At 48.0% G+C, this 144,179-nt stretch overlaps 2 protein-coding genes across 13 annotated transcripts; one reads left to right on the top strand and one right to left on the bottom strand.

The window, feature by feature from the left end:
• The first annotated feature begins 36,188 nt into the window (after positions 1-36,188).
• On the top strand, positions 36,189-41,219 carry LOC144132848 (MAD2L1-binding protein-like). Its single transcript, XM_077665550.1, has 2 exons — positions 36,189-36,405; positions 37,582-41,219. Exons 1-2 carry the CDS (start codon positions 36,193-36,195, stop codon positions 38,218-38,220), a joined length of 852 nt encoding a protein of 283 aa, XP_077521676.1. The 5' UTR covers positions 36,189-36,192; the 3' UTR covers positions 38,221-41,219.
• Positions 41,220-41,368: 149 nt separating this feature from the next.
• LOC144132846 (putative FERM domain-containing protein FRMD8P1) lies at positions 41,369-129,233 on the bottom strand. Of its 12 annotated transcripts, XR_013314946.1 has the most exons (15): positions 129,043-129,233; positions 127,528-127,730; positions 68,799-69,006; positions 65,548-66,102; positions 60,732-60,908; positions 60,016-60,117; positions 59,124-59,182; positions 57,419-57,585; positions 55,418-55,603; positions 52,736-52,865; positions 51,177-51,329; positions 49,754-49,868; positions 48,958-49,053; positions 42,426-44,115; positions 41,369-42,381 (listed from the first exon to the last, which is right to left on the bottom strand). XR_013314946.1 is itself a non-coding variant. In XM_077665545.1 (14 exons), exons 3-14 carry the CDS (start codon positions 68,983-68,985, stop codon positions 44,057-44,059), a joined length of 1,986 nt encoding a protein of 661 aa, XP_077521671.1. In that variant the 5' UTR covers positions 68,986-69,006; positions 127,528-127,730; positions 129,043-129,233; the 3' UTR covers positions 41,369-44,056. The 12 variants fall into 12 exon arrangements, 8 of the variants coding, with proteins under 8 accessions (XP_077521671.1, XP_077521673.1, XP_077521668.1 ...); XR_013314944.1 differs by lacking the exon at positions 127,528-127,730 and having other exon boundaries at positions 129,043-129,226; XR_013314945.1 differs by lacking the exons at positions 127,528-127,730; positions 129,043-129,233 and adding an exon at positions 79,924-80,715.
• Positions 129,234-144,179: the final 14,946 nt, after the last annotated feature.

Below are 144,179 nucleotides of genomic sequence, written 5' to 3'. Positions count from 1 at the left end.
GATGACGCACCGCGGTTCCAGAGACGAGTGGCTCGACTGATGCCGTGTCGGGGGATTGTCATCACCCGAGTGTAAGCAAGGCACCCAACAACAACAACAACCGCTCCTCTTCGCAACCACTCGTGGTGCTTGGCTGCTGCCCTGGTGGCTTCGGTGGCCGCGACAGCTCGAGTGACTGTGCGAGAAATACACGACAGAAAGGAAAACACAGGAGATATCCGGGCTTTACGAAGCCCATTGCGACAGGGGGCGCTGGACACTACTCACTCAGGGTGTCTTATTGAACGCGAATTGCTACAGAAGAGAAATTTAACCCAGAAGATGAGCCAAGTACAGAGTGTGGTAAACCTGTAGAAAAGATTGGACGTGATATACTAGAATGTGGCAGTATCCATCCGAATGCCGATACAGGCCCTGCCACTCTCCCTGAGGCCCTAGGGTTTACATCACAATGTCATGTCAGTGAATCTGCGGTGGAAGTCAGCAAAAAGGCGATAGGAGGATTGGTGGCTCGAAAGCAGGGCGGTGCCGTAAGGTTACAAAGTCAGAGTTAAAATTTGTATTTAAAGAAAACGGCGAATTTATAGATATCAGTGTTAACTTTGACGGATTGCTTAAAAAATATTCAGGAAAAAAAAAAGCCGGAGCATGGTGGCAACCACCACCACTTCGTTTCAAAGGGACGCCCATATTCAATCCATCCATATAGATATCAGAGGGAGAGAGGCCTTTGCCCTGCAGTGGACTTTACCGTATACCAGCCAATGATGATGGAGACGAACTTATTTAATTTGCCTTAAATGCCCGAACTTCTCTTTCTGCTCTCCTATCTTTAGGCGGCAATGATAGACGTCATGTTGATGCTCTTGCGTCTTCCTTGTAGCTGCAGACCTTAACTAACTAGTAGTCTAGTATAGTACAGGCTAGTCTAGAAGAAATTTGAAAAGAGAAAAGCAGCTGGTGAGGATCATGTAGCTGCAGGTCTGTTTAAGGACGGTGGAGGGGGGATTCTGCTTGAAAAACTGGCCACCTTGTGTACACAATGCCCCATGATCTCGAGAGTATACCACAGCCTTGGGAGAACGCTAACATCATATTTATCCATAAGAAAGGGGACGCCAAGGACTTGAAAAATTACAGACAGATCAGCCCACTGTCCGTTGAGTATAAGGTGTTTACTAAGGTATTCGATAATTAAATCAGAGCAACACTGGACTCCAATCAAACAACTAAGGATCAGGCATGCTTTCTTAAAGGCTACTCGACAATAGACCGTATTCACACTATCAGTCAGGTGACAGGGACATGCCGCTGAATACAGCCAACCCATATATATAGAGGCCTTCATAGATTACGAGAAAGCATTTGACTCAGTCGAAACCTCAGCAGTCATGCAGACGTTACAGAACCAGGGTGTAGAGGGCGCAATTTAAATGAACTGGAAAATATCTACAGGAGCTGCACAGCCAGCAGAGTCCTCCATAGAGATAATAATACATCCCAATCAGGAAGGGCGTCGGGCAAGGGGACACGATCTGTCCAGTATACTGTACTGTTCAGCGCGTGATTACTGCAAGCATCCCGATATCTGGATTCCGAAGAGAGCACAATAAAAGCTAATGAAGACTACTTCAGTAACCTGCAATATCCTGATCACATTGTTTTGCTAATTAACTAACCCAAGACGAATCACAAAACATGGTAAATGACCTAGACAGGCAAAGCATGACAGTACGTGGCTCTAAAAATTAACACGCAGAAAACTGAAGTAATATTCAACAGTCTAGCAGGGGAACAGCATTTTATGATAGGAAGAAAAGCGTTGGAAGTTGGGAGAGAATTGTCGCATACTGTATATGGGGCAGAAACATGGAGGCTAACGAAAAGGGTTCAGCTTGAATTGACGGCAACGCAGCAAACTATGGAAAGCAAATGACAGGTGTAACGTTTAGAGACCGGAAGCGGGCAGAGCGGGTGAGGGAACAAACGCGGCTTAATGACACCCTAGTCGAAATCAAGAGGAAGAAGTGGGCTTGGGCAGGGCTTGTAATGCGAAGGCAAGATAACCGCTGGTCCTTAAGGGTAACGGAGTGGATTCCAAGAGAAGGCAAGCGTAGCAGGGGACGGCAGAAGGTTAGATGGGAGGATGAGATTAAGAAGTTTGCAGGCATAGGGTAGGCGCAGCTGGCAAAGGACAGGGTTAATTGGAGAAAGATGCGAGAAGCCTTTGTCCAGCAATGGACGTAGTCAGGCTGACATTGATGATAACAGTAGTCTTCGGGCATGTCTGAAGTTCTGCTTACGTCACACTGTGGCATTAACTAGACCCCCCCCCCCCCCCTGCAGTACATGTAGAAAATAAGCATATAAACACTCTCGCGCAGTATGTCCCCACGTTCGTTCCTGCCAGCAGCGCAGAAATTATCATTGCCTACTGCAAGGCAACGCTTATTGCATCTCATTTTTCCTCACACGCGGGACGACGAGGCACCTAGGAGCCGTAGTAACGCGGCAGCCAACCCCGCATCTTTGGAAACCCACCCCGTTATGCACACCACGGGGTGAGGTCAACGGCCAGTCATCTGGACAGACTCCCTCCCTCACCCATATCCTAGCACTCCCCCTCCCCCCTCTTCTACCTCAGCTCTGTGAACCTGGCAGGAAAGGCGGGACGCCCTTCTCAGGCGCGACCGCGATCAAGCATGCATGCACAACCGGGCCATAGTACAGAGGGGGGGTTGGAACGGTCAGCAGCGCGCTCCCGTCAGCGGGGTGCTGTGGTGCAACCCGCACACGTACGTCCATGGATATGCGCCCCATCAGCAGATTACGCGAAACGACGCTACGCACAAACAAATCGTTAGTGCGAGACCCCGTAGCCGGACCGATGCTGTCGACCGCACACAAGCACAGACAGCCCTGGCCAGCGTGAATGCCGGAAAGGTAGAGGCACCACGTGAGAAGGCGATGAAGGACCCCTGCGAGATGGCGCGGAAAGCGCTCCGGTGTGTCGTCGGCGTGCGCGGGCACTTTGGCGTGGAAAGGGTGAAAAATGGTGCGGTCGCGATTTTTTTTTTTTCGTTTTCTCCCAAGTCCCCTCCGATCCGTACCCCAAGCGTTGTCACTTCTTCCGGTGCAGCACATCTTGCGCTGTCCGTGCATCCGGGCATCCTGGCTAACTCTGCGGCCGAAACGTTTGCTCCTTACTGAGCCCGGCTCCGCGTCCGTTAAGTGGAGATAGATAAGGGTGGCGCTACAAGGTAGTGGACAAGACTGATAGACCAGGAGAGCAGACCTTGATAAGGAGAGCGGTCCGCGAGGGTCCCGGTATATGTGCGTCGGGGCGGGGAAAGGAGTCTAGGCGAGGGCCTATAAAGAGCTAAAGCTGGCTCTATAACCCTTCACTGCTTCCACAGTCCTATAAGCTTTTCTCGGCTTTTAGAGAGAAAGCTATAAACGGACGCCACATCGAAGCACTTGTGCGCTGATAGAGTGTACGCGAGCGGTCGACACGGGTTTCCTGGTATACAGGCGGACCGGAACGCCAGCGTAAAAAGAAAACTTTAACGACAAAAAATAAAGAGCGACGAATACAGGTAGTTGTTTTATGGACGAAACAAGAAAGGATGCGTGCTTGCACTGCTTGTAAAGAGCAATGTTGTCGATAACGTGCTAAGTGAAAATTCTGCGGGCCACACGTCGATTGGATGTCGACCATGCAGTGCAAGGCAGCACTTGCAGCAGCGCCGAATGTCTTGAGGCCCGGAAGTAAATAGAAAAAAAATATGCAAGCCTGCAGAGAGTACACCTGCAGATATATTGATTGTTATACCGAAATCTCACGACATGAAAAAGAAAATTGCATTGATAAGCATTTTCTCCTTGAAAAATGCGCTTCGCCAGGATTTGTGGGAATGGAAATATCAATAAATGAGGGGGAAAAACCGGCCGCTGTAAGGATGGGGACGCTTGGCCCTGTATGCAGCCGGTTATCTCATCGAAGACGCCGACCATCGGTATCCTACATAGGCGTCGACTATGCTGACTTGAGCTAGGCCTACTAAAAGCGCTCCCGTTACAAAAATTTCTTAGACAGTCTATAGACTGTCCATGAACTTCTGTCTATAAAGTCTATAGACTTTCTATAAACAAACCCTAGAAAATAGTCTATAGGCAATAAAATTCATATAGATAGTCTATAGACAATCTATAGATTTATGGCCATACACATTTAGTACACCTTTGTCTATAGACTATGAATAGATAAAAAGAAATATCTATAGGAAGGCAATAGAGTCTATAAGAAGTCTATAGACTGTCTATAGACCATTTTTGTAAGGGCTAACACACATGCCTGCATCTGAGACATGCTCTTGCATCGAAACTGCTATAGTCACGGACCTTCGTTCTAATAGGTAGGAAACGAAAAGACAGAAGAGTCCCCGAGTAATGCTTCTTCAAGACTTCTGCGGTGCTGTTGATGCTCCGAAGAACTTCCTTCATACGACGGCACTCGAAAAGCCTTCCTTACCTCCACGCTTTCAAGAGGAACCGCCGACGGCCTCACGCTCGAGGGTCTGACAGCAGCGGAGGACCATGCACTATAAAGTGTCGCGGGTTCGTCACAAATGTCCTCCTCATTTGTTTCTTAAGCGATACAGGCCAAGGAAACTCCCTCTGGTTGCCTTGTTGTCCACCGCAAATCTTAGCCGAAAAAAAAAGGAAAGAATTTGTGGGCGATCAGTTGGATTGGTCCGGAGGAAATGCGATAGCATATTTCTTTCGTCACTTGCAAGTCTATTCCAATTCTATTTTCAATTGCCTTTCACTCCCGAATCTATTCCAATTCTGACCGTGTTCCAATTCCGATTCTATACCAAATCTGATTCCATTCGAATCCTGTTCTATTACCATTCTTATTCTGTTCTTATTCCATTTGTATTCGTAATCGCTTTATTCATTTTTGCCGAGTCATCCTTCATCCGGCCTCTCCCCTACAGGTGAAGGGGGAGGATCCTCACCTGCCACGGTTGGAAGATGCAGCTTGACGCAGACGCCCACACCACCGACGTGGACAGTTTTGGCGTCCTTCTAATGCTACCGCATGAAAAGAAAGTGGCCGGACGCTTAAACCTGCGGTATAATGCGATTTTCAGGGACACCAGAGGCGGTCCACCCTTGGCCAAAAGTCTCCGGGCCACATGGATGATTTTCATCTGTGCAGTGAGCAGCTCATGGCACACCCCTGAAACTACAAATCTCCGCAGCGTGAGGGTAACCATAGCTTTCAGCATTTGGAAACCTTTGCGTCTTTTAAGTCGCCGTAAGTGCTCCGCTATACAAGGCTCGAAAGCAAGTCACGTGGTCCAGAGAGTTTCGACTAAGGCTCTGCACGTGTGTGCGGCTGATAAGCGGGCCTCGAAACCGGTGCAGTCATAGGGAAAACGGAGTGGAGTGGGCGAGAGCGAAATGACTCAACACGAATATGAACAGAACGCGGCAATGTGCAGACAGCGCCAAATAAAAGGCGACGTGATACCATTGAACTTAGATATCAGCTGAGGGATGTCTGAATTGTATAGCGCACTAGATTTTTCACTTCGATGGCGCGAAGACCACCACCGGAAAGTGTTATAATGGTATCCGTTTCTTCTTCTCCACCAGCTATAATTTAATATTATTGCGCTCACAGTTCAGTCAGTGTTGGCGTTTCGTGGTATATACGCTGAACTCATTGCGCACGAAAAATTGGCACGTATGCAAACGAAAAAAAAACCAGCAAAAACTCAAAAAGTAAAGAGGAGTCAGATATGCGAGCAGCGCACAAAAGGGACATCTACGTCCAACCTAATCTTCATTATGGTGCGAATTCGACCCTCCGCTACCATAACAAAAAATGTCAACAAAGGTAGGTTGTTAAAAAACTCCCGGCAGTACTACGGCGTCGAGCAACACAGCGGGCGCATGATTTATACCCAGTCATCCCAAGTTCCTTAACCTCTCTGCCGACGTTATAAACTTTACAGCCAGCGTGCTCTTGCAGAGGCGCGGGACACGATATTAGCGTCGGAGCTGCAGCACCAGGCGGACACGGCGCGCACGTCTAATCAACACTCGTAGGACCACCACGCAGGCACCTCTTGCACGCCTCACACGCTGTATACATCACTCTCCCTCACAATACCTCTCCCACCCATATAGCGGGGGGGCTGAGCAAAGTCTGACCGCTGGCCATGGATGCAGCGCTATATAGAAGGAGGGCCCAGCAATCCGCCCGCCACCATCCATCCTCGTATCTATCGCTTGCGGCGCCGGAAACCGCCGAGAACGTGCTGTATTATAACTACGAGGCGACGGCGGCGCCCTTTGATGCGATACAACGCGCAGGCGAAGGCGTGTGTACACTCCGTGCGTATCTGGGGCTATTCGGTGCAGCGGCTGTTTAGGCTTCCCCCGGGAGGCGTCTCGCGCCCATTCGGGAAGCGGAGATATGGAGCCGGTATATAGTATAGAGCCAAACTGCATCAATAAGGGGACACGTGTGGTAAATTTTTTTTATGCTCTATATAATCTCACAGGGGTCTGAGGGTCATGCCTGCTATCTTCAGTAGTCTGATTTAAAATAAGCCTATCCAGGAGAGAATGCAATAAAACAAGAGGAACACACAAGGCACAAACAGTAATAAAGGAGTAATTACTCATTACTTCGTAATTACGAGTAATTGATAACTTAGTAGTTAAAGAAACCATATGCTATACCTAATGCTAGCCGTCCCGGTAAGCTGAGTTAGTAGAGCGACTGCTCCGGTAAGGCGTTGCTCCCGGGTTCGACCCCCGGCCAAGGTTGCGAATTCTTTAACTACGAAGTTTCTGAGAAAGCTGTACAGCTTTCCTTTGCATGTAGCCGTATGGCTGCGCTTGGGTGGATGCCAATGAGCAATTACTCCCTTGTTACAAATCTGCTCCATTCTGGGGGATTCCCCTAAACATCTGACCAACAAACAAAGATTGTTTTATATCACTGCGTTTAGTTTAAATCGCCCCATCCCTCACAGTACACCACCACTCCTAGTACAGTTGTAATCTACACGTACAAATGCACTGTGTCGTTGCGTTCACCGAGGTGTACCCTTAGTAGGTATCACATCACGCCTGATCAAATTTAGAGTGCTTAACTAAATTCACGAATTTATCACTTGAAGATAACAACGTAAATAAACTAAATTTTCTTTTCTCGTCAGCGATGCCGCTTGTATAGGCCAGCCAAAAAAAAAACACCAACGAACTGTCAATTGTTCTTCCTGGCAGCGCCCTACCCCGTCATTTTTCTTTACGAAGCACGATACAAAATATTTCTTAAGCGACACAGCAAAAAATATAAGCCATGACTTTTGGAAGTACATCCGACGGGGTTAACACGATTCTTTTTTCTCTTTTTTCACAGCTGCACATTCCCCAACAATTCGGTAAAGCCTGAGACAGTAAGCGCTTCTGAGAGACGTAAATAAAAAAAAAACACAGTAAAAGTCACCGCCCCAAGGCTCTCATTACGTGCGCATACGAACAGCCTGTGTACATAACCGCGGCAACGGGCACAGGCGCTCGCCTCTCTCGACCGGCGCTCCCAATGCACGGAATATCAACGGACTGCGGGCAGCCATTTCCCCTCACAACACGGCGCCCTTTCAGAACTGACCGCCGCTGCTATAGCAGCTATAGCAGTGGAGGCCTGTTCACTGCCAAAGCGTTCACCGGCGGCCGTGTGTGTACACGCGAGAGTGAGGTGGAACACTCGAAACGCGTAGTACGTGCGAGTTAGCTCTTACACACGAAGCCGCGTCGATAGACGAATCCGCCTGAGGTGCGGCGCAGGTGTTTACAAGTTATACGCTATTGAGGGCCAGGGGGAGTCGATTCATTCCTTCGGAGGATCCCGCACGTTGGAGGAGCGAGCTGTGGAAGCGGCGTGTTTTGCGCCTTCGAGACACTATATTACTCGCCGAAGTAGGACTGCTAATCGACGCTTGACGCATACGCTGATGCCTCGCCCGTCTTCAAATAGACTTCCCTCGGGCCTTCTTTTTGGTGGGAGTCCACATAAAATGTCAAGCCACTTGGTTGTGGATATCGATCTCCTTATTCCGTCGTATACATGCCGTCCAGACTTGTGTTCGAAGTCTCTATCACGGCGCTTTTTTTATGATACACGGGAGAAGTGAAGCCGTAGAAACGTAATCGATTCTGTTACGCACAAGACAGATCATTAATTAAGCAATTAATTAACTCGCTGACTCAGTGCTCCATCGGATTACCCATGATTCGGCGATACAACTCATTCTTTCCATTTTCTGGCACGTACAAGACAGTTCAGTCATTCAATAATTCATTGACTCAGTGCACTATCGGTTGATTCATCACACGGTGATGCTTCTTCTTTCATCTGGCCTTATCACTTCCCTTGAACTTCTCTTCAGTCCGTTCCGTTTTGTCAACCAACAGCTCAACCGAAAGGGCACCAAATTTCCCAGACATAATCGATCCGGCATTCACTAACTGATTGGAGGACGGATTTATCGATGTAATGTTTGACTGTTTGCTCTTCATCCAAGAAGCCTTGATTCAAACCTATAGGCAGAACAGACTGACATTGATCTGGGGAGATGCAAGCTTGCAAGGTGGCCAACGCTCCCCCTTGCGCCATCCGCGGACCCAACAGTATGTGCGCCTCCGGAAGCGGCGATGACGCAACCGTGAAGCGCATCGCAGACATCTCTGGAGGGCATTGTCCCGAAGCCGCACACACGATGCACCAACGCACGCGACCACGCCAGCGCAAGACGACCAATTCAGGCTCGGCTGGAGCGTCTAATAAAAGAGCTCTCATTAAGGAAGCGCACGCCACTGGGCCCTGACCCCCTGGGTCCCCCGAGGTATCAAACGCTGCCACATACCCCTCTCCTCCGGCCTGTATACCTCTCTAATAAGTTGCGGTGGGAGACGTAAACAATAAGGGGAGCCTGTGTGGTCCCAAGGAGCGACCGTGTGGCTCTTCGTTACGGGGCTGACGAGGAAAGGGTCGCAGGGCGGGTACGCGTATACATATCTGTCGTTGCATGCCTGGACGCTTGGTTGGTCGGCCCTTTGGCTGGCAGCAGTAATAAAATACCGGAAGGCCCACCAGGCTTTTAGGCTTTGAGCGTCTCTCTGCACGGCTATACGCCCGACCCCGTCTCTTCCCGGCAAATTCGCTCGGCAAATAATGCCTGCGAGGCTTATTTAATCAACATGCTGGCGGTACCCATCGAAAGGTCCGACGTTAGTGAGTGTGAGGTGAAACGTGATGAGTGTTACGTGGGAAGAATGCATGCGGATCCTGCTTCATATTCGGCACGCGACCACTGAAAAGGTGGAGACGCGCATACATCACTTTGCGAAGCGGCCTCTGAAATGCATTCCAGTATGTGCAGCGGGAACGGCGCTTCTTAGAGAAACGTGTTACGTGCTAAAAAAAAAAATGTGCAGAACAGAACAAAACCGCCGAACGAGGTTCAGAACCTGCTGTTTCGCGACAGTTCAATACACCTGACGAATGCTTTGCAATGAATTACGAAACTATAGTAAATTAAGTGGCTCTACAGAAAAGACAAAGCGTAAAATAGCCCTACTAGAATACGCACGAAGGCACGATAAGGTGTCAATCACCGCAAGCAAATTGTGCACGGGAAAGTGTGGCACAATGAAAAACAAAGTGCGCCAGGACGTAGAATAAAATATCGCCAACAGGCGTTCTAAACTCCCGGCTTCAAAAGTGTCAACGAACAAACCGCTACCAACTCGCGGTCGCACTAGCAAACACGCTTCCAGAAGTAAACAATATAAAAAAACTAACAAAGGAGAAATAGGCGAGAAACCGCGGACCAAGGAAACAGCCAAGAGGAAAGCGAATTTTCAGCCGGCCTAGTCCCACTACTAAAGATCCCGTCACCCGGCCAAGTTATTCGTGCCCATAATACGGGTTTAAAAAATAAATGCGTATAAAGCAACAACATACAACAAAAGAGGCTCCGACCGCAGAAGCCAATCCAAAGGCCAATCCGAAAAACACACGCCTGCTTGAGTGTGGTGGCGGCGCGCGCCGCACACCACTGTGGCTTGTTGTGTGTATATATAATACACGCAGCAGGAGAAACCGGTTCCACAAAAGGCGCTGACGACCGGCAACGAGCCATTATTCGGTTTCTTAGGCCCGCCATTCCACCCCCCGCCCTTTCATCTTTCACTATCTTTCTTTCTTCCTTCCGGACTGCTTATTTTGCCGTCCAACGTTCGTTGCACTGCTTCTGCCGCAGCCGCCAGAGCGCGCGCCGTACGCCGCAGAATGCGAACCAATCGGAGGCGGCTCCCGCAGACGGCATGCATGACGGCATCCAGCTGAGGCGCGGCATTACAAGCAGACGGCAAAGACTGCTCTCCCCATCGGAGGAGGCTGAACCACATTTCTCGCCCCTGGTTATTTACTTTTTCTTTACTTTCCTGGTTGCCATTTTTGGTACGTACTTCATCAGGCCTATCCTTCATAGCAGAGCAGCTGTTGCGAGTCCATATGTACGCGACCGAACGACGTTTCGAGAATGAGAAAGCGGACCGGTCCGTCTGCGGGGGGGCGCCACTGCATGCTAGCAGACGATCCCCTTTGCTGATGGGGTCAGCAACAATGGGTGGCGACGTCCCCCCTACCCCTCTGGAAAATAGGGGCAGGGTGGATGCGGGGGACAATACGCGAATTCTTTCGCCTCGGTTAGGGTTAGCACAACGGAGCCTTTATAAGCCACATAGCTAAGGGGCTGAATGGAAGTGAGGCTTTTGAGAAGAAAAATCTCAAAGAACTATGGCATAGCTTTCCAGGGTAGGATGTCTATACAAACTCAATAGGTTTTGTGTCGTCAAAAGCGGTGGAAGCCGGTTGAAAGTGGAATCGGTCATGCGTTGGTTTCCGAGCGTCAGGAAGAAAAAAGCAGTGCTGAATACGTTTTCCAGACACGCGTGCTTATCAAAAGAATAAGGCTTGGAAAGTGATGCATAGTTTGAGAAATGGAATCCGATTTCGCGGCAAATGCTGTACTGACGGAAACAAAAAAAAAAGAATTTCGCGATTGAAAATACTAACCTCAAGGCAAGGTCTACGCAGCCAGAACACTGAAGAGCGAAACGTACCGGAAAATAAAGTAAGGGCCCCGCATTCAACATACAATCCTCGTCCTTGCATGAAGAACGAGTTTAACGACGCTCCTTTAGCTTATTTAACGTCAAGGAGAAAACTCGTACGACACCCTTATAAGTAAAACAACAAAAAGAAAAAAAATACTTCTACCATGCAACGTTCAAGTCACTTCTGCGGTGCAACGTGCGTGGTGTAAGGCGTAGCTCCACAACATGGTTAAGGACTTCGGTGACATTATTCTCGAACTAGTGATAATAACAAAAGTTACTCAGACAACGGTCATTGGACGTGCCCACTGATAACTACGTGATGTAAGAGCTGCAGTATGGGCAGTATGAAAAGTAACAAAGGCAGCAAGGGTGTAATATAATAAGTGAACAAAAACAAACAATTGGACAGGCGGGCATACCCTGTGACGCAACAAACCTGCGTCAGTAGCACTAGTTATCATTTTCCCTAGTATAATGATCGCCTCACACTGCGCCTTGGAATTTGGTTTCGCCGTAGCGCTTTGGTTCCGCTGGTGGGTGGTGTTCTGGCGGGTGCTGGGTAGAGGCCCTCTGCAGGGTGGAGGTGGGCGGGTGGGGGATGACACGTAAAACAAGGTAGAAATAAAGTAGAGTATGTGTTTAAAGAACACATGTGAACTACGTGAAACTAAGCTTAGGCGTGGAGATGTGGAGAGAGAAAAATGCTCGCTGAAACGCGATCGAGTGACATTCGGCCCGGGCCGCCCTGAAAGATCCTTTCCGGCCCAAGTTAGGGTACGACACTTTCCGCCACGCTTAATATTCACCTATTCCAAACTGTTATGAAGTTAGGCTGTCCAGCAACCCCACCGATGTTCTCAAAGCCGCCACTGCAAGAGGCGTTCTGCAGCGTACGCCTTCCTGTCATAGCAGTCCAATCAGCTCTAGGGTTCCTCGATGCCCGCACCTTAGGCACCCTCGCAGAGGCTTGACCACAGCGCCCCCAATAGTCTCGTCGCGGCATCTAGCGGTACTCGCGCAACAGGCAAGTACTCTTCTCCGACGGTCAAACCAGCGGCATTCAATGTACGACTCTTTCTTTTTCACCCTCGTCGAGCTTATACAAAATACCGGACGCGGAAGCCCAATAAGCAAATAAATAAATGACAGCTAAGAATTTTTGCAAGTAAGATGACGACGGGCACCACCACCGCAAACGTCACAACACAAGCCGTGCTCAGAGGAAGCAAGTCATGAAAAGCGCACCCAGGGCACCTCCTCAGCAGCGCTCAAGGAAGACGGGAGAGAGGAGGACTACGCCGTTTTCTCACCCCGACTACTGATAAGCATCTAACAGCCTCTCCCCCCTCCCTTCAGCGGTGTGCATAGTCTCGGGACAAGATAACCACCACCACCACCATCTTGGCGGCGGCACGGTGGACGCTAACCTTGCCCCGAGGAGGGTGGGTCTTGCTCATGATGGTGCCCTTCTCTATGCCTGCTCTTTCTCCTCGAACAAACAGCTTTCCCTTTCCCTGTTGCGCCTTCGGTGCTGGCTTCTCGGATGCAAGACAACAGCGCACCCTCTCCCCCGACTCGTCCTGGTCACGTCTGGGCCGGTCAAAAGACAGGCCGCCAGCGGCGAGTTCTCGGCGGCTCCGAGGTTTCAGGAGCGGTGAAGACGGCTGAAAGCGCCGGGGAAGGGAGGAAGACGGCGGTCTTTTGTGGCGCCTGCATAGCGCGTTAAACAGCTAGGCGAAAGAAAACATAAACAAAACTGTCCGACGTTTTGACGACATTCCCGTAGTTGGCCTGGCTGGCGCATATTGGAGAGCACGGTGAGAAAACAGCGCGCTGGTAGGGAACGCAGGAAGGGGTACTCAGAGAGTGCCAACGCGGACACAGGAAGGGGTATACAGTAGAGGACGCTTGCTGTTGCTGCATGCAAGACAGGGAAACGATAGAACATATTTTTATTCACTGTAAGAACCTCCAACCATCGCTGCAGGATATTCCACCGCAGGAATCTGCGAAGCACTAGGGTTTCGGAATTGCCAGGACGTGCTCAGTTTTCACAAAAAGTAGAAACAAGTAAGAGACGTCTAGAGTATTGGTGAAGAAGGCTACGAAGGTATTTAGTAATGGGAAGAAAATTGGCAAATACTCCAAGATATTTAGCACGCTAGAAATTAATGGCTATGTGACACTTGTCACCACCCCGATACAAAGGGGACGCCGACACAGGACCACACAGGACGGTCTGCACAACAAATGACGCTAACGTGGGGCATATGAAGACGTACGCAACAAAGCGCTGAGACAGGATGCACAGGAATATGTACACGGGGGACCGGCGTTGGTCATTTCTCCTGGTATCCAGTGTCAAATCACCGTTTTCCTATCGACATCTAATGTTAATAAGATGTGCTGTTCTACAGCTCCAACTCTATCTACCACGACCATCGGTTTTCCAACGAGTACAACCTTTGCCCTGGCCTGATGCTTGGATAAGCTTAAATATGCTTGGGAAAATGAGTTTCTTGACCAATCTCGTGTAGATCAAACACGCCAGGAGCTATTTGGCCAAGACACCATTAAAACCAAATCATAACCCTCACCTACAAAGACCTTCCCCGAAAGGGAAGACAAACATGACAAGCTTGCCTTTGCAGCCTGGCCCGTTGACGATACTGCGACGGGGTTTCTTATCCCTGGTTCCGTAACAGGTAAATATAACCGGGTGTTGCAGGGATTACTAAGTCTTTTTTCAAAACTAGGATTTCCGAGGTAAAAATATGGCTTTCCTGGCATAGTATTGCCAACGTTGGCGCACACCAGAAAACCGGTGAATCATCTTAACTAATAAGCTGGTTAGCCAATTTCTAATAATTAACTTTTTAAGTATTACAGTTAAACAATTAGAGATCTGTAGCCGGTCGTTAGTAGCCGTTGTACCAGTTTTTAGAATTTCCAAAACGCGATTACCCTCGCCGCTGTGGGTCGACAAAATTTGGCTATTTCGAGTAGTTACGTGCACTGGAGGGGTTGGTTTTCCTGCATGCTTTGAAATGCGCATGTATTTTCGCGCATTGCAGCCAGATTTTGTCGAGCCACAGCGTCGAGGGTAATCACGTTCTCGAAATTCTAAAAAACCGATATGACGGTTACTAACTACCCGCTACAAGTCTCTAATTGCAACCAGGCGCCTAACTCTAATAGTTAAAAAAGCTAATTTTTGAACATCAGTTAACCACCTTATTAGTCAAAATGATTCACCAGTTTTCTGGTGTCCGCCAAGCCTGGCAATACCATGCCGCAAAAGTCATATTCTTACTTCAAAAACCCTATTTTTGAAAATTACTTAGTCTTCTCTGTAACACCCGGTATAAGTACAGGGGCACTATTGTGGCGTTTGCCAAAGGCACTGAAGAAAAAGGCAAATGCAACAAAACGAGCGGTGCCTTTTGAGACCTCACGTACGTACTCGGAGTCAACAAGCCGTGAAGAAACTGACCACCTCTTCTCAGCAGGACATCGCAACGTTTACGAACGCTCACTTAACTCAGACACCGCAAGCACGAAAGCCTTCATCTCGGGTTACTTGGATCATTTACGTGATGAGGGGGAGCGATCAAGCCGCACTATAGAAACAACAAAAAAGAGCGGGGAAAAAGAAAGTCACGCGCGACAGAAGAGCTGGATGTCGGTGAAGCTTCGTGAGACTCCGGGGAAAGAAACGGCTGGGCTTGGCGCGTGCTCTATGCAAATGATCAGCGCGCGTAACAAGTACAGATCCAGACGTGCAGCATATATGCAGAGCTTGCACTACAGTCACATGGGCACTTCCGATCCTAACTGAAGGCTCAAGTCCGCCCGACATGCAGTACTGCTCGCCATTCTCACTCGATCATCGTCAACTAGTTGGCGAGCTCCATGCCAGGTGGAGGTGTATTCATATGTATAATTTTACCCAAAGAAATGAGTTCGTAATCGGGTAAAAGTTAAGCAAAATCAGCTTTTTAATAGAAATATTTCAGCGCGATTTCCGAATTAAATGGGGCTATCAAACTTTCTGACCACTAACCTGCTTGCATCTGAATGTTTCGTGAGCACGAGGATACCTGAGGTAGTTGTCAGATCCGGATCGCGATTGAAGTTGTCCGTAAAGAAACTCCGGATTTGCGTTCAGTTTGTTCCTAAAACAAGTCGCCCAGGATCGGGAGCACACGTGTGTATCTGTGTACGGTTGTCAGACAACAGCTTCAAACCACCTTCCAATCGAATAATCGAACACAAATGCCCGACATACCGAAAGATACAGACCTAGGACAGGAGACGTTTTCTCTCTGGCTTTGTCTTTACGCAAGTACTGTGCGTGTGAGTGAGTGAGTGAGTGAGTGAGTGAGTGCAGTATAGTGAGAAGCATGCCGTACATACATCAGCTTTCGAATGACGCCTGTTTCACGCGGGCCGAGGCGGTTTGCTGGGACGGCGGCTCTCCGACAGAGGGCGCTTTCGCCCTCGGAGCTAACGGAGCGCCCCGTCACGGAAGAACGCGCTCGCCAGCGCCGCTTTCGCGCACCCCGTGGAGGCGAAAGGGCAGTCGTGACCCGCCTTCCCAAACAGCGCCCCAAAGAGCGAATGCGAACCCTCGCTTTTTCTCAGCCCCCCGCTGCTGAAAGGAGTGCGTTTTCATGTCGATTCATGTCGCAGCCGAGGAGACATCGCATAACGCGGCAGATTTTTCACGCCGGTCGCGGACCGCAAAGAGGTCGAGCCCACAATGCCTTGATGACTGTTTCGGAAGATACGAGCGTAATTGAACACGACTTCTGTTTGAGCTGGGTGCTTCCATTTTATGCTCTAAAAGAGGTTAGAGCGGCGAACAAAAGACGGAGCACACGTAGAAGGCGCGCCTGTGGTCGTCTTCTTCAACGTGCTCGTTTGTTCGCGGTAACCGCCTTGAAGAACATTCTTCTTATCGCGAAGACAGAAAGGGCTTGGAGTTCTTTCCCTCTCTTTCTTTAAGCCACTTTATGCACGGCCAGCCGCAGTAGCCGTATGGCTGCGCTTGGTGGATGCCAGTGAGTAATTACTCCCTTATTACAAATCTATTCCACCTTGGGGGATTCCCTAAACATTTGACCGAAACTAGCTTATTGGTCGAGAGAGCTCACGTGCCCTTATGATGTCGTCAAAGCCTGTCCGCCAGGTTGTGAGCAATCTTTCGTCTGCACATAGCAACCTGGATAGACTCGGAATAAAAAATCTGAAAAAAAGTGATATATGCGAATGTCGGCACGATCACGGCATAGCAAATACCTCTTGTTACAGCTAACAGTCAGAATTTGGCGGTTGATGGACCGACAGTTGCACAGAAACTTACGCAGACACACCCAGAAGTGTGAAATCTAATGCTATCGCATTCCACTCTTCAGATCTTCAGATCACTTAAGCGTCCACGTAGTATTTTTTTTCGCGTTCCTTAGGCACTATAAGCTTTCACCGTCGGTCCATTACCTTTAGGACAGAGGGTATGAATACTGACCTCAAAGCTGCTTTGTTCGAGGCAACCCCTCGAACTTAACGACGGGCAGGTCAGGCTGCTCGTGCGGCGAAACGCGGTCACGAGTCGGTGCTGGATGTCCAAACAAAAATCAGTACGGGACAAGACGGTACCAACCCCCCCCCCCCCCCCTTTCCGGTGCATGCTCTTGTAACTGCACGCACTTCGCAATGGCCCAGCTCTGCTTGGCCAAACGAGCCGGACGTGAGCGTGCTCGATGATGCACTAATGCATCGAGCGAGCTGGTTTTCGTTGGCGCAGACGCACTGTATAGGTCATCATACGTAGATAGACCTCTCTATCACAACTCACGCTGTGCAAACGTTTGACTAGCAGCGAAATGAAAAAAAAAGATACGTTCAGAACCGAATGGCGCAACAGAGCGCTGATGGTACCCGACAGCGCATACCGTTCAACCTCGTTATAACGAAGTCGAGGTACTACCCGGCGATGTTATAGGCGCAGCTACAATCGTTGTAGTTCGTGTTGACTGAGCTTTCAAGGGGAGTCATTGCTTCGTGATCTGCAGTATTTCGTTATAAACAAATTTGTTATAACGAGGTTCGACTGTTTTTAGAAATCCTGACCGGTGCAACGCGCGACTCCAGAGCCGCAAGCTACAGCGACAAGACCACGCAGGAACAGGTATATCAAACCCACTCCTATACAAACCAGCGATCGATCGCGTTCGAATGCCCTAGCTGTTCGATGATGCAATGTTTCCTGTTATTACGTTAGTACTGTGGCGCAGAAAGGATCCAGATGTGGTGCGGCCACATTTATTTGAGAGTGCCCCAGAGCGTACCGTAGGCTGCCGTGCCAGCAAGGCGCCTCCAGCGTCCTGATCGGCTCCCGCTTCAGGTTCTTCGTTCTCTTCGCGCGGCCGCTACAAGGTGGCGCTGCAGTATTATAACCCCAATATTCGCAAAACCTCTTCGCCTGGTGATGCGAATTCCGCCTCTACCCTCCAGGAGGTTTCTCCAACATCCACCTAGGTTTGCCCTACACGCAACTAGAACCTCCAGAAGCCCTCCCCCCCCCCCCCCCCTTTCTCCCCCGGCACCGCCACATAACCCACCTTAATTCCGCCATGAGTGTGCGCCGTCCTTCACCGCCCAGGAGCCGCCACCCAACCAGCAACAAATCCACCTGACACTACAGAAGCTTCACCCACCACGAATCACCTACTTCTACTCTCCAGAAGGGCCTGTCGACCACCAAACACCCACTTCTACTCTCCAAAATGGCCTACCCACCACCAAACACCCATTTCTACTCTCCAAAATGCCATACCCACCACCAAACACCCACTTCTACTCTCCAAATTGACCTACCCACCACCAAACTACCCCTTCTACTCCCAGAAGGCCATACCCACCACCCATCCACTCACTCCCACCCTCAAGACGCCTCCACCCACTAGAAGCACACGTAACACTGAGGCAAAAAATCGACGGAGAAGCGCAATTAAAAACCTTAACAGGGAAGCGATCATTGTAGCAGCGAAATGTATGCAACCAATACTGCTAATGCAGACTTGTCGCATTACATAGTGCGATCGCGTGTCCATATTTTGCTGCGCAAACAAGCCTTTTTATTATTTGCTGCATCTTGGTTAAAATACACGACGCGAAGTTCTTTGAAGGACATTTCATGGTGTTCATTATACCCCTTGAATTTGCTCCATTCTGGGAAATAGTGGAGGGCCGAATGCTGTACCGGCCAGGATGTCCAATAAGCATTCCGGCATCATCGCGAAGAAAATATATTACGCATTATTAATATTACTACTGCAATTATTATCGCACGAATGACTTTGTCACTGCATGTCGCAAACATGCTGTAGGGACCCAGTTGATACATGTCACCTCACACAGGTGACGACTAATATATATATATATATATATATATATATATATATATATATATATATATATATATATATATGTGTGTGTGTGTGTGTGTGTGTGTGTGTGTGTGTGTGTGTGTGTGTGTGTGTGTGTGTGTGTGTGTGTGTGTGCATGCGCCAACAAGGGAAGCGTATTTACTCTGATCAATGTGTTCGCGCCTTTCTGGCGCTAATGCATTTTCCCATTTCCACAGCGTAATTATCAGCTGCGCCAAAGCGCTGATCCATCAATTGAGCTTCTGCAGGTGATTGGCGACCAGGTTCTTCACCTTGCCGGCCGTCAAGCGCATCACACAGCGCGCCCAAGCGACGGACGGACGGAGCTGGAGCGCCCAGTCGCGTCACGATGATTGATTACATGAGCTGTAGATCGATCACGCCTGATGCGAACTGGCGCGTACAAGGCGGCAATTGGGCTCAGGGCTTGTCGACGAATATGTGCGTAATGAATGACCCGCCTACAAGGACATCGGGTTTTCCAGGCGTGTCGGGAGAAATTTCCCTCAAACTCACGATACCGAGAAAGTCGCAGCACCGAATGCTACAAACCATGCGCCGTCTTTCTAAGCAGACTCAAATGCCCGAGGGCAAGTTGCAGTATAACAACCGCTGTTTCTTCACTCATTGTATAATGGCTCTTGTGGCATGCTGGCTTTGACGTGGTGAATTCAAGCGACGAAGTAGAGATTATACAGCTGTTTTTTCATGACTCACGTGATCTATACGGACATTTAACGTCACAGTGTTGCTTAAACCGAAACAGCATGAGAGAGAAATTCGATTACTAATTATTTAGCGGTCGTATAGGTGAACCCCACTTGGTAATCCATGTCCACTAATTCCTTATGCTCACATTCACCAGTGGGTTTCGTTTAATCTATACGATATATATTCAAGAAGCTCCAATGCTTGAAACTGTTACACAAGCTCCTCCTACAAGTGAATACATTGCAACTCTTGAGCACTGATCCCAATAAAGGTGCTCTCCTGCAAGAGTCACCTTAAAATATTTAGGGTAACGCTGTGGTTTAACTGTCTAGTTGTAGGAAAACGAAAAAAATATTTTTTCTTCTTCACAAAGTACTCACTGATACGCAGCACGCACGAGATGTTCTCGAGATAGCAATCAAGGCTCGTCGTACTCTGGCATATGCAGCCTTTAGGCACACACCTTGAAGCTATAGGAATAATACGGTCAATAAAAAAAAAAGAAACGCCAGCAAGGTTCAACATCAGTGTCGCAGTCTAATTTAGAAAAGCCCGGTTACCTGCAAGCCACAATAAGAACAAAGAAATGCCCTCCCAACGGCTTATATTTGTTCATTGGCACTCGCTAAGAATGACGTATACTATTCTCATTACGGCGTGCAATGCCCGCACGAGTCGCAAACAAGCGCGTACCTCATCCGGCTAACATTACACGGCCTAACTACACCAGCGTAAGCTTACCCGTGTCGGCTTTGACACGCATCAACACCTTTTCTCCGAAACCACCTGCGCACGCTCCCTTTCCAAAAGGGCAGGCAGATGCTACGCTTCCCAGCTCGAGAGCAGGTGGGCGACGCAACCTGCCCTTCCCGGCGTTCACACAGGAGAGCCGAAACGTCGCCCCGCTTCGCTCATCGCCTTCCGGCACTTACTGCCGACCTCTAAGTCGTTTTAAGTCGGCACGCTTTTCTTACGCGCCAAGCCGAGCATCACCCTGGGCCCCACGATGCGCGTGCGTATCAAACGGACGCACATACATATAAAGACGCAGCCAGGTGACGGAATCCTCACACTTAGGCCCATAGGATGAGCACACGGAATGTAATACAAACGCTAAGGCGCCCGTGTGCTGTGCGATGTCAGTGCACGTTAAAGATCCCCAGGTGGTCGAAATTATTCCGGAGCCCTCCAATACGGCACCTCTCTCTTCCTTTGTTCTTTCACTCCCTCCTTTATCCCTTCCCTTACGGCGCGGTTCACGTGTCCAACGATATATGAGACAGATACTGCGCCTTTTCCTTTCCCCAAAAACCAATTATTATTATCATTAACACACAGATGCGAAAAGTGTTCTTCCCGTGCACTGCCTTGTGGTAGTGACTTTCGCGAAAGCTTTTCAAATTTGAACGTCTATAGCATGCAGTAGACTCGCTTTTGGCTTTCTCCTTACTTTCAGTCGATTAATTTTATTTGCATACACTTGTACGCATATTCCCGCTTGAGCCAATGCACGTGTTTATATACTACCCCGGTTGTATACAGAGCAGTTATAGCTAAGGCTGGTCGAATCAGAAGACTGAGAACAAATAGTTTCGCATTCTCTCTGATACCGATAACCCGTTGTTGGCGAGTAGCAGATATTTTTCTAAACAAGATAAAAAACGGCCTTCGTCACTTTCAGTGACAGGTCAGGCGGGCGAGATCGCGTGTGTAGATATGCTGCAAAATTCCGAGCTGCGGATACAGACGCGCTATTTCCTTTCTGCCGGCTATTATCTGCGTGTTCGCTTATCGCGTTTCAGTTTTCCCGTTCGCGTTTAATTTATTGCTGATAGCAGAGTGTGCTCTTAAGTGCAAAACAAAGCACTCAACTCAATATGCCTGCAATTTTCGTACAGCATGACTTCGAGCAATTTCAAACTGTTTGAATGAATGAATTTATGAATGAATGAATGAATGAATGAATGAATGAATGAATGAATGAATGAATTGACAAACGAGACACCGACTCATAGACATAAAGGGCATTAAAAATGTGCATGGACGAAGCTAAAGCCATACGAACGGAAAATACCTTTCTGCCCCGTTAAGTGACGAAACCAGTACGACCACCAATCAGCGTGAGAAGTAAATGCGGGAGCTAAGAAGCTAGCGGAAAAAAACAAGCAGAAAAGGACACATGAAACAGTGGGTTCCAGTAAAGGCGGAAAGCAAGAAAGAGTGAGCGTATACAGCTAGAAGCAATATGAGAGGAAACACGACCATTCGCCGCCTCTCGGCGGCAGTGGTCCGCGAAACGCAGCGGTGGCACGCGCTGCCGTGTTCCCTCTCATATTGCACCTACCTGTGCGTCTGCATATGCTAAAGGCAAACGTTGTCAGGAGGCACTCTTTCTATGTCCTCTTTCCACTTTTTCATTCCTTCTCTCAAGACGGAATCCAAGTGTCCGCCCAGAGTGAACAAGTTACTGAGCCTCCATTCTGTCATTCATTATAACCTCCTCAGCTTGATACGAAATACTCACACTATACACTCGCGGCTAAAGAAAAACAAAAGAAAAGTTATAGGATTGCACTTAAGTCTGCTTAAGAGCGGAAATGCGAAAAGCCTGTAATACCCCTGTCACACGGACACAGTAAAGGTACTTTGAACTAATGCTCCATTACTGTAAGGACGAACGCGCGCTGCCACACGGACGCGCCAAAGGACACCTAGCTCAAAGGAGCTTCGAAACAAGGCAGCTCGAGTTCGTCCTTTGAGGCTTCAAGGGAGTACTCTCTCTCCCAGCGAGTTAACAGCATAAATAAATTGAGAAAAGAAACGTTCAATTTTCGTTTTATAAATTCACTTCATAAGATTAGTGGTGTTTTAAAATATAAGATGGTCATTTGTTTTGTGGCAGTCTCACCACGCCATACTCTCGTTCCAGATATACGAGCGAGTTGGGCCCAGTGTGGCCAGCACTGTGATGTTATGCTCTGTACTTGAAAAATCATGTCAATATTGCAGTTAAAATTGCGTTGCTTTAACATAATACGGTTATAAAACTAATTTACTAAAAAATGTGACATTTATGTATTTAGATGTGCAGTGAGGTTTGCAATTTAAATAACGCTTTTCGCCGATGGGGGCGCTAAAAACTTCTTGCGAAGGTCGTTCCGCGACCGTGTAGCACGGACGAACTCCCTTGAAGTAGTGCTCCTTTGGCAGCGTAAAGGAGCATTAGTTCAAAGTGCCTTTAGGGTGCCCGTGTGACCGGGGTATAACTTTCGTCCCTTGCTCCCTCCATTCTTATTATTTGAAATTTTGTGATGTTTTTGTTTATTTTTATTTTATTCAGTACTTTTATTTTTAATTGTTTTGTATTTTTATTTCTAACTCGGTTTTTTTCCCACGACTCCAGCAAGCGTACCATAAAGTTATCGGGTGACGTCCATGTGTTATGTCGACGTCCGTGACTGTTGTGTCGTCCAGATGTTATGTCGACGTCCGTAGCTGGTGTGTTGTCCACATGTTATGTCGAAGTTCGTCTCTTTTGTGACGTCTAAGTGTAATTTTCATGTTTAATTAATTAAATAATTACAACTCATCAACCAAATTTTTTTCCGCAGGAAGATCTATTTAACATAATTAAAATTTTGCACATTTATCTTCACAGAACGACGTAATCGTGCGAACATGTTTTGCGGACACGAAACACGGGACAAAGCCTACGTAATGCTTTCGCATTAAAACAAACAAAAAAAAACCTTCCTCGCAATCATTACGAGTATAGCCACTGGCTTGTTTGGCGAAACGACCCGTAAACAGCAGCCTTAAGAAGCGCAAGGGCAATAAGTTAACTTTTATTTTCACGTCTCTTGCCAGCACGGAAACTGGGTGCAAGTCACGAAAAAAAATAATAAAATACGCAGCACTTCTTGTCGGTTCGAAAGAAAGCGCCCATTAAGGGAAGTTCTGGAGAGCTCGAACTTACACGAGAAGTACATAATGTCGCGATTAATATTTCGCCACCTCGACCGGACTTTCGCATGCAAATGGCCATCGACCGCTCGAAGCTGTTCGACCATTCGAGGCACCTGCCCTGAGGAGTCCTCAAGGTGCGGAAGTGGTTCCATAATGGCAGCCCATGCGGAAAAAATCATCCTGCCTGCTGACTTCCAGGCTATTCGAAAGCTCCTTACGTCAGACTAAAAAAAAAAAGAAAGACAGACTCAACGAACCGTTATGCCCGATGGTTCTGAAGCAAGTTAATGCTTCGTTTATCAGAAGTTAACGCTTAGTATATCAGACCTTTAACGCGACAGCGTTAAGGGCCCCTTGTGGCAGAAAAGCCGGTGTCGTCGGAGTCGGCGGCGTTGGCCGTGAGCGAAAAATCCCAGAAGCATTAATAAATACAACCGAGTGGGAAATTGGTTGAGTTGGGGAATCGAACCAGGGCATCCGGATTGCGAGACGAGCACGCTAACCACGCCGCCACGCCAGCTCTTTTTTTGTCTTTATTGCCTGTTTCGACAGTTTACAACAGATCACAAACATGTTCTGCGCTACATTCTCAAACATCAAGAGCGGACCTGCGTTTCAATCACGTGAGAAAATCAAAACTGTTTCAAAGAACACAACTCTCCCATCAACTCCATAACTTAATCTCCAAAACATAGGTAATCTCGTAGAGACCGCGCATTTTCATCGCATTGTCGTACAGCCATCCTGCTTCGCCAAATGCTGTGCACGCCAAGAAGGAAAATTACATCGTATTTATAAAGATCCGGCTCAACGTCCAGGAATCGTACCCCATACGGCGTCGAGGGTAAGTCTTTCTTTATTGTACGCTGGAGCACGTCCCAAAAGAGCAGCGAATCCCAGAAATCAATGAAGACGTGTTCTATCGACTCTGGTTTGTGACATAACAAGCAGTAAGCACAACATGGTAAAAACAACCCCTTCTGCTCCGTCCATGTTTTAACCGGCAACGTACCAGTGTGCAACTTGAAGAAAAACGTCTTCACACCCGCTGGCACCACCATTTTCCTTACTCTTTTTAAAACATTTCCTCCTTGGCCTCCACTATACAGAGATCGATATATTGGTTCCGGGAAGACACAGTCAAGCAAATCTTTTGGAAATTTCTTACGCGTAACATCTGAAAGGTATTCCAAACTGAAGCGAGCATTTAGAAACCGGAAAGCAAAGATAACTTCTTTCAAAAATCTACTTGCACTGCATCTCATCGCGTCTACAGTGGAAATAACATAGTTTGACAAAGCCGAAGAAAGCCTCACTTGAATAAATGTCCGCAGGAAACGGTCGCGTTGATCTCGAAGAAACATAAATCTTGACGGCACCTGCCTCAGGTACAAGTATGGGGAAGAAAGACCCCATTTTCTCAAACGGAGAAATAAATTATCACGTTTAGTCCTCTACCATGAGGACTGCCAGCTCGATGGTTTGGAATGAACAAAGGCGCGTCTAGTGAACACGGTGCTGTCTTAGAAGGGTGCTTTTTCTTCATTTTACAGCGCGGTCTGGGTGTCCCCCGAGATATGTGAGACAGGCGTCATTTCCTTTCCTTATAAAACCAATTTTATTTTCATTTTCCTTGCCCCACGGCGCGGTTCGGGTGTCCACCAAGATATGTTTCTTTTCCTTAAATTGTCCGGGCAAGGCGTCGCACCGGACTGCGGCGTTCCATGGATCCCTTGGCAACGCTGCAGCACGCTGTCGCGTCCTGCTCTTAAAGACGAAGCTTAAGCGTCCCTCAATTTTAATCCTCTAAGTTGAGTTTCCCCTTCCGGTGGCGATGAGAGGAAACTACTTGATGATGAAATCGGGGTTTCTTGATGACCCGGTGGTTCTACTCGCAAACATTCACATTACTCAAGGAACGGAGAAGGTTAACTATTTATTTACAACATAGGTAAAAAAACGAGAAGAAACAAAGCAAGGAGAAAACTATTTACATGACTAAATCGTGGATCAGACGAATTCAGCCCCCGCTCAACCCAGAGCGCTTGGTTTTAAACCCTCTGTCTCCGCCCTTAGCGGGGACAGCAACCAATAAGATAACAAACGACCCATCTCGCCAATCAGTGGTTAGGGAAAGGAAAATAAGGTCCGCCCACTGATCAGAGATTGGGGAAAAAGCTCTGATTAAAACATTTGGGAAGGAGGTTTCAAATAACCACACAAAGAACACAAATGCGACTTCCGTTCCCCACGCCACCCACGGCACCACAGATGCTAGAAACATGTGCCGGCGAGGCGATGACTCAGGTTGTTGACAGCAACAAAAAGAACACAGTCGTTAAGGGAAGAATCCGTTTCCTGGTCACCCAGCACTCGGTCCCCACCCAGCTGTATCTCTCCCGCATCGCCGAAGTCTCGTCACCCCTTGACGACGCACACATGTCGACAGGATGTATCTGGTTAGGCTTTTTCAAGGCGGATTATGCCCGAGGCGGCGCGGGTAAACAAGAACGTCCGCTGCAAGACGGAGGAAGTAGGAACCAGACGGCTCCTTTTGATGCGGCACGCGCGCCGACACTGGCGCGGCCTTTCTCAGTCTTCGTTCGAAGAACGGTCAGCGAACTCCACACTCTAGCCCATTACTGTCTTTCATTTAATTTCTCCATTCTGCCTGCTATCCTTTATTTCCGCTGCCCCAGCTCAGGTGCTTCAGTATCGATGGCAGATGCCGGGGCTAGCAAAAATCTTTTCCTTCCTTTTTACTATTATTTTTAATAAAACCACTACCACCACCAGCCCCTTACTTAAGATCGAAGAGAAAGGGGAAAATGGTTGTTGCATACCTAAGGCTCATAATGTATTATTAGTCCCGCTGCTCCTAATATAGCAGCGGCAATATTGAAACTAATACACCAGCAAACACTAGTGAGTCGCATGGTCGGCGGTTAACAATATCCCTTCGTTGTACTCTACTGAAAAGTCTGCGAATCCCTTGCGCAGCTGCTCGCCGGGCTAGTCTTTGCTCCGGAGACATAAAACATTTTCACCATACCTGTTTCTTTTAGTTTTTTTTCCCCGCATCATCGCTTTCTAAAACGTCTCCCTTTACGTCATCGACACGGGAGTGGTTCCAATTGGCGTCGTCAGAATGCAGAGTTCGCCAGCTTTTCTCCCGCTGTAACCGGCGCTATTTCTTTTCCTTATTTACTGATCCGGAGTTCCCGGGTTCCAACCCGACCGCTGCGGCTGCGTTTTTATGGAGCCAAAACGCTAAGGCGCCCGTGTGCTGTGCGATGTCAGTGCAAGATCCCCAGGTTGTCGAAATTATTGCGGAGCCCTCCACTACGGCACCTCTTCCTTTCTTCTTTCACTCCCTCCTTTATTCCTTCCCTTACAGCGCGGTTCAGGTGTCCGCCGATATATGAGACAGATACTGCGCCATTTCCTTTCCCCCAAATCCAATTATTATTATTATTATTATTATTATTATTATTATTATTATTATTATTATTATTATTATTATTATTATTATTTTCCTTATAGAGGCTCATACCAGGGGCCGTATCGGTACCCGCAGTAATTCAAGGAGAAAACAGAAGAAATTGCCCACCGAGCTCTTAATTTCGCTGAAGGAAGAAAACAAATCCACGATGGCAGCGCAGTCCCCAAAAATAGCTTCCATGCTAACATACTAAGGAAGTTCCTGGCATCATTAAAAGTGCGACCACTTCATCAGTCCGGAGTAAAGATGAAAATATATAAAACAGGCTAGAGAACAAAACGGTCTGGCAAGGTAAAAAAAAGATGCAGCAATTTCGTTAGGAGGCTGCTCATGCGTATGCGGAAACATGCACGCACGCACGCAATAAATAAACAAAAGCTATGGGAAAAAATTACAGAACCGAGCCCCTACATGCAACATTATTGTTTTTGCCCAAAGTCCGTATAGTTCAGTTTATTCTCTGGACAGCGGCAAGATACTAAGTTAGTCAACACCAGAAGGGGAAAGAAATAGTGGGGAGGGGGGAAGGGAGGCTAAAAAAAGAAAGAAAAACAAAAAGAGGACAACCAGCAACAAGCGAACAGCAAAGGAGAAATAATTTGCAACAGCCGAGCATGTGTCTTCGAGATGGAGCGCGCCGGTAACACCTGCTGCTAACAACCTGTGCGCCACGAGAAAAAAAAGAGAAATGAACGCGAGTGCAGCGACCTAAGAAGACCCACGAGCGGAAACGAAAGCTGGGCGCGAAAGTAAACCAACTTAAGAGGAAAGACGGCTCCTTAATGGAGCACGAACTTTGATGACAAGAACACCCTGTCGCTTCATTCTCGTCTAATTAACCGTTCCTCCAACAGCTTCGTGTGAGGACGGCTGAGAGATCACAACTGCCGTTGTTTAACGGCAGCTGGTCCAAACCGCCGGAGTTTCACTACAGAACATCCTGAGCATTCCCCTCGTATGTGGGAGGTGTTGGGTTCGATCCCCACCGCCGTCAGGTACCCACCCCGTTTTCCAATGGGAAGAAGCATTTCCTTGGCCTGGTGCTCGGCTTCGCCGGGGCGTAATACATGGAAAAACTGGACTTAAACTCCAAGTACCCGCTGCGGTGGCTTAGTGGTTAGGACGCTCGGCTACTGATCCGGAGTTCCCGGGTTCGAACCCGACCGCGGCGGCTGCGTTTCGATAGAGGCGAAACGCTAAGGCGCCCGTGTGCTGTGCGATGGCAGTGCAACACGTTAAAGATCCCCGGCTGGTCGAAATTATTGCGGAGCCCTCCACTACGGCACCTCTTTCTTCCTTTCTTCTCTCAATCCCTCCTTTATCCCTTCCTTACGCCGCGGTTCAGGTGTCAGCCGATATATGAGACAGATACTGCACCATTTCCTTTTCCCCAAAACTAATTATTATTATTAACTCCAAGTCGTGCCGACCGAAAGACATCATCGTCATTAGATATATCATTAGTGAACCACGAGTCTACGACTACACGTGTAATAAAAAGAATGCGTGGCAACCATGGTGTAAGCTTTACATAAAGCAGCACAAGCGCAGACACTACAACATCCTCCGCTCCTTTGAATTTCGCAGGATTATAATGATGGCTATCGTAGCACGTTTACACATCCCAGTCGTTAAGCTATACTGCACATTGCCTCCATTTTATGCGCAGCATTTTTTTCGCTCCCACACGGTGCTTCTACTCCCAGCATGCATGAGCGCGTTCAATGTTCTGCGGGACTCTTTGCGAGCCTCAAAAGCGAGTCGTTCCGCTGTCACTGAACGGTGAAGCTTTGCCCACAGCCGACTGACAGGCACCTCAAACAGAGATAAGCCTCACCCCCTCGTTCCCTGCTACCCTAGTCCCAACACACGTGTCTTTCCAATAAATTCCTCCACTGCGCAAAAAGAAAAAAATACAGAACTGCGCATGCGGGACGGAGGGCTGTAGGAATGCCCAAAGACCCGAAAGCACGGCAGACTCCCAATCTTTATGGCTTCACAAGGAGGTGACGGAGCACAAGCATGATTTGTGGCCCTGAGGAGGAGGGCCCCCTCAGTAGCAGGAGGCGTCGCAGTGCGCATTCAGTGACTCTACGCACTGGTGGCGCCACCCAGCGGTCTGGCAGCAGCAGCGGAGAACGCCGCCGCTGTGAGGGAAGGAGGGTCTCCCTTCAGCTCCTTGATGGGATTGAAAAGTACATTTTGAACAACGCTTTGTGGTGCGCGTCCAGAAAGCCCAGCTATAGGAGTCTTTTCGAGCGTATTTCGATGGCGGGAAAAGTGCCTTGAATGAGGGCACTGGTGCCTGGCCCTTACCTCGGTCGCACCATGCAGTCGCCGAACTGCCCAAAGGGCTACGCATCGAAATCTGGGAATCTGGCTGGACCTACAAAATAGGGGGGGCTTAGCTAGATGACTCTCGTGCAGCTTGGGGCATGCAGATGTATACTGGTCAAAACTGCCCCTAAAACGCGGATAAGACGGCGAGTTAATAAGCAAAACATGCGTTCTTTTCCTAAAAAGGTGGCGGCCTTCTTCTCTCCCTGCCTAAATTATCCTACAGCGCCTTTTAGTTATTTATTCATTCTGAAAGCTTGATACGCCCTGGCTGCTCTTAAATACCAAAGCGTCCTAGATCTCTGAACCCCGCCGCGGTGGCTCAGTGGTTAGGGCGCTCGGCTATTGATCCGGAGTTCCCGGGTTCGAACCCGACCGCGGTGGCTGCGTTTCGATGGAGGCGAAACGCTGAGGCGCCCGTGCACTGTGCGATGTCAGTGCACGTTAAAGGTACAGGCGGTCGAAATTATTCGCGAGCCCTCCACTACGGAACCTCTTTCTTTCTTATCTCAGTCCCTCCTTTATCCCTTCCCTCACGGCGCGGTTCAGGCGTCCGCTGATATATGAGACAGATACTGTGTCATTTCCTTTTCCCACAAACCAATTATTATTATTATTACTATTATTATTGCTGTGGTGTCCTCGTCTACCGGGGCAACCGCGCATGGTCTGTCGTCTTTCTGACTTACGAACAGCAACATCAGATATCCATCAAGTCTTCAGTTGTACAGCCTTTCGTCCTAAAGCGCTTTCCTGCGGATGGTACAAGTTGAACACTGCCGTGTTGAATATTATCTTTAACCGTACTACACCTCTCTCACGTCAGTTTATGTGGAATTTTAACGCAACAGAAAATCCGGCGTTGTCGTTGTGAGCGGTAAGTGGGCCGGGGTTGGGAGGCCACCCTACGGTAACGTCACCTAAGGCCCCTTACCACTAGGTGACGCCATCACAAAAGTCCCAATTGGAGAATTCCCGATGACACAAGTCTTCGATCCGCTTGGTCACACTGGGAAAGCTAGCAGCACGTACAGCGTGTAAAGCACCAGTTCGAAAAAAAAGAAACCGCCAAAACGACCGCATGCGATTGCCTTTAAGTTCATAAAGTTTCGGACGGAATGAAAAACAGGCTTCTCGATTGCTGCGTCCTAATACCAACTACGAGCTCTGCAAGCCGCAGAAACTTCTCAACTCGAACGTAGCCGCGGTCGAAAATCAGTGTCTCTTCGAGTGCCCAGTCTCAAAAGCACTGGCATCTGGGCTAGCTGATAAGCTGAAGGCACAGCGCGATGTATCACAAAGTCCTCGCCCTACAGTTCTCAATACGCGGTCCGTTCTAGCGTTTGACAAGATCCACGCATGACGCAGGTCACGTGGCCGCTAGGCAGCACATTCACGTGTCCATGGGATCGTGTCACGTATTGGACCAAATTCGCCCTCCAGACCGCTCCAGAGACAACACTGGCTTCGCAATGCCAGAGATCGCTGCGATGCCCGCCCATTACAAAGGTCAGTCCACCAAATCCAATCCCACCAGTGAAGTTTGCCGCGTCTGTTTCCGCACCGGCAATGTTCGTGCAGCGTGCTTATGTCCATCCATCCCGACTCGACGGCAAAGTGAAACCATGATTTGCAGCGTCCAGTGGGCTGGAAGCCAAGGCACCGAGGAATTCGTCGAACCGGGGAGAAGACGCTTTTGTCCCCGCACCCTTTGCGAGAGTAGCCGTGCGCGGGAGCACTCCAGACAGCGACGAGGCCTTTGAACCGGGAGAGTAGTGCCCCTTCTCGGAGGCGGGGTCCCTCGTCACGCGTATTTCACGGTTTGAGCGGTCACCACGCAGTGCGTTCCAGACACTTGTCAACAATGATGACAAATGACCGCTCACTGGCACTCACTAGCTTGACCTGGGGACATGGGATGCCCCTACACAAAAGCAGGTCTAGGGACTTTAGGATGCCCAGCAGTGCTATTGAGCAGACAATGGAAGGAAAAGGAGGGACTCGTTGTGACATACATCACCGAAGCCAACAGTCACTTTGGTTTCGGTGGTTGTTGGCTTCCAGCAGTGCTATGGACACTTGAGGGGCTCTTTGTCGGAGAAGGCACCAAGATCAATGGCTTCCTTGCACGCAGTTAGGGGTGGAGCTTCGTACACGGCCTGTCCTTGAGAGTGCTATGGTTGTTATGAATGATGTTTGGAAGTATTTCGAATCTGTGGGAAAGGCATGGTGTTCGGAGAGGCCGGGGGAGAAAAGGGATACCACCTGGCGTTCAGAAGAGGCAATGATAATGGTTGTGGGCTATTGGTCGGAGGGGAGTGTCGCCCTTTCCCGGATAATTGACTGGCAGAGTTGAAATCAAACTCAGAATAGTGCTGATTTCGTTAGGAATTTGTGGACAGCTCTGTTCTATTGATTGTGAAAAACCAGCTGACCTTTCGCCTAGTTGTCGTCGGGTAATGTAATCAAGCAGCCGGGAACCGGAAAGACGTCTAGCATCGTACCATCAACGTATTTCTCTCAGCACCACCTAGAGGGATGCCCCGCCGCGGTGGCTCAGTGGTTAGGGCGCTCGACTACTGATCCGGAGTTCCCGGGTTCGAACCCGACCGCGGCCGCTGCGTTTTTATGGAGGAAAAACGCTAAGGCGCCCGTGTGCTGTGCGATGTCAGTGCACGTTAAAGATCCCCAGGTGGTCGAAATTATTCCGGAGCCCTCCACTACGGCGCCCCTTTCTTTCACACCCTCCTTTATCCCTTCCCTTACGGCGCGGTTCAGGTGTCCAAAGATATATGAGACAGATACTGCACCATTTCCTTTCCCCAAAAACCAATTATTATTATTACCTAGAGGGAAGCTCAGCTCAATCCAAGGGCCCTCTGAGTTGACCTTGCATGTTGAGCACGTTGTTGGTGGCAGAAAAGGTTGTTTCCTGCCTCACTCCCCAGGTATTTGTGAAATATGTCGCACACTTGTTAAAAGATATGTGCGACACGAAGCACGGCAGACTACAGCTAAAACAAAGTTCCCTTGCCATAAAGAACGCTTTGTTCGATGTCTCACACTGACGACACACAGCCCTACAAAAAGTGTATTTCAACCACTTCCACATCTACCAAAGCATTATACTTCAAAACCTTTGCTTTTCCTGCCAGTATTGGTATCGGTGTTCCCGGAGGCATGCAAATAAGCACACCCGCTTCAGCGCCTCATTTGATGCGGCCACGGAAGCATTTGCCGCGGGCGAGGAGAGACTTGCTTATGGGATGGCTAATAATTAGGCGCACATGGCATCCTATCAGCCACGTGGTCCATCCATCCCGCCATAGTAACCTCGGCGTTCACCAAGAACAAACATTGATTTGTCAGCGGGCGCCACTTTATGCCGCGTAGGCCCACGGCTAGTGTTTCTCACGTCGCGAGTCTCATATACGAAACACGAGACGCGAACTTAGCTGACGAGCTGACAACAGCTGCAAACTGTTCCTCGTAAATCATGTACTCCCCTTTTTAGGCTCGTCGTAATTGCCTCCTGCGATGTTCGGAGCGCCACAATGCGGGCTGCTCCCAATCACTCGTCGCGGACATAAGCACGGATGTTTATTTGAACTAATCAGTGAACAGCGCTGAGGTGGAGTCAGTGCCGCCGTTTGCGGCTGAACGCATTCGTCGTACGTGAGAACCAACCGTACTCCTTCACGATGAAAAAAAAAAATGGGGGGGGGGGGGTGTTAGGGGATAAAGCTCACTTTTTCTTGTTGGTAGGACTCGTACATTCGACGCCTCTGCCGACGCACAGCGCCTAAGCGGACGTATTCGGCTGGCTTAGATTTCAAGGCCATGGGCTCCCGGCGCCCAGCGCGATTCTCACGCGTTCTTTCTACTAGGATCAAATATGACCGGTACACCTAACCGAGACTGTGAAGAGATTTGGATCTCTTTAACACTGTGCGCCAGTCGACCACCACCGCCTTAGGTATATCAGCTGAATCCCACCTCTGCAGGTCTGCGCCAAGTATAACTATACTGGCGGTGGTGGAGATGACAGAAGATGCACACGGAGCAAGACCCAGACAATGCGCTGCTCACTAGTATCGCACCCACTATACGAAGCCCTCTTCCTTTCACATTAATGAAACGGTAGGCTGAATTACCCGGGGTGCTGCTATGTCGGTTCATTGACCTGTAGTCGGATGTAGCTCAACAAGGACGCCCTCCTCCAACTAATGGCTTCGACCGACTGTCATGAAGTCGCGGTTAATCCCCTTGCAAGGGGATCAATTGCGGGTGAGCCGGATTACATACGACAGTCGCGTGCAGGGCCTCCTTCGGGGGCATCTGTCTCTGCGTTGTATACGACTATAAGCGAAGAAACAGCCATTTCTTTCGTCAGTTAACTGAGGCATAAAATGGCGATACTCTTGTGTTAGGCAGGACAGGCGGGGGATATTGTTGTGTTCTTATAGAGAATGAGGAGGATTTAAACTCAGGAAAGGCAGATAGAAAGGTCGCAGTAACATGACCTGCTACTTCGCACTAGGGTCAAGGGCAACGGGTAATAACGGGAGACAGTGCACTAAGATGTGAGGTGATGACGTCATGTTCAGTCTGGTGCAGCTGACTACTATGTCACTTCTTTTATGCCTGGCGGTTGGGGAAATTGTAGGATAGTTCCTTTTCTTTGCTTCCGCTGCGACTGCCTGAAAATGCTTAGTCTCTCTAGTTACCCGTTATAACTGCCACATCTAACGATTATAACTAGCCAGCCTGCTTTGGACGTCATGTAGTTCTGTACAATGATCCAGAAAATTGAACACACTTTATATCCCGAGGTCAAATTGAACACCAATCAAAGGTTCAAGACACAATTGAGACAAGTGGCATTCTAATTAGGTTTGATTTATGGGTGTTTAACGTCCCAAAGCGACTCACGCGGATGAGGGACGCCGTAGTGAAGGGCTCCGGAAATTTCGACCACCTGGGGTTCTTTGTTCCCTTTGTACAGCAGAGAAGACGTACTAGGTTAAAGCGTAATTCGGACATTGCGGGGCGTCTTGGGCATCAGACTGGCAGACTTGGCAGCTCGTTCGACGTTGTATGAGACGCGACATCACTCATCTGGCCTCGTTTATCGCATCCGCGCTTGGGGTGCAAGTTGGGACCACTGTTTACCGAAAAAGTCTGTGCGAAGCAGGCAACTAAAAAAAAGCGAAGAAATTGAAGCCAGGGAACCTGAAGCGCTGGTTTAACTGCAAAAGATAGAATCAGACTACAGAGCGCGCGCCGGGATGTCTTCCAAGTTCACGGTCGAAGACATTAGACGAGTCGAAAATATGTTTTCCTTTCTCGAGGGTTTGAAAACAGACCCGGTCCAATGTCAGGTGCTTCCAGCCCGAGCAAAACACGCACAGAACTGCCTTCCCGCAAACAGAACTCGAGCTGCACAAAGCACCACTACGGAACTAGCCGAAGAGGGGGTTGCAGCAGGGCACATGTTAGCTAGCTGTCAAACCAGACAGCGGGAAATCCCTGCGACAATGGGGCATAATAGGGGCGACGGAAAATGGGGAGAAATTTGAAAGGCCCATTGGTGAGGCAGTGTAGTGTTATGCTGACACGGGATACTCACCAGAGAAGGATTTCGCAGTAGCGGCAGTGAACGGCGTCGTCAATCCGAGTCGGAAGAAATCCATGACTGCGCGGTGATGTTCAAAAGTCGCGTGCACACACGGGAACAAGAACACACTCGATGCCGGCGCGCCCCTTCGTTCAAACCGCGCACCTCGACGTCGTCAGCGTCGCCGCAAGCATCGCCCGCCGCGCCGCACCAGCGTCGGCGCCCAAACTCCGGCCACAACAAAGCACTCCGCCGACTGTGTGGCGGCGTCGCGCCGTGTGTTGTGGAGACCGACGCGAACGTAGCGCCCGCAGCACACCACGCGAGTGCGAACGGACGAACGACGAGGCAACGACCGCATCGCTGCCGTACGCTGCCGGAGACGCTGGCGCCATAGCGCGGTCTTAAGGCGAACTAGAACTTCAAACGGCACGCAGCCAACGCGGCATGCGCTTGTTTGACAGCTCTAGCAGTTCTGCTGAAGCATTTCGCTACGCATGTCAAAACGATGCCTCAGATCGATATTGTTCTATCTGCAATCGAGTGTTAAAGCTCTGATACTATGGATGTACGATGCGACAGATTGGATACGCACGCACAAAGCAGTAAAGTTCACCGAGCCAATGATTTTCAAAAGACGCGCGTCATTATAGCTTATCTCATCAAATCGAGAAATTCGTAATGCGCGGCGGGGGAGTTGAGATTTTTTTTTTTTTATAAACGCGGAAAATTGTGAAATCGATCTGGCTCGTTCGAGTGCACTCGCTTTTAGTAGAGTGCATTCGTGTGTACGTAAATGATCGCCCAGCGCAAAGCTGCGCTGCAACTTTATTCAGACGTTGCAACTTTGCAGGACGTGGCTTTTCACGACCGGCGCATAACAGCGGTTTTCGAGGTGTCCGAGCACGCCGCAGGCCACATGATACTGGGAGCGCGCGCGTCAGTGTCCGACCGACGACCCGAAGAACGGGTTTTGCCGCCTCGAAAGGGTTTCGATGAAAGCAAGCAAGCAGTTCGCGGAACGCGCGATGGGTGCCGCGGACGCCTACGCGGTGTTGTGTCGTGTCGTCGACCAGGTTCACCCCGATGTCTCGGCTAGCGGGAGTAGCTGAACGGCTCAAAAACGATCCGCATGCATGTTGGAATTTGGCGGCCAGATGGCTACCCACGGAACTAGCAGACATGCTCGCAGACGACTAATGCAATGGTACCGCAGAAAATAAACCTCACGAATAAAACCTGCAGTCTCAATATTGTAATCATTTTTTTCCCAATAACTAAAAGATAATATTTTTGTAACTTTAATACGGTTAAAAAGCATTCATCAATTTTTGTGAAAACAATTACGTCACAAGCGCGTTGCGACTGCGGCGGCGTTATCGGCGTCAATTTCAAACATGGCTGCCTGCAAGAGGGTGCGGGTTGCTGGCTGCGACCACCTGGACATAAACGTGGCCTTCACGCGCACGATATCGCCGGACAAGCTGGGAAAGCTCATTGTAGAGATTATCAAGTATGTACTCTACGAGCGCGAGCAGTTACCGATGCCCTACGACGACCTCAAACGTCACGTCGAAGACGTTGCGCTAAGTCAAAGCACGCACAAAAAGGTGAGTGGCCGAAATCGACACTTGGTTGAATGTCGGACCTGTCCTTTCGAGTAGCGCCTACTTCCTTTAGGTCACTATTTTCCGAATTATTCAGCGAATGCGATGCGCGCGAAACATGCTAGGAACCAGATAGTTTTATTTTCCACTTGGTTATTTGGTTTTGAGGTCAAGACGTGTTTGGGGCGTTGAACTCGCGCCAAACACGAGTGTCCGCTGTGCGTTTGCAGCGCGCTTGAAATCGCAGCACCCTTTACTTCCGTTTTCTCTAGTTATCGGTTGATAACGTTCGAGTGTCGACGTCAAAAGCGATGAGGCCACTGGCATTCCGTTCACCTGTTTGACCTGGTGGTAGCCGGAACGAATTAAAGGCGGTTGAGACGACTTCCGGTACATCGTTTTGCCAAGATCTGTTCGGTTAATGAATTTCTGCTGGTAATGAACACGCGCTTGTCGCTGCTTGCACCGACCGCGATGCAGCCGTTCGTTCTGCTTTCGGGTGCCTGTTTTCTGCCTTTCCGATTGAGTATCATTGCTTTCTGTAGCAGGATAAAACTAAAAAAAAAGAGCTCTTGGTAACACTGGCCACGATCCACAGCGTCCTGTATAACACCGCTGACCAGTTATCTCAGTTAACAAAGCCAGATTTTCGATGTTTCACTATACCAATCAAGCTAGAGGCATCAAAATTTTTCAACTTCTAATTGCGGTGTGTGGTGACAAGAAGAGCCTTGAAAACGGTGTACTTTCGGGAACGCAGAAATTCTTTTCGGCGGTCCTGAATGTGGTCGGAGCTTCGCTGCATACTTGAGATGTATCAGTCTGTAGCGGTGCTCGCGACGGTTCTACAATGTCCAGTTATCTCGAAAAAATTCGCAGTACAGTTGGAATCGCAAAACGGCTGCAAACTGCCTGGCCAAGAAACACTCGTGAATGAGTAAAAAAGGCGCGGCACCTGAGCTCGCCGCGCATGTGGCCACTCGGCTCAGTGCAGTAGCCCAGTTGTTCCACCTGTGCTGTGCACCTCTGGTTTGCTTGTGACGTCACAGGAAGCTTGGAAAGTGGCTTATGGTGAACAAGCAGTTTTTTGCTGTCATTGCTTTGGCAGCATGACGGTCACTGTGATGACCGACTTCCTGTCATAATGACGTCATAAGAAAAAATGCTTCTCTGGCACAGGTTCTCAATCCGTTCCTGTTGGCCAAGCAGCGCAAGGCGATCACGTCCCTCCAAGGCATGGACGCCATCTTCAGCGCCGCCCAGGACCTCATCCGCAAACACCGTGTTACCAAGGTCCTGCTGCTGTTTGGTTCCACTCCACTGTCCCCCATCGAGAGCTACTTGATCCGCGTGCCTGAGCGGAGGCACGGCTGTCAGAGCTGTGGTACTTCCGCTGGCTTCCGCCGCTGCATGCTGGACATCCTCGAAGCATTCCTCAGAGTCGAAACCACCCGCAAGACAACGCCCTCTCCCAAACTGACGACCTACCTGCTCCTGAACAAAGAGGATGTTGTCTTTGACCTCATGGACGTCAAAGCCAACTTTGAGATCCCGCGGAGAGGCAGCCTGACTACACTCGACCTCAGCCTTCCGCCCTGTCCGCATGAAGCGGACGAGCAGGAGGTCTTCAGGATATGGTGCGACTCACCGTCGGAAAGTGATGTGTCTACTCTTGTTGAGCAAGCGAGATCCTGGAGTTGTTCCTCTGAAGAATATGTTTGGGCGCAGTGCAAGCCAGTGTTCCTGACAGTGGCTGCGAGCACGTTTGTGAAGGAGCCGCCGTCAGAGTCTGCAATGAAGTCTTCACCTCTGAGGTAGCATGACATCATGTAGTGTTATTGCAGTAGTTGTTGACAATTGTGAACGAGCTGCCATCAGAGTTCGAGAAATTGCATCTGAGGTAGCATGCTGTTCTTATTTAAGACAGTAGTAGTTTACATTTGGTGAATGCGCCACTGTCAATTCATCACAAAATTCTTCACACCCTGAGGTATAACAACGTTGTGTGCAGTCAATGCAATAGTTTACATTTATGGATTCAGTGCTGTAAGAATCTTCCGAAACTTTTTTCGCCTTTGAGGAACCACAACTTTGTACAGTGCTAAGGCAATAGTTGCTTACATTAGTACTTACTAGGTGAATAACATACCATATGCTTCTTCCTGAGGTAAATAGCACACAAGACAACTTACAAAGTGAAGGACTGCACTCATGAGTCATAACTAAGATTATTTTAAAAAATCTGAAGTATATCCAACACATCATGTGGTTGTGAAAAGAAAGAGAACACAAGAGCTACAGTTAAAATAGCAGATTAAGAAATAAGTTTTAAAAATGCAGGAATCAGTGGCTGCCTTTGCTGTCATGCATTTGGGACCATGTAATATCTCGGCATATATTGTAGGGATTTTCTGGTTTTTATTTTCTCTAAAAAAAAAATTACTCATGAATGCAGCTCTGACATTGTGTTATTCACTTTCCCTCTTGTCCTGTATTCTTTTTTCGCCTCAGAATGAGACAATGCCATCTATTCAGCTATTTTTACCTCTGCCTTGTGTTGTGTGCAGCATCTGCTGCATGCGGCAAGTGACGATTACTCCTAAATGAGCTTAGACGTCATCACTGTCTCCTTAAGCAAGAAATGTTTGTGTTCGTGCCGCTTGCCTTTTCAACGTGACAGTGAAGCTGACAGCTTTTGAAGCACCGCTACAATCTCGAAACTATTGGCTGGAATGCTGTGGCATGCTGCATTTTTTGGGACCTAGCCTTCCACCAGAGAGAGACCTTATTTTTGCATGTTGGTGTGTGGAACTTCGGCCTCTAGTCTCTCAGTCTTCCTTGCAAGTTTTTAACTCACTGGAATGGAAGAAACAAAGTATTCTTTGGCTTTTATAATATGTATTAAGACAAATGCCACTCCAGACTATGTTGTTATTGTACCAAGGTTAGCATTAATGACGACAGCAGGCTTTAAAGCCTGCAAATGCGTTGAAGCATTTGACACTAGGCTTCGATGAATGAAGGCAGGCTGCTTAATCTTAAATTTCTTACTTTTGGTGTATAAAATGTAAATACTACACTCACGAAGAGTGGTGAGCTGTTTTCACGCATGTGTACCGCTAGACTCGTGATAAGATGTGATAAACATGTACGCCCAAGCACCACATCACAGTATACACCTACCGTGTGCGTGATTGTTTTTGTTCACTTGACGCGCGAAATTGGCGGAGTAGTGTTTGTAGCGGGACACTTAAGGATAAGTGCGCTGAACTTTAGTTAGTGAAATTTTGCTGGGACGGATGTGGGCTTCAACATCCCGAAGTGCCGTACGTGTTATGAGGGACGCTGTAGTGGAGGGCTCTAGATTAATTTAGACCACCAGGGGTTCTTTTATGTGCACTGATATCGTGCAGCACAGGAGCGCTATGGTATTTTGCCTCTGTCAAAATACGGCTGCCGCAGCTGGGATTTAACCTGCAACCTTGAGATCAGCAGCTGAATGCCAAAGCCACTGCGGCGGGTGTAAAATTTTTTTTGTCTGGCTGTTTGTGGTTATGTTGGTGTTCGTCTGGCAGGGCAAAACGGTGTTAAGAAATTTGGAGTTCAAAATTGAATTTTTTTTGCATCACTTAATTAAAACTAGCGACATTGGTTTGATGTTACGGTTTTATGGGGTTTAACGTCCCAAAGAGACTCTGGCTATGAGGGATGCCGTAGTGGAGGGCTCCGGATAATTTCGACAACCTGGGATTCTTTTAACGTGCACCAACATCACACAGTACACGGGGCCTGCAGCATTTTGCTTCCATCGAAATGCGACCATCGTGGCCGGGATCAAACCCACATCTTTTGGGTCAGCAGCCGAGCATCATAACCTATTGAGCCACCGTGGCAGCTAAAATAGTGACATTCATGACGGTCTTAAGTCCAACAGGGATTCCACTATCACTGACTGGATATGGATCACAGTGTTGTCCAGCCTTGGAGATCGCAGACAAACCATTTGACATCGCCATAGTTTGCTTGCAAGAACAGCCCAACGGCAGTGCACCTCCATTTCATTTTATGGTTTTTGTCTAGCTTAGGAAAGCTCCGTTTTCATTGAAGGCAACCTTACTTTGTTGTCAGTGTTGGTTTAATGACACTTTTTAAAAGCTGGACTGTGTGCAGCTTGTATTGCCATGACGCAGTCAACTTTGATGAAGCTCCGTCGAATTGTCAATTTACTGCAGCTTTTATGCATCAGTCTCCTCTGCAACGTGCCGACAGGTGATGCAGTCAAGCTCTTAACAAATTCAAGTGCATTATGTGCCAAATCATCTGTCTGTTCATCAACCATTGTAAATGCCTTTTATCGTGACATTGTTCATAGTATTGTAGTGATGCTTCGTGGTGTTTTGCTTCGTAGCGCTTTTATTACTGACATGTTCCTCTGCTGAACACAATCGGGATATCATAATAGCCGAGCAATTTGCATGCTCGCTTCTGCCTCCCATGACAGAAACAATCGGGATATTTTTATGTGCCTATTTTTTCTTCCACGTACTCAGTAAATAGATTGTTATTTACACACACAAAACATGTGGCAGTCACATCCAGCATTGCAAACTTTTTTTTGTACATGTCATGACCATTATTTACACGTACCTGAACAAAGGGGGTTACTGTAACTAAACAAGACAATTATTTGTATCCTGCTTTGTCCAGTGTGAGATGGTTGTCGAAAGGCACCTTTTGCAAGTGTTTCTAGTATTTCTAATGTCTTGTAATATACTCTTCGTATATTTTAAACATCTTCTTCCAGTAATAAAGGCCACTTCTGCCGTTATTAATTAGCAATGGCCTTGTAGTCCGGAAGTGTCACTGAAAAATGGGCTTCTACCATGTTGTCTGTTTTTAGTTGCAACAAAACTGCTCGTTTTTGTCAGTGTCGACCTCTGTCTTTAGAAGATGGCTGTGCAACAACTTTTATTGTACACGCTTTATTCTTTGGTGCATGTTTCCACTGTCTTTATTTCAATGAGACAGTCACAAAAATCTGTACACAATCTGTACATGCTTCACATTCCTTCCGGAACATGCGTTTGTGCTGTTATATTGGCAGCCTGTGTTTGTATGCTCTGCCCGATCTTTGCTCAAGAACAATTGCAGCTGAACCACCATCTGCTTTTCTGTTTTCCTTGTACAGTACATGCTTATACTGTCTGTCTTGGTGGGAAACAAAATAGTCATACACATATATCAAGTTACAAACATGGGATAGAATGAAGAGCTTACAACAAAAAGAAAGGATATGATTCTTTGCAGGCACATGCCGCAGCACAACGCAGAACTATGACTGTTCTTGCATGCCTGAAATGTTTGATACAGCTCCGTCGACTCTCCAACTATTGCAGCTTTTAGCCATGAGTCTCCTCCGCGACAATTCGATGTGCCACCTCTGTTGACGTGCTCAAGCTGTTAACGATCAAAATCGTCTGTGTGAACAACCATTGCTTTTGCACAGGATGCAACAGCAGCCTGGAAACCTTAAGGGCATCGTGTAATATAATACACCGCTGTCATACTTCACAAATATGTTGAGGTGCCTTGCCTTGCTCTCATATTTCGCTCTGGGTACTGCAGTATTTACTAGCCCAATGATTAAAGAAAAAATACCGACAGCAGCTTATGAAATAAACTGGCAGTCGCCAGTGATAAACTCTTCATGCATCAGGAAATCACCTGGGCTTCCTCAAAGTAAAGCTTTACAATGCTTATATAGCTCGCAAAAAAAGTTGGCTTGATGACTGCATCAACAAAAATTCCTCTCACTGCACTACCAAGCAATGTTAATGCCTATTGTTTAACTCAACACTAAGAAACTGCTTAGAGAATTCATCGCTTGAGTATGGGCTAAAGTTGTACAAATTTGCACCATTGACCACACCAGTTCCTTATCACAACGAAATTCCTCCACAGCCGATGGTGGTCTGGAAACTCCAAGCAAAAGCTGTTTCTAAGGTCAGGTTCAAGACATTTACAAACTTCTCAGCACATGAAAGGATATAAAAGCATCTTAAAAGCCCCTAGGGCGTCATGTAACAGCACACCAGTATTGTACTTCACAAGTCCGTCAAGATATGAGAGCACTTTCCGCATGTAACTGAAGGCTTAAGTGCACAATGCCTTGCCTCTCTCAGTAATGATAAAAGAGCAATTACAACAGTAACAACACGAAAATAAACTCAAAATACTACTTACTAATACTGCTGTGGCTCACAGACACTGGAATCAACAGAACCACGGTTCAAAAAACGAAAGAGTATGGTATAGCATGGAAAAGCGAGGACGTCATTGTTATGAGCCCTCAAGCGAGGATGGAGAAAAGGGGGCTGAACAGATAAATCATAGTAAACGAGTTTCTTCCATAACTTTGCATTATCTACATGTATATAGCAGACTTTTATCTGTATACAGGGAACACTCGCATTGGTGCGAGTTTCCGGTGCCAAGATATTGCATTGACAGGCATGCTTTCTCACAACCAAGCTTAGCTGACCATGTACATGCACATTCAATGTTCTTCCGAAATTCCTTGAACACGTGCTGTGCTTTGGTATCAGAACCAGTGTGCACTAGTGGCTGTGTTCTGGCTATTGCTGGCTCACGGCTTCAAATAACAGCCACTATCATAGCCAGCCTGAGCCATATCACGCATTCTGGCATAGCACTCTGATTAATTGGAATGAGTCTAGACTTACTCTGCAATGTGTTGTGTACAGTGATAAAAGAAATATGTGTTGCCTCCTCTTTGAACATAACCTTTCATCCTCGCTTAACATTCTAAGCATTTCCATTGCCCCTCATCGACGTCCAGAGCTTTCACCCACCACTTTGTAGCTTCCCAAGCATTGTGTAACTGCTTGGCCACCTTCCATGCTTTCTCTTATCGCTCAACACATTCCTCAGTCTTGTTCAAGCCACTCAGCATGCGCTTGAGCTCTTTGCTGTCATCCAGCACAGGTCTGAGCCTTCCGCTTATCTGAAGCCACCCCTTATTACTGTGCTCCTCTCTGAGCAAACGCAATCATCCATGTCTTATAATTTAGTAACCTTCTAAGCTTTCCTGTTACAACTTTCCAATCTTCAGAGCCTTTTTTACCACCCAGCAGCTTTCTTAGCCTTAGGCGTTCCCTTTGCAATCTTGCTTCTCTTCTGAGGAAGTTCTTACCCTCGGGCTCTTTGGAAGTGTGGAAGGCATTAATCTTCTGAACGTTCTTATCACTCTGCACCTTGCTAAGTCCTGTTTTAGCCACTTGGCATGTATCGGAACTCTATTCTGTCACACAGCACACTTCTGAGAGTCTTTGCTTATCAATACCTGGAGCAGCCACCCTTTATCGCTCAACAACCTTCTATGCAATAAAGTCAATGCGCACACTGCTTTGATAACACACACTGTGTTGCAGTGTGCTTCCAGAAACACGGCGCAAAGCTGCCTGATAAAATATCACCGATATTTCAAGCAATGCAAGTTGCGAGAAGGCATGCCTGCACAAAGTTGATGCACTGTCAATTGCGTCTCTGCACAACTGTGCATGCTTGGGTGTGGACCTTGCTTCGGCACAGCGGGACTGCCTCAGTACCAAGGTGGTTCCCTTTCGAACACCCATCATCTCGGGCGGTCGTCCCTTCTGAACTCGAGGGAGCCCTTGGAATTGAGGTAGTCACCTGCAGAAGAAATGAATGAGCGTTGCTAAGGGCAGGCAGGAATGTACGGTGAGAACCCAGGCAGGAAATAGCATAACTGTGACGGCTGCTTTGCGCTGAAGAGCTGCACTTGCAACATGCAGTCACAGCCTTCTGTAAACGCGAAACAAGAAAGCAGAACTTTCTTCACGTTACAAAGCAAACCTCTCACTGCCTCATTTAGGGCGCTGCTGAAATATGCAGCAATGCATTAGCACAATTTAACCTCGTTACATTGAAGTAAAATTTGAGGGGAAAAGCATCTGTCATACTATATAATCTCATTAACACAGATGTTTGGAAATAACATACCAATCTGCCATGCTTGATTGATCTCCCTATCTTTGCCATTGATAGAACTCCGCTTACTGCAGATTCGGTTACAATGTACATTCAGATATAACGGACTCAATTAGGTGACCAACAAGCAAGTTCAGACTTCGTTACAGCAGACTTTTCAGCAGCGAATGCTTAACTTCAAGTACTCTTTGGTGGATCCTGGCAATGCATGCATCAACAGGAGCAGCTATGATGGCGGCAGCCATTTTGTTATTACCGTGAATTTCCGCACATGGTCTCTGAACAAAGGTCGACTGCTTTGAAAAAAAAGAAAAAGAACGTTAAATAGAAGTCGGTACGCATGCATCGACTTGTGTTGAGTGTCAGTAAGCTAGTGCTGCATGGGTTGCAGAGGCTCCCTTGCTCATCCAACAGCCTACTCTACTTTAAAAACCAGAATATAGGTCAAACTTTTTTTCAAAAAAACCATGGCGAAAAGTCGACCACCGTCTTATATACCGGTCACTGGCGGAAAAACTACGGAAGTCTTGCAACAATGGGTGACTGAAGTCAACAGCCTCCATCGCCATCAGCAGCAGTTGTCGCACCGCCATCTTGCGTTTCCGTTGTTGCAAAGCTATTTTGGTTAAAGGCTGATTTTCTACATTTCGTTTCAAAAAATGAGCAAAAGCCGACGGCAATTCACGTCGCCTTCAAGAAAAACGCGATTGAGTACGCGGAAGCTTGCGGCAACCTGGCGGCAGAGCGCAAATTTGAAGTATCCGAAAAGAGCATTCGGTACTGGTGGAGACGGAAGCTGTGTATTACAACTTGCAGCAACCAGAAGAAAACCTCACTTCGTGGGCGGACCGCAGCGTATCCAGAAATGGAAGGGAAGGTTGCGCTCCGTGCAAGATCGCTGCCTGTGACTGCCGAATGCATTCGCATGAAAGCGGTAAAGATTGCGCGTTCCTCTAGGCTCACGAGGGCGCAATTCAAGGGCTCGCCATCCTGGGTGCGGCGATTCATGCAGAGGAAAGTCTTTGCTCTACGGCGCCGTACTTCTATGAGCCAGAAACAAACACACGGGTCGATGGGCGCGCGACACTGTTAAAAAATTGGATGGGTGTACATACGAGCAGCATTTAAATGAAAATAAATACTGTCATCATTGTGCAAACTGTCGAGTCGCATTTGTTTCAAGGTAAGGGTGTCTTTCGGTACTTTTTCCATTGAAAAGGATTTTTTTCATTTTTAGTTGGGGGGTCAACCTATATTCCGGTTTTTACGGTATATGCCTGCAGCCTGCTCCTCAAAATGCAGTTCTTCACTCACTCATGCCCGCTCACCTTGCATTAATAGACGTCCTGTGCAGTTGCCAACTTTTCTTTGAGTGCTTTACTTCCCACAACATATTGACAGAGATCGCGGGATGCGCATAAATTATAATGTCACAAACTATAGCTAATGTAAGCAATGATGTAATTGTACAGGCAACTGTCAGGGGCTAATGAAGATTGCAGGTGATAAAACAGCATATCTTCCACAGCTCGTGCATTCTGACGTCGCGACACATTAAGCTGGCAAGCGGCAAAACAGACCGATTGAATCGCAACCCGCCACCAACGATCCTGCTGTTGGTGTGGCTGTAGTTTTGGATTCTGGCGTGACGCATGATCCCGAACTGCAAAAGTTTTCCCATTGCTCGTTGATAAAAATTACTGCCAGCATTAGTGCGTCATGTAGACAGCAACAGCGCGAAGTTCAAAATGGGATCGGTGGCGGGACAGAATGCATAGCTAGGGTTTGCGAAACCCGGTGTGGTGGCCTGGAGCGTCCACTGCACCCACTCCAATGAAATCTGGCCGCCGCAGCCGGGATTCATTCCCACAATGCTGGGATCACCTGACGAATGCCAAAGCTGTTTAGTTAGTGACGCTGTGCAGAGAATCATGCACACAAAGGGCCTATTACAACCCACGGATACAACCCGAAACTGCCGTTAGCCCGACAAACATAGCGTAAATAGGTTGGCTCAAGACATGGGTCATTTCACCTCACCCAATTCTGTATGTTCATTTTCAATCCCTGGCTTGACTGAGATATCACTTTGAAAATGGATGATCAAATACGATACCAAAACGCAATAGTCATATAGCTACCTCCTTTTAGAGGTTTTAAGACTGAATAAACAAGGTCTTGCATGCACCTATGTACGGCTAGAAGGTCCCTGGTTATATATAATAGACTCACCCATGGTTATAATAAAAGTCAGCTGTAACAAAATGAAATCTTGGACACCATCACGGTTAGTGGTAAGAAATTATACTGCATTTGATATTCAACTTAAAAGCAGGCGCTTAAATTTGTGCAAACAAATCAGCGAACAAGCCTGAGCACAGGGCACTCTAGCATGCAGAACATGTCACAAAAGAGCGGCACTGTTTGATTGACAGCTTTTTATGGAATGCGGACAACTGATATCACAAGGAAATGTAGTGGCCAAGTGCACAATCCAGTTTATTTTAAAAATGGCATTCCTATCTTGATAGCGCTTCCAAGGCATTAGAAAATATTGCCACCAGGTGGCCCCAGGTAGCACCAGAAAGACAAGGAGATGAAGGTTTTGCACACGCGCCCTGAAGGATTTTCTGGGAATGCTGCCGGTGAGCGGTGTCTCAGTCCTTGGTTCCGTGACATATTTTTGGTGGAGTGCGCTGGGTACTTTCCGGGCCTAGATCACACGCCCCTTCTCGCACCACAAACCTCGGGCCTCTGCCAGTTGACACACCAGTTCACCGAGTCAGCGACCGAAACCTAGGACTGCCACCTGAGCACGGGCTATTGGAGTCTACCTCGGCGCCTGCCCCTTTACCAATCATGCAAAGTACAAACTATTACACCTTCCAGGACCCAAGAGTACTGAAGTCCTTTCACGGTACTCAGCTTGAGGACGTGGAAGACTGGCTCATTCAGTTTGAACACATCGCCTCATTCAATCAATAAACTTGTTCACAAAATCAATGCAAGACTGCCGCTGCTTGCAACACAGACAACTGTGGCACAAAGACTTGAAACGGCGTGCCCACGAGCTGACCGCAGTAGAAGACTATGAGAGTTCACTAAGCCACGGTGCTGAGGCACTGAACGAATGCGTATGGCTGCAGGCAGCACGTCGCATCACCTGACACCACTGCTTGCATGCACTGCAGCGACGGGTGCGGCAGACAGCGATCCTTGACAGGTTGTATCCTTGTCACATTGTACCATCACGATGCTCAATGTTACTAAAAGTGCCGTTGCTCTATGCACAAACGAAGTTCATGCTTGGAGCCTGTTTGGAACTGCCCCCTTTGTGTGCTTCAGGGTTGCAGTGCAAAAGCTGCGACGGCTTCCTCACGTGCCTGTCAAGCAAGATGACAATAGTGGCTAGTTGATTGTGCACGGTACAATTAACTAGGCTCTATTTGCACTTCACCACCTGTGTTTGCAATTCCGTTCAGTCACAAAATGCAGCGCTGCTGCCGCCACTGACGTCAGTTCCTGTCAGGCCGTTCTTAGTGCAACAGCACTACTTCACTAGCAAAGCTGAAAAACCTAGGGTATGCGTGAAGCCTCAACCTTTGATGGAGCGCCAGCAGTGGAGGCCTTGCACAAGTGCTCCATCAACATAAAATATCAGCACCCCCCAATCCCCGCGTGCAGCTGCCGATAGCAGCTGACAATAAGATCTTGCATGAGGCGGTGTTGCCTCAAGTGCTTTCACACTTCCAACACTGTTGACCTAAGTTGAAACCCTACCAGTTTTTTGTTGGCTTTTTTGCCGCACTCCTAGCATCCAGATGTGGTGCTGAATAAACTGAACTTGAACAATTAGCACGCTACAATTGTGACAATACAGAGGGTTAAAAAAACAAACATTCACTTCTGCGGTCTTCGTTTTTTGTCCTCTTTACCATCCTGTATTGTCACAGTTGTGGTGCTTTAATTGAATGCCATGTGCCAGTCAGCTGGCGGTAACAGTTCCGTTGGTAGCTGTAGATGGTGCCAGCATGCGACACAAGCTTCGGCAACATTTTCTGCAGCAGGTTATTAGCACGATCGAAAAACTGCGTTTCTTTGAGAATTTATCTGCTCGCTTACTTATTTTGGATGACACGAATGTGAAAAATTGCTTCACTATAACTGACACCGCGTCAAATCTTGCACAGAAAGCACTGAAATAAAGTACGAACCACCAAACTTTTCATTTAGTTTACTTTATCTGATAATTTGACATTTCACAGTTTGCTATGACAAGGTTTGACTGTACTTGCTTTGTAAGAAATGCATCACACAAACAGTGAACATAAAACGCAGCTAGAAAGTCTTGATCCACTCACTCCACACTGCTGTGGTTATAACTACGTAATGGCAGTTTCGATTAGGCTTTTGAGTGTTTTTGAGAATGTGAGAGCGACAAACCGATGACCATTAGACAGCCAGAAATTTAAAAAAAAAACAATAGCATGTAGAAGATGGAAGGCTGGCCTGACATCAACTTACCACTACTGTTGAATTTGGCAATGGAAAGCTTCCTCAAGCGTCCCGAGAGTCCCTGCTCCTGCCTCAGTTTCTTCACTGTCAGCGGAACTTGGATGTCTGAGAAAAAAAACAAACAAATATTATTTTGTCAGCTGCACAAGAGTTGCGCACATTGTGACAAGTCATACATAGCTAAACATACTAAAGTTGATTCCTAAAAAGTTGTTCTTTCTGCGCCAGGACAACCACAATAGAGAAGAGGAAAGGACGTGTTGTCACAACCTGCAGAACTCAAATACATAAAACAATATATTAAAAGATTTGACGATAAATAAAAAAAAAGACCACCCCATACAGCACGGACCCTAGTGATGCCAGCACAACTTGTTGACTGCACACTTATAATGGATGGGCGGACGGACTGACCTATGATATAAAATTCCGATTTACAAAAAAATCTGCCGAATTTTTTTTTTCCCCCCATGTAACGGACCCTACCCCGAAATTATGTCAGCTTTCCTGGTTAAAAGATCGGTTCATTATGCTAGTAAATATTGTCGGTAAATACTGTTCACTTGAAAAAAAAAGACCACAATTTGCACAAGCCTGCACACAGAGCACTGAAATTGTGCAAGTATTGGGTCCGGTTCGTCTTTTTCATTTGTATCGATGGCTAAATTCACTATTTTCCAGCATCAATATGTTCACACCATTTCGAAAACTGATTTCCTACCACACCTTGTGCGTTGCAGCTCATATTTAGCACGATAGTAAGTCGTCAAAATGACGGCAATTAGAAAAGAGACCGCTAGCTCACCATCATCGGTTCGGCTGGAGTTTACCGCGCTTGAGTCAACATCAGGCTCAATCCAAGATGCTCGCTTCTTGAGCTCGTCCACTATTGTGGAGATGAGGGCGTCCATGAGCACAGCCTGCATATAACACAAGGTCAACAATGAGCAGATCATTCAAATGCAGCAATGAAAAGTTCCTGTGGCTGATCTGAATTACCTTGTCAAATCAATGGCAGAGGAGGTAAAACCATTGTCTGCTTAGACCAGAGCAAGATCACATGTGGCACTAATATTAATTAGGATCTTGAATGTTCTGATCCCATCGAAGTCACAAATTCCTGCAGCCTACCCTACAGCTACACAAAAGAGGGCATGTTGCTAGGTTGCTCTCAAGATTGGTTAACCTTAAAGGAGTACAGACACCTAATTTTTGGTTGCGCGTTTTCTTCTTTGAACTGTTGCACGGGACATTAGTAGACGTAGAACACCACGTCGTACTCACCTAAGACCATTAGATAATTTTTAACAGAATACATCTTCTCCCAGGTAAGTTAATTTTGGTTTCAACAGCCGAGCGATGGCTGCTACGTCAAAGTTCAGTGTAGGTGATGTGCAGCGTGATGAAAACAGCAATATGATCACTGCTTCGTTGTTTTCATTCACTTCACTATATACTACAGCCAGCCTACCTGTCTACCTGAGCATACATTGATGGTCCTGGGCGCACGCAATGCACTGAGAAAGCCACCGCCGCCAGCGTTTCTGTGAAGGGTCCACAGTGTCTTGGCACTCTGTCAAATTCGTGAGGACCCCCCAAGACTCTAGTGCACCTACCAGTTTCAATGAGCCACCCTAGAATACACTACGCCTTTCCTGCAGTACATGTCATGCTTACATCTATTCTCGATGATGATATAGTCTGTGAATTTTCAATTGCACTGTACCTCTTCCTTTCTGTAATCAAGTCATTTAATCAAACCAGTTTCCCAGTTAAATCCTGCCCAATCGAGAGGTTTATTTGGCGTAGCAGGGAGACGGGACACACCAAGAATAAGAAAGAACAAACAGCAACAACAATTACTGACAACTGCCAAGAAAAGGGATACAAATTTTACTTTTCCCTTCACTGCCGTAAATTTATTTCCAAGCCATTTTGCGAGGCTCCGAGTTTCTGTTGCCTAGGCATGAGCACTGGCGAGGAAAATTACACATTTTCCTCTCTGAGGGATACTCGTGCTGCTAATTATTGCTTGACAGTGTCTACCAAATGCATTCCGCCCTATTCCTTAGCTGTGGACAGTGTCCACATCAATTACTAATTTAATACTGATTCCTTAATAAACTAGTTATTAATGATAAATTAATAATTATTAACAATAAATAGATAATTTATTATTAAACTTTGTGAACAATAGCACAGCTCAGTCGGGGGCAACAGTGCACTACCTGTCGGGAGAAGATCTGGAGCACAGACGTCTCGCTCTGCCCGGGCAGCTGGAACTGCAGGAACAGGCAGGGAAGGCAGTCGGGGTTGTCGGGCTGCGTGGGGCAGGCGTAGTCCCAAGACAACTGCTTGTATGGCAGGCTCAGAAGCACCACCTGTGCCAAGTGAAACAGTGAGAACGGCACTTAGCAACAGTGGCACATGCAGTAAAGTTTCTTAAGACACGTAATCCAGGTGCATTCCCACTGGAAGGGCATCTTTTGAAGCGAAAGCTACATTGGCCACGAACTTGCAGTTTCGCCGTGCTCGCAGTCCCACCGTGGTCTCACCGCACCATGTGACCAACCACATGACAACAACTAGCCAGACAACCAGACTAACCTGGACTTGCAATCAAGATTAACCAAGGCCAACCAAGCTATGCCTTAGCTTTCGCTTTTGAAACATTGGCTAGTGTAGACTGAAGCTGCCAAACAACCCTTGTACACTTTGTTTCGTGTCATAAAATACTTTTCTCGTTATTCACATCAATGTACTTGTTGCATGAACATTCTGCAACAGAGCAAGAAGATACTGTCACATGGCGGTGATACAGTCTGGTAAGCAGGAAGACAGTGTAAGGCTGCCAAAAGAAACTGTTTATTGAGCTGATTCGTGAGAAAATGAACTGAACAGCTTGGCAATTGCAATAGCAAGAAACATCCTAGCCAGTCATCAAAGAATAGAGTCCCCGTCACTCTTGGCCGCGCTCAGTTTAAAGCTGACAAGGAAGATGATGATGATAGTGAACTTTTATGCTGCAAGGGCATATGCGGCCAAAAAGCGCCATGGCAAAGGTACTTTTCGTTGGCTCAAGGTGGGGTCAAAGACAAATTCCTGAGCTTTTCACCCTGATTAAGCCGAGCGCCAGGCCAGGGGAAGCTTGTACCCATTGTACCACCTGTGGGTACCCAATAGCACTGGGGACCGAACCCCGCACCTCTCGCATGCGAGGCGGATACTCAACCACTAGGTGACCGCTGTGGTACTGACAAGGAATCTTCGAGACAAGATGCCAAAGGCCACTACGACAATCTTGAATAATGTAGAACCAATTGTGCATGGCTGCGATCATCTGAGATAAATCTGGGCACATCTCGCTTCACAAAGTGATAAAGCTGCGTGCCGTGCCGGCAGCTTTGAGCATAAACAAATAAACAATGGAAAGCTTCGCAGTGATTAGTCAATGTTCAATGGCAGTCAAAAACCTTTCAAAGGCATTGGCAAAGAGAATACCTATTTTCATCACCACATTTGTACGCAGCCTGGATTCGACATATGCAGCCTAATTCTGAGTGCACACGCCACACAGTGCACCATTTGATCTCAAGCTATGCATCCTAGATGCAGAGGGAATGAATTCCTTTACCAGGGCTCCGTTACATTGACTTCGGATAATGTGCGCGCAACAAGGAAAGCCCAAATTGAAGAAACTGTACTGACGGCTGTAACTTTTTACTTGCTCCAGTTAAGACTGACTTGCTTTCACTCAGACTACAGGGTGGTCAGCTAGGCAACTCACCGGCTGACTGGGGTCCATGACGTGCAGCCCTTCGCGGTTTATGGCCACCAGGACAGGCAGGTCATAGTGGTTCATCAGGGCTGCTATGCCAGTCACAGGCCGCTCCACCTGGCCATTGAAAAAGGCGCTCCTGCACAGTGCATATAAGAATAAGCTAATAAGTAAGAATGTTATAAATAGCATCAAGAAGCAAAGTTCTGTCTCCCCCTCCTCCCCTTTCCCCAGATGAAATCCTGAAATCTGCTGCACTGCCTTAATAAATCAGCCAAAGTGCTTACTTGCACCTGCTTGCTTGCACATGGTACTTGCATGATGAATTCAAACCTAGGCAAAAATAAGTTCTGCTGCACCAACACAAAAAAAAAGAAGCTAGAAAGCCATCTGCCAAGATCACACAACAGATACTACAGATCATGAATGTGCGAAGGAGTTCATGAACCAAAATATGTCATATCCATGAAGCACACTTTCGCTCGCAGTATGCATTACTGGAGAAAACGAAGAAAGGACATGGCCCTCTTTCTGAACTTGCCAAACAATCTAGCTGTTTTCCTTGCACATAGTGCATGCTGCATGCTGCAGTGTCGTTTCTTCCCAAACATGTGGGGAATACATTGACAGCTGAGGCATTTCACTGCTTTGTAGCACACACTGCCACTCCCTCAGCTTCTGCACCACCATTTTAGCACAACTATCCGCAACAATATTACTGTATTTACAAGACTAAGTCGACTCAAATGTAAGCCGACCCCTTTACATCACATTTCTGAAAAAAAAGAAACTTAGAGGCCATTTACACTTGGTCTTTAATAATAGAACGCTACAGCACTATCCTGCGGCCTCCGCTTATCGCCAGCCGCTATCGGCTGCCGCTCGCGGGAGCGCCCGTGGGCACATTCTAAAACGAAAATGTATTAGTCACTGGACTACTCATCCACACTTGCGCCATCGTCCTCACTAGTGCTGTCGTCGTGATCGCTGCCGCGGTACCACAGCTCGTCGTTCTAACATCATCGTGCAGCAAAATCCCGCACTTCGCAAACAACCACATCCCGACATTGCATGGAACAGCTGAAAATTTTGCCTCGCTGCAGCTGCCACACCTGTATCACCCATTGCGAACGTCGAACTTGCAGCCCAGCGCGCAGTTCATTTCTTCGGCATATAGAATGACAGCCATCTTGAATGTAGCCGTGAACGAGTGTCAGTCGCTTACTGGACCCGAAGCACAAATGACGAATGATGAAGCACTACGTTAAAAACTTGTGAAATGTGGCCGGCAGTAGTCGAATGCGTCAGAGCCAAAGAGAAACTATGCATGAGCAGTGTCGGCTCTTCCGTCGGCTTCGACATTCCCCGTTGCCACTGCGGTTCCGGGTGGGGGTGCTGCCGCGATCGGAACAGCGGCCCTTCCATCAACTATCGACGCTCCTTTGAGCGCTGAGTGCGCAGTTGAAAGTAAACAAAAAAAAAACTTGGACGATGCCTATTAAGAGTAGAACATGAATGCGTTATCGGCCCGCCGCCGCTTATCAGCAGACGGAATCTGCGGCCACATGTGGGGAGTGGACTGGTGCCGGTTTGCTGCTCATCGACAGCCACCATCGGCCGCCTCACGTGGGGTGGGGATGCCAGTTCTACTCATTGACATAGCAGCTGCTGAAGGCCAGCACCAAGAGCGATGCGACGGAGCCGCGCAGCAAAAATGCAACCATGTTGTAGCATGTCGGATATCTCACTTGTCTCGCCTTTATTTATGGTACGAAGCTTTGGGTTCGATTTTAAGTCGACCCCCAACTTCGGATTTTCAAAATTTTAAAAATAGGTCGACTTACAATTGTGTAAATTCGGTACATGTTGCAGGCTGTGCAGTGCTTGGAATGAAAGGCCAGGGAAATTTAAACAGCGAACCCACGTTAGCTCGAAACCATAGAAATAAAGAAATTTTGACAAAACATACAGTTTCAACATAAGTGGCAAAATTTCCGGTGCAGTGTCCTCACACTGTGACAACTGAATCCATCTATGAAGCTTTTTTTTTTTGCAACAGGAACTGAAGAACTTGATTCTAATAAGAGAAGCCCCCAGCAGCAGACGCAAAAGAGCTCAAGGACGACAATAATGCGATACTGGCAATGGCTGCTGCCCACGAGGAATGGCAAAAGGCAGAGTAAGGGGGAAGAGCCAATCCTTTCCAGGTATATTTTAGAAGTGTGGACATTTTCGGTAAGTTGGTCAGAGATGCTTTGGCATCTTGCCTGGGATAAGTGCAGTGTTTTAGTAGCCATGCAATAAAGTTGAAAGTTGCAGCCAGTGTATGTCCTATTCACGTATGCGCCCACTCCTGCTGCTCCCGTCATTTCAAAGCTTCCATATGTCCGAACCCTCCCCCACTCCATTCCACTCCACTCTCCCCCCCCCCCCCCTCTCCTCAATATATCCTGTCACTGCCCTAGGAAACGGACTCCGTCCTTGTCACGCATGTCTGTTGTGAACTTTCGAGATTTGAACCAGGGGCCAAAGGCGGTGTGCATCTACTATCAGCACAGTACCAGCAGCGAGGAGCATGCAATGAAGCACGCTAATGCAGATTTGCTCGCAAGTTCGTGGCATGACCACACATGGCTGCAGCTGGCGGCCCCTTCCACACCCTTGGAATGAACAGCAACAGTGAGAGCTCACCCGTAGAAAGGGAAGACCCAGCAGAACTCGAGGTACTTGCGCATGAGCCGGCTGTCCTTGACGTTGCTCGCAATGGCCTGGTAGTGCTCCGAGAGGCGCCGCTCCGGACCGTTCTTGGCGCCCAATCCAAGCAGGAACCAGTGGGAGCGGCAGGCGTGCTCGGGAAGGAAGTCCCGGATACGGGACCTGTTTCATGGTTTCACAGGAAGGCAGTGATTTTTGATACAAAGCAAATGTAAACGGCTCTGTAGGTGAAGCACGTGCTACACTGGCTGTCTATTCCACCTGTGGGAACAGGGCAGAGACAGGGGCAGGGCCTAATAAAGACAACAACAAAAATTAGCTAATTCGTTCTTCAATAAAGAAGATATTTTGTTCACGGTTGACAAAGCAGCCCAGAAAAGACCTGCGACAGAGAAGTAGTACGGGGGAACACAAGCATTGTCATCTGGTACAACTACGTTGCCTGCATATTTTCTTCACTGATTCATCAATCATGAACTAACGACTAACCAAGAGATGCATATTAGCAAACATTCTTTGTTGTTTCTGAAATTATTCTTCAATAATTTCTTGAACAACCGACTTAGGTCACCGTTCAATCATGAAGATATGTCTGTGTACTGCAAAGGCTTGGCAAACCTAATAACTTGTGTGCAGGTGACACTGTTCAGTGAAGTTGCAGCCCACAGATGTCTTTTGGGTGCAAGCGCTCCATAGTGCATTTCGTCTTCACTACCCATTTGAGACAAACGGACATAGAAGAAAACTCCATTCAATTATTCTTCTCAGTACAAATCCATTCTCTGGCTCTTTCCAAGTATAAACGTCTGTCTCGATATCTATCTAGCAGCAAAAGATGGACTCATAGCTGAGAAAATGAAATGCAAAAAGTTTCCTGCCCCTCTATTCACACACTCATGACATCTACACCTACAGGCCGCCACTGTTTTGAACCACATGGCAGCGTAGTGTAGCGTCTGAGATACATGCAAAAGTTCGGTGTCAAAGCATGCATTTTACATGCGAAAGAGGCCGGTAATAGCGACACCTGCATTTCGTTTCTTTGGTATTTTCTAGCTTATAAAAAAGTTCCTGTTTTGGTGGAGTGGACCCTTTGTCGTTGGAATGCCACAGTCTATCGATAAAGGCCAACATCAATTTATCATCAGTGTTCCTTTAAGAGGAGACACTGTTTTCAGATATGAAAATTTTCAGTTTTTGGTGTGGAGCAACGATATTTGGTACGCTTGTAGGGAAGTTCACTGAATGAGAAATTACAAAATTGCACTGAAATACCTTGAGTAGTTTTGACATAAATTTTTATATGTTTCACTGCTATGCCAAACTTTAGAAAACCTGGCGTGACAACAAAAGAATCGTAGGAGCCTGAAGTCACTCTTAAGTTTTACCCAAAGGAATGGTTGATGCAGTGACATCTTCAAATGTCTTTAGCAGTTCGGTCTTTTTCTACACAGAATATTATATCCACGCTTGCATAATGCACTCATTATCGTCATGTCAAATCAGTGAGAGAGCAAAAAAATGAGGAATTAATTTAGAAATATAGGAACATCAGAGCATAAAGAATATGTCAAGAAACACAATGCAACCAACTGCATGAAAATTCGTGCAGCCATTGCCATCTTATACTTTCTGGATGTCGGGCAGTCAGGTCAAAAAAACACTTTTGAGAAAAATAGAATTTTCACGGAGATTTAAGCCAGTTTATTGCTACCTTCAATCAGAAAAACATTTTTTAAGGCCAGTTCTGGGCTGTTTTCGTGAAAAATATTTTGGAATTTAATTAAAGAAGCTTATAGGTGCCAAATATGGTGTTTTCTAAAGTCTGTTTCTTTTTTTAGATTTTTGCAATTATGATCCCCGCATCCCCCTTAATGTGAGAGACCTTCCATATGGATTGCATGGTACACTGTATGAAATAGAACACAATTCTAGGAAGGTTACTGACAACTCGCAAGAACAGCAATGCGCTCTTACCTGAAGAACTCTGGTGTATGCTTGATTGGATCATAGGGGCCAAGCTCGAGGCGAGCCTGGATAGCTCCGAGGACCATGCAGTCTTCTGTCTCACAGGGGTACCGTCCGTCGAGGACATTGCCCTTGGCCTCCGCAAAGAGCATCTTCAGCAGCTTGAGGTCAGTGATCTGCAGGTCATAGCAATTGAGGCTATAGGATGATGACTCCAAAAGTTCTGAGGACTTAGCAGCCTAACAAAAAAAGATCTTTCAGCAACAGTGGATGGCATGCTGATTAGTTATGTTAGGAACGATCGACATGAAACACCTCAGAACAACCGATAAAGAGGATTAATTTTTACTGTATTCATAATAGGACCCATTTTCTCATGTAGAAACACAGCTGTGCAATACGTTTCAGAGCATCACTATTAGGAGGAGCTGTTTAGTACAGATAGAACATCCAAGCCAAAGGTTTTAAGCACAAATTACTGACCGGCTCTTCGCATTAATATACTTCTCGACTTAATTATTAACAGTATCTCATGACTACCTCAGAAATAAGTGAAAAACATACCAAACATCTATGAATGCTTACAAGCTTAACTATCTTCAAACCCAGAAACCCACATCTGCAGCTGCTATGAAAGTGTTTGGCCCCGTGCTTATGTCTGTGTCCGAAGACAAACTGTCTCCCACAGTGAAGCTCAATTAAACTACATAGTCTATTTAATTCCGTCGTTCAGCTGCATAAAGGTAAAGATAATATGTGACTGACTTCTGTAAATAGTGAAACAGAAAGAAAGATGCAATACAACTACAGTATGTAACTAGGCATTACTCCACAGCTACGATGCCAAAGCTGACATGTCAGTGTCCATCATGGGGAAGAAAAAAAAGAGCACAAAAAGGCAGTGACGAGAGAAAACATAAAACACAACCACTACTAGCTAAATGTTTCATCAAGATTTTGCTTTTTTTTTCTTTTCAAGCTCTTTTATGACTACTACCAAGAAGCCTACGTGTCAGCCTGTCATTACCGTACATGAGTTGCCTACTGATGGTTTCACCAGCCCATGTTAATTAGCTCTCATGGCTGTCATGTCTGATCCATGTCAAGGACCATGCCTATTGGCCACAGCACATAAACGACACAAGAAATACTTCAACGACAAGACCGGAAACATGCTTCATTCCAACTCAACAGTGCGTGGATTTATAAAAGAAAAGAAAAGCCACAATGTGCTAGGCTACACAGTGAAATCTAGACACAATCCATTACTGAGTGGAAACAAAGCGTGAAAATTTATAACACCGTCCAAGTTACAGCTGTCGTAGAACAAATGTTAATGCTTTTCACAACAAAAACAAATGCAAGGCTTGTAGCTCTTTCTATCTATGAAAATACCTGCTGACTGCACTGGCTATAAATGTAGACAGCAGGTAGTCACCCACTAAAGCATTCATTAACTGTTGACTGTTCAATTCTCAACTGTGCAACACAAATTTTGTTTATTTGTTTTGTAGAGTAGAGTTCACCAAAAACAGAGTTTGCTTCAGAGTTCTTTAAAGGTTTGCTGTGCACTCACTTGCCTTCAACACCACACACCACTACGACAGGTAAGTAAGCGCTTACTTAGAAATTTATCAGTACCATTGCAAAGCTTTTTAGTTTGCTCTGTGTGCTTTGTGGCACAAGACGGAATACATAATCCTTGGTACTGTACCTCCTTCTCCTTGGATTTCTCAAGAAAGACGTTCCTTTGCAGAGTCAGCACTGGTTCATCTGCATTCAGACAGAGAAGACAAGGGACTGAGTAATTCTGTGTTCCAATGGCATGTCAAAAACAAAAAAGATTTGTGTATATCTATCCAAAAGGGACTCTCATAACTGAACATAATCCAAAAAGCCATAAATGTGATCCACACTTGCAAAGTAACAAACTTTATAAAATTGAAAGTCATGCTTGCGTTATTGTTTCCACATATGGGTAAATAAATCTCTTTTTGGTCTGGCTTCTTGGAACTTGGAAATTTGAAAAATAAAAAACTGGCAGTTCATGTCCAAACCAGGCAAGGTTCCCGTCAACATGCTTGTTGCCCTTGAGGGATACCATCGCAGCTAAATTACTGCATGGACTAAATGCTGCCACCTAATTAGCCTCAGCAAGAAGGTGCTTTTTACACTGTTTTCCAAACATGCAGAATGCACTCTTACCACTCATTTCTGCGAAAAAAAAACTTTAACCAGAAACAGAAAATGAACACAGCATCCCGGTTTCTCAAACAGTACCCCAACTCCATAGCACTATTCACAACATGAGTCATCGCCACATATATGTATAGCATTTATAACCTCAAAGCTTACTGTTAAAAAGACTGATTCATCACCAACAGCAAAAAAGACACAATGTATTTAATTCACATTGTCAGCAAATTTCATCACATTAACACAACAAATGTCGTGCTGAAGGCAGCCAGTTTTGTTTCCTTCCTTCTTAGGAATAGTTGTACAAGACAATTTAACGCACAATTATTTCGCTGTTATGAAAAACGTAATATAAAGACCTCTTAATGAACTTTAATAAAGTGAAGCAATGAGTTGCCAATGCAACCCACCAGCCTCCAGCTGCTGCTTTGTCGCAAAGGTGTACTTCTTGAGGTACTCTGACCATCGCTCCCGGATCAGGTACGGTCTGTGGTCTGGCTTGAGCTGGAGTTCTGTAAGTGGGAGCAAAACAGAAAGAAAGAATGAGCACACAAGTTAATCAAAACACCACATCCCATCAAAAATATATATATATATTAAACTGGCAATTCGAAGACACCACAGAAGAAACATTGCCTCCATAGAATTTCCCGCAAATGTGAACTAAAGAAAAGTGTTCGAATACAACGTGTTTAGAGCAAAATTAAAAAAGTTCTTCCATTACTGTTGGCCATGTTCTGCAGTTTGCAAAAGTGTGTAGAATAAAATAAGTGACATTTTGCTGTTTCCTTGCTTGTATTTCCATTCCAACTGCGGCTTTCAATGCATACATTTTTCCGTAGTAATGCCCTTCCTGCTTGGCCAGGTGTGGTCTGCAATATGTCTAAGTTCACTGCAATTTGAAAGAAAATGGTCTAATCTCTGCCTACCATTTGTTCTATTCCTTCCCATCTATACGGCAATGAAAAAGCTCCTGGACACTTTCCTATGATAAGAGCCTGTGATAGATTCTTACATTACAATCCTTAAAACATGATCAAATATTTCTTTTTTTTATTACTTCAAAGAGTAGACGAGCCACGATTCAATCAGCAAAGCACATTAGTGACCTTTTCGAGGCACTCACCAAGCAACGGCGAGGTCATCCAGAGGGCAAACACGTCCTTGACTTGTGCCGGGAAGTTGATCTCGGTGTCCTCTTCAGCAATGATGTCGATGATCTCCTGAGCTGTCGCCAGCTGCACGTTGTCCACCTCGACGCAGAGGCACACCTTGTTCATCAGGTACACACACATCTCTTGCTCTGTGGAGGCCGCACACGACAGGGTTCAAAGGTCGTGCGGTAAACCGAGAAGAGGGCGGGAAATGGCGAAAGAGCGGGGAGAAGAGAGCACATGGAAAGTGTTAGCTAATTTCTGCTCCTTTACAGGCAACTATCATAACAGCGAAACAATTGTGAATATAAATCTGGCATCTCTATCATTGAAAGCACTCTTTCTTTGCTCCGTATTCTTTTCACCTCCCTCACCTGAGGAGCGAAATAGCCGTTCAACATGCCATAGTTGTTCTCGATTAGATAAAAGAAACAATGCTCACGTTACTACCATTCGTTATAGTAAGAGGAATAGATTAAAAATGCACAGTAACCAAAAATATAGAGTGAACCCCGAGCACACAGGCCATTTCTAACCACTTTAACCTGTAAACCTTTTGTTTTATTTAGATTGTTTGCATTCAACTTCGTCATTCGTCTGCACTGACTCTATATCAGACTACAGCTCAAGAAAAAAATGTGCACCACTCAGTTTATGCAAGGAAAATCAGTACCATAAATGGTCTTCATCAACTCCACGGCAGGTGCGAACAAAGCAAAATGTGCCGTTACCATTTATTTTCTGGCCACTTGTAATAGCACACCTTCTTAGGTTTGTGACATCATGAAAATAGAAGAAATATTCGTGCCTCTTTCTTTCGCTCTTCCAGTTGAGCGCACGCCAACTTCCTAAGCCCAAAAGCCCAATGGCAGGCGAAGGACACTAAATACTGAAACTTGAGTGAAGAAGATTTTTCTAATGATACTAGAGCCAGAAAAAGTTCAGTATTGCATTATGCCCTTTAATGAACCAAAGTAGTCACTGTAAGCACTGAAAATGCTTTTACAACACAGGTCTTGCAAAAGCCACATTCTGAGATGTGAAAATGAAGGTGCCCCCTTTGACAAAAGTAACCGAGCAACAGGTATTTGATTCTCAACCGTACAACAGAGTTTTTAAGGCACTGCTAAAGACCGAAAGTTGTCAAAATGCGAGGACAACGGTTCAGCTTACTTTACACAGATTCGGAGCTTAAGGGCTGTCAAGAGTATTTCGCTGCGCAGCTGAGAAACAAACCACCACTGCTGGTTACTTGTGGCAAAGACGGTACATCACATGGGACCACAATACTAACATTAACATCTGCCTACATGACCTGCAGGCTACATTAATCCATTTACTATTTGTTCTTATATTTATGTACATGGCAGGCAGACATGATCCAGTTACCATTAAACCATTAATAGCCTCACTGCCACCTCTGGTAGCAAGGAATACCACCTCCATGTTTATAATTTTCGCCTGCATGTAAGGTGGTAGGTGTAAACTATCACTGCCACTAGTTAAGGTACTGGATATACAGGTATCTGGCATCATTCATATGCCACTTCCAAATAGCAAACCACAATGCCATATCAACGAAAGTCAGAACCGCAGACACCATGTGCATGTCTTTCACCAGTTTTATTGGCAATACTGAAAAAAGAAAACAGCTTTACAGTCATTCGTGTCATGCACTGCAAACTGTGCCACGTGCCCTGTCAAACAAATCACATGCTTTTAAGAGCACTCAGCCATTCACGAAGCATAAAGCCATAAACAAAGACAAAAATAACAGTACAGCAAAAAGAACAACGTGAGTGCAAAAACTATTCACACAGAACAAAAATGTCATAACCCATGCAAAACAAATGAAGAACATTCCAGTGAGCAAAATATAAAATAATGCATGAACAACTCTGTGTAATAACATAATGATACTACTTTATTGAAACATCACAACTTTCATGCCAAGCTGACAACAATTTGGTGATAAGCAAAGAGATTCATTAGTAACAACAAGTGCTTGCATCATACTGGAGGGCATGCATTGGTGAAGTAAGGATGTAAGCAGAACAAGCAATAAAATTAGCAATAAAAGCTGTCGCTCTTAGGTAGCAATTCTTAAATGCCGCATCATTTCCAGTGAGTTATAGCCTTCTTCAGCTAATTCTTGATATGTCAGTTCATCATTTTAACGGAATGTATCATAACATTCGTCCTCATTTGGTTTCTTAAATTCACTTATTAATATAATTGATCACTTTAACCATTCATTCATCTTGTTACCACGGTTTACTACATCAATTCTCTAATATGACAATTACTTTCAATGATCTGAGTTTTTAGTGAGATAAACACTCACCAACCTTCACAACCTTAAGTGATGCTCTAGATTATGAACAGTCCCACAGCAGAAGGCTTCAGATTGATTCCCATCATATAGGGTTCTTTAACATGCACTAGCACCTTGTGGCCAAATTGTGGCCACTGAGGCCTCTTTCCAGAGCACGAACTTGAACACCATAGCCATTGAGCCGTCATGGCAGTTCTGGCTTATAATAAAGCTGAGTGGTAATAGTTCCTCTACAAACACCTTTATCTGAACCAACACTGACTATAGCTATCCTACCAACCTTACACAAATGTCCTCCCCAATCGTCGACCATATCTCAACTGCTGCTAATTACGCATAGTTTACTACATGTTCTGGACAAAATTGCACCAATTTTTTGCTCGACCAACAAGCTAGGAAATAGTGAGCACTTAAAATCGTTCCAAGAATTGTTTCTTAAAATGAAGCGATGCATAAATGGTAACAGTTCATTCATGCACTACCATATTTCACAAATGAATGTCAAAATGAAATGCATGACACTGGAAAACTTTCAAGATGGTCAATATGTCACATGGCCATGAGTATGTTCTTTACGCATGTTTACAACAAACAGTGCAGGAACAAGGTAGCGGAAGCCTGAGTATGATTTATTTACAACAAAATAGCAGCACTCATAACAAAGGAGAATCTGTCACAAAGATGGTTGTTTGCATGCATGCTAGAGTAACAACAATGGATAGCATGCATGCCTGAGACGAATGTAACAAAATGGTATGCATGCGGCAGTGTAGGTGCACAAGGCCCAATCGCTAGCGGTCCTCTTAACGCTTCAAAATAACTATTACTATGCAACAATAACAATAAAATAAAATTAATGGCAGTGCAGTTGTAAAGCAGGCGTACATGCAAAACCATGCTTTCCCAAAAGTTTTTGACAATCTCAGTCTATGCCAAAAGTTTGAAGCGCTACAAATCAGTGGCGCTGTTATTGGCGGTGCTCGCCAGTATCAAGGTTTCGTCGGGCGAGCAGGGCACATCCCTCACACTCTCACGCTTCTGCTAAATGTAAAATTTTCTCAACAGTAAGAGGTTCAAGTCTCATTGCTCACCATAACTGTGGTGCTGGTGAGCACTTCCAGTAACAGTGCCATTAATCGGCAGCATTCCCATTCTGGCCATGGCGGGCTACAAGCATTTTGATGTGGTAAAAGTTTGTCCTTCAAGAACAGATGTCCATAGAGGTCTTGCTAATCCTGAACATGACCTTATCAGGTGTATCTAGTGGGCAGTTCCTCAAATGAATTTTTAATAAAGGTATACCTTGCAATCACTGGGTATCAATGTAACAGTAGAGATAAATGCCCAGTGTTAATACAATTAGGCACCTTGCTTTGGTATCCCGTGGCCCTTCCGAATTGCACAACACATGCATAACAATTCTTTGCTCTGGCATTAATGCAGCCCTTGGTTAACAAATTTGACAATTTCTACTTTTCATATGAGTCTGAGTAAAGTTTATGCCCAGAAAGGACTGTGGCTTACACTAAATCAGTTACAGGGAAAACCATTCATTAGAACAGTCTTTCATCAGTGAACACAGAAAGGTTGTAAAATAACACAAATTTGCTTGTTCCAGGAACAAAAAACAATAAAATGGAAACTTCAGTATTCTATATAAACTCTCAGGGCAGACTTGCTTGCTGCATAACTCCAGCCAAATTCAGTGTCCTGTTCACTGTCGCACTATCATTATGGCTTTGACTTGATAGCATCTTGAGGGCTTTGACTTAAGCTATTACTCTGTCACAATCATAAACAGTGCCGAGTTCCACGTATCTGCTCCCAGCAGACATAGCTCAGTCATTCAAAAGGATAAGGCTTGATGCATAATATCACAAGACCTCAAAAAAAGCTGGGAATCTCGTCAGAATTACAGATATAATGTAATATGTCTCCACAAAGCAAACCATTGGCAAGCTCTCATCACCCTATTATATACTGCTCCATATACACCTTTTATATACTGCTCCAAAGGCATAAGACAAGAGCTGTTAATGAGAAGGCAGAATATGTGAGGCAAATTAGAGGCAATCCATACTCACAACTGAACTAAGCAACACCAGAATCATGAAATACTGAAACATCAATGTGGACAAGGCCAAGGCTAAACCTAACAAATCATATATGGCAGCATTTTTCAAATATCTGAAACAGCTGACAGGCTTTTCAAGAGATATGCCCACACTGGTGAAGTTCAAGACGTGCAAGTTTTCCAAAATATTTGCCTTTCTAATATCTGACTTTTTACCTTAAGCTGCTAGAACACAACCATGAAAGCCACCCTCCTGTATACATCTCGTACAATCACTTAAGTTTTGTGGGGACTTAAGCACTCCTTGCGAGCTCAGCCACATATGGCCAGCACCATCAAAAGCAAGTCTGCTCCGTCACGTGACTGAGGAGGCATTTACTTGGGGGCGGCGCTGGTGGTGGCGTCACGGGCCGCTGCTGGGGCGCTGCCGCTGGCGCTGGGGCCAGCGGACTCGGGACCAGGTTCGGGGTGGACGCCGGGGCTGGCGGGGGCACCAAGTGCTCCCTGGCCGCTGGCGTGGGCAGGATCCTCCAGCCAGGACCGCCATTGTCGTGCCCGTGTGCCACCGCCGTGAGTGGGGGCAGCTGGTAACACTGCTGCTGTTGCTGGCGAACGTGGTTGTGGTGGTGGTGGGCATGGTGCGAAGAAGGTGGTTGTTGCTGGTGTAGGTGCTGGTGGTGACCGGCCGTACCAGTGGTAGTGGCAGCTGGGTGGTATTGGTTGTGGTGTTGGTGGTGGTGGTGTGTCGGAGTGGGCAGCTGGCGCCGTGTGGTGGTGAGTGCCGGCACAGACACCGCATACGGCGATGGGGCACTGTGGTGATGGTGGTGGTTGTGGCTGTTGTGGGGGTGGTGGTGGCGGTGGTCCAGTGTGGCATAGTCTCCCCGCTTGTCGCCACCGCCCGCCGCCACCGGTCCTCCGCGCAGGGTGCAAGCTGTGGGTGCACAGCACGCGCGCGCGCGAAACGTCGCGAGTTGGCCGCACTCTGTTTGTAGACAAGTACTCTACACGACAGCCTCAAAAGGCATCTAACGCGACCCAATGAACGAGGAGGTTGCCAGGCACTTTTAGCACAGAGATACCTGTTCAGGCACCGGAAGCGGGCAGAGTAGGTGAGGGAAGAAACGCGGGTTAATGACATCCTAGTTGTAATCAAGAGGAAGAAATGGGCTCGGGCAGGGCATGTAATGCGAAGGCAAGATAACTGCTGGTCCTTAAGGGTAAGGGACCGGATTCCAAGAGAAGGCAAGTGTAGCAGGGGTAGGCAGAAGGTTAAGTGGGCGGATGAAATTCAGAAGTTTGCAGGAATAGGGTGGGCGCAGCTGGCAAAAAAGAGGGTTAATTGGAGAGACATGGGAGAGGCCTTTGCCTTGCAGTGGGTGTAGTGAGGCTGATGATGATGATGATGACCTGTTCAGTGGCCATCTTTTTGCTCAGTTACATCTTTACGTGTTTAGAATCCTGGCAACAAACATGAAAGAGCACACACATATAGACGCTGACAACCGCCCAAACTGGGTAAAGGAGCAAATGCTCCACGTGTGCTCCAGGCAAGCATGACAAGAGATTCGAGCACGACTGCATTGCGCATGTGTATACCATTGCATGAGTTTTCGCCCCAATGTGATGCGTTCCACTATGGCTTCGTGGCGATTTTCACCCGCTACTCCTCTCCGAACGTACAAAATTTTTCGGTGCGAACGACCGTCGTACGTCCCAGAGCTTCATAAACACGTGGAACTATACTTTCTCGGCGCACATGTGCGCCTCAGCGACCCCATCAGCCTCTTATGGCCCAGCCACGAAACGGTGACGTAAAGTGGCGCGCTCTTTGCATCGTTCCCTGCTTCAGCGCCTGGCACAAAAACTGCGCGGCTATGCGACGCACACGATCAGCCCAGTACACTCGCTGTGAGAAAACGGCTGGAAGCGCGTGCGCTCTCGCTGATCCTCTGCAGAGCTGCAACGATCTCCTAACGAGCGCGGCGGCGGCGACCGCGTTCCCGCCGCCATTATCGCGCCAAAGCCGAGCGCGCGCTTCCCGATGCCCCGACGCACGGCGCACGACGTGCCGCCATATTTCCAAGTGGGCCGAGCCACGCGCGATCGCGACGACGCGTCAGCAGTACCGCGTGACTCGACGCGGGCGGCGGCGCGGAAGATGGCTTCGATGCATAGGCAATGCCGCTTAATTGTCGCGCGGAGCGCGCACGGTTCCTGTCCACTTCGCTGTTGCTGTTCCTGCGCTCAGCCACTTGCGCAACGCCCACTCTGAGTGTAATGGCGGCGGGGATTGATGGCTGCGACAACCGGAATACTTCCAACCTAAACGCGAGAATTAGGCGCGGCTCACTTCCGTTAGGCCTTACGAAACGTAACACGAAATGGGGGAGGGGGGACTGCGATGTGAACAAATGAAGCCGATGATAACGGCTATTAGGCCTAGCAGAAGCCTCGCAGACTTAGATGCAAAGCCTAGTGGCCTGGTTGCGTCAGCCGCCACGTCCAGGAAGATGGAGCTGCTGTGGCATCACGACGCCCACTGTCGCCCCCTCGCGGTGCAAGGCGGCACTTTAACGCCCACGTTGGACACAGCTTTCTAAACGCTTTTGACCCGGGTTTCGCGGGACCTGCTCCTAATGCTCTCCTGATGCGCAGCGCAAGATTTAGACATAGGCGCTTCGCAGAAGTGGTATTTTATGTTGGCAATCGACAAGAAACCCCTGGACGCGTAGCAATAGGGGTTTTCGGTCGGTCGCCCCTAATATTTGTGGGCATAAATAAAAGAAAAACACGTTTCCTTAGTTATCGACGCACCAGAAAACACGCTACAATCACTACCAGTGAATTGGGACAAGCGCTTCTAGTTCTCTTGGCTGCCACGATGCGGCGCATGGCTTTGAACGTTCGAAAACAGCGCGTTGAATCATCCGTGATGTAACAAAGTAAGAGAATGACCGGGAGATTGCAGAGGCAGAATATGATGCGGCGCTGTTCCGAATTGCCGGTAACGTTGAGCGTGTTCTAGTTAAATTATCGCTAAGAGACAGCAACATGTACGCGTTTTCCTTTGACCTCGCCTCTTCCTCTGCGCATTCTCAGCTGCGTACCATCAGCTACCACAACATTACCTATCGTGTCGCAGTGTCTCCGCAAAGAACAACGCATGATGCTTCTCGCAAGCAGCGAGCCATCTTGTGCCTCCTGGCGAAACCGGCGATACCGCTACCGTGTGCACATAACGTCGGCTGCTGGGCCACGGAGTGTATAATCACCAGATAAGATGCGGAAAATCTTGTTAAACCCACTTTTTAAGGTAAATTTTAACTACACTCTAAACAGAAAAGAGTAAAAAGGAAGTAAGCTGCTCTCTAGCGCACTGCACAACGCTTACACGGGCTCCCATCACCTCACCGGCGCCAAAGAGACCACAGCCATCAATTTACAGCAGCGTCCCTGTACGTTTTATGGAGAGACCAAGCCCATGCAGTGCGAAGAAGGCCCAGGTCTGCCGGAAGTCCCTTTCACTTTCCCGTGCGGCGCAAAACTACGGGGATATCTATAACCTCGCGAGCGCGTAAAAGAAAAAAAAAAGTATACTATACTAAACAAGTTTGGCTGTGCACATACCCGAGAGGGGCGAGCTGTCGGAGCGGGGGTACTCGACGGGTATGATGGTGACGCAGTTCTGCGTCATGTAGTTCTCGCAGGGGTGGTGGTCCTGCTGGGGCTGCTGGTGGTGGTGCTTCATCATGCTGGTCTCTTCTTCGTCACTGCTGCTTCCGCTGCTGCTGTCGTCGGGGACCAGATCGCGCATCGAGACCAACCGGGCCCGCTGCTGCACAGGGAGAGAGAGACACCCGCCATTTATAAGGCTGAGAACATATATGACAAAGAAGAAAAGACAGGCACAAGGGGAATGCATGCAATTCGCTTCGAAATCAGGCATGCATACATTGTTACGCTGGAACAAGCGTACACATCACAACAGGGTGTGTTCGGTGCAGGATGCGTGGAACAGAAAGCGTGCGACAAACTCCAGGGACACCAATGAGACAGGGGTGCATGCATTAAAGGAACATACATATCAATGCACGTATATGGGAGTAAACTGTCCTTTAGTGCACACCATTTTGTAAAACCGTGTGCGCCAGAGCACAGATTAATCTCTTTTTACCCCTTTCTGTTTGGAGTTTAGCGTAAGGCTAGGATGAGAACACTGAGGGCAATGGGTGAGTGTGAGACCAAACGCGAGCAGCCAAAATTAATCGGGGAAAGTCATCTTTCGGATACACGGACGATTACTGAGCGTGCATCGGAACTGCAGGGCCGGAACAGAACGCCCACCGAAATATGCATGTATTCCTACCTCAGGCGCAACGAGCCAAAGACAACTGGCGTAGATGGGCGAAATGTGTTCTTGGAAAAAAAAAAAATTATCGTAGAAGATAGAAGAAGAGTACTATTCATTACTAAAGAAAAAAAAAACTCTAGCCGCAGGATTCTGAACGACAAAGCACTAGAACCGAGGGCGTACACAGGAGGGACTGAGGGACGAATTACTCTGTCACCGACCACTAGAGGTTTTCCAGCGTTCAGTTTAAGTGCAACAAATGCCATGCAGTGTCACGCACATACATGACTCGAAAACACGTGCCCACTGAAACACCACGGACCCGTCACAGCCGCAGAATGTCACATGTCGGCCAAGTCACGTATATACCGGGCGGCTGGTGAGGCAAGCGCGACGGTCACGTGTGCACACTGACCAGCGCACGCACCCTATAGCCTTAACAGCGTACAGCGCGTTTGATTCCAGTGTTCATGTCCATGTGGACTTGAGACCCTTTTGCCTGCAGTATAGGGCAGATAAAGCGTAACAGCCGAAACTCGTTATAGCGAAAAGGTTTATAACCAAATAATGGATACAACGAAGGAACGACAATTCTCCTAGGAAGCTCTATGAGCATGGGCTATAACGAAGCTACGGCTAAAACCAAGTAATCGCCATGCCCCTACAACCTCGTTATAGCGAAGTTTTAGGGGCACGGCGATTACTTCGTTATAACCGTAGCTTCGCTATAGGCCGTGTTGGCCGAGCTTCCTAGGAGAATAGTCGTTCCTTCGCTATAGGCCGTGTTGGCCGAGCTTCCTAGGAGAATCGTCGTTCCTTCGTTATATCCACTATTTCGTTATAGCGAGGTTCAACTATTTGTTTTGCTCTTTTCCACACGCAGGAAGCCTCGCGGAAAGGGCGTCCCCCGAGTTCAAAGCCACGTGCTCTACTTGTTTAACGATGCGGCCCCGCCTCGTAGAAAGGAACATTCCAATTATTTATAGCGTGCCTAAGGGGCGAAAAGTATATATATGCAGTTCTAAATTAGGAAAGCCAACCCACGCGATCGCCCCAGACAAACGAACGGAAAGGCGAAACGAAAACAAAACAAAAACAAACAGCATCAAAAGCTCCGACTCAAGAAAGGGAGGAAAAAAAGCGACGCACCGACCATCATTTGACCCGTGACGGCGCAACAAAGGAGGATTCCTTCCCCGGCCAGACAATAAATACGACACCCGCCGCCGGTCATGGAGCTCGCGTGCTTCGCAGTTCCTCCGAGGCCACAAAGGGAACAAAATCCCAGAGTACACGTACGCCTGCGGTACGGTGGTCGTGACACAATGTCCCCGCCCTCTGAGGGACCCGTCCGTTCCATCCCGTTCCACAAAGGTGCATGCAAGCCACGACTTCGTACCGACATAGTGTGCGGTATATATATATATATATATATATATATATACACACACACATCGAGAAGTTTCCTCCGTTCCACGTAGATTTCTAAGAACATCCCCTACTGGATCCTCTTTCGAGTTCCATCCTCTGTTTTGGCGGGGGGTCCCGCAGGGAAAAAAAAAATGCAGGAATGATGCCCTCGACCGACAATTTAAAAGCAGGAGGCGTGTACGATGTTGATGTAGAAGTCTAACAAAAAAAGAATCCTTTAAATCTCACTGTAACGGAATATTCGCTATAACCGTGCAGCGCCTTTCAGGCAGTGCAACCCCCCCCCCCCCCCCCCCCCCCCAGGCTCTCCTTTCTTTTGGTGCATAAATAACCCCCAGTGCGTCCACGCTTTCAATGTGTTACATTCGGGCGCCCGCCCGTCTGTGTTGGCAGCGTCGTCAGCGAAGCTCACTTGCGGGAAGGTTCCGAACCATGCGATACAAATCGCTCCCACGTTCGAGACCCGAGTACCGAGAGCGTCGTCCAGGTGGCTTCCGGGAACCAAGCAAGGGGAACGAGGGCCCGCGGAACGCCGCCGCAGCGAGCGTCGAGCACCTGACAGCGCGGAGTGCTGCTACACTGGACAGACTCTTGGTGAAGCGGAGAGGCCGCCGCAGGGATCGAGCGGCAGCTAATCCCCAATGGCCGTGACTAAGCTGAGGGGACCAATGTGGCCTCATTCCCGGAATACGGCAGAGAGCTGGCGGTCGTCGTCCGCTAATCTTCGCAGGCATGGCAAATGACGAAGCGACTCCTTTCGGCTACCACACCCGACCCTGCGTTCTGGTCCGAGCGTCGACTGACATCTAAAGAACGGGTGTCGGCGGTGCGTGGAATCTTTCGGCTGGCTACGAGATCATCCCCCTCAGCCGTCGACGTGGACACAAGGGCATCCTCCTCTCTCCCTGGCTCGACACGTGACGGGGGCGTGTCCCTATGCACGTTGGTGCGTTCGGAGCAAGCGTCGTTCCTGACCCGTGGTCCCGTCGGGAGCAGCGACTCCGAACCCCCATCCAACAAATGCAAAGACCACCGCTCAGCATCTCTGACCACTCCTTGCGACGAAACATGGGGGCTGAAATGATTGAACACTTATCAACTCCACACACTCTTTGCAAGAATGCATTCGAGCCCCCCCCCCCCCCCCCCCCCCCATGTTTATTCCTGGTGTACTATATCTCATATATCTCGTATCCGATCTGCATACAGATGCGGTCACTGCATCAGAGACCCATGCGTTTTCGTTATAGGCTCGAAGCCGCCAATATCGCGCAGGCTCTCACCAGTAATTTTAACAGATATGACTTACCTCCACTGATAGTTTCTCGGCGTGTATACTGTCAGAGCGCCAGCGATTTCTGAGGCGGCATGCGCGGATCACATCGCTAATCCCGGCGTTTTACGGCTGTCACCGAGGCTTGCGTACCAATCACTAATCGGCGAGCCGCTCTCCCGTATCGCTGCAGTCATGACCATCGCAGCAGCTGTACCAGTTAGCGCAAAACCGGTACTCTGCCTCCACTATTCTCCCACATTACACGTACCGAAGGGCGAAAATAAAAAAAAGGACGCATAACTGCCAATTACTCCCACGCCATTTTCCAGGAGGGGGGGGGGGGGGGGTAGGGGGGCGGGCGAGTTCCCGGAGCATAAGCTATAACTTACGCAGTCATTCTACCAACCAAACACCAAAACTCCCAGCCCAGCACCACAGTGCAAACGTATACACCGCTCGAAAGCTGAGTGTGCACATATCCCCCCCCCCCCCCCCTCCCCGGCCATTTCCCACGCCAGCGCAGCAAAGACGTATACACACGCCACAACTCGACAAAGCAAAGGCTATCGCTCACACAGCAAGTAGCGCTGACTGACAGAGGCACGTATATAAGGGACGCATTCGCGGCCCCCATTAGACTACCGTGCACAGTTCATTATCCGCTTTCGCAAGCTTCCGCAGTTCGCGGCGCAAAAGTACAGCCAGAGGCAGCAACGTTCGCATCTGGGTCAACGGCGAACAGCGCCCCAGGGGACAGACCCCCCCCCCCTCGGGAGAGAAGCGCCGCTAAGACAATGGACCGCGACAGCCCGGCCACTGTGTCTCCATGCATGCGGAAAGCGCCTTTGGGGATACACGCTCAGACAGGAAGGAAGGAGGACAGTAAAGGCGGGGGAGAGGGGGGAGGTTTAAGCGAAAGTGTCCGCAGGCAGCACGGGCAGGTATGCACCAATCCGCCGCAGAGTGTTTATCATGTAGTATTAGCCATTCCAGACTCTGCAGGAGCACGTACCACCGCCGGCGTTCGCCACCACACGGACAAGGCTCGCGAGCTATCATTATTATAAGAGGGACAACCCGCCGCCGCGACGCGAAACAACAGGGCAAACTACGTCCAAGAGCGGTCACCACCAACGACAATCACCACCACCTCACAGTGAGATAATAAGCGACTCGAAGCGATCGGGCAACGCCGCCCCACCACTGTCGCCACATTCACAAAACGCAGCGGACGAAACTATCACACCGAGCACCTAATTGTTTTACTTTTTCCCCCTTTGTTCCAGGGTCGCTTGTAGTGTGTGTGTCACTTTAAACGGGGCCGGGTTCTTGTGCAAGGACGCCGTGTCGAAGTACTGGAATTACGAGAGAGGTGTTTGGGGTAACCGACGTGTCATTGAACGCCGTGTCCTGCTATGCGCATAATTACCCTGTTCGAACGGCTCTACAGCATTCAATTCAGCGAAGCCCAACAAGGACACGCGAGGCGTTTCGTACAGCGCATATACGCGGTTGTCATAAATTACGACAGGCGTGCAGATTAGCGACTCCGAAGGAAGGTATCGAAGACTGCCGGTGGAAAACACGCAAAAACTTAGGGAACCCGCTACTCTTATATATCAGTCTATACATATGCGTCTATACTATTTATTAATACTGCCAACCCTAACTTGAGGGTAATTACTGGGAGGGAAAAATTAAAAACTCAAGAATAAACATCACGCACTTCTAGTGCGTACAGGATAACAAAAAAGAAAAGTAGGACAATTGACACCACTGCTCAGCTGCCCCACATGGAAAGGAATCTACGACATTAAAATACATGCACATCCACGGGTGGTTGTGTGTTGGGTTTTATGGCACAAAGGCAACTTAAGCCATCATGCGCCAAGCTCGACATACACAGGAAATCTCATATCTAGATATAGCCAGTAATGACGTTCACAAATTCACTACAGTAGGATAGAACTTAAAAAAAAAACGCAGTTGTTAACACCGGGTCACGGTCCGAGCCATCCTGTATTCCGCTAGCCAATCACAACAGTAAACGAAATCAGATTTTTAATGTTTGACTTTATTAAACAAGCCAGGTATCAGAATTATAGAGCTTATATTTTTCTTCGTGTGATTAGCTTCTCGTTAGGCAACATTTTTTTTTTTTTACAACGGACTACTTCTTTGTCGTGGAAGAATTCGGTGCGGCGGCCTCGAATGTTGGCGGAGCTTCTCTGCAGACTTGTATCCGAATATACATATATATGCAATTAACTGCATATACGCGTATATAAAGCCTTGCATATATGGGCATCATGAGAGACGTGAGAAGTGGAATTCATACGGCTTCGAGACAACGCCCGGTTCTTTCGGCGAGTGCGCAGAAAAAAAAAAAAGAAACCCCGGCGAGAACGACCCTTGTCGTCCGTGGCTGCCTCGCCCTGATCGAAATTCGACCTTCACGGCCGCCGATATTCCAAATTCCCCGGCCTCGCACAGCGCTCAGCACCGCCCGGCTGCTGTGACGGCGATCGCAGATATCGTCCGCGATTACAAATACACACGCGCCACCACCGCGCGGACCTGTCAAAGGCGCTCAGTTATTCCGTACGAGATATCTGCACGGCGGTCGAGCTCGGGCACAGTTTTTCAAGGGCCTCAAAGTTCACCACACTATTTCATGCAATTATTAATCCCCAAGCGTACAAAAAAAAGGCGTTACAGTCGCTCATCCAGCATGAGATTTCCGACAGGAGTGAAATTCACGTTTGGCCTGCCACGCAATTAGCTGGTATATTAATATACAAGCAAAGAAATGTCGCTGATGCGCTCATGCACAAGAAAAAAAAAAGAACAGTAAACCTTCACACATACAGCGCTCGGCTAGTGATCCGGAGTTCCCGGGTTCGAACCCGACCGCGGCGGCTGCGTTTTTATGGAGGCAAAACGCTGAGGCGCCCGTGTGCTGTGCGATGTCAGTGCTCATTAAAGTTCCCCAGGTGGTCGAAATTATTCCGGAGCCCTCCACTACGGCACCTCTTTCTTCTTTCACTCCCTCCGTTATCCCTTCCCATACGGCGCGGTTCAGGTGTCCGCCGATACATGAGACAGATACTGCGCCAATTCTTTTCCACAAAAACACACACACACACCAACCGATACGGCAGCCACCAATGTCACGTCGGTTATCAGGCGTTACGGCAATAGTTCACGCGATGCCCGACGTGGTTCGCCACCGTCGCGAGTGCTGTCAAGCTCAGTATTTTCGAAGCACGCGCGGAGCGCTCGTGGATATTCCGCATTTCCCGCACTCTGCTGCCGCGGAAATCAGGCCAAATCTTAGCTTCTTTAGACACTGCACAACTCACGAATCGATAGATCCACCCCATCGTCGCTGCCATCGCCGACTTGATTACGCCACCTCCAGGGCAAAGGGTTCGCCAAATGCTTTCCATTTATCCATGTGCAGTGCCAGTCACGGCCACTTGATTCCAGCAAACTTCCTACACTTCACCTCTCCACTAGACTTTTGGCCACGCCCAACCACGTTTCCGTTCTATTAATTAGTACTGTTTCAATACGTTTATTTACGATAGCTACATTAGTTACATTTAGTTACGTTAGAACTCCCCCACTTGTCGCCCTTCCCTAGGATGACAAGTCCATGTTATCCATATCAGCAGCTACCACTGCCAACATGGGTATACAGTGTAGACCGCACTTAGCGGGAACGCTTGAGCACGTGCTAGTGCGACTCGCGCACCGCCCGCTGCAGGAGCCTCGTACGGCCAGCGCAATCATGCAGTGCGACATGTCCAGACACTATGACAATGCGCCAACGACGCCTATAGGACCACGCACTCCAGTGTTCCCGCTAAGCGCGGTCCACACTGTATATATACGCCTCATTCACGTAACACGGCAGGAATTTCTGGTCTGCCACGACAGAAGTTTCGTTAGCCAGCAGGCGAGAGCGGGAGTTTCCTGCTTCGACATACGACACCGACCCCGTCTTCAACGCAAAAGAAAGTTCCCGACACAGTCGTCGCCCCAAACCGCAGCCGACTGTACCGGCGGAAATCCAGTTTCGACTAAAGTTAAGGGCCCCGCCGCGGTGGCTCAGTGGTTAGGGCGCTCGGCTACTGATCCGGAGCTCCCGGGTTCGAACCCGACCGCGGCGGCTGCGCTTTTATGGAGGAAAAACGCTAAGGCGCCCGTGTGCTGTGCGATGTCAGTGCACGTTAAAGATCCCCAGGTGGTCGAAATTATTCCGGAGCCCTCCACTACGGCACCTCTCTCTTCCTTTCTTCTTTCACTCCCTCCTTTATCCCTTCCCTTACGGCGCGGTTCAGGTGTCCAACGATATATGAGACAGATACTGCGCAATTTCCTTTCCCCAAAAACCAATTGTTATTATTAATAAAGTTAAGGCATCTCGATTACAATAATTATAATATAATTGATTTTGGGGGAAAGGAAATGGCGCAGTATCTGTCTCATATATCGTTGGACACCTGAACCGCGCCGTAAGGGAAGTGTAAAGGAGGGAGTGGAAGACGAAAGGAAGAAGGAGGTGCCGTAGTGGAGGGCTCCGGAATAATTTCGACCGCCTGGGGATCTTTAACGTGCGCTGATATCGCACAGCACACGGGCGCCTTAGCGTTTTTCCTCCATAAAAACGCAGCCGCCGCGGTCGGGTTCGAACCCGGGAACTCCGGATCAGTAGTCGAGCGCCCTAACCACTGAGCCACCGCGGCGGGGCTCGATTACAACCGGGAAAGCCACAAAACCGATATGAGGCCAACACACATACAGAAAGCGAGAGCGCACATACGCACGACTCTTGGCAAAGGGTACAAATCATGATCCACAGCTGAATCCGGAAGCCTTCGACAGAAGAAAAAAAATGCCAGTGATAGTGTATCAGTGCTGCTTCATTGTCAGTTTTGAGACAGAGCATGACTTGCTAATTTGGCGTCTCTCACGTGTGCTTTCTCCCGTGCCTGTACTGCGCGCGTGCGTTGAGGACAGTACACAGCACGCGTTAGAAGAAACTGCCAATAGTGGCTGTTCTATTCGTTGCCTTCCACGCGTCGTCTTACTTTCTTGGCGCTAACACCGTTTGAAATTAGCATGCTCGCCTCCGAGCGACCGCCGACAACACCGCCCCGCGGTTTTACACCCGTAACACGAACCAGCCTGCCTTTTTAAAATCGCCCGGACGACGTTACGGGGGACACGCCGTGTACACTACACGACCGAGCAAAACCATAAACGGCGCCTCCAGCCTGGCCCGGGGAGAGCGAAGACGCGAGGTCACGTCGTGCACGAACAACGCCCGGGCCCCAATTTGTGCCGGCCGTGAAAAAAGGGCGGCTGCACGGACCCTTCGAGGGCACGTGTACACAGCGGCGACAGGCCGCCGGAGGCGCCTCGAGGAGGGAGACGTCGGAGCCGTCGGATACAACTCAAGAACGAAACGGCTTTTCCCCGACATAGGAACCCCTTCCAGCCAGTGGCGTCGGTCGATTGTCATGATCCTGCTAGCGCGATAATGCAGGCAGTGGCAGATGAAAGGGGATAGTCCCCTTCCTGCACTGTCGCTTCTCAAATCGTGCATCACCTTCATACGTCTCCAACGCCTCCTTTAGTCGCATACAACTCAAGAACACAACGGGTTTTCCCCGAAAAAGGACCCCCTTCCAGCCAGTGGCGTCGGTCGATTGTCATGATCCTGCTACAGCGTGACAATGTAGGATGGGGTACCCACACAATGCAGGGAGGCTACTGTCCCCTTTCATCTGCCACTCCTTGCATCGTCACGCTAGCAGGGTCATGAGAATGGGCCGACGCCATTGGCTGGAAGAAGGTCCTTTGACGGCGAGAAGCCGCTTCGTTCTTGAGTTGTGTCCGACTATAGTTTCCAGTGACTCCAGGGCACGTTGGGGATGTATGCACACTAAAGAATTTCTCACCCTTTAAGGTGTAAATCAGCTGTACCCAGACGAACACCCTTTTCCAATTGTTCGGTGTTAAAAAAGAGTGCACTTAATGGTACTTAAGAGGATGTAATAGATGCACCCTCATTAAAGGGTACTATTTTCCCATAACACCTCTACGAATACACGTTGGAAGGGTGCTCCACATTGATCCACCCATGAAGCAAAAGCCTTGGCCTGATGCGCGCCCTCTAAACTTTCATGCTGTGCACCCTTCCTGAAGGGTGCTGATCTCTGCACCGTGCTGATCTCTGCACCCTTTTTAGCGCCCAAAAGGGTGTTCGTCGGAGGACAGCTGATTTGCACCCTCAAGGGTGAGAATTTGTTTAGTGTGTGGAGGTGTAGTACGATTTGAGAACAGAGCTTTCGACCGAATGTCCTACTAACCCCCCGCCCGTCTTATAAAGCCGGTACGCGCTGGGTGTACAGCAGGAGGCGAAAACAAGGTGAAAGCGTGCAGAAAGTCCCTGAACAAAGCGGCTGGCATATATGCAAGATTAAAAACGTACCAGAGTGTCCACTAGGTTGCGTGACCAATCAAAGCACTCCATAGGTTCCATACGTTTAGCTGTAATGATTCCTGCGCTTGCCAGGGTCCTGTGAGTGTGTATACGTACGAGCAACACGAAAGGGAACACTTGGCACTGAAGGAGAAATCCTATTCTTACTCGCGCATTGTGCTTGAAAAGGAACTAAAGCGATAGTGCGTCTGCACGAAAACTATATGACATATGACCTTACACTCACTCGTGCATGAAGAGTAGCGGCTGATAGCACGCTATAGTCGAATACAACACAAAAAAGCGGCGAATGCCCCAGCCAACAGCGTCGACCGATTCTAATGACGTTCTGATTAATACTCTGGAACCCTACCTAGCGTGGCATCGGAGGGGGTGGCAGATTAAAGGCGATCAACCGCGACTTAACCAATCGGATTAACCGCGGTGTCATGAAAATCGATATACGCCATTGGCTGGAGCGTCGCCTTCAACTTCGTTCTAACGAAGTTGAAGGGGCCCGGCGATTACTTCGTTATAGCCGTAGCTTCGTTATAGGCTGTGTTGACCGAGCTTCCAAGGGGACCCGTCATTCCTTCGTTATATCCATTATTTCGTTATAAGTATGACCCATTTCATGTTGCTTCCACGAGTGCAGACGACATCCTGTGCGCAAACCCACGATTCTTGAAAGACAGCCAGCGAGGCGTGATAACTGTTTCCGGGTTTACAAAGTACACGACACGAAACGGAAAGCTCAAAATGCACAGTAGGATCCAGTGCGACAGAAAATCAACAGCCGACTGACAGTTTATCTCTCGAAGAATAAGCTTCGCGGCACAAATAAAAACGACTTGGGCATGGCCCTTCCTCAACCCTCATCTGTTGTATTGGATACACTGCATCGTGGCGTAACTGCGTGACCGAAGAATTGGCGTATTGCCCGACATCGGCTCTAGGTCACGCACTACGCAACAAGTTAACGAGGTCACGTAAGTGTCCTCGGTGAAATACAAAACTCGCGTACGATGCAGAGTCCCCGTCTTTGTGTCCGCGAAAGCGCAGCTCCCTTACACCGACTGCAGTCGCCAAACTATACGCGATTCGAACATAAGTGAGGCGTTAGCAACAGCTGCACCAGGCATCGCGCGGAAACAGGTGTGCGCGCCTTTTAGCTTCCCGCGCACTGAGTCACACCGCTTACGTGCTGCTGTCCGTCGATCCGACGGTGCGTACTCCGAAAATGTCGTCTCCAGGCGGGTGACGACTCCGCAAGTGGACACGACCCGACGTAGGCCAAGCCACGGAGGTGACTCCCAACGACCAGGACTTGCACCTTCAAGGACAGGCCAGCACAAGAAACGTTGCTGATCCCGAGGATGAACTACGCCTTCGGCGTCCACCAAATCAACGTCCGTGGCGCGGAAGAAACTACGTTTCTGGGTCAAGTTCCGGATGCTGTCTACCAGGACCTGTCCAGAACAGGAACGTCTTCCAAGTGCGACGGGGCCTAGAGTCTTCCAACGTTCACAACTCCCCTGCTGGTAGAATTCAGGGCTGGCAAAAACCCTTCGTTGCACGACAATAGCTGTATCTTCTAATGTTCGAGTCTCGTATCCACGGCTGTCCAGCACAGGACCGTCTTCTAATCAGCAGACGAGGCGCCCAAAGGACGACAGTCCGCCAGGAAACGCAGCACGACGCCGCAGAATCTGGACGACAGACACCGTCGTTGTTGCCAAGAGGCCGACAGCCAAGTTCCCCTTTCGCGATGTCAGGCGTCTTCGTCGCAGTGTCCAGACCACAGCACTGCAAGCAGTAGACCGGCACCAGTTGCAGCTCCTGGGAAGGAGTAGCAGTCCACTCCTCGAAATCTTCTGGCGAAGGAACAGCTGCGCACCTCACAGCACAAGAGCGGCCGGCCGCGCACCGAGAGACGTGACGACCGAAGCCCGCCGCAATCGCCGCCAACTCGGCCTAGCGCGGGCGGCGGCCACTGTCAAAACGCCAGGCGACGGGAGAGGGAGAAAACGCGAGCAGCAGCATTAAAACAGATGGTCGAGAAGGGTGAAAGAGAACGAGAGAGAGAGGGCAGGAGCACGGCTGCAAGCGTGTTTTTGATGCGGAGAGAATGAGCCGCTTGCGGCCAGCTCCTCGTGACGGCGAAAACGTCCGCGCCTCTCTCCTCCGTGACGGCGACGGAGCCTAGGAAGGTGGGGAGAGGAAGAGAGGGCCGTATAACGGCGTTTTTTTCTTCTTTCAAATATCGATGGAAAGAAGGGTGAAAGAGGAAGAGCGCACAGCGCGGGAGAAAACAAAAGTGGCCTTCGCCTGCGAGCCGTTGCTCCCGAGAGAAGGAGAAGGAGGTGGTGGGGAGAGAAAGAAGAGAGAGAGAGAGCGCTGGCTTTCGGGGGGCCGACGACGGCTGCGGAAGGAACCGACAAGTCGACTCCCCAGGACCGCAGCACGGCACAGGGCGTCGCCGTCCAACAGATAGCGAGAGCGGTTTTCACAGCCGCCGCGGTGAAGTCGGGGGGTGATCGAAACTGTAAGCGCCTGAGGAGGTACTGCGGCGGAGCTTATAAGAGGGAGCCAGGAGCGGCAGCAACAGGTGGGCAGAGGCGGCAGGCTAGAGGGTTAATGGGTGAATAAAGGGACGAATTAAAGAGTCATGAGTGGTGGACCCGGAGTGGCACGCAACTGGGAAAGCCACAAGGGTAGGAGCAACGACCAGGAGGAGACAAGAGAGGGCAGTGTCTGGGAGAGGGCAGTGGTGCCAAGTGCCAGCTGAGAGTTGCCCGGCGGGAAAGGCGTAGGAGCTGCTGGAGAAGGGGAACTGCCAAAAGTCGCGCACCAAGCCGCTGGGGGCTGCGCACGAGGCGGATGCAACGTTTAACGAAGAGCGTGACTGTCGACCTGAACGCCAGACGCTCGCAACACCTATGTATGCTCCTGCAGACTGAGCAGAGTAGCGCTGTTCCTATTCAGCCACCGCCACCATTCCACACTTATCGAGGCTGAGACTGGAACCCTCTTGACCCCGAGTCCGCTGTGGCCTGTGTATTTTTGATGAAGAGTGTCCGGGCCGCTTTGTGGATGCCGAAACAAAGGAGAGCTTGCGAGTCTGCACAGAAGCAAGACCAGCGTCGGGAGTTCCGGACTGGTTCGATGCGCTTAATCACAGCTTGTCCACATCACCTGGTGCAGTGAGAAAGTTCACGAACAAAGTAATCTCAAGCTGATTAAGAGGATCGTGAACGCAGAAGAGAGAACAGTGACGATGCTGAGCTCACGTTACGAAGAACGGATTAAAACAACGGTGCGTAATCTTTTAAATCACCCTTCCGCGCTTCCCATCAGAAATTTTATTCTTCCGTCTGGGTAGTTTATGCGCGGCCTCAAGAAATAAAATCAGCCTGGTTTGCAACGGAGAAACCAACACTGACTGTTTTCCAGGCACGTGCAAAATTCCTAACAAAGTGTGACGGTTGAAAGTTGCAACATCGAAAAACCAGGTTGAAGGATGAGGGGATCTATGTTGTTTTCTCCGAACATGCACATGACGCTAAAACGCAGGAATAAAATTGACACTAATTACGACAGACAAAAACTTGTCTGCATAAATATGCCGGAGCAGATGCCTGCGCGCTTATCTGTTTCGAGAAGAATTATTTGCTGCTTTCGTTAGCTTACATAAAAGAGCCCACCATCTATGATATAATGAGTTTTGAAATCATATGAAGCAAAGAAAATCACTGCTAGTTGCAATAAATTCACATAACAAGCTTTTCCCGCATTTCTCCATTTTTTCCCCCCAAATGAGCCAAATCCAGAAAGCGAAACCAAATCAAATTATACCGGACTATAGAAAGCCCATCCACACACCTCTTTCCTTTAGAAACACTTATGAGGAAAGGGGGGAGAAAGCGCGCTTAAAAAACCTGTGCGCAAATCCTATTTAAAATAAAAAAAAAACAAATGAGCCAAATCCTGCTGATGTATACGGATCCAAATGAGACAAATCCACTCGCGACATCCTTCTTTTTCAGCTTGAACCTCACAGCCTCAACTGTTTCCAGTGCGGCGTCAAGTATTTCTTCTCCATCGCTACTTCACAATCGACTGCCTAGGAAAATATCAGATCTGGACCAGGAAGATGACGATAACGATGGGATCTTTAGTCCCGTAGCCGAGGAAGCAAGGGCACAGTGGCTAGAGTAGTGTTCTAGGCACTGTAGCAAGGGTGCACCTCTCCTACATTGGGCTTCATAAATTCATTGTTACTATAAAGAACTGTCAATGCAGACAGGAAACCACTGAAATAGCGGTTGTCCTGTCGTTTTGTTTACTGTTTGCGTCTACCATTTCGCTGCTAAATCGTGAATTCGGAATGTTACATTAAAGTAGAATAAATTCTAGATCGCATACATTCTAGCTAATTTACTTTTACAAGTGGGAACAAGAGGCCCGTGTGGTGTGCGACGTCAGTGCACGTTAAAGATCCCCAGGTGGTCAAAAAATATCCGGAGCCCTCCACTATGGCGTCCCTCATACAGCCCGAGTCGCTTTGGGACGTTAAACCCCGCCATAAACCAAACCGAACGAGTGGAACAGAAGAAAAGAAGGTTGTCACGTCAGCGATTGTGACCCAAACCTGCTATTCACATTCCCTTGCTTGTATCGGTGAGGCACCGTGCTCCCAGGATTGCACACAGTGACTGTTCCAATTATTTCTCTCCTGAATTCACAGGATATTTTAGGCGATATTTTCATGATAAGAACTTGAAGTAAAATTGTATAGCAATAAAGTTCTTGGAAGAAAACTGCGTCAGATCTAGAGTTTCGCATCGAAATCAGCCAAATCCAACGTTTACAGGCTTATACTGACCAAATTATTTTCATAATTTTTCACTACATGGTGGTGTACAGTTGCTATAATTTACATGCAAAACATACCATATAACAACTTAGCGCTACGGTTAATGCGGATAATAAACTACCGCACTTTTCACAGTTTTTATTCAGGTGGACTTAGCTCATTTCTAAAAAAAAAAACGAAAAACGCTCAGTGGCTGTAGGACACTCGGCTACTGAGCCGGAGGACCTGGGGTCAATCCCGGCCGCGGCGGGTCGGTCGCGTTTCGATGGAGGCGAAACCCGAAAGGCGCCCGTATGCAGTGCGATGTCAGTGCACCTTAAAAATACCCAGGTGGTCGAAATTATTCCTGAACCCTCCGTTAAGGAACCCCTTTCTTCTTTCACTGCCACCTCCTTCCCTACTCTCACGGTGCGGTTGAGGTGTCCACCTAGAAGTGAGACAGTTACTGCGCCATTTCGTTTCCTAAAAAACAATTTTCAGGTGCGTGCACACCTCTTGGGGCGACATGAGGAACACCGAGGCCTAGAAAGAGCGGCAGTTAAAGAAAAAAAAAAGAAATAGAAAAATGGGGGACAAAAACGTGCGACAACTTAATTCCGTCTCCGGCCGTCTCCGCTTCGTCCACGGGGCCGGAGGGCCATAAAAGCTTGTTTCCTTTTTCTTCTTCGCTCGGCCGCTTTCAAGAGCGGCAAAACGTGTGAACTTAAGAAAAAGAATAAAGAAGGAAAGAAAGACGGAGAAATAAAAACTCAAGGAAAAATGTCTCGCGCGCAAAGACGCACACACACAAGACCCGTCGCCACCTTTTCCCGCGCACAATTCCGTGAAAGAAGCGTGCAGCCCGACAGCGGTGCACATTTTACGCTCGGCCCTTGGAGAAGTTGCGTGCAGCACGGTGGAGGAGCTCAGCAGAGTTCCGAACCCGCGCGAAATTTTGATGAACCTACGGCGTCCGCATAACAATGCCGGGTCCCGGCTTGCCGCACGCCACAGACCACGAGAACGGCACTCTCTCGGCATTCCCTCTTGCGGGCCCCACCTTGGGTACTCAGTGCCAAGAGGTTCTAGGCTCAAGAATTCCCTCTTCGGGCGTCACGTGACTGTGTAGCAAGCAGCTTCTGCTGCACCCTCACATCCAACCTGGCCCTCGCCTTGTTTCATCGAAGTTGGAGGAAGCGAGCTCTTCAGCCACATACAGGTAGAAGAAGCGACGGCAGCTGTACGTCCCAAACACGGTATATTAATAATAATAATAATAATAATAATAATAATAATAATAATAATAATAATAATAATAATAATAATAATTGGTTTTGGGGGAAAGGAAATGGCGCAGTATCTGTCTCATATATCGTTGGACACCTGAACCGCGCCGTAAGGGAAGGGATAAAGGAGGGAGTGAAAGAAGAAAGGAAGAAGAAGTGTCGTAGTGGAGGGCTCCGGTATAATTTCTACCACCTGGGGATCTTTAACGTGCACTGATATCGCACAGCACGCGGGCGCCTTGGCGTTTTTCCTCCATAAAAACGCAGCCGCCGCGGTCGTGTTCGAACCCGGGAACTCCGGATCAGTAGCCGAGTATACTATTATCCCCGATTGCGACAATGTATTAATGGACAATACTCCCTTATTGGGACAATGGTCCCAAATACAGATATCACTGTGATGTGAAAAAAAAAATGGTACAGTAGACCGTTGCTCATTTATCAAACTCCGCATAACTTGGAACAAGTTCTCAGTTCCCTCAAAGTTCGAGTTCTCGAAAGCAAGAGTGTACAATATCTCGATTGCAAGCCGTCCCCCCTGCGTTATTTTGCTCGTATACATGGCGCTCCGTTTTATTCAATGCACAACGACCGCCAGCTATCAATGGGAAAATTAAAAGGTTCATAAAAAATTAGCAAACACTAATACGTTTGAACGAGGTATCCATCCCCTGGAAGGGTGGCAGAACTACAAGAGCTGTGCCCTGCACTTACACACCACTGTTACAGCAACAATAAAAATAATAAAATAAAAAATACGTACACTAAGTTAAATGAAACACCCTGTACACTGCACGGATCTTCGCCGGACCAAACACACAAAGACGAGAAAGCGCCGAGAATACGGTCTACCCGGAGCCCCCCCCCCCCTTTTTTTTTGCAACCTGCACGACAGACGACGTTTTGTCCAGGGCGAAAGATACGCGAAGGAAAGGACAGAAAACGAACAAAGAGGAGGAAAAATTACTAAACTCAAGTCAGCCAGCTAACCACAACCATTGTGGCTGCCGTGAAAGGAAGCACCGGAGCGGTTAGCCCCGCTAACACAGTAAACAGTGACGGTCGTCTGTAGCAGCCGCAAGGAAGGCAAAAGTGAGAAGTGCGTGTAAATGTATACTTGGAGGTCGGCCGCTTTCGAGTGTGAAAAAAAAAAAGGTGAAAGAAAAGTTTTAGCACAGCACGTACACCGTCTGCCGTCACCGCTTATAGCGGCCGCCAGCGCACGCGCAGATGGCGCCGGCTGCCGGCACCTGGCCCATCAGCGCCTCCGCGCATGCGTATTAGCGGCTGCGGTAAGCGGTGACGGTGTGCGCTATGCAAAAATTCTCTAATAAACAGGGACTTCCCGCAGGACGCTCTGCTCACTGCTGCAAGTTATGGATACGATCGCGGCCTCACGGCTCCCCGCGCGACGACACGTCAATCACTCGCTCAGTATATAGTCTGTTAACCGGATGTAGCGGCTTTTCATACCACGTGCTGGGTTCGAAGTGATAATGGGATGAGTATCATGCTTGAGCGGAACTGTTTAAATATGCCACTTTTCCTAAGAATAAACAATCACTAGCTGTTTGAAGCAAAATCCAACTGCAGTCGAACTTCGCTATAACAAAACGGTTTATAACGAAATAATGGATGTAACGAAGGAATGACGATTCCCCTTGAAAGCTCGGTCAACACGGACTATAGCGAAACTACGGCTATAACGAAGTAATCGCCGGGCCCCTTCAACCTTGTTATAACGAGGTTAAATTGTATAATACTCAAACAAAGGAACAACTGAAGGGCAACTCCGGGATCCTCTTGAGACGATCGCATTATCTTCGTAGCGGATCCCGGCCTTCAAAAGCAACCAATAGCGTCTCCAGATACTCACCAAAAGGATTTAAAATAGGCAATGCTAAAAGCGGAAACCGAAACAGGGCTGCGCGGCCGATTGTGGCACTCTGCCTGAAGTAACGACGGCGTAAAATATACAAACAGAATTCAAACTCGCGCTGGCCACGGAAGGTGAATCGAGCGACAGTATGCCGTTTCTAGGAGGATATATATATATATATATATATATATATATATATATATATATATATATATATATATATATATATATATATATATATATATATATATATATATATATATATATATATATATATATATACAGCGAAAAAGAGAGAATCATGTCATTTATTTTTTTTTTCCTTGGCACCAAGACTTGTGCCCACCTTCGGCTTAGAATGCTCCTATAGACCTCCTCCATGTTTGTAAACAAACGAGGTGGCGCTGCAGTCGCTAGCGAGCCCGTGGTAGGCAAAAGGTCGGGGAGTGGCGTCGCGGACAGGTGTTGAGCGCGGGTTTTCAAGGCTTGTAGGCGCGTTTCCAGTTTCTGCGAATGATAGAAATGGTCGATGCTTCCAACTTAGTAATTTGTTGAAGTACACGAGCTCGAATTGGCCACGTGCAACCTATAAAGAGAAATAGTTTGCCACTGTATTGTATATATGGTTAGTAGTAAATAATGTAGAAAGCGTTCGTGCCGTTTATTTATGCGCTAGGCATTGAATGAAACAAGTTTTGACACTCTGCACTAGCCAGAATGATTTTACTTCGGGACAGTAGTGAGGGGAAGTGCTGGCCTTGTTTCGCCGGAGCAGACGTGCGCTCATCGTCTGCTGACATACGTACGTGTCGCGCTGTGCGAAAAGTGGGGACAGCGTCGTGTCCCCGATCTCCTGTCTCGCTTAGCGCTGTTTTTAGCCGCATGACCACGCACCAGCCAGGCCGACTTGTCCTCTTGTCAAGCTGGTTGATTTGGTGAAAGTTTTTGATTTCTAGAATTATTTTCTTTCCTAGCCCTGAAGTCTAGTTTCGTGACGAAAAATTATAGCAAAATATTGAGTACAAATTTATAAATTACGCTTTTTAGAACTGTGGTCGTCAAAAATTGTGAGGTAATTTCTTTGATTTAAGTGCCGCATTTCTTTGACCAAAGCGAAAGCGAAGATGCCATAAACGAGGGAATAAACTTTAAGGTTCGTTGTGTGACCTCTCACATTTTCTGCGACTGGATCACTCACCTTCGTAATTCGCATGAAAATCAAATTATTCCATTTGTCGCAAAGTATTCCTGAGACGTTGAGGAGCGTAATAAATGTCTCGATTTTTTTCCCTCTACGTGCAGTACTGTGTTAGTTATTTCTTGTAAGAAACGTTTTCATGTAACTATGCATGCATAAGTACATCATCATAAATAAAAAGAACTAATCGCGTCATCGTACAGAAGGGCTTTATGTACATGCTGGCATAAAAAACCGCACTATCTACTCAATTATTTGAGACCTTGGGGGGACTTGACGACGGTGTTAATTATAATTACCCAGAACTGCATCAGGTATAGCTATAAATAAAAGGAATTACTGAAACTAGCGTAGGAATTTCATATTTGCACCAAGTTTAGTTACATATCGCATGCATGAATAACGAAAACACTTTTCATTGCCGCGTCCCCTCTCAATCTCGCCACGTGTCTGTTAGTAGCACGCCTGCGGCTGCTTCTTTCCAAACAAGCTTCACGATCATGTACTACCTCATGAAACATGACACATGCATGATGCAATGAAAAAGCATATGGCGTTTAGCACACTTAAGGTACGCTATTCTAAGCACACCAACGCGACCGCGCAAGATTGACACAACTTACGAGACTTCTTTCTACTCGAATGAAATAATTGCGTCGTCATATCAAGAAATAGTTTCAAGTAAATATTAAATGTCATAAAACGCGCCATTAGAACATGGTGTGCTATTAACAAAAAAACGCATTCCTTGGGGGCGAGTGAACCTGTCGGCGCCGCGTGCACTCCGGCTCAAGGTGATAAGTACGTGTGCAGCTGCATATGTCTTTTTTTTCCTTGAGCAATTATCAGCCTACTATCCTGAAGTTCAGGTGAATGAACGCAGTAACTTGCATGCTATTAAGTGCATTGAGTGGCAGTGCCTATCGACTCCCAGACTTCGCGCTTTACTACCGTGGCCCAATGTCTGTTAGCCAGTTTCCGAATGCGGCATTTATGCGCGAGAAACCTATCGAGGCTAATTTAATATTTTTTATGCTACTACGCGGATCCAGCAGTGACGCAGCTGGTCAATACATGCTGCTTCTGCAGTGCACAGGCTTGAAGCAGCCGCCGGTAGCTGCGGCAGCTGCGGTAGGCACGGGCAAGCGGAACCTGTTTTGCCTACCATGCGAAAGGCGCTGCTAACATCAGCGCCACCGCATCTTCGTGACGTCGCGGGGTGAAGGAGGTCCATAGGAAGTTCCTATAGGCTTGACAGCAAGCGCGGACGGGACATCACCGGACTCGCGGTGACGTATTTGCGACGCATACAAGGGCAGTTCAATTTCAAGATAGGGTCAGAGAGGAAAGAATCCGCAGTAAATGTGCTGTCGCAATGCCCGCATGAACACTGAACGGCCCCCTTTATATTTTCCTCCTCAGCCCAAACGATGCTGTCCGAAAAACAAAAAAGAAACGCGATAATTCCTCTCTAAAGTATCGAAAACGGATGCCCTGAGAAGTTTTTTCGGCTCCCACGCTAGAGCCTCCGTTCAGGATGAAAATGTCACAATAGTGGACGGTCATCGATTGCCCCTCGCTGTTGATGATGACGATGATGAAAACGTTTATCGAAAACCAAAAAAGGGTTTGGGTTGCGGAAAGACTAGTCGGGTCTTTATGTAGGCCAGGACATCATTGGCAAAAACCGCTGCCTGTACTCCTTTGACGGGGGATGGTTGTTACTCCTCGAGGTCCGAACTGGACAGGGCCGCCTCCCAGCCCTCCCACGTTGGCTGATTTATTATGTCAATACTGCTATTCTCTTCACAAGCTCATACCATACATATGGTCTGCCTTCCGCCCACAAAATCTACACTGCGTCGAAAAAAAAAGACAAAGACTCGGGTTCAATGTCACGAAGCTTACAGCTGGATTATTAAACGACGTAGTTCGTAGCCGTCGGAGGTGACACTCTTCTGATTTATACAGACCCTTAGCGGGCCCCGGGAGTGTCTCTGTACAAGAAGTCCTGCGTGCCTCCGAGGTGACCCATTTCGTGCACTCTAAACCGAGAGGTGTAAAAAGGGAAGTAATCTGTCCTCTAACGCGCACCATTCCATAAAAGGGAGTGCACTATAGAGGTCAGCTTACTTCCTTTTTTACTCTCGTACAGGTGTATTTGTGTTTTAGAGAGTGCATGAAATCTGAGTTACAGCGCGGGTGACCGCGCGCAGACCACTTGCACGTATACGGGGATTTCTTTCCTTGCATAGCATACGTTCGATGTATGAAATAAATTGTTTTTCTTCAACCTATATCGCCAGGAAAAACTCGTTATATATATATATATATATATATATATATATATATATATATATATATATATATATATATATATATATATATATATATATATATATATATATATATATATATATATATATATATAACTTCTAAGGCAGCCTCGTAGTACATGACTCGAATCCGATCTAGGCGTCCGCTAGGTGCCCTTCTTCGTTGCCTCCTTCCACGCCAAGATTCTTCGCTATAGATCGTACATTTTTGTTGTGACTACACAGCACAATCTCGGTTCTACCTAGCTCAACTCAAATCAAGAGGCAAGTCAAACTGTGGCTCAGGATCCGCAAGGTGATTAAACGGGCTGAAACAACCCGTATTCAAACGCATCGAGGTGAAAATACATACATGCTAAAAATATACAATGTACGAGAGTCCCTGTTCTACCTCAGGGCGCAGAGGTTCATGTTCCTGTTGGTTGTGTGCAGTTGGGATCAGCCTCGATCGCGTTAAATCTTCCGACTCCACCGTCTAATGATGTCCACCGCAGCCGCAGATGCGATAATCCCCGCTCACGTCGCGTGCAAACTTTCATCGCCTCAACTGAATGCGGAAGCGCGACGCATAAACAAACAAACAAACAAAAACCTGGCGCATGCACATAAATCCGGACGCCGTCGGCACGCGACACTTTCTCGCGGACGACGAGTCCACGCAAATTTCGCTCCTCCCCAAGAAGCACTTCCATGCGACGATTAAAATCGCGCGGCCCCAATCTTCCTCCCCCATCTCCACCTTCACTCGCGGCACCCACGTAGGAAGAAAGCCTCCAAAGGGGAGCTCATTACAGAGCGCGGGGCATTCGCGCGATACGCTCGAGAAGACGCGCGCCCACATGCAAACGCGCGGTGAAAGGCGCTCGCAATCACCTCCCCCCCCCCCCCCCCCCACATCATGCCCCTGCGCCACAGCAGTTATTACTCTTCCATAAATAGAGATAATGTAAAAGAAACACAGGTGCACCCAGATTGGGCAGTAATCACGCGATGTTTCGTTTTTATCTGTCTTCATAAAGAGATAGAGAGGGGGGGGGGGGGTGCCACAGAGCGAGATTGTCAACGCAACGCTGCACCGGCACAATGAAAACGAGAGGCGGGCGCTTAAGACATAAAAATCGTTGTGTGTGTGTGCATACAAGTCAGTCGAGCGTGCAAAGAACTGGACAGGAAGTGTTGTTTGGCGACTGCGGAAGAAACCGCCTCATCCGTTCCCCTCCCCACTCAACTCCGACTGTCCTAACAACCCTTGCGGGCTGGGCAATATTATTTTCAATTCTTTTTATGGCCCACTCTACTATATGTCCTAACCCCCCTCCCCTGTGACGGCAGATCTAATTCTTCAAGATCGTGGAAATAAGCGACGAAATAATAAAGAAAATTAGGAAATGCTTGAAGGAGTGAGTCCTGCAGAAGACTATACCCTGGGCAGTATAGCGAACGCAGAGTAGCTATTAAACAGACCCAAACTACACGCTCAATGGCATAATGCGGCCTGTATACCATCCTGATAGTACAACTAATTCGTAAGGACGACTGTGCTATCTTTACAACTAGGCATCCTTATCACCACCGAAATGCAACCGCCGCTGCCGGAATCCGATGCGCTTTACAATCGCCGGCAAATATACTGCCTCTAATTATCTTTTCAAAGACGACGGAGCTGTAGGGTTCACTCAATCGGCACAAATCTTATCGATCTGGGGTTCCCCTCGAAGTTGATGGGGCGTGTCTCAAAACGAATATCGGAGATAGCAAGATTACCGAGCTATGCCTAAAATGTATACCCCCCCACGAACGATTGCTCTCGACGACGTCAGTTGGAAATCTCGAGAAACGGGGCCGGCTCCGAGAACATCCGAGCCCAATCTTAATTGTTCCGTATGCCCGCCGCCTGCTTTCGTTCGAACAAAGCCAGTCGCCTCAATGATATCTCTTTTCTATTTTCTCCTTAATCAGGCGTCGCGTACACCTGGGCCTTAAAAAAACAGGTACAGAGGTATGGGTTATGTTCACAACTCATGTATAGGAATTTCAAACCGATTCCACAGTCCTCTAAGGCACGGTAACTATCAGGTGGTAAAACGACAACTACCGGAAAACCCTCGTTCAAAGAAGACGTTTTACACGGTCTTTCTCCCCACTATACAGGCGCGCGCGAATCTCGGAGAGCCTATGTCTGCAGTCTAAAACGGACGCACCTCTTTCACGCATCGCATCCGGGTGTGAACCAGCGCACAGCCCCGCATTCCACCGCTTGTCGCCACTAGGATCTTCGACGCTAACCGTCACCTCGCTAAAAGAGCCGGGCGTTAACTAGCTGGGCGATAACTAACCCAGCGCACGGAGCTACGGGGGCCAATTCCTTCCCTCGGAAAACTGCGCGCTCTGTAGCGACGGAACTGACACAAGCGCGTCCAAAGAGGCTGTTAACAGTTCTCATCGTCTCCCCGCTGCCCCATAACGGGAAAGCGAGGCGCGAAGCCCATGCACTTCCATTTCCTTCCCGCCAAAACGCAGTCACTATAACGCGCGCGAGCATCAGATGGTAGGTACTACGTAACCCAAACGAGCCCAAAGCAAGCCACTCCGAGTTTCCTCGTGTTATTTTTATTTATTTTTCTTTTCTCGAGCCAACACACCGCAGACGCGCCTTCCAGCTTGCGTCCGTGGCGCGTACAAAGGGGTCAACCATACACCGAAGTCCCGCCGAGTGGTCGTTACACCAAACGCCCTCGCACAACGGGCTTGAAGTAACACGGGTTATATACAGCGGGGGAAACAATACAAGTATCACTCCACCCGTAAGCTCGGGGCGGACAATAACAACGCGCCGTCAAAACGAAACAAAAAAAGGTTCTGACGGCAAAAGGGGAACACAGGACCAATAGTCAGTCCCGTTTTCTGAAGTAAAGAATACACGCGAGACAGAGTATAACAAAACCCCCTCCAACGTTTTCTTCCCAAAGCGCGGGTCGCGCATATACGTCGGCAGCGAACCACAACGTTTAAGAAGTCGCCACAAACGCACCATCAAGCGAGAGTATAGCATCGCCCGCAGCCTACCTGTAGCGTCGATTGTTCGTGCCATGACAAGAACGGGCCCGACGGGACAATGACGGTGAAAGGGGCTCGCGTGCCGAAATGAAAACAAAAGAAATGACTGCGACCCAAGACTGAGAGAGAAAAGTCTGGCTGTGTATACGGCCCACTGGCAAAAACAAAACAAAAAAGCAAAACCCCGGCGAACAAGACGGCAGCGCTAAGAAAACAAACACAAACAAAGCACCAAAGAGTACCAAAGATGACCACGTGGTGCGCGCCGGCTTTTTGGCACGCATACACACAGAGAACGCCCCAACCGGGCCCCGCTCCACACACAAACACTCACACGTGTAGGTAAGAAGTGCTACTAGCAGGAGGTGCTGAGGGGGGCGGGGGGTTGTCCGGCAGAGCGCGCGCACTTTCCTGGTGCGCGCTTCCCAAATCGGAAACACACACCAGGAGGAGCCGCGAAGAAGCCGTCGGACGACGGTGGTCCATGTTGGCGCATCCGCGCGCCGAGAAGCGGCACACGTTTTTTGAGGTCATCAGCAGAGGAGAGCTACGCGCTTTCGCTGTGAGCGCGGATGCGTGTATACCTGCAGGCCTCCTCGGCGCCATACACGCAGACACGCGAAAGCGCTCGGAAGCTACGGGCACTTCGCATTCGCGCAGTATACGTCCCGGTGGAGCAGAAGCCCGGCGTCCGTTGGAATCAGGATCCTTGTCCCGCGTCAAGTACATATATTTCTTTTTAAACGAGGACGTATACGAGGCGACTTCGGCAACACAAAAGGTCCGTCCCCGCGTAGCACGCAACAAGTACAGAAGGAAGCTATTGGAGAAAGCGTATCAGGAAGCCTCCTCCCTTCATCTGGGGGTACGGTTTCCGATAGGCGTATCCCGAGTCTGCATACGTATTATGCATCATATACGGACACAGCCGGGAAGAAATTAGTGTGGCAGAGACGGAACAAAACGTTCACAGCGCCACGCCAAGACCACATATGGCCAGGGAAGCTGGACGCAGAATTTGGTGGTCCGCACAAACGCTATACAGGGTGTTATTTGGGAGCGGTGAACTAAACACCCGGGGCGAGCCATTAACGTCCGCTTCTAGCACTGCCACAGCAGGTGATTGTGTTCACCCCTATATGTGTGCCGAAAATTACGTAGCGGCGCGCTTCGGACCAACGAACGCTTGGCAGTGTCACCCCAGCAGGCGCTTGGCCAGCGGGGCTTTGATTATCTTCCTGTATAGCTTTTCCCAGGTAAACGCTTCAGACTTTTTCCCAGTCCTTTCCGGCTTTATACCGCACGCGTTTGAACGTCTTGCTTAGTTTGTTGTTGTTTTTGTTTTCCATCACTTCCCAGCTTTTTCGAACGCATTCACCAATTTTTTTTTTTCGGGCGCGGGGTTACAAACAGGCCAGCTCCAGCGGCGTTCGGAAGTATAAAGATCAAAAGTATACTCTACAAGCTGCCAAATGTGAAGGCTTTCGAATAGGCGCTCGACATTTTCGGAAAATGCGCCCGTCCATCCACTTTCCTCTTGGCACGGGAAAAGGAACTGCGAGCTACGGTGCCCAAAAAGTGGGGCCTTCCAAACCGCCACACGGAACACCAGTGTGGCGGAAGCGTAACGTGCGTATAAGTAAACTCGAACCCGGCGAACCAGTTACGAAATATGCGGCCTCTGCGACTTTCCCGCAGGTCGAGTTGTAAGTGGCTTAGAAAGCACGGACAACGACGCCTGTCGAAGTGAATGCAAACCACACTTAACATACATACGACGAAGTAGCAAGCACTTACACACACACCTCCACTGCCCCGTAGTCTCTGACAAGCGCACCCCGCGTTAATATGCGGGGCTTTATATAGAATACATCGCACACACGTAGTGCGTTATTCAGGCAAGCACTAAGCGGGACCTTACACGGTGTGTGTCACATCCGCAATTCTGGCTCAACATCTGTAAACGCAACGAGATTATGAGCCGCAGTGGCGCCACCTGGTGTTTACGAACAAACTTATTTCTCGGCAGTAAAACGCAGCAACCCACCAGGCTTTGCAATCGTTAAACGAAACGCATAACAGTGGAAATGTATCGCTTATACTTCGTGTGAAAAGGCGCGATGAAGCGAACTGAAATTCCGCTGCGCCGATTCGCAGCCTGACCTGCGTACCCGCCGCGGTGGCTCAGTGGTTAGGGCGCTCGGCTAATTATACGGAGTTCCCGGGTTCGAACCCGACCGCGGCGGCCGCTTTCCATGGAGGCGAAGCGGAAAAGGCGCCCGTGTGCTGTACGATGTCAGTGCACTTCAAAGATCCCCAGGTGGTCGAAATTACCCCGGAGCCCTCGACTATGGCACCTCTTTCTACCCTTCTTCCTTCACTCTCTCCTTTATCCCTTCCCTTACGGCGCGGTTCAGGTGTCCAACGATATACGAGACAGATACTGCGCCATTTCCTTTTTCCCAAAACCAATTATTATTATTACTATTAGACTGACCTGCGCTGTTTATGATCATATTGTTATTGTCTAGCAATATTAATCATACTAAGACGCAGTAAAGTTCCGATAGATGCAATATTAAGTATAACCCGAATGTGGCAGCGGTGGTATGAATTCTCGGAAGTCACAGCCGACGATCATGACGAAAAAACGAACGGAAGCCCGTCTGTTTTCACTGAAGATCTTATTCGAAATATCAAAAATCAAGTTCGCTCGAATATGCCACGAACACGAACTCCATGCCTCCTGGTTACCGTAATTAACTGTGCTGCATACTGAGAAACCATGGAACATTTATGTGAGTGCATTTAAAGCAAGCGGATTAGAACTGCTTACAAGTGGCGTGCGCCATCTCCATGACAGCGTACTCGCCCATAGCGCACACGCCAGCACTTCGCTTCTAGCGAGATTCAAGTGGAAGACTGTGGAGAGTGCCCCGCACTGCCCGGACCTCGCGCTAAGTTATTTTCACTCGTTTGTTCATCCGAAGAAGCATCTCGCTGGAAAACCATTCACCGATAACGGAGTTTAAACGAACAGTCATACGTTGAATCTCGTTATAACGAACTTCAAGGGGCCAAGCGATTACTTCGCTATAGCCCGTGTTGACCCTGCTTCCAAGGGTAATCGTCATTTAGTCGTTATATGCATTATTTGCTTATAAACCGTTTCGTTATAACGAGCTTCGATTATATCTAACACGGTAGGTGGGATACTTCTATGACCACTGCGTCCGAAAGCTGATTCGCAAGTTAAACAATCGTTTGGATAATGGAGCCAAATATGCATCAAAAGGAGTGTGGAATGATTACTTCTGAGTCTGAAGTCCTGTGGAGTAAAAATTTTCCACAGCCGTGCTAGCCTTCGAGTCTACATTCCCGACACGTCGCGCACATCACCGCATATTAGTCCGATCAGCGCTCAACGACGTCAGAGAACGTGCTCTGTGCACTGACCAGTACAATGTGCTAGTATTAATAGCACGCGGAAAATCACATAGCACGCCGGCTATCTGCTTTTCAGTACCATGCGCGAGTGCTCGGGCACTGTGCTTTTTATACCCTCCAAGAAAAAAAAAAGTACAGCTCTTTTCCAGCCTGTCAAAACATCAGCATCGCCAAACAGAATCTCAAAACATTCCACCAGTCACAGCAAGTGAGCGAAGGATCACTTTCCGGATTCTTACAGTTTTCACACATGTGCTCTGCAGCCACAGACAACGGTAACTGAGCACACGCTACACTTGCAAAAAAATAAATAAATAAAAAAGTAAAATTGCAGCCACACAAAACCGCTGGGTCTCACAGGACGCTATAGTCGAATAGCATTCAAGAAAAAAAGCGGCTTTTCCCCGTCAAAGGACCTCCTTCCAGCCAATGGCGTCGGCCGATTCTCACGACGCTGCTAGAGTGACAAAGCAGGCAATGGCAGATGGAAGGGGATACTATCCTCAGGCCAGTGTCAGGCCACTTCCTGCACTATCACACTGTTCATGAGAATCGGCCGACGCCATTGGCTGGAAGGGGGTCGTTTGACGGGGAAGAGCCGCTGCGCTCTTGAGTTGTATCCGACTATATCGCGGCCACAATATACAGGAAAGAAGCTAGGAGACCGTATAAGCTCGATCCAGTACATGCCGGCGGGGTGATAGGGAACGTGCAGCGCCAAAATTGGTCAAAGCCACAGTGCATAAGCCACCGCGCCCTTGACATCACCACGGTGGCGTGTATGGTGGCAAGGGTACAGTATAGAGGCCCGGGCGTCAACGGCCCGGGTGGGCGCTCCTACGCAGCCCCACATTGGCCCGGCCGCATTCCGGGCGAACTAATCACGGCGCGCAATTAACAAGCGGTGACGCAACCTCACCTCTCATTCAGCCCACCTCACCCGTAGACGGAGCGATCGATGCTTAACACACCTGGCGCACGGAGGCCTCGTTACGCCGCTCCTCCCAGATGCGCTGTTTAAAGCTGCATACGCTAATGAGGGCGTCCGCGTGGTCAGTCATAAGGAGTGACAAAAATGAAAAGAAGATGACAGTGCTACATCAAACAGCGCAATTCGATCAACACAGTGCAATCTCATGCCCCTGCTATGCGCAAAAGCTGCAAATCGACGTACAGTCCACGCCGCGTCTCATGTTTCCCTTTTCAGAACTCCTCGCTTCCCGCTTCCAAGTTCTTCAACTTCCTTGCTGTAAACAGGGTGATGTATATAGCAGGTAGCAAACCCTACGAAAAGCTAGACACATATTGCAATGCCAACAAAATGCTGACTGATAACGCAAAAATCTCAGAAATCGCGCTACGTTACGCCCTTTAGCGAAGCTCTTATTAAGCGGCCTGCCTCAAAAAGGCGACGCTGAGTTCGCTTGACCGCAGCGCACAAATCGCACCCAAAGCCTGGACGTTACACCGGGCGTTAAGCTGTGAAAATATCATCATCGTCATCAACCTGGCTACGCCCACTGCTGGACAAAGCCCTCTCCCATACCTCACCATTTAACCCTGTCTTTTGCCAGCTGCGGTGCCCACCTAGCTTTCTGCCGCCCCCTGCTACGCTTGCCTTCTCTCGGAATTCACTCCGCTACCCTTACAGACCAGCGGTTGTATTGCCTTCGCATCACATGCCCTGCTCACGCCCATTTCTTCTTCCTGATTGCGACTAGGATGTCATCCACTCTGTCATTTTCTTGTCCCCTAACGTTGCATCTATCATTTTCCTTTCCATAGTTCGCTGTGTAGTCCTCAATTAAAGTCAAACCTTTTTCGTTAGTTTCCACATTTCTGCCCCGTAGGTGAGTACCGGAAAAAATAAAGCTGTTGTATACTTTTCTCTTCACGGATATTGGTAACCTGCCATTCATGATCTAAGAGAATTAACCGGCCAAATGCGCTCCACCCCCATTCTTTAATGTTGTATGGAGTTAAAAAGATGCAGCAGCGATTAGCGATTACATCGTAGTTTTTTTTATGCCTCACGTGACCTCTACTGACAGTCGATGTCACAGCCATTGTTCGGCTCTCTAAACAGAAGCAGCACGAGAGAAAAAATTCAATTACAAATTATTTAGTGATCGTAGGCGAATATCACGGGGTAATCTCCACGTGTACCAACGTGTCGCGCATCGCTACGAAGAACAAAGCAAGCAAAGAAAATCTGGTGTATATACTCCTTTCAGGAGGTAGAGGGAAGGCTGGGGGGAGGGGGCGCCCGCGAGGAATTTTCTATGGCAAAATCAAATCCCCCTCCCCCCTTTCGAACCTTTTTAAAACTTTTTTTTTTGCTAAAGAACTTAGCAAATGTGCACATTGCAAGTAGAACCGCCTCTGCCAACCACCCCGTCCAAAAGCTGCCAACATATCCGCCTGTGCCCGCACAGCAGTGGTATGAACGCTCGAAGCGGAACGCAGCCAGTAGGTATACTACACAGAGTTCACTCCCAGTCGCATCGTACACACTACAACCTCGAGAACGCGCTTTTTCAGATATGACCGTTCAGTGAGCGACAACAGAGAGTTTTAGCACAGCCAACAGGATTACCAGACGCCTGCTGCGCTGGCTCCGTTTGACCCCCGCCCATGCCACTGCTGGAAGCCACAGGAAGCGCCCGGTAATCCGGTACACGTGCAACTTTCTATTGCTACAGTTATAATTACACAATGGACCTTGCTCTCGTTACAAGGGCGCGCATGAGCCCTTTCTATAAGAGCGCAGCTGCTTGATAGCCACTGGTCTGTCGTGTGAATCCACCTTTAGAGGAAGAGTGGTTTCAGAGAACGCAGCTGTTGGAAGCTGAAGCTGGTGTGCTCCTCCTCTGATAAGCCACGTATAACGAGGCGTGACGCGAACTTGGGTCAGGTTATAGTTGGGACCAAATCAAGAAAGCGAAAAAGGACGCAGCTAGAATTTCCGCCCGCCTCAGGGTGAAGACAGCGACAAGACTTCCACAGTTGCCCAACTGAAAACCGCAGTCTTGAGGACCGCGTTTTTTCTGCACACGTTTCTTCTTTTTTTTTAAAAACCAAGACAGACCCATGACCACGGTCATGCCTCGTGAACGCGACAAAGTTAACTTTCCTTCCCTCTTCTCTCTCCCTCTCTCCTTTCTCTTTCGCGCCTTTCCTCCCCACACCCGAAGTGCAGGGTATCCAACCGAAAATTACGCCTGGTTAAACTCGCAGCCATCTCTCCCTAACAAAAAAAAAGGGGGCATTTTCACCTTTTACTCCTCACAATCAGTCTCAGTAACAAGCTTTTACTCCGTTTTTCTCTACTTCGGGAAAAAGAAAAGGCAGTGATGCAGCCAAAGCGGTCCGCGCTGTCGACATGCGGCGGCGAACGGTCTCGAGACTACAGAGACATTCAACCGCGAAACTTCACAACAAAAGAAACTTCCGAAGACTCACGCTTTTTCCCTCCCGTACAACGAAAAAATGGCAAAAGAAAAGCACCCACACAAAACTAAGTGCAGTGCTTAAAACAAACGTCGCCACCGGGAAGGAGACGAAAGCGCGCCGCCGTGAAGGTGCCAAAGAGTGCAAACACACATAGAAGGAAAAGCCAAGAAGCCGCGCCGTCCTCTGAACTGCACGACGCATGCGCAGTCACGAAGTCGTCGCCGTCTGCTGCTGCTTCGGGGAATGCGTAGTCTGCTCGCTCTTCCCGTCGTCGTCTGCTTTTTGCTCGCCCCTCTGCGAACTTTGCGGTTCCCGCGCAAAACGAACACAAAACAGAAGCGCCTCCAACGACGCCCGGAGCAGACGACGCGCTTGTCGTCGTCTGCTTTCGCGGCCGGACAGTGGCCATTTTTAGTCGGCGCTCTACACACGCGGACTTGCTTCCTTTTCCACTACCGTCGCCACTCTGTCTGGGTTTAAATGTAGCGCTCCAGGCGCTTCGTATGTAGAATACACACAGAGGCGGTGCGAGTCTGTGGCTTGTTCAAAAACTACACGGCGTCTCGGCAAGGGGAAAATAACGAAAAACAAAATGGCGGCCACTGCATTAGCGCGTCGTGCGAGATGGCAGACGAGCACAACCAGGAAGCTCGCTCAAAGCGACGAACGGACGCGGCCGGGCTGTCCGGTAATTATTTTCCGCTCCGGGACACGGATGTCCTATTCCGGCACGCATAAATTTCCCTCTTATTCATTTACTGATTTTTAAATGATCAGCATTTAAAACAATCATCATTTTCCTGCTGGATGTCCGGTACATAGTCTCGATGGAGACACGTCCGTGTCAGTCTTAGGCCTTGGCTCTATGCCGTTCCAGCTAAGTTCGGGTCATTCGCTCGGCACAACGCACAGTGAACGGGTATTCTGACACGGGCAGATCCCTCTGATGTCAGCTATTTCGAAATCCTCCGGCACTACATACAGGCCAGAAAGACAACTATTCCCGCATCGTGCCAAATCATTCTCTAAAGAGATGTTATACAGAAGAATCCAAACCGACATAGTCATCAAACGCCACAAGCTCTAACCATATATACATGGTAACCACGAACAATACAACCCGGAATGTCTATGTTTGTGGCAAAATAGCCACTCTGTAACACACCATCTGGGCATGCCAATGCAATATTAATCCCAATATAGTAGGAGGCCGCCCTGCGCATTGGAGCCCCTGACCGCCACAAATGTATGGTCGCAAGGGCCTTTAGTTGCCACCACATCGGCCAATGTAGATCCGAAATAGGGTCCTACTGACGCTTTTAAAGGCTTCAAAAAAAAGAATGTTTTTCATCATCAACATCACTGCACTATATGGACAGCGACTGCTGTGCTACTTAGGAGAAAGTGCACCTATTTTCCATACCTACACCGGATCAACGAGGATATATTTCTTTTAGAACATGAACGTGTACCCCCCTCCCCCCCCCAACCAACTTGCTAGCTTAAGTTACTGCCTAGAAGGAGGGACGTTCCGAAAGTAAGTTTCGTCATTGTTTTTTAAGGAGCAGATGGTACACCTGTTGAAACAAACAATCGCGATAAGAATCCACACCCGTCGCTGGTTCAACGACGGAAGGAGCTTCAGCGGAAGAGGAATGACGCATGCGCAGAGTGCCGAAGAAGAAAGAGTAGCAGCAGACCGGCGTGCCCGGGGTTATTCGAGTACAGACCACGATGGCAGGCAGACGCGTGCTGACAACGCGGTCGCCAATGGAAGTGCGTGTTGTTATCCGATGTGATGTGAATGCGCACGTGGGAATAGTGTGTCTGTCATCCGCGAACGTCTACAGATCATGCACGGTGAAGACAGGTCACGTTTCGTCAAATGGTTGGTCGTCAAAGCGTCACCCTCCGCAGGAAATGTTGTGGCCAGAGTGTTCTGGTACGCAAGGTGTGCGATTCTCCTTGATCTCCTCCATGAAGGGACCATCAATGCGGCATGCCACCCTCACCAAACTCAGGTCCGCCATTCCGCGAAAGAGACAACGGCTCTCGAGTGAAGGCGTCGTGCTCTCGGACGACAGCGCAAATCCACACACAGCAAGGCTCTCACAAGATCAGATTGGTCGCTTCGGATGGGAGAGATTGGATCACCCGGCCTAGAGCCCCGATCTTGCCCCGTCAGACTTTTCACCTGTTCCCTGCAATGAAAGCCGCACTCTCGGGACGTCACTTCCAAAACAATGCTGAGGTATAGAGAATGGCTGTGACACAATTCCTTGCATCGCAGGGTACCGAGTTTTACCAGAGTGGTTTCTTCAAACTCATTGCACGCTACGACATATGTCTCAATGTCGGTCACGACTATGTCAGAAATAGCGCAAAGTGTATTTTGGGGGGCCAATGAAGTTTCCGTGTGAAAATAAATGACGATCATACTTTCGGAACATCCCTCGCAATTTCAGTTCAGTCACGGAACCGTACTCCACCTTGGGTAAATCCCCCTAATACCTGCACAACTGAACTTTCCCACACCTCAACAAAAACCCTCAAAATATCCATTAGGCACCTTCGAGAAGATCCATATTTACAGCAATGTGAACTGCGCCTGGGCACCGGTACGCAGGTTTATTAGCGCGAAAGCCCTACACCATACGTACCAACCTCTAGCAAGAATCTTATCATTTTCTCTTGTGCTCCGAACTAACCTGAGATTACTCGAGTTAGCCCGGGTAAATTCGGAGCAGCGTCACGCCAGATGTAGCCAATGGGAGGCAGGTGGCAGTTAAAATAATGATTTGTGACGACAGGTTGCTCGGGAAGAGCAACATATGGGTTCCACAGCTGTCCCTACTGAAGCCGCGGTCTATCGATGCGGGCCGACATCAATTTATCACCGTGTCCCTTTAAGAAGGGTAGGTAAATACACGATATCCAAGTGCAAAAATTCAAAGAATCCGCAAGGAATCCTGCTTTCGTAGAGTTGCTGAGATGCATCAGATAAGCTTTCCGGCTGTGACAGAAAGACGAGCTACAAAAAAAAAAAGAATATACAAGCGGGTAGCTTGCAAAACTGACATAGCAGGGAGCACCCCAAGCAGCTGACCGTCCGCTATACAGAATCACGTATCTTAAAAAGCCGACGCGGAGGGACGGAGTTCTTAAAACAGAAAATATAAGAAGAAAGCTTTCAAAAGCTGCCGCGATGCGATACAAGAACCCCCCCGTCGTTAGGGAAAAATATATAGAGCGAAGACCACCTCGAACACCAATTAGAGCCGCGACAGCGCGTAGCGCGCGCAGCCCCGAAAGTGTCGCCCGCTAAATTTGGCCAGTCACGCTCCCATTTTTAGAAGACGCGCGCACGCGATTTCTAGAGGCTGCCAAACTGCGGCTTATACACGAAGCGCGCGAACAATATAGCCTCTACAATCTTCAAAAGCCCGCGTCACGTGCTTTGTCTCGCCTTACATTACAGCTTGGCGAAAACGTTTTCCAGGTGTTTTTTTTTTTTTATCTGCGCCAGAGCGCGCGCGCGTCGAGCCGTGCAAGCAAGCCGTGTCGTCTGCTAGCAATTACTAGGGCAGCCGCCATTACTGTACCCGGCCACCTGCACTCGCCGACCCGCGCAGCCCACTGGCACTCATTTTCCTTTCATCCAACGCTACGCACCATTTTCTAAAGACCTTCCCAGCGGTACTCCTTCTGTCTTCTTAGGGGCCAGTTAAAACCACGAGCTGACTCGTCAGGCCCTGTCCTACAGTGTCGCTGCGTGGCGCCACGGGTCACGGGACGGCCATCTTGAAAAGGAAAGAAGAAAAAAAAAACCAAGCAGACGACGAGCGCGCCGTATAGTATACACACTGTGTCGTCTGCGCATTACCAGAGAACTGCGCTTCGTCTGCTGCGCCAAGAGTCGTCCAGCGCACGCGCATTCACGAAAAAAAAAACGAGATTTGTAAAAAAATAAATAGATAGCAAAGCAAACAAAAGAAAATGAATTGAGTTAGAAAGCAGCAGCGTCGAGCCAGTTTCGCTTGCGTGTCCAACAACAACATGCCGGCCCCGGCAGAAACGTTTAGGCAAGGCTTTCGCATGCATTTGCCATAAATGAATAAATAAATAAATAAATAAAAAACAGACTACCACCCCGCCCGTGAACAAATGCAACTTCCTTCGCTGTGTCTGCTTCGTGTGACTGGCAGCGGTCTCAACACAGGCGCCAAACGAAAGAACAAGGCGAAGACACCTGCCCACAGTAAATAAAAAGAAAAACCGACTAGAGCGGAGACAAAATTGTTCACGCTCTCGTTAAAAGCAGACGGCCGTCTGCGAACGGCCTCTGTTCCACTCCATGGAGTCGAATAACGTTCGGTCGTTTGAGCGTGGAAATAAAAAAAAGAAACCAGGACGGACTGCTTTGTCTCTCGCGAACGCGGCGCTCCCTACAGCGCTGCGCAAGCAATTAATCCCTTAGTCAAAGCGGCCATCTTCCACGTATTTTGTAGCTTTTTTTTCTTCTCCCAGCGTTGGATGTCGAAACACGAGTGATTTTACGCTCCCGTAAAGCCGAGACCGAAAATAACCTCGGCGAACTCGCAAACTAGGTCTGCTGCTGCTGCCAGGACCGTGACGTACAGATGCGTGAAGCAGTTTCTTAGTTCTTACAACGACGTCGATGACGTTTTTGTTTGTTAACTTGTAACTATGTACAGACAAGTTCCCAACCAGACTTGACTAACCCGGAAAACAAAGTTAATAATAATGTCTTTATTTGTGCCGTGGTAACGAACATTACCTCCATTTTTTTAACCTAATAACGTGCACAAGGCCTTTGAACTGCAGAACTGATAAGCTGATGCCGCAGTATACTTTAAATAATTTACTCTCGTACTATATCTCGTCAATTGTTTCTCTTTTGGTTTATCGGGCTCTGACATCAAAGGGGGGTGTACACACAACCACCCCAAGTCAGGGGTGCTGTTGTGCCTTCAGGCACAACAGCGCACCTGAGCCACAACGAAGCCACAGTGAACAGGCCCGAGTGTCACGGGTTTATAATTGTCTGCGCCATCTCGACCAGAAAGAGAGACCAAGCAGTAAGGCGCCAACCGCGCAAGAACTTTGTTTATGCCGCGTATTCCGTGTGTATGCCGCCCGTGTGTGCCAGGCAGCTCTGTTGTGTTTTATTCACCCCACGGCCACACCACAACTCGGGACCCATCTAACAAACCCGCACCAAGCTGCCCTTCGACCTTGACCAGTCCTCCTGGCCCTGTCCCGCCACTAGGCAGGTGACGTCCGAACACAGGGACAATGTGTGTGGGGGGGCGGGGGGATGTGAGGAACATTTGCTCTAGGGCAAACCACCACGTACCAGCACCCTCTTGTCCTGAATCCGGAAAATCTAACTTTTTGTACATAAAGCTCTTCCTCTTTAAGCAAATTCGCGTCTCCGTTTCCTTTGGCACGACGCCAAGGTGGGAAGACGCCGACGTAGTCGCTGACCCAGTGCGAACGCAGCTCGCTGAACACTCCTTCGCTGTTCTGTCGTCTGCTGCGAGCGAACTTGTAGCCGTTTTGTTCACTCTCTTTCGAAGTCATATAGCCGCCTTGTGAAAATAAAAAAAAGGCACAGAGTTTCTCAAAATCGGCTATAGATGTAAAAGTGGCGCTGCGATAGCTCACCCACCATGAGGAGCGCAGGAATGCCGGGAAGACGTTGTTTCGTACTTGGCTTGGATATTTTTGGCGCAGAAAATGTGGATTCAATCGCAATATAGCACGACTCTCCTCGAGGCGCAAACCTCGAAGAAATGCTTCGAAAGCTTACATATACGAGCCTATACAACAAACATTCGCACGCGCTAAATTTAATAAGGAAGTGCAAAAAGCGCACTGTTATATCGGTGCAGCCGTTGCAGAATGCACGTTCTCGGCCCGACAATAGGCAAGACAAATACGACACCACATTTTCCCGGCTTTCCCGCAGTGGATAAAGTGTTCTCTAAGAAACTCGCATAGACGATGACTCAGCTAATCCCGCTCTAAGTTTCACAAATTGAATGGCAAAAATAGCGCTGATGAATAATTTCTAGGGCAGTGCGCAAACTGAAACATATCATTTCCAGCTCTGCCGTCCCTATACAAGGCACAGCGCACTGTTACCGGTAGCAAAAACGAAACAAAACAGAACCTGATAGCTTCGAGTCGCTATGACTCCCATAATTGCCGGCCTTACCACAGTCGTAAATTTCGAAATCACGTTACTTCGTCCCTAGCTACACGTACGCGGACGGTGTTCTGTTCGCTAGTTTGTCGTATTATATATGGACTCTATACATCACCGATATCTCCTCATGCTCGGGCCCGAAACAACCGACCTTAAGTATATCTTTGAGCAACTGCAAAAATAAAAAATATCGACTCAGCGACTACGAGCTTCCTTAATTATTAAGCCGCTGGATTTGGCTTTGGTCAGGAACGACCGCAGGAAAAATTGCACGCATATATATATATATATATATATATATATATATATATATATATATATATATATATATATATATATATATATATATATATACACCGCTCATGCACAGAAGAATCCGCGCATGACCGCACCATAAACAGCGCGGTCGAACACAATGGAGCGGTATACCGCGCGCTTTCCGGATAAACATATATACTTCACCAGACTCCCACCAATTATGCGTGGCGGTTCGAACGCATCCGAGATAATTACATTTCCGTGCGTCAGCAATTCACTCACCCCCCCCCCCCCCCCCCCATTCCTCCCATCCCACACATTTGGCCCTAGCAGGAAAGGCTGCACTCGCCTAAAAATAAAAGGCCTCGAAACTCAATTACTCTAGGACCGCATCACGAAAGGATTAAAGCAGTCGCAAGCAACACACCGAGCGCGCATTTCTAGGACCCATAAAGCATTCGGTAAGCGAAGGCGCGCCGTCTTAATTATGCGCTAGCCACAATGGCGAAAGGCAAGAACGAGTTCGAAAAAAAAAAAGCGGGGGGGGGGGGTATTACTGAACCACAGAACAGAGTGGGGTTAAGAATAGAGACGCTGCTCCAACTGCCCGCAGTAGAAGCAGATTAAATCACCCCGGCGCTTAAAACTGATGGCCACATGTAAATACGGGGGCTACTGCGCGTTACCGGGCTTAGCGTCGGATCCCTACGGCGTAAGACGGCGCTATATAACGGGAACACAGATTACGCTACCCCATTCGCCAATGCACGGCTTAAATAACGTGCACTGCAAACTTACCGCTAAATCCTACGCCCTACCCCCCCCCCCCCCCCCCCCCCACACACACACACACACGCACCAAAACTACGCTTTCTCCTTCCAGCTATAGCCTCTATCTGCTCAGTGTATTCTTTGTTTGTTTCTCCTAAATCTCGAAACGGCGGCTTTTGCGAAAGCTTCAAAGAAAACGCCCACACAGAACTCGCGCAGCCAACAGCGTATACGATTGCGCGATCCGAGCGAGCTCACGTACACGCCCACAAAGCCAATAGCTATACGAGCCGCGGACTGTCCCCTCGCTACACGTTTTAGCGTAGACACGACTTTTCAATTAGGGACGGCCGTCTCCGCAAACAAAGCGGTTTTCGATTTGCGTGTGTACGTCTTTTCCAAAGCGGTCCCCTTTCCTTTTCAACTGGACTCCATGCACAACTAAGCCTTTCCGTCCCTTCCCATCTTTGTTGTTGCTGTTCTTTACCGGGCCCCGCCAAACCAGGGCCGTCGTCCCCAGCCTTTTGTTACCGACTTTCCAACGCTTTTGTCTAAAACGGCCGCGTCGCAGCACCGGTGACCCACTCTGCTTGGTCATCTGGGCGGCTGTTGCGTACAGCGGGCGATAGGGGGCAACGCAAGGTCGGTTCAATTGGGAGTCTGCGAAAAGCGTTCGCTTCGCTGCGGTCTGCATAGCGTGACGCGACACATCCTCATTAGCGTTCAAGCAGCTAGAATTACCGACGTCTGTCATAAGCATACTCGAACCAAGACCTACGGAACTAGAGACCTGCACATTTGACGGTGTCCTATGGGACTGCGTGCGCTAACTTTCGTTAACTATTTGGCCGTTGAGGGCGCTCGGTTGACCTGTTCGCTTCACCCTACAGTGGAAAGCAGCGGGGCTGACTTACCCAAGGCATGGGGTTTAGGGATAGTGAAGGGGAAAGTGGATTTTAAGAGGTTAGAAGTAACCAAGCGAAGGTTATCTGATTGGTGGCTAAAAGCAAGACAGGAGTAAAATTTCACCCCCCGCCGCGGTGGCTCAGTGGTTAGGGCGCTCGACTACTGATCCGGAGTTCCCAGGGTTCGAACCCGACCGGGGCGGCTGCGTCTTTATGGAGGAAAAACGCTAAGGCGCCCGTGTGCTGTGCGATGTCAGTGCGCGTCAAAGATCCCCAGGTGGTCGAAGTTATTCCGGAGCCCTCCACTACGGCACCTCTCTCTTCCTTTCTTCTTCACTCCCTCCTTTACCCTTCCCTTACGGCGCGGTTCAGGTGTCCAACGATATGAGACAGATACTGCGCCATTTCCTTTCCCCCCAAAACCAATTATTATTATTATTAAAATTTCACAAGACATGGCTAGGTGGCTTGAGCCACCGCCCGATGTAAAGGGTTCAGCCGTATCCATCCATCCATCCATCCATCCATCCATCCATCCGTCCGTCCGTCCGTCCGTCGTCGGTCCGTCGGTCCGTCCGTCCGTTCGTCCGTCCGTCCGTCCATCCATCCATCCATCCATCCATCGTCTGTCATGATCATCATCGTCTGCTTTCGACAAATGATTTCTCTCTTCTCACTGCCTCCTTATACATTTGCCATGTCTTATTATTTTGAACCTAGTAATGAACGATGCAAATATGAGATTTCTTCAAATCCTAGCGGTGAATATTTTGTTTGCGCGCATGCCAGGCGTGAGACTTTGCTGGCATCTTTGCTAGGCAATGGATTAATGATGGATACTCACAACGTAGACAAATGACGAAACTATTACATCCTTGAAGTAAAATACTGACGCCATCTTGATCAACAGGTTAATTGCAGCGCCAAGCCACCCGTAGCTGCCGTTCCTAGCGGCAAAAGGCATGAACTAGAACATGCGCGCTGGAGCAGTGCGAAATGTGCAGGTCTCTAGTTCTCTAGGTCTTGACCCGAACTATCAATAGAAACCACAGACAGATGTGTCAGAGAATTAGAGAAGGATGTTAAATGTCGTCACCACAAGCTAGCACTGTAATTACGAGAGGTCTTGGCCCGAAGAGACACAGTAGCTCCCACTACCCTAGCAGTACATGACAACTAATACCGTTGTCGACTGCTGAGAACCGGTGCAGGCGACGAATAGGCAACACGCCGCCAAAAATTACTCACCAAGGATCAGTGAACAGCGTGCTTTTTGTACCTTCATAAAGAAATCTGTTTTCGGGCAAATCCTATTTTAATGTACAGAAGCAGTTACGACGAGCTTTTGCGCAAAGAGACCAGGTTCACACGAAAGAGGACATACTCAGCGAGTCTAAAATTCTCGTCTTAATTAGGTGCAGTCTTCGACAATCTTTCGACACAGTAATAAAAATGAAGCCTGGCTCCCGAACACGACTAATAGTTGTCTTTCACGTTGCTTGCAACTCTTCCTGTCTGGGATGACCAACGAAAGAACAAACTGCGTCTGGCGAGTAATAAAACATAATGGCACCACTTTGCCTAAAGTTCGAGGACTTTAGGCAATGATGACTTTCGGAGGTGAGTTAAAAAAAAATAAAAAATGGAAGCCGCGAAGCTTAATTTGATTTAATAGGGAAATCGGCAGCACATGACAATAATGCGAAGTTTTTAAGAATGCTCGGAGCGTGTAGATCGGATTCCCTTCGTAAAATGACGAAATCAGAATACTCTTAAGTGCACCTTTAAGGACAAGTAACTATGTTAATGCCCTCGGTGGCCGCATTTTTTTTCTCATTTCTTAAAAAGCCCACTCCTGATTCCACTCTAAGCACCGACTTCGGTACGCTCCTTTACATCGAACACTTTGAGGCAACGAAATGCGCGTAACGGACATAAGTGTATGTGAACGAAATCAGTACATTTTGGTTTACCGCATCCGCCTACTATAGGTCACACGACAAACACACAACGCAACAATGCTCGAGAAAAAAAAGTACTCCTTGAGGAAATTAATTGCCCCCCCACCCCCTCCCTCCCTCAACAGTTTACGCGTAACCCTCACGGGCGCGCAACATATCGCCACATAAACATTAATGGGGCCGCAGACTGAGACGCCTAGAAGGATCGGCCCATCTAAGCATCCCGGCATAGAGGGACCTTTCTGAACCTCGGAGCAAAATACCGATTCGCCTTCGTTCGACCTTAACGTAAGTTCGTGTGCACTCGCGTAGTCACCCGCGGAAATTAAACCAACCAAATTACAATAAAACAAACAATAGAGCAAAGAGAGCATTGCGGTATGCCTGCTTAGTACAGCGGCTCAGCGAAGACAAGACAGCTATAGGCACTCCGGGCTCGTCGGTTTCGCGCTGTCCTCAACACCGTGCACGCAATTTTTAAACCGAGGCTGATTATTTCGACGTCGGCTCTTTGAAACTTCACCACAAAGAAACCGACAGCCGGGAAGGGGGGGGGGTCGTTGTTCCTGCTGCCGTGGCGCTGGGCCGCTTTGAATGCCAGGGAGAGGGAAGCGAGGCTATTTGCATTAGAAAAAGAAGTTGACCCGTGACCCCGTTACACCGGCGGGGGGGATCATGACCCGTTTCCACGCCCCACACAAACAGACACAGTTCCATCCGTTCTACCCCGCCCACCGCTTACCGCGTTTTTTTTCTTTCTTTCTTTCTTTTCATCCCAGGCAAAGTGGTTGAGAAGAGAACCCCCCGGAGTGCGTATAATGGACGTGCGGAAGGATGGCGTTTGCTTTTCCATTGTGCAACCGAGTGTCGTTCGGGTTTGTTGTTACAATGACGAGGACTGTACAATTTTTTTTTGTTTCTAGTAGATATAGCAAGACAAGGACGACACCGGACTGGACTGGCGCTCCCCGTGAGCATCAGCCGGTGAGCATGGAATGAAATGCACGATCAAGTTGTAGTCTTTGCCAAAAGTAACCACCAGGCTGCGCGGCTTGCTTCACAGTCCTATACTGAAGCTGTTATGCCAGCCTTCGAGTTCTAAATCGCTATGTGACGAGGAGAACGCTTGTCCTCATCTTCCGAGACCTCTCTGACCGGTAGGGCGCTACTATACGGACGAGAAGCAAACCATGCAGCCTGGCTACTTTTGGCAAAGACTGTACAACACTTAGAAAAGGAAACGCAGCTGCCGACATGGTACCTAGCGCTAAAAAGACACGCACGCAGAAAGACGCCACACCAGAGAAACATGCTACCCGGGGAACATTAAAAAAAAGGAAAAAATGGGGGGGGGGGGGGATGCTATCAGCAGAAATCGATAGGCGGGTTCTTTCTGGATACGTTGACATTTGCTCGGGCAGCTAAAGACGCCTTCGCTGCTAAGAAATTGAGTTTAATTGAACATCTTTCTTTCTTTCCCGCCATTCGATTGAAATTGGTTTTCAGATTTACGGGGGTTTAACGTCCCAAAGCGTCTCAGGCCACGAGAGACGCCGTAGTGCAGGGCTCCGGAAATTTCGACCACCTGGGGTTCTTTAAGATGCACTGACATCGCACAGTACACGGGCCTCTAGAATTCCGCCTCCATCGAAATTCGACCTCCGCGGGCGGGATTGAACCCGCGTCTTTTGGGGTCAGCAGCCGAGCGCCATGAGCAATGAGCGACCGCGGTGGACCATTCGATCGAAATTCATTACGTCAAAAACCGAAAAGGACTCTGATGTTTCAGAGTGGTGGAGCACAGCCTCAGATACCTGCGTTAAAAAAAAAAAAAAAAACGGCCTCGGCGTCACCGCATTTTGCGTCTCAAAATGGCCGGTGATGGTGACGGCTGTGCCGCCGGTTTTCTTACCTTGTCTAGATTAATAATAATAACAATAATTCGTTTTTTAGGGGGAAAGGAAATGGCGCAGTATCTGTCTCATATATCGTTGGACACCTGAACCGCACCGTAAGGGAAGGATAAAGTAGGGAGTGAAAGAAGAAAGGAAGAAAGAGGTGTCGTAGTGGAGGGCTCCGGAATAATTTCGACCACCTGCGGATCTTTAACGTGCACTGACATCGCACAGCACACGGGCGCCTAGCGTTTTTCCTCCATAAAAACGCAGCGTTTTTATGGAGGAAAAAACGCTAAGGCGCCGTGTGCTGTGCGATGTCAGTGCACGTTAAAGATCCCCAGGTGGTCGAAATTATTCCCGAGTCCTCCACTACGGCACCTCTCACTTCCTTTATTCTTTCACTCCTTCCTTTATCCCTTCCCTTACGGTTCGGTTCAGGTGTCCAACGATATATGAGACAGATACTGCGCCATTTCCTTTCCCCAAAAACCAATTATTAATTATTAAAGCATATCACAGCCGCTTCTCTACATATCTTCTCACCTTGTGCCCATCTTCTAACACTCTCCCTTCTGGCAGCGACACCTATCGTCGAAGCCAGTAAACACTTAAGCCGACCAACAAACCGAAGATTAAGTGCACAGACCAGAACCGTTTCGTACGCCAGTTTCCCAGCGCGCTCCGCCGTCGACGACCCTTGCAGCACCACAACGCACACCACGGACGTGCAATAAGTTCCCCACGCTGGCTAACAAATGTCCGCCCTCTCCACCAACTCACGCGCCCCGCCACTCGCGGCCCCTGGATTTAGAGTCCGCTCTAGGCTTCAGGGTGTCCAGGCCATGGATCCACGCGCCTGTCGCGCAGTGCGCTTGCTCAAAAGATCAACAGTTATCCGGTACGCAGATCACGTGACGTGGCACCTCCGGGGCCTGCCCTGGAGTGCGAAGCTTACCTCTCCCCGAGAAAGATGGGTGGCCCGTGCAAACCACGCGTCTGGGCTCGCCCAGTGACGCAAGCCTTCACGGGAACGGATGAATTAATGGACTGCAAACTGCACTGTCCAACCGATAACCAGCCAATAAATAAAGCCCAGGCTGAGGCATGCAAATGGCACATGGAAAAAAAAAAACGAAGGAGAGGATAGAAGCAATAGAGAACGAATGTCTCCCACCCCCCCCAAAAAAAAAAAAATTCTTGTCCCCGAATCGCACTGCGGCGGTTTGCCACACACCTTCAAGAGACGAAGCAAACACAGCAACGAGGCTTAAAAGACAAACGCAGCAAGCAACGCCGGGTCCTTGGACCCCCGCAGCAGTAGCGAAACCGCGAACCAGAAATTAATACGAATTAAGCACACAGCGGTGCGGACCGTTCGCGCCACACACACACACACGGCGTGCCACCGGACGGCCGGCCGGCAGAAAGGCCATACACTATCTGGCTTCCTCGTTTCAACTCGAAGCCGCCGCCGCAAGTTTTTTTTTTTTTTCCTCGGTTGATTTTCTTTCGCTTTCCACTTCACTCGAGACAGAGCGCGCAGGGAGGTTTTTTTGCGGTCAACCGTTCGTATATGCGAGGGTCACGGTCCACCCATCAAATCGCAGTGGCGCCATGAGGAAAAAGAGCGAAGCGATATATAGGCCGGAGTGTATATACATACAGGGACGAATTAAAAAATCGCCGAGGTTATACAGATGCCCCGCAGCCCAGCCGCGCCTTGCTGTGTAGCTGGAGGCGCCGGTCGATTCAAAGCTCGGACGAGAAGCGAAGAACAGTGGCGGAGATAGAAGCTCTCTATTTTTGAAATCTCTTTAAACGTTTCCTGTTTTTTTTTTACGCGAAATGTTTATTTTCAGCAGCAGGGTCACCTCGGATTGCGGCGCAAAGTCTTGGACGCCTAATAGGTAAACTAAAGTGTGCTGTGAACCCGCCGCGGTGGCTCAGTGGTTAGCGCGCTCGACTACTGATCCGGAGTTCCCGGCTTCGAACCCGACCGCGGCGGCTGCGTTTAGATGGAGGCAAAACGCTAAGGCGCCCGTGTGCTGTGCGATGTCAGTGCAATAGGTTAAAGATCCCCGGCTGGTCGAAATTATTCCGGAGCCCTCCACTACGGCACCTCTTTCTTCCTTTCTTCTCTCAATCCCTCCTTTATCACTTCCCTTACGGCGCGGTTCAGGTGTCCGCCGATATGCGAGACAGATTTCCTTTCCCCAAACCAATTTTCATTTTGATTTCGGATATACTGCCATGTCTCCGTATCTTCACGTGAATATTGCTAAACACTCCTGCCCGCCATGTACCCAAATAAAATTGCACGCAGAAAGTTCACATTGAGAAGAAACTGAACGCACCCTCACGGCCATTTTTAATCATCGTCATAACCACCTTTGCAGCTATGCCCACTGCAGGACAACGGCCTCTCCCACTCATGTCAAATCACCCCTCCGCCAAGTGCCGATCCTGTGCAAGGTGCAATCCTGTGCCAAGTACCAATGACCCGATCCTCAAAAAACTTCCTAATCTCCCCTGCCCATCTGAGTATATGTCTCTGCCCGCTCCGTTTACTAAATGCTGCCCGGTTCAGGAAAACCCGACTGAACCGCGACCCATCAAACTTCTACAACGCGGGAAAAGCAAGGGTTTATCTCCAGTGCCGCCGGCCACCCGCCGTCGGCGCGCGCACAAAATACTTCAGGCATTACGTTCTTCGGCCAAGGCGCCCTCGCGCCAATAAAATCCCAATCATGACCATCAAATTTCTATCCGACGTTTTTCAAGCCTCCTCACGAAGGTGCAAAAGAGTAGTGGCCCTCCTAATTGGGTATCCGCTATTTTTAAAGACTCCGCGAGAGAGGGCGACTACCGCGACGTCTTCAGCCCCACAGGCCGGCCCGGCCGAATCGGCGAGTTCAAAGAACGTTCGAAGAAGCCGTCAAACGGTATACGGGCCAATGCGCCCTACAAAAGTGAACAAGGAAGAAGAGACTGCACCGCAGTGAATGATCTATGCCAAAACAATAAAAAAATTAAAGGCGGAAAAGAATTAATTAGGCGGGAGCCCAACGATAAGCGCAGGGGGTGAGTAAAGCCACAATTCAAAACATCAGATTGTCCTTATAGAAAACGAAGAAAACTGTCTATTGACTTCAGCTCGGACACCGCGTGATGTGTTACAAGAACTAAAACAACAAAAAACGTGAACCAAAAAAAAGAGAACGAAACGACAAACGGACAGGACACGTTCGAGGAGAATTAAATCCGCGCGTGAACGAAGTCAAGGAAAGCGGCGGCGGCGAGCGCAGGGCTGTATCTCGCTTTAATCCACTTTCTCCCCGCCCCGCAAATACCGCGCAATAACCTATTTTTAATTTTATTCCACCACACACACGCACGACTCGGAATAGGCGGAACACGCCGGCCGTTCATAGAAAAACAAAAACAAAACATGTCGACAGAGATAGGAGAACGTGAGAGACACACGGACGCGTTGCAGCAGGCCGACCGTTATTTTTCCCACAGGGCGGTAGGCACGCACACCGTTACACGTACGCGCGTCCACCGGCCTTCGAGCAAAGCGTCAGCCGCGGCGGCAACCGCCCAAATGCGGTCGAGCCGGCAACTCCGATTGGAGAATATAAACTGCCGCGGGGAGAAAAAAAATGTATCCAAACAAGGATTAAAACAAGGATTAAAAGTACAAAACAAGAAGAATTACGGGTATATAGACAACCGAACAGTAAGAGGTAAAGAAGGGTCTTCCCCCTTTCCCCATAAGCTTCACTCTATATCTCCCCTCTCTCTATTCGAACTGCAGTGCCCAACTGGCTCCTTTAAGGCATTCCACGCATCCCCCCCACCCTTTCATTCACGCGCGATAAGAAATCCGCACGACTGCAAAAACCGATTATAGTCGAAATATGCCACGAACGCTAAAGTACTATACTGTGACCGGCACAGAGCTGCGACTGAGTGGTCGCGATTTCGAAAATCCGCTACGTTGTACTAATAATTGGTTTTCGGGGAAAGGAAATGGCGCAGTATCTGTCTCACATCATTGGACACCTAAACCGCGCCATAAGGATAAAGGAGGGAGTGAAAGAAGAACGGAAGAGAGAGGTGACGTAGTGGAGGGCTCCGGAATAATTTCGACCACCTGGGGATCTTTAACGTGCACTGACATCGCACAGCACAGGGGCGAAAACGTTTCGCCTCCATAAGAACGCGGCCACTGAGGTCGGGTTCGAGCCCGGGAACTCCGGATCAGTAGCCGAGCGCCCTAAACACTGAGCCACAGCGGCGGGGCCCGCTACGTTGTATGTTCTCACTTCCGTAGCGATATATATAAAAAAGAGAGAACAACATTTGAATAAGCAAAGCCCGTAAAAGCAGCAGCACGACCAACAGTGCCGGTGAGCCGCGCCCGTATACGTTGTCGAAAGCGGGGAAAGTAACGCAATATAGAAGCCAAAAAAAAAAAACGGCCAAACCGCTGCCGAGTTTTGCCAAGTAACTCTCCCCAACGGAAAATTTGGAGGCCGCTCCGTTGCGTCAGATAAGGCGCTTGAAACTGGACTCGAGAGAACAAAACAATCGCGACGAGAAATCGGGAAAACGAGAGTAACGAATGCTCTCGCTGATCGGCGAGTGAGTTGCTGGCGATTAGTTAATTGAGCGGCACGACTTGGCTGCGGGCGCTTTCGCACGGTTACACTTTAGCTCTATAGTTACGCAGTGCCTATAGCGGGGAAAAGCAAATCGCAAACGACGACTGCATTCCTTCCGAGCAAAACATAAAAGAAAAGAAGGCGGCGATGTTTTATCAAATGTATGTTTTATTTCTCTATGGACAAGGCTAACACGCCCCACGTCGACGAAATCAGCCGACTTCCACTGCGGCGCCCCTCAGGGAGCGTGCTAAACTTCGAGAGCGAAAATTCCATACATTGTGAAAGTGAACAACCTGCAGAGATAGCCCCCGCTGTGGCTCAGTGGTTGTGGCACTCGGCTGCCGACCCGGAAGACGCGGTTTAGATCCCGGCCGCGGCGGTCGAATTTCGATGAAGGCAAAATTCTAGAGGCCGGTGTACTGTGCGACGTCAGTGCATGTTAAAGAACCCCGGTTGGTCGAAATTTGCCGAGCCCTTCACTACGGCGTCCCTCATAGCCTGAGTAGTTTCGGGACGTTAAATCCCCATAAACCAAACCAACAGGAATAATGAACTGAAGAGCAAAAAAAAAATGCTCTCCTGAAAATCGCTCACAGCATGCCGAAGAACACCCGCCACGGTGGCTCAGTGGTTAGGGCGCTCGACTACTGATCCGGAGTTCCCGGGTTCGAACCCGACCGCGGCGGCTGCGTTTTTATGGAGGAAAAACGCTAAGGCGCCCGTGTGCTGTGCGATGTCTGTGCACGTTAAAGATCCCCAGGTGGTCGAAATTATTCCGGAGCCCTCCACTACGGCACCTTTTTCTTTCACTCCCTCTTTCATTCCTTCCCCTACGGAGCGGTTCATGTGTCCAACGATATATGAGACAGATACTGCGCCATTTCCTTTCCCCCAAAACCCATTATTATTATTATTATTACGCCGAAGAACATCGACGCAGCGCGGGCCGCAAGGGCAAATACCTTGCCGGAAATTTCATACCGGAAACTCAAATGACATGCATGACGCCACTGCATGCGGACCAATCAGCGTGGTGCGTTGGAGTGACGTCATGCGTGACGCCAATGCATGCGGACCAGTCTTCGTGACGCGCTGTGTTACGCCAACGACGCTGAAGAATGTGGAAACGTTCCTCTTAACAGCTGTCGCTGTAAACATGTCCCGTATGCGGGAGGTGCGGGATTCGATTTCCAATGCCACCGGCCACAGAAGCGGTTTGTCATGGAGCACATGCTTTCGCATGGCCTGGTGAGATCGCCTTCTCTCGGATGAAATGGTTGGAAAACTTTGGACATCAACCTCATCTCAAGCAGACCAAAACCACATCAGGCATGGCGCTCTCTGACCAAGCTGCATTTGCGATGAGACAAGTGATCATTATCAAAACATGTCAGCGAGCAATGAAACAAGGCGCCTTATCTAGGGGATGATATCCAAGTCTCGAAGGCGTCCAACGAACTTGGTATGGAAAAACCAGAAAAAGAATATGAAATGAGGTCGGCGACTATAGGAGCATTTCAGTATGATTAAGCTTTACTACATCTCCGTAAACAGAGCGATGCACGACACAGGAGAAGGGAACGCTACGAGTGCTGAGAGTCCAATGTGCACTTGACTTGGAATATCACCCAGTGCTTGCCTAACACGTGGCCGAAGGTGTCAGCGAGGAAAGAATTTAGGCCAACCAGAACAATAGCCGACAGCAGACCACGAAGCCATAAAAACGATGACACCTTCGTTTTTCTTTGTTTTTCTTTTAAAGCACTTACAGGGCTAAGCAGCGCGTTGCAAGCCGTACAAGAAAGATCCGGGCAATCGCTAGCGGAAGTTAGGGGGGAGGGTAAGCACGGGCCATAAAAAAAAAGATAAAACCACTCTTCCACAAACAGCGGCTCCGGCGGCAAAGCGTCTTTCACTGCAGCCAAAAGTCAAGTTTTATATATTTTCATCATTGCTGACTTTCTCAAGCCCTCTATTTTTTTTTCTCTGCTGATTATCCTAGTGCTTCCTGCATAAATACTGCACTGTTCGCGTGCAGCGTACAACTTACTTAACCGTTTATCACCACTACCAAATGCGGTTTTTTGCGGGACCTTCGGATGAAAGTGCTGTTGTGCATTTTGCCACGATGTTTTTCATTACTTTCCGGTAAAGCAGCTGACACCTACATCTCTGTTCTTTTGACATTGCCTAATTCTTACCATGTTTTCCTATTTCGTTTGGCATCCTTTTTTTCTTTTTTTCTGCGTTTCAGACCTCGGCCAACGCGGCTGTTTACTAGTACGTTAAATAAACTGACTCGCTGATTAAATACTGCAATTTTTATTAAGTTTATTCTGAGAGATCAACGCCATGCTTGAGCCGTCGGCTGATAATGGCTGGCAAACCCCTAGTTCAGCGGACGGCTGGCGCAACACTTCACCGCAAAACTAAACCAGGTCCCGCTGACCTCAGACGTCCGGTCTCGCGTCAGCTATATGCACGCGTTTGCGCGCAAGCGAGACGCAAACATCCGGGCGCCGGCAACAACAGGTGACGCGGCCGGCAGCACACTTACAGTAAGCCAGCAGGGAATACCCTCAGCAGAGTCCAGCGCAACCTTGACCTGATGGCCTTCGACTCTTCAAACGCAGGCGCAAATCAGCTCTTCCCCACTCCTGAGTCCTCACGCAACAGCCAGAGCGAATTTATCTCACTGCGATTGCGCAACGTATCAGCGTCGACGACGCGGGATATCTACAGTCGTCAACGGTTGCAGTGCGTCACTATCGAGACCACTGCCGAAGATAAACATGGCGTCGTTTGAGCTTGGCTCAGCAACACGAAATATATGGGGGGACTATTGAGGAAGAAGATTAAACGCTAAGGCGCCCGTGTGCTATGCGATGTCAGTGCACGTTATAGATCCCCAGGTGGTCGAAATTATTCCGGAGCCCTACACTACGGCACCTCTTTCTTCTTTCACTCTCTCCTTCATCCCTTCCCTTACGGCGCGGTTCAGGTGTCCGCCGATATATGAGGCGGATACTGCGCCATTTCCTTTCCCCCAAAACCAATTATTATTGTTATTATTATTATTATTATTACTATTATCAAGAAGCTCCCCAGTTCTCCGGGCAGCAAACAAAGTCCATAGCCTTGTTTTCGGGTGGTGATTAGAGAATACACTTGCGGAGGTGGAAGCTGGATTTGGCTTCTCCGATGCATGCTAATGAAATGAGGCGACCGTTGGAACACATCGTAGTCATACGCCAATATCGCAAGTTGCGCGTCTTCCGAGACGTTTGTCCCTAGCTATGCATGCAATGTCAGGGATACTACTAATGGACTGGCCAGTGAAGGTTGAAACTGTGCAATAAAAATGCACTCTATCCGACTTACCCTTCAGAAACGGCTGCCTGAGACATGAAACTTCACCTTCCAAGAAGATTGCAAGAAGATTTGCAGCTAAAATATGACAGATGAAAACTGTCAGCGGGGGTACCAAACCGACCGTGAACTAGCACGGAATCATTTCAAAACACCAACCATGACTGCAATAAATGCACAAATAAATAAAAACATCAAAGTATTCAGAATAAAACCATAAGCTAGCCTGGATCAGTACAGTAACTAACAGGAGGCCTGGCCTTTGCCAGGAAATTCAAAATCCTCAGATTCAGTCCCCCGCAAGCCAATCTCCTTGCAACATCAAGAATTATCCTGCCATGTGTAGCCCTTAATATGAAAAAAAAACGTAGAACACATGTAGAATTACACTGGTTGGACAGCTAGGATTAAACAGAAAAACTGCGCAGCGTTTTGTCTTCCTTGTTATCAACATTTTATTGAGTTATTCTCATATCTTCAAGCAGCCCAATCTAGATGACAGGCAACCTAGGTTGGTGCAAAAACACTTTCACAAATTATAAATACTTTACGAGCTAAGGTAATAAATCTGTCCTTGAGGAGTTCTGCAAAATTCAATAGGAGACATGACTTTATTCTGCACACAGTAATACCATGTTAGATAGGCCTGCTATCTCATCTGCTTACAACACAGATCATGAGATAAGAAGGAAGCATTTTACAGAGCTGAAATTATAATGCTATCAAGTACTGGAGGTGCCAATGCACTATTTGCTTCAATGGAAATGTACACACAAAGCCTTATTATTTAAATATTTAAATGCTCAGTGACAAATTCCTTTACAAAGCGGTTTACGCATATATACTTTCTTGGCTTCATCATATGCTTTAAACGAGCTGAATCGTATGGTAAGAATTGCTTTCACATACGAGGGGTAGATTTAAAAACTGAAATTTGTTGCGTGTGCAAAAGGAAATCTTACCATACGATTCGACTCATTTGAAAGTGACAAAAAGAGGCATAGCTAGCATGTGCCTGGACTCAGCGCTTGAGAAATAGCGCATTCATGAAATGCAGACCAGCTTCGAGAACCAATTGGCAAGATTTATGGCTTCGGGCTACCCTTTGTCAGTCGTGACAGTCGTCTTTGAAACCCTCCTGAAAAAATTGAGGCGCACACAAAGAACCCAAAGACCCGGAAAACTGACAGAACCTTTTGACCGAAATTTTCTCTCTACCTACACAAAGTGTTGCATAACATGAAGGTTGCAAGCAGGTTTGGGGTGCCACTCATTTTCTTGGCTCTGATGATGCCCTCGTATCTCAGGAAGGGAGATAAGAATAAGGAGGTATGAAAAAAAGCACACCATGCCCTATGTACAGTGCACTTCAGGAGTGGTCTAAAAACTACTACTTACGTGTGGAAAAATGTATGCCGGTCAAACTGGCCGATGTATCAACAACTGACTGGAGGAGTACCAAAGAAACTTAGAGAACAAAGAAAATGTGCACTTGGTTGCGAACTGCGGGTCATGCCGTAAATGTGCACCGCATTTCGATAGCGCAAGAATTCTAGGCAAGAGCAAGGATCGAACCACATGAGAGCTCCTGGAGGCCCATCACATAAGAAAAAGAGGCGATAACTGCATTAGCGATGCATCAATTTCTCTGTACGCATCGAAATTTGTCCTTTTCATGGCAAAAAGATAAGATGTTTCTGGCTTCACTCTGACACGTAGTTGTATGCTTCTTTCTATGGCTCGCAGGTGCAAAACATCTTTATATTCAGCATGCCGTATTACCAATAAAGTCAACTGTGAGTGCAGTAGCCATCCGTGTGTTGTGTGTTTCTTCTCTATGTGAACATGTTTCTTAGCTGCAGTTATGAAACAATAACGTTCTTAGTATGCCTGCTCACATTTCTCCTTGTCGCCTCATTTTCAAGCTGGAAAGCAAGCTCTCAGGTTATAACATACAAGTAATTTTGGTATCTTGCCAGTACATTTCAATGTCCTCCATGAGTGCTAGATGACAAATTCATAGAAAGAAAGAAAAACACACTCAGCAAGCTAGTTAGCAAGTCAACACATTCTGGGCGACCCACGCAGTCAAAAGACGAAATGTAAATCAAAAGGTACAGCCAAACCTCTGATACCGTAGAGACATCATGTACATAACTGTATAATGCTTTTGTGCCACCCACCAGCTCATTATTTTCAGTGAAATCTTAAACAGCACTTTCCAAGCAAGCAATGGCTTTCCATCATGTGACCAAACAGTATGTCCGAAACCTATGCTCTTACACAGTAAATTGTCTGTATACAGACGAGAAACATGAACTGCTGGTATGCTCACAGTATGTAAGACATCTGATATCAGGGTGTCTACTAAGTTGACGTTTACAAATTCCCTGAGTTTTCCAGGTTTTCCCTGAGTGACATAGTACTTTGTTTAATGCAAAAACAAGCTGACACAAAGCCGCCTCATGGTATCACTCTCCAGTAAGCATGTTAAAAAATAAAAACAACAATTTAATCCTATTCCAATAGTAAGAGTAATAAGTAATAGTAATAGTAATAAGTGTTTATTTCATTTTAAAAAAAGGGGGAGAGATTAACAAAATGCATAACAGATCGATTATCTTCAAAAAAATGCTCAAACAAACTGAGAATCCAACTGAATGTTTTTGAAATACGAACTAAAAGGAAGATATGTGCGTAAACAAATATTTTTAAATGTGAGATATTTCTATCTACTGATAGTAACCACAACGGCATGGGACCTGAACTTTAGCATCACAAGTGCGATTCTCTCTCAGCAAGTCTATTCAGATGAACTGCAGATTATAGAAACCTTAGTTTGTACAAGTGAAAGAGCTATAAAGTAAAAAAACTTCACAGGGGAAATGTGGCTCCCGGTTATGCGTGCGTATTGAGCGCATCGGGCACGTACACATTTGAATAAGTTGTACAAAGCACGAAAAAATTCCACGACTTGCCAACCTATTGCCGCGTGTCCGGTTTTGAAAGCACTGTTCACAACATGAAGGCCACAGCTACCAACCTTTGAATACGACGGCCGTCGCTGGATTCACAAAGTTCTTGTTTAATCTCACAGAGAAATTTTATATTTACGTTTGGCCCATCCATTGAGATCTGAAGAATTTTTGATCAGGAAAGTCCATCTGTGGAAGTTTTAAAAGCGAACACCAATTCTTCCACCCGCGTGTGATCCAGAAAGCATGACGTCAAGTAGCGCATTTTCACGCTCTGCTCTGCATCCAACCAAAAGCGAACCAACACGTCAATTTTCTCTTTTTGTGCAACTTCGTTTAACGATTCGGCAAATGCCACGACGAGATGGGAGGCTTGGCTTACTTCCGACATGAGGTTCTCGTTGAAGAATTGTGCGAGGCCATATACAATAGTATATCCTACCTCGTCTTTGCCGAGCTGCATTTCTTGGCTGTGGCTGATGATGGGAACATCAAACGGAACAGAGAAGCCGATGCCGCGGCAGCACGGAGTGATGTGTGCGTCATAACAGCGTTGAGGCACCACATCACTTCAGCATTTATGACCTCTAAGTCACGCTGAAAGATATCTCTTGCTTTACGATTTGGTAGGACGTCCGTCGCAGTAGTTGAAGCACTTGAAGGATGCGCAGAAACTGATGGCACTGGCCCGGCATTGGTCACAACGGTGACCAGCGGTGTCAAAAATGAGGCTACAGAAGGTGTCCCTGCTCCGGCATTGGCCAGTCGGTGCTTCTTACTTTCAGCGTGACTTGTCATTGCTGTTCTTCCCACGCTGCTGAGCGAAAACTGCTTCCTGCACAGCACACAGTACGCTACGTTTGGATTACTTTCGACGGGCCTAATCCAGGCTGCAAACTCGCAATATTTCGCATTCGCCCAGTCCTGTACGAAAGTGCACTTGAAGGCCGTCATGCTTGACACGTCGCACACAGCTTGCCTGCGGCACCACAGCAGTCAATAAAACTAAGTCTGTTCAAAACGGTGCAGCTAAGTACAGATAGAATTCATTGCCTTGCTAGCGTCGGTAGATTGTGAAAAGGAGCGAAACTATTTCCCTTTCTCCTAAAGCTGTGCCGCCTGCATCGCGTGCGTGCACCCCCTGCGGCAGAAATGGACGCTTCCATCAAGGAGATGCGCAGGGAGGAAGAGTTCATTTGGGACCATCGCAAGTTCTGGCAAGGTCTCAGTTCTCACGTTTTCTGCCGCCTCGTTGGAGCTGTCCACTCAAAACACAGGAAAACAAGGGGGGCCGCTGGCCGTCGAACAGCGCACGTGTGAACCGTATAAAGCGCGCGCTCTGCCGTCGGCCACAGTACTGGGAAAGCGCGGGAAAGCTCGCTTTCGACGTAGTACCCTTCGAAATTGGAAGCGCTGCTGGCGCTGCAAAGCTTTTTGCCACCTTGCTGGGATGCTCCACTTGACAGCACAACGTTGAAGGCCAGCGGTCGCCGAGGAGAGGACAAGTAGCGCCGCAATGAACAATCCGTGCAATGCCAGTCCTCATTGTTTACACGAGGCAGCATTATAGCGATATTAGTTCCTTTTATGTAGAAGTGCAGATAATTTTCCCTGATATAAGCACAAATCACCTGAGTTTTCCCTGAGTTTTTCCAGATTATCCAAATTCCCTGAGAATTCCCGGTTTTCACGGTTTTTCCGGTTGGTAGGCACCCTGGATACATATGTGTTTTGCCAAGAACACTGCAGTTTAGGAATGGTTTCACTACATAGTTGAGGTTTTTGTCATGTATACGGTCCGACACAGTAGTAGTGAGCTGAGCAGAATCAATATTTCAAAAGGATGGTGTGATTTTGTGGATTAACTCTGGCATAGATCGACCACAGAAATATGTGTACAACATGGTTTCACGAAAGAGGCTTTGTCAAAATAGAACTGTTCAGTGTCTTCAAGCCGCCTTCGTTCTCTCAAATATCAACTTCTTTCTCACTAGATACTTGCTGTTTAGCCTCATGAGTACATAGCAACAATTGGCACTGTTAACAAGGAATATGGCTTACAAATTAAACAGACTACAAGCTCAATTTCTCAGGCTCTCCAAATATTGAGTGCAGTTAAATACACTGGACACTCATTAACTTTCACTAAGTTAAGCATGAACAGCATGAGATGATAATTCGTGGCGACCCGCTGAGTAGTCGATTTCAGCGGTAAGCAGACAGCTGCTAAGCCACTGCTATTGATCACGTCACACCTGGTACGGGTTTCCACGGAATTTTACCCATTGGCCAGAAGTGGCTCACGAGGCTAGCCAATACCAGGAGGCAATTTAGGTACGTAACTTGCAATCTATTTTGGGAGCGAAGTTAGCTTTTCTAGCACAGTTTCAAAGAAAATGCAGCTGATGCTCACTTCATCACCTTTGCATCAAAATAGTTCAGTGAGAGCCTAGTAGAGGTTGTGGGTCAGAAAACGGTTTTGCAGGGTACGCCACTCACTCACTACACCACAACACCTCAGAAATATGGTGCAGTGCTCCTCGAGTCCACACATTTTATTCAAAATTCAGTGCATTACCAAAGAAGTTACATCATCACTTTTATTTTAAATTTACTTAGAACATGTCAGTCAAAATACAAAGGAGTCATTGAACCCATTGCCACTGGGTAGTTGTTGCACTTCACGCTGTTTACAGTCATAAAAATGAGGTAATAGTCACATTTTAACTGTTTTAACTCAATTTTTTCTAGATGACTCAACATTCAGGTGGCCATAACCAAGCAATTCTGCTGAAACATGTTGTTCTACCACCATGTTACATCACTTCATGCAGGTGTACCAGTGATAGCAGTAAGCAATGGCCGTGGCCATCGTGCATCATGTCGTGCGGAACATAGGTTCATATGGTTCTTGCTTTGTTTCGAACTGCTATGTTCATTCGGATCAACACTTTAATCTCGCCAACTTCAAATATATTGAAATTGCTGGCATTAATTCAAGCTCAGCATGAGGCAATCAAATTTTCAGTCCCCTCCAAGTTCAAATTACCAAGCATTGACTGCAATGGGTACTTTGCAATTATCTCCTGGCTTTTCTGTATATGCCTCAAACACACAAAACTCAAAGGAAGGCTAGCCAGCACTGACATGATTTGACCACTTCCATCTCGTATATCATGAGGCATGCAATGCAACAACAAACAGGCAGGAGGGGCTGACATGTCTTGCTGGCAACACAGTACACTAGCTGAACGGGCCCTGCACAAGGGTCTGCTTGACCATCTCTCAGAGGTAGAGCGCCCCCAACCACCAGAGTGTCATATACTAAGGCCGTGCATACGGTCTCACGAGACCTGTATCAACTTAAAGTCCATCTGTGGCTGCTAATGCAAAGTTCTTCAACCGCTCAATGTCAGATGCTGTGGCAGTTGATTCAGATAAGCATCCTCAAGCTCGCTCTTGAATGTGGCCATGCAAATATTCGCACATTATGTTTTCATGTTCCTCACTCTGTTCAGCATGACTTCTACACTTAAAAATGTCCAACATCCCTATGCGTACGCTTTGTCTTGCTTTGGAAATAAACCCAGTTGTTCCTACTTCGAGTTACCTTCTTCAAGCCTTAGCAGCATTTGCAAGGCCCAGCTCCCGAAAGCTACGGCCCCACTACCACACCAAGCACAATAGCACGGAACCATAGCAGTTGATATAATGCCTGCCCAGACCTTTTTTTTTTTGTTCGGTCAAGACTCTTTTCCCCTACTTGCTGCACTGGCATGTATCATGAGAGACGCCCTAGTGGCAGTACTTACTCGCCGCCCAGTGCTGTGTGTTTTCATTAGCCCCAATAGATGGCAGCACTAGTCCCACAATCCGCTGCCATTTCCCACCAGCGACTGCGTCAGCAGTTGTAATGTAGCCGTTGAGCCCTCAAGCATCTGCCCAAGGGTGTCCAATGGTAGCAAGCTGCTGCTTGCGTCACCATGGTTTGTACGTACCGAAGTGATTAAGTGCTTATTCTTGTCTCAAGCTCGCCTCTACCTTCGAGACCTCACTACCAGCACTCCTCTCACAGTACATTACAAACAAAATTCACAAAAGCGCTCAAAGACACACACTCGGCATAACTAAGGTACTGCAAAATGCAACACAGTTGACGAAAGGGCAAGGAAAGGCACAGACAGAAAAGCACCACAAACATAAGCAACCAGAAGTGCATGCAGCAAGCCAAAGATGTCCCACACCAGGTACTTACTACGAGAGGATCGGTATACGTGAGTCCCGGTGGGTACCGCAGAAGCACTGGGATGCCCACCACCAGAAGTGAAGCAGCGGGCAGAAAGTGAGTTTGCAGAGCACAGAAGAGTAGACAGGAGGTCTCGGCGAGAAACCAAAGCACAGACCAGCAACACAAAACCCCACGTGAAGCTCTCACCCAAGAAGGAGACAGTGGGCACGCTGGGCAGAGACAGAGGAAGAAGGCACAAAAGAGCAAGTAGTTTTGTGCCGCCCTTTCATAAACACAGAACACATGGGCACAGAAAGAAAGACGGGAAAGTTCAGAGGCTTTGAGCCATGTGGAGAGATAGAGAGAAAGGCCGGGGAAGCTGGGGAACCACTGCTGTTGCTACAGGCACAGGCCACAACTAAAAACTGTGGTAGGCTGGTCTGCGATTCTGCTTCAAACGCCAAGACTTGAGAAAGAGCAGCTTTGGTGCTCTTCAGTCTTCAATTGGTTTATACTACATAGGTGCTCAATTTTCCTGACTTATGCAAGAAAGCAACAAAACAATCTGAATGTGCTCGACCGCAGAATTTGGCCCACTTATTTCGCTGACAATTCCTAGGCCTGCGGCCGACTACTTCTGATGAATGAAGACTGAATAAATGGGCCAGAAATTTGAGATCAAATGGTAACAATTTCGCAGCCAGGGTTCCAAACTTAATAAGACTAGAGCAAACATATGCAGCCCAACTTCCAAGTAATGTCACACGGTTTATAAATGTCCTACTACGATGCTTTGAACCACGGCGGCGCTGGCTTGTCCGGCTATGTGCGTCCACAGATATCCCAAAGCGCCAAACGAGGTGGTTCAAAGGATTAACGAAAAGGTAAAACGAAATGCAATTCCGCTTGTAGTGACCAAAAGAGAAATAAATTTGTACTTTCACCTCGCAGATATGCGTGACAACGCGACCCAGTGCACCCAACACGCTACTCCCCGCGAAAACTAAACCACTGAGTTTAGCGCACGGGTTCAAGAATGCATCCTTCACGCAGATTTCTTGTTTCAGTTAGCGCGCATCCTCGACAAGCGATGCGCCGCGCTAGCCCACAAACATCCGAAAATTCCGCGCGCGTCGCGTTAATGCAACAGGAAACTGCCTTCACCGAAGTTTTGCCCGCTAGACATCATTACCTGCGGTTAAAGCCGCGTAGGTCTAAGATTCTCATGCAAACACAGACTCTCTCACTTTCCGCGAACCATTGCCCCACTTCTCGTGAAACTGCTTCGCCGCCACTACGGGCAGTTGTAGCAAAACGACGCGAACCGAGGTTTGCAATTGCCGCGTTAAAAATAAATGCGCCGTACGGTCCCGACCAGTAGTTTGAGATCATCAGCTATAAACACCAGGCCCTAGTAGCCACGCACACTAGGCTTTCTGTTGCCAAAGAGTACGCAATAACACTTCGCTATCCGCATGCCGGAGGCGGAGGCACGGAGCAATGATCCGCTCTCCGAAAGGCACTGCAAGAGCGGAATCTCACCTGAAGTTCTTCGTCCTTCGAGTCCATGACTAGCGCTTCGGTGTTGGGCACGCTAGAGGTAGTATTAGCGATGAAAATGGACTAGTTTTTCACACAGACCCCAGAGAAACGATGAAAACGCTAACGCGGTAAGAGGCATGCAAAACAATTCAGCGACCTAGCTGCCGCCATGTTGGGCGCTAGTGGCCTCTGGTGAGTAAAAACAAAGTTATAACAAAGTTGCGAGAAACGAAACCGAAACTTGTGTGCCCTGCGCTAGTGTTTTACCAGTTCACCAGTGTTTTCTCGTTCGTTCGAGATTTCTTCCCCTTCACCCTGTTCATTATGCGCGATATTTTTTTCAAAGGCCCAACAAAAATAGCAACAAATATCAACAAGTTTCGGTTTTGACACCGTACTAGCCACCCTAACCATACCGCATACACTGGCCGCATTCGATCGATGCTTGTGTGTCTATACTCGCATTGTTTCTGAGCGAATTAAGAGCTTAGTTAATCTTTATTGCATACGTAGTAAAGTATTTCAGTACTTTATGCTTAAAGTACCCTCTCACTTCTTCTCCAAAGAGTGATTTTTTTTTTTTGTAGAGCCGCGCAACATTTAACGAAATGGATTTCTTTAATTTTTACAAGTTGACCGACTGCGGTAGGTCGCACAGCTGTTTTCAACGGCGACCACTTATAAAGGCGTTTTCCTTAGCTTTGGCAAGGATTTGCACTTTTTTATAGTGTTGTTGTCTTATTGCTTTGATTGCTGGTAATGGGTGCTTTGTTAAACCGCCTTCATGGTACTCGATTCTCTGATATCACAAAGAGTAGCCCATCTCTCGTAGAGATTGTCTCCTTCCCATATTCATGTATAATACAACATTAGGTTCGGTGTGTGACTAAGACGCAGACGATGCGAGCTCGTATCGTCGGCGTCTGTCAATCTCAGTCGACCCTTTCCGAATCAACGAGACTCCAGCAATGTTTTATCTTGTGTGAGTACCAATCAAACCAACAGAATGAGGCTATCACATTCAGCAGTAATCGCGAACATTGCGCCTTAGCAAACGAGCTCGAATAGCCAGTGGCACGCCCAGTCTAATGAATCGGACCCGATAAATTTTATTTCAAGTGTCCGGAACACCGCAGAAAGTACAGAACATCGAACAATACCTACATAAGACAACTCCACGATACCAAAACTAAAACTGAGTCAAAGCTCACGGCAGCTAGGGAAGGCGTAGTTATGAAGTGGTTGCCATTGATTACGGCTTGTATCGTCGGCGTCTAAGTCACACGCCCAAACTAATAGATCGGACCCGTTCCGATCGAATAATCTGGAAAACCACACTTTCGAGTTTTTTTTTTTTAGTCTCTTTGCCGCTCATTCCCGTTCTCAAAGTCAAATAAACATTTTCAAACCAAGTTGCCATTTATAGCCTCGGAAGAGAATAATACATGGATTTTCAATGAAGGTCAGTAAATATGCGCGCCGTGATTTGTGTTCGCTTGCACGAATATAACAGTGGCAAGCCGTAGATTTTCATCCGGCGTTGAGTGCTGGTGCAAGAGGAAAAAAAATTGTCTTCAGGAAAGTAAATGACACAGTATCTGTCTCACATCTCGGCGGACACCTCAACCGCGCCGTAAGGGAAGGGATCAATCAGTTGGATTTCTATGCCCGATTAAGTCTATTTCTATCCAATAGGAGCCAGCAGAAACCAATTAGAACTAACTGTAATTCCAAATTTGTTCCAATGTTTTTTTGTTTTACCAGATGTTTTTTGAGAAAGGGCGCATTAATTTTCTCTTATATCAGTGGACACCCAAACCGCCCCGTAAGGGAAGAGAGGAAGGTGGGAGTGAGAGAAAAAGGTGCCGTAGGGGAGAGCTCCGGAGTAATTTCGACCACCTGGGAATCTTTAACCTGTACTGCAGCTGACCTAGCTCAGCACACAGGCGCCTTTGCATTTCGCCTCCATCGAAACGCAGTCGAAAATATCTCTAAAATACATAAAATTGGTTTTTGGGGAAAGGAAATGGCGCATTATCTGTCACATATGTCTCGGCGGACACCTGAACCGCGCCGTAAGGGAAGGTAGGAAGGAGGGAGTGAAAGAAGAAAGAAACAGGTGCCGTAGTGGAGGACTGCGGAATAATTTCGACCACCTGGGGACATTTAACGTGCACTGACATCGCACAGCAGACGGGCGCATTTTCGTTTCGCCTCCATCAAATGTGCCCGTGTGTTGTTCGATATCAGTGCGCGCTAAGGATCACCAGGAGGGCGAAAGTATTCCGGAGCCCTCCCATGTTCATTTCAACGTTAACGTCCATCTCAGCAACTATTCGGACCCAGCACTTTCGGAACGTAAATTCAACAATTACGAACAGAAATACCTGAAGACCAGTGCTTTCTGAGCAGACATCCTCGCACTTCCTTCCCTAAACTTTAATTTTAACGCTCATGCTTGTAATAGCACATCTTGCACATCTATTGTTCGAAATTGCAAAATCTGCAAAGCCACTAGACTCTTAGCGGTCATTGACGCTTCGCTTGAAGTGACAAATCTGTTATTTAGTTAAAATTAACCCTCCCACAAGTAATGAGCCGTTATTCAATGGATTACTAGCAGTGGCTTCGGTAACCGAGACGAAAATTGTTTTTTTTTTTTGAGGAAAGGAAATAGTGCAGTAACATGTCTCGGTCGACTCTCGAACCGCGCTGTAAGGGAAAGGATAAAGAAGGGAGTGAAAGAAGAAAGGAAGAAAGGTGTGCCGTAGTGGAGGGCTCCGGAATAATTTCGACCACCTGGGGATCTGTAACGTGCACTGACATCACACAGCACACAGGCGCCTTTTGCGTTTCGTCTCCATCGAAACGCAGTCGCCGCGGTCGGGTTCAAACCCGGGGACTCCGGACCAGTAGACGATCGAGTGTCTTAAGCACTGAATCACCGTTCCGCGGCTTCAGAAAGAGCGCGTTTCCGAACTCAAGTATCTCGCTTTGCCGCCGGGTTCCGAGCACAGTTTTCTTCACCGCACTGACCACTCGTTAATCACTAGCTCCTGCAGTGGAGCGGATCGACATATTACTGGCCTGGACAGGAGTGCTATCGTGCAGTGGCTCGTACTCTATCTTGAAGGGTTTAGTTCGTGCGGCCCTTCCTTGCGTACAGCTTGATCAGTAATCGAGTGATTGCTAAGGTGCCCGTGTGCTGTGCGATGTCATTGCACGTTAAAGATCCCCAGGAGGTCGAAATTATTCCGGAGCCCTCCACTACGGCACCTCTTTCTTCTTTCACTCCCTCCTTTATCTCTTTCCTTAAGGCGCAGTTCAGGTGTCCAACGATATATGAGACAGATACTGCGCCATTTCCTTTCCCCAAAAACCAATTATTATTATTAGACGTCTGTGTGAGCGGCCTGCGATCGGCCCGAATCACGGCATCAAGCCGCTTACAAAGCCGTAGAATGTATCACTAATGAATAGACAGACATCATGTGACAAACATCAATCATGATGAGCGAGTAAGTTGACGACAGATATGGGCTAGAATTTTCGGTCAGGGGATCACACAAAAGTAAAGAGTATTATTTCTTCTCCACATTCGCGATCGCAGAGATCACCACACACACCACCCCTCGTTTATACGACGCGGTGCGCAACCACTGCAATAGCGTAGTAATATATACCACATAGTCACTCAGCGCCAAACACAACAGGAAGACATCCTAATACGCACGGCAGTCACCTCCGCCCTACATCTTCCACGGACGGTCAGCACGAAACGCCTCCTGGCCACTGGTACCCACAATACCGTGATCGAATTAATAGAGGCTCGACGCACCAACCAATTAGTCCGCCAGAACCGCACGGAAGCAGAACCATGCCTACTGCGACAGCTCCGTCTCAATCCACCCATTCTTACCCCAATAAGTCCTACACCTTACATGATTTCTCTGCGCACGCAGCATCACATATATTAGAAGCCCCTAACGCGCAATATGAGCGCTAGCCTCTATCAGGGTAGGCGGCAGGCTCGAGCGAGCGATTACAACAAACATACAGCAACCGTTACGATATCATTTAAGTCGACGCGACAGAAGTTTCTGAAGTAGTATTTTTCACAGTAGTCGCAGCCTCTGAAGACGGCACAGTGGGGGCCGCCGTCACTATCCGAACTAATTCACCTGCAGAGGCGGAAGAAGCCGCCATCACACTTGCGCTGGACCACTCCACCATTGACAAATCAATAACCGAAATTTGCACAGATTCCCAGGCCACATACCACCACTGACTAAAGGGCGTGACGACGCCGGCCACACACCGTATTCTTGCCACAGCCACCTCTCTCGACCGAACGGTTACTCTGTCGTGGATCCCTGGGCATGCCTCGATCGATACCGGCTAATGAGCGCGTTCATGCGCTGGCCCGAAAATCCTCCTCCCGGACCCCAGATTATCAGACGCCCAGCCCTGCACAAGAGGCCCCATCGGTCCTTTGTACATATCAGCAAATCACCACATTCTACAAACTCAGCCCATTACACTGCCACCACCCCACAGTACCTTGTCATCCTTATCCTTGTCCAGCGCCACATGGCGACAATTAAAGACGGGCTGCTTTATTTCACCCTACCGTCTCTCATGCTTTCACCCCACCTTTCCTCCTCATTGTAAAACCTGTGCAGTGCCCAGATCCACACTTTTCCACTACCTTTGGGAATGTCCTTCCCCACAGGCAGTACTCCCCATCCCCAATCCCACTCATTCTTCCTGGGAGGCTGCTTTACGGACCGCTCAGCCCGCCGGCCAGAAATGGCTAGTGGATCGGGCCTTATGTGAGGCACAAACTCGGGGACTCCTGGACCAGTAGGGGACCACCCTGGAGGATTCTTTTCGTCTAATAAAAGTTGTTTCCATCCATCCTAGCCTAGTAATACAGTTCCAAAATAAGTGCGTGAATAAAAATCAGTCGGCATTCAAGATTGCTTACGTGCTGCGAAGGCGGAAGCATTAGTGTCTCAACGTGAGCGTTCGACCTATTTCTCACGTCTCGTGTAAGAATAAATATGGTATCAAAATTTATCTCATCAAACCCACAGTGAGCAATCCCCAGCCCGAAGCTTCCTTCGGATTGGACCCCATAAGACACCGCTTTCTAACTTCCAAAAAAATCTGTTTTGCCTTGAATAGATAACGTAATCTCAAGTGAAGATTTGCGCGGAGTACACTGCTTTCATTATAATGCTGAAGTTATTTAAATACTGTTACTTCGCGTGATATAAAGACTTTATGTGCATATTATGGTAATATTAGTTGTTTTACCTCGTGTACCATCATTGGTAGACGAAACTTTCAATTTTGTTTACATTTCTACTTTCCCTAATTCCGGATCATTTTACAGTGTATTATTTCGCAGCTAAGTATCCCTATTGTGTCAAGCCGATTGTAAGCGGTTGCTATTGCTGTGAATTTTTTGAACGTTAGCGTGTAAAATTTGAAAATTGCTTTTTTTTTCTTGTGGGGGGGGGGGGGGGAGGAAAGGAAATGGCGCAGCATGTCTCACATATCGGCGAAAACCTGAGCCGCGCCGTACGGGCGGTTATAAATGAGGGACTGAGGGAAGAAAGAGAAAAAGAGGTGTCGTAGTGGAGGGCTCCGGATTAATTTCGACCACCCGGGGATCTTTAACGTGCACTGACATCGCACAGCATACGGGCGCCTTAGCATTTCGCCTCCATCGAAACGCGTCCGCCGCGGTCAGGTTCGAACCTGGTTACCCCGGATCAGTAGCCGAGCGCCCTAACCACTGAGCCACCGTGGCGGCCCTTGAATGCGATCAATCTTAATCTCAAGCAGGCTCTATTTTCGACGCATCACGGCTATTTTGTAGTTCGCGCCTCCAGTCAAGGTTGATTCGTGGTTACCAAAAACGACTAACAGATGGCACGACAACCCCATGCTTAATCCCAGCGGCACTAATACTTTATAAAACCTCCGAATTAACAAAACGCAGAGCTTCCTCTTTCCTTTTCTCTTTCCCTCTCTCCGTGGAGGGTTTTCTCCAATTTTAACTAGACAGCGTTAATGACCCCGTTCAGCGGAGAACCCGGCGGCGAGAGAAAATATGCGGATTGGTTGAAAAACTAGGGACGTCACAAGTGGAGCGGCATATTTGAAAAGTGATTAAGACAACAGATAAATTGCGAATATATATAGGGTCGCACCACGACTCAAACAAAATTATGACACGTAAGAATGCAAAGTAAATTAACTGCACTGATATAAAAATTGCGTTGAGATGGAAATCGAACCGTTCCCTCTCTCTTATGGAGGAAAAACGCTAAGGCGCCCGTGTGCTGTGCGATGTCAGTGCACGTTAAAGATCCCCAGGTGGTCGAAATTATTCCGGAGCGCTCAACTACGGCACCTATTTCTCTCTTTCTTCTTTCACTCCCTCCTTTATCCCTTCCCTTACAGCGCAGTTCAGGTGTCCAACGATATATGAGACAGATACTGCGCCATTTCCTTTCCACCAAAAACCAATTATTATTAACCGTTCCCTCTCGAATTCGGAGTCATACACGCCATCTTGAAGCCACCGAGGCATTTTCTTTTCTTTATTGCTTGGGATAACTGGCTAAAAAGGAAAAAAAATACGTTCATAGTCGAGTCTTATCACCGAGCTGCACAATACGAGCGCGCCCTGTTCCCGCGCTTCATCATCGTAACAAAGATAAAACTGCTGGGAGGCACACACATGCATCTAGATAGTAAATAGCCAACAAGGAGGATCTTCCAGCGCCGCATATACTCCCGGCATCAAAGCACAGTACACAAGGAACACCAACTTCAATGAACGTGGTGATTCGATGAACGTGGAGGTCCATCACTCAGCTCTTCCAATGACCGCATAGGCACACCCTTTGCCAAAAGTAAATAGGCTGCCCGGTTTGCTTCTCAGTTGTATAGCGGAACAGTTATCGCACCTATCAAACTGTAAATCCCTGTGAGGTAAGGAGAACCCATTTCCTCAACTTCCAATACCTTTTGGTTTATAAGGAAACCGTAGGGGCTCCTCTATAATGAAGAAAACAAACCATGCAGCCTGGTTAGTTCTGGCAAAGACTGTACGTTCGTTCGACTTTCCTCAGGGAGGTCTTGTGTGTCTTGTCCGACAGTGTCTGTGTCTGCGAAGTGGTATAACTAGTAAGAGGAATCCGGACCTCTGAAGGGAGTCACTAACCCTGTCGCGTCATTCCCTTCAGGCAGAGCTTAAGGGTCCCCAGAATTTCTAGTGCGATATTATTTAGGTCATCGTCTTGCAAAAAACCACCCGGTTTGTCCGTAACGAAATTTTCTAATCGCTTGAGAGGGTCGCGGCGTTATCATCATCTCCAAATTTAAAGATATAAGGACTTGAATGTTCGAGTACCTTCCTTTGGATTATCATAAGGGATTTTAGTAATCCGACCCAACATTCCACCTTAAATCCCCCACCAATATTCGCAGGAACATAATTATTCTGAACCACTATTTAGCTATAGCAATTTTCTCTAACATTTGCGATTAACAAGGAAACTATACGCCGAACCGCACAAAAATCTAAACAGAGAGCAAGGGGTCATTTTAAGGAAATTGCAATCGAATATTTATATATCCTGTCAAATTCAGCTACATATGTTTCCAAAATCGTACGATCCGCATTGCGCCTTTGGAGGTGAAGTGGCTGAATCATACCACATGGTATGGGCATGCCAGAAAAACCCAGCTATACCAAGAATCGATATCCCAACAACTGAGGACTGGGAGGCGGCGCTGTCCAGCTTACATTCGGACGAATAGCTTTCGCTGGTGAAGCGGGCAAGAGTGGCGGGAAAAGCCAATGGGTTCCTGGAATGAGGGCCCACCCAAACATTCTATCCATTAAACGTTTCTCTCCCTCTCTGGAATCCGCGGTTTGTTTCTACTTCAGTGGGCTGGTTGGTTGGTTGGTTGGTTGTTTGGTCTAAAACATTGCTGGCACATACCCACTGCGGGGGAGGAGTGGCCAAGACACTGGAGGTTAATTGCTGGAAGCAGGAAAGTTTTGACGGGAAAAGGAGTAGTATTAGTATATAGGCTGATAGATTGGAAGGCGCAATTAAGGGCAGGGGTCCTGTTAACTTGGAGATCGAAGGCGGGACAATGGCTTAATGTGCATAACAGCACACAATGCCGGTAATGTTTCAATTTCGTACTGATTGAGTGCGGGAATTACACAAGAAAAACCGCGTGCATCTATGTTTGTTAATGGGTCTCTTACAACGGATCGGGCCTTCTATCCAGTCTGGCAGCCCGCCTAGGCGGAGCCAGCGGTCATTTTAAAAGACTACAGCCAGGTAAAGGCAAACACGCGGAACTTGTTCGACTACCTGGCCGGCAGTAAAACTTAATAGTTAGCAATTTATCAACTGAGCCAAGACTTAGGAAAGACAGAAAGATCTTCATGAAAAGTTTTCAGCCACTGTTTCAAAACCACCATAATGCTACTATGCGTTGGAGAGGGGGTTTAGTTTGAGAAAGGTATTGTTTACTTCGTGTAACTTGTATATTAACACTGTTTCATTCATTGCTCTGCTTTCTTAACCTTGACATATTTATTTACTACAGCACTAAACTTTACGGCGAAGTTCCCGCGCCTCCGTGCTTAGCTGCGGCGGCATCCGCGATCACGTAACATCCTCATGCATATAGACTGTGCCTAGTGCCTCACGATAACTTTATCGTCAGGTTGCGCGCGCTCGACTATCGAAACCATCGACTCATGTACCCACCCCCGCACAAATTTCTCACCAAAGCAAAGCAGGTTCATCATCATCATCATCATCAGCCTGCCTAACCCCACTGCAGGGCAAAGGCCTCTCCCATGTCTCTCCAATTAACCCGGTCCTTTTCCAGCTGCGCACTCCCTATGCCTGCAAAATTCCAAATCTCATACGCCCACCTAACCTTCTGCCGCCCACTGCTACGCTTGCCTTCTCCTGGAATCCACTCCGTTACCCTTTAGGACCAGTGGTTATGTTGCCTTCACATTATATACCCTGCCCAGGTCCATTTCTTCGCCTTTATTTCGACTAGGATGTCATCAACCCGCGTTCATTCCCTCCCCCACTCTGCCCGCATCCGGTCTCTTAATGTTACACCTATCATTTTTCTTTCAATGGCTCGCTGTCTTGTCCTTAACTTAATGCTGAACCCTTTTCGTTAGCCTCCACGTTTCTGCCCCGTACGTGAGTACCGGTAATATGCAGCTGTTGTACACTTTTCTCCTAAGGGATATTGGTAAACTGCCATTCATGATCTGAGAGAATCTGCCATATGCGCTCCACCCCATTCTTATTCTTCTAGTTATTTCCCTCTCATGATCCGGATCAGCTGTCACTAGCTACCCTAAGTAGACGTATTCCGTCACAACTTCTAGGCTCTCGCTGCCAATTGTGAACTGTTGTTTCCTTGAAAGATTGTTGAACATTAATTTGGTTTTCGGCATGTTAATTTTGAGACCCACCGTTCTACTCTGCCTGTCTAGCTCACTCATTTATCACGTTTTGAAGCTCATCTTCTCAGTGACTGAGCGATACAATGTCATCAGCGAATCGCAAATCACTTAGGCATTCCCCATTAACTCTTATCCCCAACTGATCCCAAACCAGGCTTCGGAACACCTCCTGTAAACAGGTGGTGAATGAGATTGGTGAGATCGTGTCTCCCTGTCTGACGCCCTTCCTTATTGGAATTTTATTGCTGACTCTATGGAGGGCTATGGTAGCTGTGCAGTTGCTATATATATCTTCCAGTATTTTGACATAAGGCTCCTCTACATCCTGATTCCGCAATGCCTGTATGACTGCTGAGGTTTCCACTGAGTCAGATGCTTTCTCGTAATCAACGAAGGCTATATATAGGGGTTGGTTATATCCCGCGCATTTCTCTATCACCTGATTGGTAGTGTGGATATGATATATTGTCGAATACCTTTTACGAAAGCCTGCCTGATAATTTGGTTGATTAAAGTAGAAGGTTGCCCTGACTCTATTAGCGACTACCTTAGTAAATACCTCATAGGCAACGGACAGTAGTCTGATCGGTCTGTAATTTTTCATGTCCTCGACGTCTCCTTTCTTATGAATTAAGATAATGTTTGCATTTTTTAAAGCTTCTGGTACAGTTGAGAACACAAGGCATTACGGATACACGGTGGCTAGATTTAGTTTTTCTAGCACGATACCCCCCCCCCCGTCCTTCAACAGATCTGCTGTTACCTGATCCTCACCAGCTGCTTTTCCCCTTCGTATTGCCACAAAGATTTCTTTCATTCCTACTTCATTACTTGCTGGATGACGCACTGGTGTGCGCTACTCTCTATCTCATTAACGTTCTGATTACATTGTGTGCTGCATAGATTTGTTTAGAACTCTTCGGCTACTTTAATTATCTTGTCCATATTGCTAATGACATTGCCCTTCTTGTCTCTTAACGCATACAGCTGGTTTTTACCTATGCCTAGTTTCCTCTTTACCGCTTTTAGGGTACCTCCGTTATTTAGAGCAGCTCGATTCTTTCCACATTAAACTTCCTTATGTCGGCTAACCCCCCCCCCCCTTGCGCTTATTAACTTCGACAGCTCTGCTATTTACATTCTGTCTCTTGGGTTGGACGCCCTCATGCTTTGGCGTTTCTTAATCAGATCTTTCGTCTCATGAGATAGCTTGCCGGTATCCTGTCGAACCATCCTACCGCCTACTTCCACTGTGCGCTCATTAATGATGACCGTCAGATTATTGTTCATTGTATGAACATTAAGATCGTCTTTCTCACCTAAAGCTGAATATCTGTTCTGCAGCGATATCCCGAATACCTCTATTTTCCGTCTTCGAGCTTACCGCTAATAGACTTCCTCTTTCTTCTTCCGTTTCCTTTTCAAGTCTAAGCTAATTCAAGACCTTACCATTCTGTGGTCGCTACAACACACCTTTCCGAGGAAACCAACATCCTGAACAATGCCAGGTTGATCGCATAGTATGAAGTCGATTTAATATTTAGTCTCACCATTGGGGCTCTTCCAGGCCCACTTCCTGTTCACTTGTTTGCGGAAGAAGGTATTCATGATACGTAAATTATTTCTATCTGCGAATTCTACTAGTACTTTCCATTGCTATTTCTATAACCTATCCCACAGTCGCCAACAGCGTGGTCGCCAGCCTGCTTCTTGCCCATCTTCGCATTGATGTCGCCCATCAATACAGTGTAGTGTGATTTTACTTTATTCATTGCCGATTCAACGTCTTCATAGAAGCTTTCAACGATGGTCATCATGGCTGGCTGTTGGCGCGAAGGCCTGCGCCACATTCAGCTTGTGCGTCCTGTTGAGCGTAATTTCGATAGCTGCCACCCTCTCGTTAATACTCCTCTACGTTGTCAGCTATATCCTGATTAATGACGAATCCCACTCCTAGTTCTCGTCTATCCTCTAATCTTCGATAGCACAGTATGTGTCAGTCCTTTAGTACTGTATACGCCTCACCTGTCCTCCTAACTTCACTAAGCCCTATAACATCCCATTTAATTCCCGCTAGTTCCTCGAACAGCGCTGATAGGGTAGCCTCACTAAATAATGTTCTAGAGTTAAACGTTGCCATGTTCAGATTCCAATGGCGGCCTGTCCGGAGCCAGAGATTCTTAGCACCCTCCGCTGTGTCACAGGACTGACCGCCGCCTTGGTCAGTTGCTCCGCAGCCGCCTGGGACTGAGGGCCGAGGTTTAATTGGTTTGTTCATGGAAGGCTGTGGCCAAGTACTACACCAGGCTGGCCAAATCCTGTTCTGGTGAGAGAGTGCGTTGTCGGTTCTGGTCACCGAGATCTGGCAGCATCCCAGGCCTGGCGCAAAAAGGTGTTGCGGATGGGACCGAAGTTCGCCTGTGAGCCACATCTGAGGCCCGCAGAGAAGGTGGCGTGTTCGAGGAACATTGTTCGCTTGGCACCAGAGGACATGCGCCCCCGTTGCACCGTGGATTGCGCGGACGTGCTGGAGAGAAGCCATGGTAAGCAGCGGAACACTGGGAGCATGAACAACACCGTTGAATTCCTAGCTGGAAGCGGTCTGAAGTTGCTGACAGCTGATAAGGAGGGATGCTTTGTAGTCCTTCCAGCGGGGGCCTTTGACGAGAAAGCGTCCGAAGCCCTGCGGAAGAACTTCAGACAGGTTGCCTTCAAAGCTTCGAAGGTGAAAGGACAGGCAGTGCAACTTCTAAGAGGCCACAACTTGAACAAGTTTGCTGAAGCAGCCAACAAGTCAGCGGGTCAACAGCTCGAAGTCTTTTTCACCGCTAAGACGCACAAGCCAGGCTATCCTTTTCGTTCCATCGTCTCTGAACGGGAGACTTGGCAGCATGTCGTCTCAGGGTATCTTCAGAGGCAACTGGCTTCTTTGAGCGTTCCCGACCCATTTGTGATTCCCAATTCGGACTTGCTGGTCGATTTTCTCTAAACGGATAACCCCGGTAACTGCATGTTTTTCAGCATTGACGTGGTGGACCTTTATTATTCCTTGCCACATTGTGAACTCATGGAAGCTGTGAAGATGTGCATAACACAGGACAATGATGAAAGTGCTTTTATCTATAGATGGGGTGTCTCGGTTGACAGTTTTTTAGAAAGCTTGTCCTTTTATCTGTCTGCAACAGTGGTTGATTGGGAGGGAAAGGCTTTTGTACAAGCGTCGGGGTTTTGCATAGGCTCCAGGGTGGCACCTGTGTTAGCCGACAACTTTTTAAGCAGGGTTGATAGGGAAATTGAAAAGGCATTGGATGGGGTAGTTGTCAGAATTTTTCGGTATGTCGACGATTACTTGGTGCTCACCTGAACAGGCAGTTTGCCCAGAAGTCTGGTCGACGTTCTGAAGACTTTTAAGGAATGCGGACGTGGGCTGGAGTTCACAACTGAGGTTACCAGCAAAAAAGAACTGCAGTTTTTGGATTTGGCACTGTGTGTGGGAGGGGGGGGGGAAACACTTGTGTTGGTGGTATCGCCCGAGGACTGCCAAACCATTGCTAAACTTCCGGTCTGGCCATTCTAAGCTCATAAAGGAGGGCATTGCCGAATCTTGCCTGCAATCAGCTCTCAGGAAATCTTGCCATGAAAGGACGCGAGAGAGCATTCTGGCGCAAACAGGCAGGTTGCGTGAGAACGGGTACCCAGATGAACTCATTTCCAGGGCAGCGGAGAAACTTCTTAGGCAGCTCAAGAATGGGGCTCAGCCGAAAGAAGCCAAAAAGAAGAAAAAGCCGGCTGTTGTCCCGTATGCACACTGCTTGTCACATGGGCTGAAAAAAGTTGCTGGCAGATACGACGTTGAAGTCGTCTTTTCTGCACCTAGAAAACTTAGCGCAATGTGCAAACAGGTCAATAAGAGGCACTACGGCAAGAGCAAGAGGGATGTTTGTCAGGTGCGTCATGTGTCGCCATCTATACCTTGCGAGGTAGGGGTGGTATACCAGGTCCCCTTCTCCTGCGGTGCCATGTACATTGGCCAGACTGGCAGGTGCGTTAACGAACGCTTGATGGAGCATGAAAACACCAGGAAAATTACCCCCTGTCTCACACAGCCTAACACGGCAGGCAATGATAATGCAGGCATGAAAAGGATCATGCAGAAAGGAGAGCAAAAGGGGACCCCCTTGAAAAGGCGTCTTTCCAGTGCAAAGAGTGCCAATGTGTTCCCGATAACAGGAACACGTGCATCCTGTTCCGACATAACAATTAATTAACACGCGAGGTAATGGAAGCCTTTTATATTTACCACAACGGCGCAAAATGTATCAGCAGCCCTTCCATAACGTTATATGAGAGGGAATTGAGCTATCTGACCTCCCACGTGCCTTCCAGTAACTTTTGTTGATTGATAAGTAGTTCACTGTTTGTATTTATGCGCTTTTCGTTCTTCAATAAAAAACCAGATGATAGTCAGCGCCTGCTTGTGCTAGTCCTTCGTCTTCTGTGCCGTTCGTGTTGCGCTTAGAGCGAAAATGAACACTTACCAACTCGCCCAAATTTCCGCCTTGCTATGCAATTCCATCGTCACGCGGAGTTTTTTATTTTCTTTTTTCAAACCCGGTGGAGATTTGTGCAGTTCCGGGATTCGAGCCCCGGTCCTCTTGCACGCGAGGCGGACGCTCTACCTCTACGCCATCGCTTTTGCCTGGCGGTAACTTCAAGCGGGTACATTCTTTATATCTACTCCCTGATGTATCAGGCAGAATACAATTCCAACTGCAATCTTCGCAATCATTCTAAAGATATCCTCATTCACATCCTATTGGAGTGCCCAGAGGACCGACCCCTCTGATCCTCGAAATCTTAAACCAAAGCCAGCGGGAGACTGCGTTGCTCAGCCCTGACCCAAAGGCAGAACATGAGCCCTGGAGGTCGCCAAGAAGCATGGACATTAAGCCACCTAGCGCCGTAGAGAGGGCTTACGCGCCTGTCTAAATCTTATTCCTAACATCTAGCCCAACCGCACGGGATGGATCGCGGCCGCGGCGGCTGAATTTCGATGGAGGCGAAATTCCAGAGACCTGTGTGCTGTGCGATATCGGTGCACGTAAAAGAACCCCAGGTGATCGAAATATCCGGAGCCCTTCACTAAGGCGTCCCTCATATCCTGAGTCGTTTTGGGGCGTTAAACCCCCCATAAACCATAAACATCTATCCCCACCCTCTTTGTAATATTATAAATGAAAGTTTATTGCTTCTGCTCGCCAAAAAAGACGCCCCCAAACACTTTGAAAGCCTTTCTGATGAAAACATTCCGCAATGACCGCAAGGCTTGACATCCTGCGCTCGTGCGCAGTAGTATTTAGTCGCCGCACTTATGATAAAGCCACCAGCGGCGAAATAATTACCACATCAGTCGCAATGCAGGAGGGCCATGTATGCATCCGAGGCGGAGCTTTATGCTCGGAACGCTGCATGTATGCGGAAGGCCGGAGCCGGGGTCCAGCTCAGGACGAACACATCCGGGATGCAGCACGCAAACGCGCTTCACAAGATGTAGTCCGTGCCAAGCCGCTCCTCACGCCATAGAGCACGTACTTCTTGTAAC

The sequence above is a fragment of the Amblyomma americanum genome, chromosome 5, assembly GCF_052857255.1.
Source record: "Amblyomma americanum isolate KBUSLIRL-KWMA chromosome 5, ASM5285725v1, whole genome shotgun sequence".
NCBI classification, from domain to species: Eukaryota; Metazoa; Arthropoda; class Arachnida; order Ixodida; family Ixodidae; genus Amblyomma; species Amblyomma americanum.
Note: the sequence above shows the minus strand (reverse complement) of the source record. Positions and strands in the feature narration are given on the sequence as shown.

What these genes read in the sequence shown, in the direction of transcription:
- LOC144132848 (XM_077665550.1), top strand. Translation starts at nt 36,193, where the DNA reads ATGGCTGCCTGCAAGAGGGTGCGGGTTGCTGGCTGCGACCACCTGGAC. An exon ending in GTCAAAGCACGCACAAAAAG is followed by an intron (nt 36,406 to 37,581) that starts GTGAGTGGCCGA and finishes TCTCTGGCACAG; the next exon opens with GTTCTCAATCCGTTCCTGTT.
- LOC144132846 (XM_077665542.1), bottom strand. Translation starts at nt 129,069, where the DNA reads ATGGACTCGAAGGACGAAGAACTTCAG. An exon ending in ACCACCAGCGCCGCCCCCAA is followed by an intron (nt 60,909 to 65,547) that starts GTAAATGCCTCC and finishes CGGCCTCCACAG; the next exon opens with AGCAAGAGATGTGTGTGTAC. An exon ending in CATACACCAGAGTTCTTCAG is followed by an intron (nt 55,604 to 57,418) that starts GTAAGAGCGCAT and finishes ACCATGAAACAG; the next exon opens with GTCCCGTATCCGGGACTTCC.